At 40.6% G+C, this 143,034-nt stretch overlaps 13 protein-coding genes and 1 non-coding gene across 23 annotated transcripts in view; 7 read left to right on the top strand and 7 right to left on the bottom strand.

Moving 5' to 3' along the window:
* The window catches only part of LOC102705167 (papilin), a 4,968-nt gene extending 1,864 nt beyond the window's left edge, over nt 1–3,104 (top strand). Inside the window, exons 2-3 of one of the 2 annotated variants that reach the window (XM_040524974.1) lie at nt 1–1,874; nt 3,067–3,104. The exon at nt 1–1,874 is cut by the window's left edge and continues 912 nt beyond it. In XM_040524974.1, coding sequence (XP_040380908.1) covers nt 1–1,874 — 1,874 coding nt within the window. In that variant the 3' untranslated portion in view covers nt 3,067–3,104. Of the gene's footprint in view, nt 2,239–3,066 lie in introns of those variants that run through there. The other variant, XM_040524973.1, reaches the window with a different exon arrangement.
* A 20,237-nt stretch (nt 3,105–23,341) lies between these two features.
* LOC102704257 (protein TOO MANY MOUTHS-like) lies at nt 23,342–25,263 on the top strand. The gene has a single exon (XM_040525501.1). The coding sequence runs from the start codon at nt 23,653–23,655 to the stop codon at nt 24,997–24,999; it is 1,347 nt and encodes a 448-aa protein (XP_040381435.1). The 5' UTR covers nt 23,342–23,652; the 3' UTR covers nt 25,000–25,263.
* A 12,558-nt stretch (nt 25,264–37,821) lies between these two features.
* On the top strand, nt 37,822–46,664 carry LOC102703979 (cytosolic sulfotransferase 8-like). Of its 6 annotated transcripts, XR_001550488.2 has the most exons (3): nt 37,822–38,814; nt 43,566–43,656; nt 46,299–46,664. XR_001550488.2 is itself a non-coding variant. In XM_015838393.1 (2 exons), the coding sequence occupies exons 1-2, from the start codon at nt 37,842–37,844 to the stop codon at nt 42,514–42,516; spliced, it is 1,035 nt and encodes a 344-aa protein (XP_015693879.1). In that variant the 5' UTR covers nt 37,822–37,841; the 3' UTR covers nt 42,517–42,552. The 6 variants fall into 6 exon arrangements, 5 of the variants coding, with proteins under 5 accessions (XP_015693879.1, XP_015693880.1, XP_015693882.1 ...); XM_015838393.1 differs by lacking the exons at nt 43,566–43,656; nt 46,299–46,664 and adding an exon at nt 42,455–42,552; XM_015838394.1 differs by lacking the exons at nt 43,566–43,656; nt 46,299–46,664 and adding an exon at nt 42,350–42,534.
* A 10,626-nt stretch (nt 46,665–57,290) lies between these two features.
* On the top strand, nt 57,291–62,088 carry LOC102703695 (potassium transporter 10). The gene is made up of 9 exons (XM_040524920.1): nt 57,291–57,685; nt 57,863–58,424; nt 58,530–58,583; nt 59,544–59,804; nt 59,891–59,943; nt 60,051–60,174; nt 60,276–60,530; nt 60,645–61,051; nt 61,222–62,088. The coding sequence occupies exons 1-9, from the start codon at nt 57,620–57,622 to the stop codon at nt 61,924–61,926; spliced, it is 2,487 nt and encodes an 828-aa protein (XP_040380854.1). The 5' UTR covers nt 57,291–57,619; the 3' UTR covers nt 61,927–62,088.
* Nucleotides 62,089–62,187: 99 nt separating this feature from the next.
* Nucleotides 62,188–64,215, top strand: LOC102703407 (pentatricopeptide repeat-containing protein At4g16470-like). The gene has a single exon (XM_040524922.1). It carries the CDS (start codon nt 62,198–62,200, stop codon nt 63,482–63,484), a length of 1,287 nt encoding a protein of 428 aa, XP_040380856.1. The 5' UTR covers nt 62,188–62,197; the 3' UTR covers nt 63,485–64,215.
* Nucleotides 64,216–65,044: 829 nt separating this feature from the next.
* LOC102704896 (probable glucomannan 4-beta-mannosyltransferase 9) lies at nt 65,045–69,843 on the bottom strand. Its single transcript, XM_006656206.3, has 9 exons — nt 69,520–69,843; nt 69,245–69,343; nt 67,302–67,554; nt 66,616–66,726; nt 66,112–66,248; nt 65,910–66,023; nt 65,632–65,831; nt 65,300–65,494; nt 65,045–65,218 (listed from the first exon to the last, which is right to left on the bottom strand). The coding sequence occupies exons 1-9, from the start codon at nt 69,811–69,813 to the stop codon at nt 65,059–65,061; spliced, it is 1,563 nt and encodes a 520-aa protein (XP_006656269.2). The 5' UTR covers nt 69,814–69,843; the 3' UTR covers nt 65,045–65,058.
* A 6,319-nt stretch (nt 69,844–76,162) lies between these two features.
* On the bottom strand, nt 76,163–77,526 carry LOC102703133 (peroxiredoxin-2E-1, chloroplastic). Its single transcript, XM_040525103.1, has 2 exons — nt 76,646–77,526; nt 76,163–76,572 (listed from the first exon to the last, which is right to left on the bottom strand). The coding sequence occupies exon 1, from the start codon at nt 77,344–77,346 to the stop codon at nt 76,669–76,671; it is 678 nt and encodes a 225-aa protein (XP_040381037.1). The 5' UTR covers nt 77,347–77,526; the 3' UTR covers nt 76,163–76,572; nt 76,646–76,668.
* Nucleotides 77,527–81,330: 3,804 nt separating this feature from the next.
* On the top strand, nt 81,331–91,947 carry LOC102702859 (stromal processing peptidase, chloroplastic). Its single transcript, XM_015838159.2, has 25 exons — nt 81,331–81,557; nt 81,657–81,846; nt 82,522–82,751; nt 83,163–83,361; nt 83,617–83,664; nt 83,834–83,941; nt 84,087–84,275; nt 84,372–84,668; nt 85,025–85,126; nt 85,601–85,735; nt 86,061–86,285; nt 86,419–86,622; nt 86,745–86,915; nt 87,039–87,188; nt 87,580–87,717; nt 87,831–88,058; nt 88,202–88,354; nt 88,540–88,663; nt 88,846–88,963; nt 89,224–89,344; nt 89,447–89,527; nt 89,725–89,826; nt 90,561–90,711; nt 91,059–91,176; nt 91,289–91,947. Exons 1-24 carry the CDS (start codon nt 81,331–81,333, stop codon nt 91,139–91,141), a joined length of 3,774 nt encoding a protein of 1,257 aa, XP_015693645.2. The 3' UTR covers nt 91,142–91,176; nt 91,289–91,947.
* A 2,984-nt stretch (nt 91,948–94,931) lies between these two features.
* On the bottom strand, nt 94,932–97,307 carry LOC102702574 (protein LYK5-like). The gene has a single exon (XM_040525322.1). The coding sequence runs from the start codon at nt 97,280–97,282 to the stop codon at nt 95,192–95,194; it is 2,091 nt and encodes a 696-aa protein (XP_040381256.1). The 5' UTR covers nt 97,283–97,307; the 3' UTR covers nt 94,932–95,191.
* Nucleotides 97,308–104,481: 7,174 nt separating this feature from the next.
* LOC102702298 (protein trichome birefringence-like 19) lies at nt 104,482–106,144 on the top strand. The gene is made up of 2 exons (XM_040525358.1): nt 104,482–105,140; nt 105,221–106,144. The coding sequence occupies exons 1-2, from the start codon at nt 104,649–104,651 to the stop codon at nt 105,992–105,994; spliced, it is 1,266 nt and encodes a 421-aa protein (XP_040381292.1). The 5' UTR covers nt 104,482–104,648; the 3' UTR covers nt 105,995–106,144.
* Nucleotides 106,145–108,284: 2,140 nt separating this feature from the next.
* Nucleotides 108,285–108,365, bottom strand: TRNAL-CAG. Its single transcript has one exon. It is a non-coding gene; the product is annotated as a tRNA-Leu (tRNA).
* A 699-nt stretch (nt 108,366–109,064) lies between these two features.
* Nucleotides 109,065–109,898, bottom strand: LOC102702019. Its single transcript, XM_006657088.3, has one exon. The coding sequence runs from the start codon at nt 109,855–109,857 to the stop codon at nt 109,279–109,281; it is 579 nt and encodes a 192-aa protein (XP_006657151.1). The 5' UTR covers nt 109,858–109,898; the 3' UTR covers nt 109,065–109,278.
* A 10,908-nt stretch (nt 109,899–120,806) lies between these two features.
* On the bottom strand, nt 120,807–125,711 carry LOC102704621 (protein RGF1 INDUCIBLE TRANSCRIPTION FACTOR 1). Of its 4 annotated transcripts, none has more exons than XM_015837910.2 (5): nt 125,395–125,400; nt 125,065–125,146; nt 124,668–124,924; nt 124,331–124,546; nt 120,807–121,781 (listed from the first exon to the last, which is right to left on the bottom strand). In XM_015837910.2, exons 3-5 carry the CDS (start codon nt 124,908–124,910, stop codon nt 121,500–121,502), a joined length of 741 nt encoding a protein of 246 aa, XP_015693396.1. In that variant the 5' UTR covers nt 124,911–124,924; nt 125,065–125,146; nt 125,395–125,400; the 3' UTR covers nt 120,807–121,499. The 4 variants fall into 4 exon arrangements, with proteins under 4 accessions (XP_015693396.1, XP_015693395.1, XP_040381290.1 ...); XM_015837909.2 differs by having other exon boundaries at nt 120,809–121,781; nt 124,668–124,913; nt 125,395–125,709; XM_040525357.1 differs by having other exon boundaries at nt 120,810–121,781; nt 124,331–124,471; nt 124,668–124,913; nt 125,395–125,711.
* Nucleotides 125,712–135,969: 10,258 nt separating this feature from the next.
* Nucleotides 135,970–138,818, bottom strand: LOC102701737 (galactan beta-1,4-galactosyltransferase GALS1-like). The gene is made up of 2 exons (XM_040525148.1): nt 137,469–138,818; nt 135,970–136,998 (listed from the first exon to the last, which is right to left on the bottom strand). The coding sequence occupies exons 1-2, from the start codon at nt 138,680–138,682 to the stop codon at nt 136,653–136,655; spliced, it is 1,560 nt and encodes a 519-aa protein (XP_040381082.1). The 5' UTR covers nt 138,683–138,818; the 3' UTR covers nt 135,970–136,652.
* Between the last annotated feature and the right edge of the window lie 4,216 nt (nt 138,819–143,034).

The following is a 143,034-nucleotide window of genomic DNA, read 5'->3' as shown; positions in this document are numbered from 1 at the left end:
ATGTAACTACAGAGGCCAAGTCTTCTGGGACTACTAATCCAGAAAATCCATTAGTTAGTAAACAAATGGATGTGCAGGACCAAAATGTTTCTACTAACCTGGATATCAAGAAAGTTGAATCATTTTCACAAGATAAGAAGAATATAGTGGAAGGCTTGGACCTAAGCCCTGCCTTGCAAGATTCATCAGATGACGAAAGTACAGGCAAAGATGAGGGGCCTACATCATCATCTGATACAGATGTAAAGGGTGCTGTCAATGAATTGAGGTTGAAGCGATGCATGAAGAGCTTTGGGGATTCCTCGAAGGTGGTAGACAAGAAATTGACAGCAGACAAGGGAGATACATCAAAACCATTAGCTGAGTATGATGATACTGATGCACTGGAAGTAGCTCGTTTGGTTGCTATTGAGGTAGAGCGGGAAGTCATTGACTACAGGGGTCCTTTTTGTGGTTCTCCTGATATTAATTCCAGACGGTCTGACAGTCCTGACTTGGAAGCACGCCGGCAGCCTGAACCCCCCATGGATGAGCTGAATAATGATAATAAATCCTCCACTACAGGGGAGGATTCAGGAAGTTCCTCATCTATGAAGGAGGATGGCTCAGGTATCACAGATGACAGTGGCACTTTCAGTAGAAAACATACCCGGAGCATGAAGCTCGGAGGCTTTGATCTTAATGAAAATCAGTGCACCGAGGAAGCTGATTGCCATACAAAGTCCACCCTCAGTAATTCAATTAATTTATCAACTCCTATAGCTGTCGCTGCTTCAAGAACCTCTTCTGTGTTCCCAGCTCGATTGCACTTTGAAGGTGAACTGGGATGGAAAGGTTCTGCAGCCACTAGTGCTTTTCGGCCGGCTTCTCCTCGGCGTACTCCTGATGGAGAGAAATCAGTTTCTGCTTCTTCACAGAAAACAAGCAATGCACTGTTTGACTTGAATGTTTCTGAGAGTGATAATGCTACTGTTGGTGAACCCCTTTCAGCAGCCATCCTTCCACTTTCTTCTAACCTAGTTCCAAAGGATGCCTCTGCAACTGATGACATGAATAGGAGCCTTGAACTTGACCTTAATTGTCCATGTGATGATGAGGAAGCTGCAATAACTACAAGTAATGTACCATCATTCTGGAATCAGCAACAATGTAATGGTGATTGGAGTCACCCTTCTTCCTCTTCATCTTCAAGGCAACCTGCAGTTAGGAACTTCGACTTGAACGACAACACCCCAATTGTGGATAGCTTTTCCCGAGCTGTAGGTGAGCCCTCTGTCAAGACTTCTGGGAGGGGTGTATCAGACCATTCTGCAGTGACAATTCTGGGGAAGAGAATAGTTCTAGGACAGAAGGAACATATCCATCAAAGCGAGCATAACTTTCTTGGGCCAAGTTTGGAGTTAAGAGATCCTGCAAGAACCATACAGTCTTATGCACATACACCCCCTGATTATGGTGTAGTTAGCTATCCATCTCAATCTGCTTTGTCTTTCCCACCATTCTACGCACCAGGGACTGTTCCTTACATTGTTGATGCAAAAGGCACGCCAGTTATACCTCCAATGCCAGGTTTGGGTGTACCAACGCCACCAAGCTTAGGTGTGGGCACATCTCATCCATCTTTCAGCAGCAGAGCAATCCCACCCTCATCGAGTGAATTGAGCTATTTTCACCCTACCATGGATCTTAACTACGGAAGATCATATGAAGGTGGACGCAGGGAAGGTGCAAGCTATTGGCCTGTGTCTTTCCAAGGGCAGACCATGTTTGTGGATGAGCGCATGGGTAACATGTCACAGGGTGGCAGTTCTGGAGTGCCTGTATTGAAGCGAAAAGAACCAGACTCTGCTTGGGATCTGTACTCACGTCGCTAGGTATGATGTTTGTCGCAAATGTAATCGATTTTGTTGTTTATTTATTTGGTTTGTTCAATGTACCGTTTACTGCGGCACCTTGGGCATTCTGGAGTATTTTTGGCACCTAAAATTAGGTCCAGTTCTATTAGGTTGGAAGACATACCACAGAGAACTGAATAAGGTCAGCTACGAGTAGATTTCAGAGATGTTGACTTGCCATGGACATTGTTGGCAGCTGAATCCCCTTGTGCAGATTTGGTTCTTTGTGAACTTAGCTTCTTTTAGTAATCTTAATATAGCCAAACCACTGTATGCAAAGCTGAATTTATGTATATCATTGTAGAACTTATAATTAATAGATGAATGCTTCCAGTTTGTCCTATTTTTATTTGTCTTACATGTGTTCATTTAAGGGTACCCCCGAAAGTAGTATACTTAAGTTGTATGTGCAACATGAACAGAAATCATTTTACTTGCGAGAACGCAGAATTAATTCTCGATTTGATGTTCCCAAATAAACCGATTCCTGAGGTTAACTCATGTGCAGGGTAAACAAAAGATTTAGATTTTTTAAGAAATAGTTCCCGAGTACCAATCGGTTCGTAGGAACGAGGTATGAAAAGCTAAAGAAAAGTTTTATTTTCTAGAATTGAGATTTTACATTCACTTCGACTTGAAAAATTCTATACTGTCTATATTGTTATGTGCATGTATTTGTTTTCCTTTTCCTTTTTTTTTTATCTTGTGAGTCTGATTCCTTGATTCCTTCAAACCGATGAGCTCCTAGATTAATATTTCTTTTATATTTTAAGAGATGATGCCATTGACTCTTTAAGATATATTTGATTATTTGTCTTATTAAAAACTTGCATAATATTTTATTATGATTGGATTTGTTACTTTTATGTTTAAGTATAACCTATATTTCCACATATTTATATAATTTTTTTAAAAAATAAATGATCCTAAAACATCAACGGTATTATGTATTAAATAGTAGAGAGTGTAACTTAACGGTTTATATTACATCATTCATATAATTTAAAAGCTTGCACTACATGGTTAGACGATTGCCTCCTAACAAGACTAACCGGACTTCTAGAAACAGAATTAGTTAATTAGGCTTTTTTTCTCTCATCCCACACACTACATTAGTGAAGATCAAAGAGATGCTATTTGCTACTAATTAATCTCCCATAAAACTCGCTAGTTAAGCCTGAACCAAGACACTACCAAGAAACGCCCAAGATAACAAATTGATCCTCAGACGCTGGCGGTCGGAGGCGCCGGCCGCCGGGGCTCGCCGCCTACGGCCTGGTGGCTACCGCCGACGATGCTGTTGGACCCGGCTGCAGGGGACACACCGTCTCCTCCTCGCCGGTCTCCTCGGCGATGGGGTCGAGGCACCGGGAGGCCGCCCGGCGAAGCAGCTGCCGCTGCCTGCGCACCACATCGGGCGTCTCCGGCGGTGGCGCCACCTCCTCCGCGAAGGCGAAGCAGCGGACGGCGCCGTTGCAGGCTCTCGCGGCGGCCATGGATGAGCTATCTATCTATCTGCAGGTTCTTGAATCCCTTTATACTTTCCAGCTGGATTAATTGCTGGATGAAGTTAAGCTCTCGAGTGTGCTTATATAGACGAAGACGAAGAGTTTGGATGCTCGCGTCATTTTTGGCTTCCTCATTCCATTCCGTGAGGTTTTCTTGTAGGTAGCAGAAAGCTGGTTGCTATCGGCCTAACTTGCGATTTTCAGGGTAACTTCGTGTTAATTGTTTGGTGTAAATGTATGCTGGGTGGTAGCGGTCATTCTCAAAAGCTCCAAGATACTGTCAATAGCAGTGCAATATCTAACTGAAAATATCATCGAGCAATACAAAGATATCTTTTGCCATTTCTTGCTGGTGGTAGTGAATATGCATTTAGAGCAAAGTAGGGAGCGTATCCCACGAGAAAATTGAGTATACCGACTTCTTGGTCTTTTTTTTTTTTTTTGAGAAAACCACTAGTAGGATTTTTTTTTAATTGACCTGGGCCTGTACCGATAACCTGACTTTGCCAAAAATGTCATTGAATGTACTCTGAGCCTACATGGTGTGGTTTCAAGTGGTAGCATATAGCTATGTACCGATAAACTAACTTTCTGCTAAAAATGTCACTCGATGTACTTTGAGCTGAAATTGTGTGGTTTAAATGTTAATGATGAGAGGTGCATAGGTTTGGGATAACTAAAGAAACATTTTGGATGGTTGGTGCTAGTTAGTTTTTCGTGCAAGTTATGTTGTCTCTCAAGTTAGATAACTGTCTTTTTTCTTTTAGTGTTTAAATCTTTTAAGATATATGTGTGACTGGAGGGACCGGATGGGGTGGTCCTATTTCTCTCTGGTGTTTGTGTTTTGTATAGATGGGATGAAATAATGTCTATAAAGTAATATTCGAGAAAGACCTGGGTTAGATGACTCGTGGACCATACCCTCCCGTTTTCTCAATGAAAAAAAAACCTTTGGCACACATAATCACATTACACGACTACAGTCATCTTGAAATGAAAGTTCATCTAGTGCATGCAACTGCACAATCAACGACGGATTTAAAATGAGGGCGGAGAGGGCTTGAGCCTGCTATCTCTGTTAAAGCTACAATAGCCCCCACGAAAACACTTATTCAGACCCCACTAGTCTCGTTGGATAGATCTGTCACTGCACACAATCCCAAATCAAGCACAAGTAACAAATAAGTGAGTTGTGGCATACAGTTATCAAAACCGAGATCTTGCTTCAATAATAAGCTCAAGAACTACCTAAACAATAACACATATAAAAAAGGGCTGTTGTATAACTGACCCTACTTTAGTAACTGCGTATTTGACCCATATTTTTTACTTTGCAGATTTAATCTCGGTTTTTAAAATTAAAGCTGTCGGCTGACCCTAGTCCGTTAAGTGAGCATAACGGTGTTAAATGAGACATGAATGGACATTTTTACCCTTGCATATTTGACCCTACTTGTAATACTTTTTGCACATTTGGCCAAATTTTGTACATCTTACCTTTGTAACAAATAATTTAATTATAATATTTGATTTATTTATGTTTAATATTTGAGACAAATTTGTTTGATATTTAGTGAAGTTTGATATTTCATCATCAATGAATATCCACAAAACAATTACACCTCGCAAGGTAGAGCCTCATATTTAAATTTATGGTTATACTTATAAGCCAAAATTTGAGTCTTATAACTTAAATATATTTGGAGTTGATTTTGAGGGTTTTTTCATCATAGTTTATTCTCACCCTTTGTTTTATATCGCTATGAACACATGTATAAAAGTTTTATGCACAAATTTTTGTAGTCATCAATAATCCATTTTGCTCATGCTTACTGTTTAGCTATTTATGCTATTTATATAGGTAAGATCATCATCTCGTTTTCCTTAATAGATCAGTTTTTGTATTATTTATAACAAACATCCGGCCAGCAAAGGATTAAATAAAGCATGCTACATAACAGCATCAGTTCCAATCATATACAGCATATGAACGAACTAAGTATGACAACTAAAAACCCATCTTCACTGCCCCGCGCCGCAGCCCCTCCCCGTGCGCGCTGCCAGCCCGCGGTCGCCGCCGCCTCCACGTGCCGCACTGCCGCTGCCGCCTCCCCGCCGCGAGCCGTCGCCGCGCCGCAGACGCCCCACGGACAATTTACTTAAACTTCAATCTTAATGCTAAGCCCATATTCCTTTTTGAACATCAAAACCACTTGTTGATATACTTTAATTTGGCTCACTCTAATATCTCACTACGGATAAGTCATCTCCATAACTTTATAATTTCTTCGCAATTTAGAATTAAGTAGAACATATGTGTCATCGTCTCATAATATATGATTCATCTTCATCAATTTATATTTTCTTCAATTTAAGAGTTAAAGAGAGTATTTTTGTTGGAGAAAAACAGATCGCAATAGAATATTTGAGTTGAGTTAATCACTCGCTTTAGACAACATATTTAATGTTGTTGGCTGTTTACAACCTTCACTAGTTTATATGGTACACCTGAGCACCATATTTCTGCTAGTATTCTAATGCACTCATGTATATATATATTATCATTTCTACCTACTAGTCATGGTAAATGAAACTGAAACGGAACTCGTATGGCATGATCTTCTTCACGTTTTTGTTTTGCCTCTCCATTCAATTTTTTGTCATTATTTTTTTGATGATCAAGATGAGCACGGACAATACTAAAAGATCGACTTCTGAGCCGCATATTGCACTGACTAGGACATACTAAAGTCCATTAATTAATTTTTGTTGTGCAAATTGAAATTAAGTGGAGACGGACCTTTACATTTGTGCAGTACTTAAATATAAACCTTCTGCATTTTTTTTTTTGCAGAACTGTAACGTTAGAAGAACTTACGACTTAGTCAGCTTCGTCATTTGTTTACAATGAGTTCCCCTAGGTGTGTTTTCTTGCTTATGTAGATTAGAGTTTGTTTCATTTCATCTTAGTATTTTTGTCATTGGAAACACTGGAATGGAATTCTCCATTTCAATTAAGCAAGAACTATTCAATTAAGCAAGAAAAAAAAGTAAAATTATCGCCCACAAACCGGAAGATCGCTCGACTTGGCTATAAGCCAGTTCAACTAGGATTAGGATCCCTGTGCAGTCGACTTCCCTCTGCAGCCGTCACTGACATGTGGGTTCGGGAGACGCTGAGCCCACACGTCAGCGACGATATTTTCTACGGTCGACTGCATGCAGAGGATCCAGTACCGTTCAACTGTTCAAGTGGAACTGCGTGACTGGCATTGTCCATTGGCATCATATGCTCATAGGCATCATGGCTCCATACTTCGATCCACTGTTATTTGGTTGGGTTGTAGTATAGTAAACTTTTGTAACTGTGTTAGAGAGGCCCACAAGGCGGCCACGTGGAAGGATGAAAACACATTAACTAAAAAAATGTGTTTTGTCTCATTAGCCAATGCACAGAGACTGCTTGTCAAAGCATGAATGTGGTCACCCCATTGCAAACTAACAACTATACTAATTTTTTTACTTGTGAACCTGAAGCATGAAAAGAACCTGCAGTTGAGCCAGTTTTAGCATTCCAAAGATAATTCACTATAGCGAACAAACTGAATGTTTAAGTTATTTTTAGTTCATTTTTTAAATATTTATTATATATATAATCAAATCAATAATCTTAATCAAATTATTTATTTTGGTTGCACCTGTAAATTCCAAAGGTCAACAAAATACTTTCTTTATTCCAAAGAAATAAGTATTTAAAGTATGCCCTTTAATGAATAGGATGATCATGCTATACTAAAATTTCATTCAGCTATATCAAATTAATGAACAAATTAGTTACAGTAAGTCAAATCAAGAGAAGCAATATAAATTCGGTGTTGAATTAAAAATCCCATGTTAAAACATACCGGGGAGTAGAATATAAAAAATATATGTATATGTGTGATTATGGGCTGATGTTGGCATATGAATATGAGCCCACCCAATGCGTGTAGTGTAGGTTGTACGGATTTGAGAATAACTGTTATATGGCTAATAGGTTTTATTGCATGAGAACTATAAAAGGTTCGTCACGTTCAAATTTGATGTGTGGTTTTTTTTCTCCTACTCTATAATACACGTTTAATTAATCTTATTTCATTTATTCTCAACTAGCACTTCTTGTATTTACACATATGTTGAAAAAAATGGTATAATTGAATCTAAAACTAGTCAAGTTAGTGATACTAGATATAATACCAACCTAATTTTGACCTTTGCAAACCATACTTTTATAAGAATCTTTTCGAAACTAAGTTTCTACTGGATAGTCCCAACCTAATGTTGTAAGATAATAATAAAGAATAAATGTCACGGATGTGAAACTCAAGTGTCCATTATAATATCACATATGTGAATCTCGAGGATAGATTACTTTAAGATACATGTTGAGATAATATTCACTTATCAACATCAAAGCAACTTCTTAATCCTTACTTGGCTAACTCTAATATCTCGGAAAACAGAAACCATCTCAATCACTTTATATATTCTTCACTACGTACATATATATACGTGTTAATGACTTATCTCATAACAGAGAAATCATCACCTTAATTTTGCAGTTTCTTCACCCTTTAAAGTTAAAAAGAGCATTTTTTTTTTTGGAAAGAAGTTAAAAGTAGCAATAAATATGAGTTAGTCACTCTCTCAGACAATGCATTTAAACGTTCTTGGCCATCTACACCCTTCTCTAGTTTATATGGAACACCTAAATGCAATTGCTTCGGCTAGGATTCTTCTAGACTTATACATTAATTTTTTTACCTACTAATGATGGTGAATGAAAGCTGAAGCAAAACTTGTGTGACATGATCATTCTTCGGCCTTGTTTAGATTGAAAAAGATTTTGCAAAAACATCACATTAAAACTTTAAATACACATTTGAAGTATTAAACATAGTCTAATTACAAAACAAATTTTAGATTCCGCCTGGAAACCGCGAGACGAATCTTTTGAGCGCATGTTGGTTATTGTAGCACTTATGGCTAATCACGTACTAATTAGGCTCAAAAGATTCGTCTCACGATTTCTCACATAACTGTGCAATTAGTTTTTCGTTTTGTCTATGTTTAATACTCTATTTAGATGTTCAAAGATTCGATGTGATATTTTTGGGTGAAAATTTTTGGGAACTAAACAGTCCCTTCATGTGTTTGTTTTGCCACACAATAGTGCTTGGTTCTGCATTTTTGCTGTTGGTCTGGATGAGCATGGACAATACCAAAGGGTTTCTGAGCCTGATATACTGACTAGGGAAAACTAAGGTTTGTCAGTTGGTTGTCCAATTAATAAAAAAAACTAATTTCATAAATGAGTGGTAATTCTCGAGACAAATTTTTTAAGCTTAATTAATCTATAATTAGAGCATGTTTACTGTAGAATCACATAGGCTAATCATGGATTAATTAGGCTCAATAGATTCGTCTCGCGAATTAGTCTAAGATTATGGATGGTTTTTGTTAATAGTCTATATTTATAATAAATGTCCAAACAGTACAAGAGACTAAAAATAAGTCCCCAATCACCACTTAAGATTGCAAATCCTTCAATATTTCGCAGGAAACGGCTGTAGCATGCACTAGTATTCATCGTGATCTCGCTGATGCCATAAGAAATAAAGTACGTTAATTGGACGTGTACTGACCATTTAAGTTAACTGTTTGTCCTAATTGGACGTGTACTGACCATTTAAGTTAATTGGACGTGTACCGACAACATATATCGCATTATCTTTTCACTTTTACTTATATTTATTAACCAAAATTTGAATTTTAAACCTTAAATTTAGTGTAATTTTGAGGGTTTTTCATCTAAGTTAATTTTTCAGCATTGATTTTTAGACCGCTAAAAATACATATATAAAATTTTCATTCATAAATTATTTTTTATTTGTAAATATGTTGTTTGACTTTTTCTATTAGAAAACCAAACAATGACACCATATGTGCATGTTGCAATTGCGACGCAAATGGACGGCGAACAGGCAAACACACTGCTGTTAAAGGCTTGAGATGATCGATGTAATGCCCATTCCTGATAAGTGCAGAGAATGGCAAAGCAGAGGAGAATATGTGTGCGATAATGTCTCGTTAGTGCTGCATTCTTTTTTGCTATCAAAATGGATGCTGTTCATTAGGTTAGTTCTTACCATAGTAAATGTTGAGATTAACTACATTGTCTTTATAACCAATTTGTTATGCTGCCCTGCGTCAGTTTTTTATGTGTTCGTATGGTAGAGTTGTTTCGTCTTAATTTGATAATTGAGATTAATTTTTGATAATTTAAAATGTAGGGCTCTTTGAAACAAAGGAATTTTAGACGTTCAAATCCTATGGAATTTTTTCCAGCATGTACATTTGTAAGAATCGAAGAAATTTGTAAGGGTTGCCACAAATCATTGGGATTTTGGAGGATTTTCAATATGAGAATCTTAGATCAGGAAATATCCCTTTATGTTTATCTCCGCCAATATTACTTTCCAACACTTTAACCACATGGTTTGCATTTTAATATGTTCCAAAAAATCTTTTATTCCAAATGAGTCTCAATTTGTTCTGTTCGATTAAAAACCTGAGTATTTTGAGGAAAAGCATGGAGAAATACTAGCTCGTTACTAAGTTCTTGCATCAAACCAACAATAGATGCTTTTGACCTTTTATAGTTGTCTTTCTTTTGGTGCCTGTCTATTTAAATAAAGAGATCACTCACAAATATATACAAATAGTATGTTTTTATCTTCACCTATTATAAAAAAAAAGGAAGATGTTTCCGCTAGAGGTTTGGTACATCGTTCGATTCTCTCTCGTGTTCGCATGCACATGGCGGATCTAAAAAAATGTTAGAAGTGGTTGGACGAAAGAGAATTGCTTCCAGCCTTTCGTTCAGCAATGCGAAAAATTTTGTTGCGGAGGCTAAGGGAGGTTCACTAACAAAGATCGGGTAGAAAGAGTTGAAGCCCCTAGCCCTGATGGTAGATCCGTCCTGTGCACATGCTACTCACGCGCTTCGTGTTTCCTTTGGCATCATGACCACACATGTCCACATCTCCGAATCCCCGTTCTGTCTCATGTCCCCATAGGAGCATGATTGTCTTAGGCCTTGTTTAGTTTTCAAAATTTTTTTCCAAAAATATCATATCGAATTTTTGGAGACCTAAATAAAGCATTAAACATAGATGAACCAAAAAAACTAATTACACAGTTACGAAAGAAATGTTAAGAGAAATCTTTCGAGCCTAATTAATCCATGATTAACCATAAGTGGTACAGTAACTAACATGTGTTAATGATGGATTAATTAAGCTCAAAAGATTCGTCTCGAGGTTTCCAGGCTAGCCGTGAAATACGTTTTTTCATTCGTGTCCGACAAACCCTTCCGATATTCGATCAAACATTTAACGTGACACTTCTCTCAAAAATTTTCTCAATCTAAACACCACCTTAATTTCCTTTAAAAACGCTGTCGCCAAGTTCGTGGGAAGCACGGTGTCTTACACCACGATGGAACCGGTCAAGATCAAAACACTGTCGGTGTAGTGCAGCTCCGCCCCTGCCCTCCCACTTCCCTGGCTGCTGATGACACCCGCCCTCCCTTTTGAACAACATCAATTAGGAGATATTAGGACAGTAGTTTCTTTCAGATATGAAAGAACTTACATTATGAAAAGGAATTGAATAGTTTTTTTATACCAAATGTACAATACAACGATGATTATTTAACATCATTTTATCTGTTGTAGATTAAAAAAATATTTAATTTTCTCCCATAACTAGCAAATCCAAGAAATTAAAAATTTGTCAAAGGAAGTACCTCTTTTTATATGACGCTGTTGAATTTTATATCTATGTTTAACCATTCGTCTTATTCATAATTTTCATCAAATATACAAAATTATATACTTAAAGTTTATATAACAATAAATCAAATTATACCAAAATTTTAATCCAAATGGCACCTGTACGAGGCAGGAGCCAGGAAGGCTCTAGCCTCTGTACCTCCTGAGCCACGTTCGTTGGCCACTCTAAGAGCAAGGCTAACAATATAGCCAACAAATTGGCTATTTGATTCTTTATAGTCTTCTTTTAGCTCACTTATATAGTAGTTAGCTCTCTATCATTAATGCAAGATCCACATGTCTCTCTCACATAATTTTTTGGTTCTTGTATCTAAATTGGCTATAAGATTACAGCGCACTACTGCTCTCTCTCCTCCCTTCTCTCCTTCACATAAACATTTAGCTAGCTTATAGCTTGCTATTATACTTGCTCTAAGTTAACTTATCCTTCTCGTTTTCTGCGCACACGTTTTCCGAACTGCTAAATAGTGTATGTTTTAAAAAAATTCTATAGAAAAGTTATTTTAAAAACATATTAATCCATTTTTATATTTTTTAATAATTAATTAGTCATGTATTAATCTATTACTATGTTTTTCATGCCGGATAACCCCTCAAACGGACACGGCCCTGGTCGTGGCGAATATCCTCGATCTGATGCACCAAAGACGTATGTGTCGACTGACTCCACGCGTGCAAATCCCACAGCTGGACAGGTAGTATGGATGAGAAATGAGCTTGATCAAATGGGCTTGATCAAATGGGGCCGCAAGGTAGTATGGATGAGGCTCACAGAAATGAGTTTGATCAAATGGGGTCGCAAGGTAGTATGGATGAGAAACGGTCGGAACAATATTATTTTATTGAAACGGTTTTGGTGCTATCAAAAAATTTTATAATTATGAATTTAATTAATTAGAGACAACTTTAATATGACACAGACAGAAACAAAACTAAATTTTATAAATGAAAGCATTCAAAATGGGTATTATTTTTATGCATATCGTATTAGTACGGTCAGGGCAGTAAACAATTCTACTTATTTATGCTAGTGCTATTAGACGATATTGCCGGAAATAGATCTTCTGATCTAAAATTTCCAGTGACATGGTCACTGACATGTAGATCTATAGACGGTAGACTCTTCATTAGATGTGTCTGCTTGTTGCATGGTAAGGATATAAATGGTATCTAAATTTTTATGACTTTACCAATACTGTTTCTGATAAGTAATATAATAATTGTAATTGTAATTTATCTAACCATTTCTATTTTATAATTTTAGACTAAATACATTAGACTCGTAGATTTGAAATTTTCCAGACCATTTCGATCATTTTTTTAAAGTAATAAAACAATAGTACCATTTACAACTGTTTTCCCTATATGATGGGACTCACAGGAGAGATGTGTGATCGTACTACAGTTAGGAGGCAGGTAACAAGTTGATTTGATTCTGTTTTGTTAAACAGGAAAGGTGTTGGCAGCAATCTGCAGGGCGTCCAGGGCAACATATGCATGAGAGCTGTGGAAGAATGGATGCATGGTTCATTACTTCAGTGGCACTGACACCCTAATGCGCTACCGACGGGCATGGATCTCTACCTGTCATCCATATTGGATGTGGATCGGATGGATTAAGTCAAGATGTGGATTTTCTCTATTTATATAAATACTGCACCTTGCGGCTTACATCTGAGCATGTAATTGTATAAGTGACGACTCTATTTGATATTCATTAGTGCATGTACCGTTAAATGTATTTTTCCTAAAACTGTTACATAGATTAGATATAGATTAGATATTGGAGTAAGCCAAGTTAACTGTTGAATTGGTATGTGCATGTGTTGTAATGAGACGAGACAACCGGCAATGTGTTAGCACTAATCTTAACAAGTTTTTGTGTTAGCTAGAGATACATGATGTATTCATATGATAGACATCTAGCAATATTTATGTATGTCATGTACTATACTAGTGTGCAAGTTTAGACAAGGATGATAGCGGTACTCCGTGATGCGAAGATCTACATGGTGTCTTCTCTAAAGACTTGCCATCATCCGATAAGCCGCTTCTTGGCAAGCGTGCTCGAAGTTACCATCAGAAGCACTCAACACCATATTGGTATATTGGGGAGGTAGATGTGGGTTCTTATAGCTACAAACTAACTCCGTGTAGTGGACGTCGTATGGTAGCGTATTCTGGTTAGTGCGGCTATCCCAATAAGAAAAACATCCTGCTGAGCTCTACAATAAATTGACCCATTACTTGACCACACTATCCCAATAAGAAAACCATCCTGCTAACCTCTACAACAAATTCAGCCATTACTTGACCACGATACTCGGCGGAAGATCAAACATCTATAAAGGTTAAGGATTGGTAATCAACATATGTTTAATTCCAAATTAAGTAAACAATAAAGGATTCAAGTAAATGTTAAACAAGTAAACAAAGCTTTTATGCATAAACTATTTTATATGAACTGACTTTAACTCCAAAACATATTGGCGGTAAAAATTAGTGCAGCAATAAAATAATAGTTAAGCATAGATAATCAAATAACAAAAGTCACATGTCCTATTTGTGACTTAATGCATGCCTCCCTTAATTTTTGGACCAACACCGAACAAAAGTCTAAAAGAAAATATAACTCATACCTACTAATATCCTAACAGACTCTTTTTCTTTTTTGTTAAATCCAACTTTCAACGAGTAAGTAAAAATTTTACCAACCCGAAGAAATAGAACCCACATTTTTTTTTCAAATTAACTCCAAATGCATATGAAAGAAATTAAGAGGAATCATAGGGTTTTCATTTGGCTCATCATACGGTCAAGATTGGCTCCGATACAAACTTGTCACGCCTAGTAATTCCGAACATGAATTTTCAAACTAAAAAGTGCATTAAATCCCCATCAAGTACCAGTCGAGGTACACACTTGACAAAGTTGATACACAATTCCATGTCTTATGAACATATAAAAAGAATAGTCTATCGAATGCAGTGGAAGAAGAAAATAAAAGACTAGCTCGAGCTCATGAAGCGACAGCACCACACCACACGCAGACATGACGATAGGATGAACTTTACTCCTGCGAGTTTCCTCCATCGGACTCTGTTGACGTCAAAAATGTGATCTGACGTGTCACACACGAAGGTCTGGGAGTCAATCCTAGACAGCTCCAGTACAGGATCTAAATTCTTAGAATGATGCGCGGGCATGCCAGTCAGTTTGATCCTCCAACTGATAAGATAAACAGTAAAGCAACTCGATCGGCTATCGAGCCGATAGGTAACTAATAATCTGGCTGATCGGATGTTGGTGCTGTAACGGTTAGCCAATAGGCAGAGCAATCGGCTGTAAAAAGCTTGGATCGGCTAGAATTAAATTAAATATTAGACCAACATAACCCACTAAGTCACTTATTAATCTTAGTCAATCGGACAAGCCCTTATAACTAGGTCGAACTAGACATATAGAGATTGGACTTAACCAAGACAGTATGCAGTCGAGCACGATATGATTATAGGAAACATGAAGATCGATAAAGTTGATAAATAAACATACAAAATACTTGGAATAAACAATAAATCATGTGTTACGATCGGCTAAACCCAACTTGCATGTAATTCTCATAAGCCGATGTAACACAAATAACTGTCGATCTAACTAAAGCAAGCCGACTTGTATAAAAATAATGCAATTAGGCAATCAGCTACTCTATAAATGTAAATATAATGAACATGTAGATCGACAAATATCATCGGCTATAGACGACGGACAAACAACCAAGATCTATAAAATATCTAGCCCAGATTGCTAAAAATAATCATAGAAGATCGGACCTAACCGAGACAGTTCAAGATTACGTCTAGCAATGTCAGGCTATATACTAAACAGATCTAGACTGCTATCAAGCCAATGAGCCGATGACTAATAATTTATCGGCTGGTACTCCGATAAAACAGTGAACAAAATACATTGATCTGATATAAACCATCTGACAAATGCAATCTACTAGATTGGACCGAACCGAGACAGTACTAGATTGAATATGTCAAACGACAAATATCAAACCCACGTAGGTTGCCCAAAGTGGTCGACCAGATCAACTCAAAACACGAAAGTGATCTAAGTTGAAACTGATACGATAACTAGCAATCGCACAACTAGATTAGAAGATTAGACCGAACCGAGACAGTTCTAATCTAGTCAAACGATTACCATGGCCTGGTGGAATCATGGACTTACCCCTCCGCTGGAGATCGAAGCGATGCAGCCCTGCGTCAGGTGCCAAGTTTCACAGGAGTTGAGAACCTCGGACAAGAGGGTGGCGATGCGCCGAAAGAAGTTGATTTAATTGATGTGTAGATGAAAAACAATGACCCCAGACATACATATTTATACCCTCAGGTTGAGGCTAGGCCGTGTTGGACACGACATACAACTACTAATAGATAAAAAGAAATAACAAACTCTTAATTAGATTCTATCTCTAACACACAAGTCCCAATTGGATTCTAACTCTCTTAGAGATATAATAAAAATCCTAACTAACTCTAATTAATAGATAAATTTGCGCCGCGAAGCCCTAGGTCTTCATGATTCCTTCTCGAATTCAGCTTCTTGTGGATAAGATTTTCTATCGGCGATTGCACCTTTCCTTATCTGAATCCAATATGGAAATTTACCAATTTTTGGTGTTAACAGACTCATACTCTTGCTCTGGTTGGAAAGTAGGCAAGGCTAACTAGAATCCATGGTACTCAACAAGTAGCACACAAGATAATAAAATGAATGCAATTGATAACAAGGAGGGACTAAAGTTACTTTGCATAAAGCAGCAGATATTTAGCAAAAAGAAGTAATTTAAATAGACTAAATAAAAAGTAAAGTAAACATTTGCACTATCCTACACCACCATATTGCAACATACCCAAACCACCATCTGAACTACATCAGTTCCAAATTAATCAAGTTGTTAAATATGAGACTAATCATGGTGAATGTGTATGTTCACCCCTAACCATGGGCATGATTATTCAAATAGTTTTACTCTGATTATAAGTGTATAATTGTACCCCATAAGACATGGCCCCACAACACATTACCATGCACTGACGTGCCACCCTGACACATCGGAAAGAAAACCATGATAGAACCTATCGTATAACGTTCTTTATTCCATCGTACCACACTTCAGATTTTGCCTCCACCTTAGACCAAGATAGGCAGCTACTCTTGTGCCTAGACGAATCCGGAAGTAGCATAGGCTATCGCGGGACCCATCCATACTCCATCACGCTAACCTTTGCGGCCTTGCCTGGATACGTCGGACCGAGCGAAGCTATACAACAAGCTCCACTGTTGCCCACTCGGTCTTGTGTTAGTAATAGATTACTTCCAGGGTTTTTCGCAAACTGGTTCTTAATTACCATGGGCAAACCTTTCAAAACCATGCACCCATAGCCCAGAGTTAAACAATATTTTAGTTTCATTAACTCATGTTGGGTATTAAATCAAAGCCATTAGCTATCATTGACTAGCATTAATTAAGTGAACACCCATGAGCTAGCTGAACTAAGCTTGGCCAAGCATTTCCTAAGCCTAATTGTACTTAAATTACCCCTTGTGTACAAGAATACTCATTGGAAATCAACGATTAAACCGTAGGTATTTATCTAGTAAATAAATTAAAATAAAACAATGCATATTTGAATATAAAATAGAGTATTTAAAATCATAGATCAATATGTTCTAAGGTTGGGGTGCCACTTGCCTTGCTTTGAACTTTGAGGAAGCTCTGCAACAACTTAGAAATAAATCGTTGCATTGACGGGATCGGAATATACACGACAAACAAGGCAAACAAGCACATACAAGCTATAAGGCTACTAAAACTGAGCAAGAAATTATTTTAGTTGGATTCTTGATATTTTTTTAGATTTAATGAAATTTGAATAGACTAAAACAGAGGCTAGATGAATTTTAAAAATTTTCTGTGTTTTTAACTTAAATAGAAAAGCCCTAGATGATTTAATTGCGCAATAAATGGAGGCACTGACGTAAACCGAGAGGGAGAGGGGCCACCCATCGGTGATTCCGGCTCACAGGTCCACCGAGAGGGAGAGGGTCCACCATGTGACTTATGTCAGCGGCTAGGTTTCTCTAACTTTATGTAACATTAGAGGATCTTAATTGCATTACCTACTCCCTCCGTTTACAGCCAAGCATTTTGAGGATTTAGTTCTTCGACTCTTCATTAGATGTGTCTAATGTATTGCTTACCTTATTTATCGCCCATCTTATGGTAGAGATGTAAATGGTATGGGAATTTTCTAACCTTACCAACTCTGTTTCTGATAACTAATATAATAATAATTATTATGTATCCAATCATTTCTGTTTCATAATTTTAGTTTTTAAATGTATTATCAACGTGGTATTGAAGTAATACAATTTCCACACCATTTAGATCATTTTATTCAAAGTAATAAAACAATAGTACCATTTACTACGGTTTTCCCTGTACGATGCGACTCACAAGAGAGGTGTGATCATATTAGGATGTGTTAGGTTCATGGATGAGGAGGTATGTAACACATAAGTTTTGATTCTGTTTTGTAAAAGAGAAGAAAGGTGTTGGCAGCAATCTGCAAGGCTTCCAGCACAACATATGCATGAGAACCGTGGAAGAATGGATGGTTCATTACTTTAGTGGCGCTAGCACGCTAATGTCCTACTGACTGGCATGGTTCTCTACTTGTCATCCCTATTGGATGTGGATCAGATTGGATGAAGTCGAGCGGAGAATCGGACAGGGATTTTCTCTACCTGTATAAATTCCGCACCCTTGCGGCTTACATCTGAGCATGTAACTATACAATGACGTGTCTATCTAATATTCATTTGTTGCATTTGCTGTTAAATGCAGTTCCTCTAAAATTGTTAGATAGATCAGATATTGGAGTAAGCCAAGTTAACAAAACACTACTGAAGTGGTATGTACATATCTTGTAATAAGATGAGACAGGCAGTAATGATGGTGTTAGAAAACCAATTTTACGTATATTTTTTTACTATCTAGGATTAGTTTGACAGTTATGAACAAATAAAAAAAATCAATCTTGTCCTTTTTGTTTAGCATTGTCAATATAGGGTCATCGTTGTTGCGAACTAGCGTAGTGTCTCTGCCTTCTTCATTTGTCGTCTTCTATTTTTCACGCTGACCTCAGTTTTTCGCCTTATGTCCTCCTCTATAGCCAATGTGTCAGTTGTGAGCCGGTTATAACTATGTCGGTGTACAGATATAAATATAGTAGAGATGGTGGTGTCGCAGTCGAGAAGTTTTTCGACCTTTGGATCGAGCGGTTGTGGAGACATATAAAGACATGTGTAAAAAAATTGTGATTTTCTGGGTTTTTTTTGTTCTTCTCTAAAGTTGTCGATGATTTATATGATATTGCATCTCGAGAATATTGGTTGTGACCAAAACCGAGACCGAATTGTTCGGTTTTCAATTTTGCTGAGTACTGAATTTTGAGTTCGTGATAACCGAATTTTCACTGAAGACCGAAGATTGAGACCAAAATGCTTGATCTAGCTGAATTCCCACTTTGTCTCCACCTATTACATCATGTTTGATATAAATTATCTCATTCACTAATAATATATTACTGTTCAAGCTTTATCACTACTAAGTTACTAGCCAAAACTCATCATTTAATACGGTGGTATTACTACTATTACATTATCGCTCGATGCATGAATATGGAATTCTGTTCCTCCTGCTCATCATATTATATTTTGCATGCAACTATGCTCTGGAGTCTTTGAATCCTGAATCGTGACCAGCTTTATTGTTTATGACTTTCACATTGTCATTGAAAGTATTAGACATCACGATTTATCTTGACACTACCAAAGATCGAGGATATAGAAGTATATATATTTTCACCCATGCATATGAAGATTTTCTTATTTATAGAATAACTATTTAATCATATAAATAATAGAATTAACTACTATAAAGTAAAGATCTAGTTTAAAAAAGTGGGACAATGAACTTCTATATAGAAGTACTTTATGAAAAAATACACTACTTTAAAGCTGAAAAAGATATACGCACAAAAGCCGATGAAAAAGATAAGAGGAATTGGGCAAAAAAAACACAGACTGGCGAGTCTACCGGTTGGGATCGCGTCGTCGCCGGATTTTTGGTGTCAGCGGCGATGCACGGCAAAATCTCTACGCATAAATAGCACAATCTATTGCTCGCTATCATCGTGTTCTACAAAACCATCCTTACACATGTGTTGAAGTTATATACCGGTATCAATATACAGATCAGAATAAATATGTGACATATTGGAGTAAACCAAATAGACATAATGTTGTAGTGTGTATATTTACATAGCATATTAATACAATAGATAATATGAGTGGTTTGATTATCATATAAGCGAGCTGATGTGACTATATAGAAAATTCAGTAAGTGTAATCTTAATCAAGAGACTAGTTGCTGCATGTGTGCTCTATTTTGAAGATTAATTTTGGCCGAAAGTATTGTCACGTCATTGCTCCACTTTAAAAATTAATTTGAAGCAAAAATATTGTCACTTCTCTAATTGGTTATTTGATTATTTGGTGAACCACATAGTTATATAATAATACATTCAGTATATTATGTGACTACTTTTCATATGTGATACGGTACTTTTAAATATTTCATATAAATATAATCTTAAATGTATATAACAAAATACGTAAATGCCCCTTTCCCAACAATACCCCTATATCAGTACATAATAATTAAGTGTACTCTTTATGATACAATAGATGATTTTAATTGTATGGAGCGACCAACAGTATAATTCATTTGTATATGATTTTACATCATGTACAGATGGGCCTAAAAAGTTTTTTAATTCTAAGGATCACATAGGTTATCATATGTACAGTACAATAAGTGGTAAGTTCTTTATTAGGTCTTGAAAGTTTACTCATTTCCTAGTTTACTAATTCTTCTTGCGGTGACAAATCAATATGACACTAAGTGCAAATATGAAATTAAATGGAGCGAATAACAAATTAATTACGTTTTCCATGTTGAATAACTAACCCTCATCTCACTGCATGACGAACTCAGTCTAAGTGATGTGTTTTATATGAAAGTTTAATATAGAATTTTTTGATATAAAATAAATCCATTATTTATTTTATTAATATTTAATGTTTATTAATTACATGTCAATCATATTTATTGATTTGCGCCCGGGGAATCGGTTAATTCAAACCTATGAAAAGAGCGCACTCCTATCTCCTCATCCCATCAAGAGTAAGTATAATAGCAGGCTATAAGCTGACTAAATACTGAGATGAAGAAGAGAGAAGAAGCGAACTGTAATCTTACACCAAAAAATCTTGTGAGAGAGATAAATGAGTTATGTATTAAATATGAAGAGCTAACTATTATATGAGTGAGCTAAAAGAAAACTACAAAATAAGTGGGCTGAGAGAAGACCGCAGGAAAGGTCTGCTCTCAACCAAACTCTTCATGTCATGTCTGGAGGATCTTAATTCGAGGGATTAATCGTGCGAATATGTTTTTCCGTAGTAAGGGCCTGTTTAGATCCATTAAAGTACCAAATGGCAAATGACAAAAAGCTTTGGTGATAAAAGTTTTGACATTATATTTTTGCAACTTGATGTTTAGAGGTATGCAAAAGTTGTCATTTTTTTTAAAAGGGAGAGATGGTCCGCATCCCTATGCGCTTTTTGACGAAATTTGCTACTCGACCGCCAAATACCAAATACAAAGTTATCATTTTTTTACCCCAGTGTTTAGATCTATTTTGCCAAAAAGTACTCAAAAATAACAAAACTTAGCCTAAATTAAATTGATGTGGCCGTTTCCACGCGTAACAACTTTCAAAGGTACTAGTACAAGAATATATGAGCACGATGGTTCACAGAACAGAGTGAAGACGATGCGACCCAGAGATGAAACAGCCAAAAAGGTCGCAGCTGCTAGTGCTACTAGCGCAGGTCTGCAGCCTCCAGGTAGGTTTGCAGTACTTTCCTCCTCTTCGATCAACAAATGCTGTACTTTTCCTGACAACCTGCCTGCCCAAACGGCACTACCCCACATCCTCCCCAAACCCAGCCGGAAGTTTTGCAAAATCTTTGGCTTTCCGGACCGATCCGGCGACACAAATACTACTACCAGCTGTTTTTTTTGGTTAGCTTTTTATCTTCAAAAAATCAACCTTATTTTTGTTAAAATTTGTTCAGATTTCGTTGGTTTCTATCAATTTATCTGTGATTTTCGCGAAATTTAAAGATTAGGGTAGCAAGCGGTTTTAGTGCTTGTTCAGTTTAAAGAAAAAATCATTTGATTTATAAGGATAAATAATAATAAATGTATTTCGGTCCATAAAAATAAAATAGAGGGAAACCAAATGAATTTTTACTTATCTATAAGTTGTAAAGATAAGACAAACAATATTTTCATCTATTTAAACAACTTCAAACAAATTCATGTAAATTAATGCACGAGTTATTTCTCCGTATCGTTTATTTATATACTACTTCCTTTGCTAGAAAATAAGTTCATTTTTATGTCATTTTAGTTAGTCCAGAAATAATTTTTTTTGAGTAGTTATTGCATTGGACTATATAAAAACAGATAAATACATTATAAATAGATAAAACCAAAGATAGTTGTATTGATATTTTATAAAGTAAAGAATATTTTAGTTTTTTTAGCTTTATTATATCTATGGATGTAGACCAATTATTATGCAAGAAACTAGTGCTAGACAATATTCTTGTAATGCAAACACTACTAATTTACATGTGAATTTAATGTTATACATCCCTTGTCATGTCTTATGCCATTCTCAATGTCTGGTTTAACTACACATTTTTCAAAACTATTAACTTGATGAAACGATACATGAAATAACCAGTGGCGGATCTAGGATCCGAAAGTTGAGGGGCTAGTTGTCTTCTTCCTCTTTTAGCCATCTATTCTTCTTCCTCCCCTCTTCTTCTTCCCCCTCATCTCTCCTCTATTTTATACAGGGATCTGGCGTGTAGGGGGGCTGGAGGCCCGCCAGCCCCCTAGATCCGCACCTGGAAATAACTACTCATAATGCAATATTTTATTGTACTATTTCCAAAACTAAATCAAGCATTTAATTACTACTAAAAGTTTAATTGCATGCAAATAGTGTTTGATTGCATGAAACGCCTCAAGCCTCTCAATGCGAGTTTCACTGCGTTACCGAGAATTTGGTAATAGTGCCCAAACGTTTCATGATCATGAAACTAATTCCTTCTCTCTCCTCATAGTTTCATGCAAATACTCTATTTTATGCTAATATGTCATCTAATTAATATGCATGACACTTGCATGAAATCCCTTCCACTAAACCCCATTGAGACAGGTATTAGTTGTGTGTCTCATATGAGATATGGTTTTCTTCTCTTTCTCCGTTATTCATAACTCACTTCAGAACGTAGCTGCAGTAGGGTCCAAGTTCAATAAGGTGGTGTTTGTTTCTACAGACTTAATTTTTAGTCCCTAATCACATCGGATGTTTGGACACTTGTTATATAGTAAACATAGACTATTAATAAAACTCATCTATAATTTTGAAATAATTCGCGAGACGAATCTAATGAGCCTACAGTAAACATTAGCTAATTATGGATTAATTAGGCTTAAGAAATTCGTCTCGCAGATTAGCTCTCATTTATAAAATTAGTTTTTTTATTAATCTATATTTAATACTTTAAATTAGTATCCAGACATCTAATATAACCTATGCTAAAAAGTTTAGCACTATCTAAACAACCTTTTAGCACTGTCTAAACAACCCTGAACGGAAGAAGAGATCACAACACAACAACCTCAAGAGATCCATCCCCTGCCTGCACTGCACACCGCATAGTAGAGGCTGCGGCAATCTGCACGCCTACCACCTGCTGCTCTGCCTCCCCCTCCCTCTTTCTTGCCGTGGGCACCACGCGCATCCCGTGCCGTCCCGCCGCAGCTACCTTCTGTGGCAGCAGCTCGCGATCAGCCTACTCCTACTCCAATCCTGTGCTACTCCTACTCCTTCGCTAGCCACTAGGACAGAGGAGTCATCATGCCGTAGCTCGCCTGCAGCCGCCTCCCTCCCGCCATACTGTTCGCTCTGCAGGCTGCCGCTGCCGCTGCCTTCTTTTTCCTCGCTCGATCGGTCGCCGCCCGTCCTTGCCGACCAACGTCGACAGCTTGCCGGCGCCGGCCTCACTACAAGAGACACGACAGACAGACAGACGCGTCCATTTGCTCGACGCAGCGAGTGGAGTGGGAAAGGATGGATCTTGCTCGGCTCCTCGTTGTCCTCCTCGTCGCCGCCGTGGTTGCGGCGAAGGCGGAGGGCGGCGACCCGCGCCTGCCGTCGGCGGAGCAGGAGGGCGTGTACGCGGCGCTTGAGGCCGTCAACCCGGGGTTCCCCTGGCGCGCCAGCTTCCCCGACGACCTCTGCCTCGCCGGCCCGCACGGCGTGTCGTGCGACGACGACGGCAACACCTCCCACGTCGTCGGCCTCTCCCTCGGCTACGTCTCCGACTTCTCCGCAAACCCCGGCTGCGTGGCGCCCTCCCCCTCCGCCGCCGCCACGCTGCTCACCTCCGGCCTCCTCGCCGCCTCCTTCCCGCGCCTCCGCAGCCTCTTCGTCTACGGCTGCTTCGTGCGCCCCGGCGGCGACACGCGGACCCTTCCGCCTCTCCCGTGGCTGCTCCCTCCCGCGCTGCAGGACCTTGTGCTCGTCAACAACCCCGCGCTCTCCGGCCGCCTGGCCGTCTCCGCGGCCCGCCTCCCGCTCCTCCGCCGCTTGGTCATAGCCTCCTCCGACCTGTCCGGCGACCTCCCGGCCAATGCCTTCCCGCGCCTTGAGCAGCTTGTCCTCTCCGGCAGCCGCTTCGCCGGCCGCATCCCTCCCACGCTCATCCAGGGGCTCGCCAGCATCAAGATCCTCGACCTGAGCTCCAACCTCCTCGCCGGCGGCATCCCCCGCGCGATCGGCGGCCTCACGCAGCTCGTCAAGCTCGACCTCTCCTCCAACATGCTGGCCGGGCCGATCCCGGACGAGCTCGGCCGCCTCGCGACGCTCGAGCTGCTCGACCTCTCCAACAACCGGCTCACAGGAGGCGTGCCGGCGGCGCTCAGCGGCATGACGGCAATCAGAGAGATGTACCTCAGCGGCAACCGTCGCCTTGGCGGGCGCGTGCCGGCGGACATCTTCGCTGGCCTGAAGCGCATCTCCGCCGTCGGGCTTTCCGACGCCGGCCTCACCGGTCCGATCCCGGCATCGTTGGGGGAATCACTTCACAACGTCACCTACCTGGGGCTTGACGGCAACCAGCTGGAGGGCGAGGTGCCTCCGGAGTTAGGAAAGCTGGCGGGCAGAGTCCGGCTTCACGGCAACCTCGCCATCTGCGTGCCGCCGGAGTTCGTCGCCGCCGCCGGATCACATTCTCATATCGCAGCCGCAGGTGTCCCGTCGTGCAAGGGAACCAAGATCCCCGTGACGCGGCGCCCGGTGGTCTTGCCGGTTCCCTTGGCATCGGCGGTAGCGGCGAGCGCGGCGAAGTCGGCGGCGTTGCTGATGGGGATCAGCTCCTGTGTGGTCGTGACAATGTTCTTGCTGGTGCGGGGTTAGTGGCTCCGGTGTGGTTAGCAAGGGTGTTTAGCTTAGTATTGCAGCTTAGATTTTGTTAAGTTAAATTGTAAAAATTATGGTATTGGTTGTGCTACTAACCAGTGATGAGAAAATTAACTAAGGTTTGCGACTGACAGCAGCTAAGCTAAAGGTGGGTGTAAGAAAGGATGGCGCTAGGGAAGTAATTAGTGTTCAATTTTTCTTGAGGCAAAGTATTAGTGTCTAATTTTCTAGGTGACAAATGAGCTACCATCGATATTATTGCTCCCTCCGATTTTTTTTAATTAACGTTATTGATTGATTTTTATGTACAATTTAATTATTCGTCTTATTTAAAAATATTATGTAAATATATAAAATTGAAACTAATGTTTAAAGTTTTTTAATAATAATCGAATTATAACAAAATAATTAGTAATTATATAAAATTTTTAAATAAAATAAATGCTCCAAGATATAAAAATCAACAACAACAAATAAAAAAAAGTAATGGAGTACTTCTTTGGTACTACATCTGTCCCGTTTATTATGGGATAAATGTATCGTTCAACAAAAAATGTATTATGGATCCTAGTTGTGTCATCAATCATCTTATATTTAAATCTTTATCTATTTATAGCTCATGTATATCTTGTTCCATATAATCTTTTTATTTATTAAGTGGCATTTAAGTTATTTTTTATTAACTAATTTGTCTCTACAGTATTTATATTAGAGACGGGGGATTAAGAAAACAACAAAAATTTTATTGACAAAAGAGTATCATTTTCTGTCTTTTTGTTGAGCAAGGACTTCCTGTTTGGCAGCGCTAAGCATCTCTAGGTATAGCACTTCTCCAAGGTTTTGTATCCATAGAAAACGGAATAATTAACCCCATACGAACAGAGCAACTAGCGCATGATTAATTTGATTCTTTTTGAAGATGTTTTATCATTCATCTCATTAACTTTGTAAAAGGATATATTACTTAATATATTTTAATTATAATTTATATTTTTCTATAGTTAAAAAAATTTAAATAAGATGAATCGTCAAACGTGAGAAAAAGTTAATGGCGCTAAGTATTAAAATACATATGGAATATTAGTTAAAAAATCAAAAGTGGATTAGTTTTTTTTTTTGGCAAGCAACTTTCTGTACACAATTAAAAACGAGGTAGTGGAAAAGTGGGAACATGCCCAAACGAACACAGCATTATACTATTCTCATCAAAAAATAATGTTAATACTCGAGATTTCTTAGTGCCTTCTCAATTTCGTCCAAAGTATTGATAGTGAGAAAGGGCATCATCAACAAATTCTTCAAATCATAATCCCAAAGTCTCCTTTCTAAAATCTTAAATCAGGAATATGATTCTAAAATATTTTATTGTCCTTCATAAAGTTATAAAGATACCACATTTTTAATTAAAAATGTATTGCATTTTAGGTTAGAATTATTTATAAATACCAAAATTTTATACTAAAAATTCATTACCATTGGTTACTTTTAGATCGTAAAATTTATCTAAATAAACTTATGTCCGATGAATTTTCTAAACTTTAACCCAAACAACCCCTCACACCCAAATATAGAATCCACATATAGAATCAATGTTGGTGAAATCCTCCCCAAAACAGAATAGGGTTAATTTGATTCGTGCCATCACAACTATAGATATTCAGATAAATATCATTACAATTTGTCTATTTGTAGTCGTGCCACTCAAATTTTATATAATTAGAATCATGCCATCGCCATTATATTTTCCATCTTCTTCCTTATTTACCTGTGGAACCCACCCGTCAGATTCATCTCTTCCTTCAGTTTTTGCTTTTCCCATTCCCCACATCTATCTCCACCGGCGTCTCCTGAGAAAAATTCGAGTTTTGGAGTTCAGGTCGTATAACGGCAGTCTTTTTTCTGTTTGGATTTATTCTTGTTTGATTCAACATTGTGATGTGCGGGCTGCAGCCTGAGCATCGTCTTCCTCGTTGCCATCTTGCCGATCTTGTTCTTCGTTCATGCTGCTGCACCTGCTCCGGCTGCACCGGCAGCGGCAGGCAAGGGAGGACGCGGACAACGTGACGGCATTCCAGGGGCAGCTCCAGCAACTGATTCACCTCCACGACGCCGGCGTGGACCAAGCCTTCATCGACGCGAGGTCCCGTTTGACTGCGTCATCTGTCTACGTGAGTTCATCGGTGGACAGAGATATGGGAAACTGAAGATTGGAGGAAGAAGATGAATTTGACGGGTGGGTCTCATGTACAGATGGGGAAGAAGATGAAAAACATGACGGCAATGACACGGTTCTAATTTTGTAAAATTTAAATGACATGGTTACGAATAGACAAATTATAATAGCATTTATCTAAATATACATAGTTACAGTGGCATGGATCAAATTAACCTAACAAAATATTGGTAATCACTAATGATCCACCCCAACTCCCCCCAAATAGAAGGGTAACAAACAGGGGGTCGCCAGAGAGGCACAGGCGACCATCGGTGACTATATCCTGGCACTCACTTGGCTCTCGCCATACCGGACATCCCCAGTAACCATCATTTTAGGGTTAGATATTAATTAGGGACTGCTTGAGAGATCCTACTAACCCCTGCTCTCCTAATAAAACAGAAAAACACATGAAGGGGAAGCTTACAGGCAGCAACACAGGGTGAGCTTGGCCCAATGACCTAAACGAGCTTTTAGGCTGTTTAGCAAGTATTAACGTTAGGTCAAAGGAATTCCCTTTTGGTCACTTTAGTAGTGGTAGCCAATATTTGTATTTTGAACTGCTTTGGAATCCCTTTGCAAGATCTGGGTTGTAAAGTCACTGAAACTAGATGATACCCTGCGTGTTGCGGCGGGCCACTGTACAAGTAAAACCATACTTGCAGTAAAATAGAAGTGATATAGAATTCTGCATAATAAAAATGAGTAAAACATAACTTGAGACAAAAAAATGTTGGTGATCTTATATTTGATAGTGTTAAAGACATAATAATACATGATAACTTTAGACTTCTATAGTTTTATGTGAGACCTAAGAAAGATAAACCGTATTTGCTTGTAGTATTAGCATGTACTCCCTCGGTCCCTAAATATTTGACGCCATTGATTTTTTATGCACATTTGACCATTCATCTTATTCAAAAAATTTACATAATTGAATTATTTTATATCATTTCATTTATTGTTAGGTATACTTTTGTGCATATATAGCTTTACATATTTAAAAAAATTGAATAAGATGATGGTCAAACGTGTATAAAAAAGTCAACGGTATCAAACATGTAGGGACGGAGAGAGTAATTTACCTATATCATTCTCTGAATAAATCACAAATAACAATATTATGTATCAGCATATATTTTCTAAAATGAAGCAACTTGATGATTTAGCTACCTACTACCATAAAACATGCCAAAAGACCGGACAAAGTTTAACATTATATGTACATATGTGAAATGTTGAGTTATCAATAGAAATTGCAGCAACTCCAAACACTATCAATGGAAAACATTTCAAACATGATCTGCGTGGTGGGATGATGGTGGGTTTTTTTGGGCCGATGGATGGTGGGCTTTTAGACCGTAAAGATAAAAATCTATGGACACATGGCGAAAATCTAGAGCTCACTGAATTTGATCGAACGGCTGTGATTTAATGATGATGTTTGGCCTTCTAGAATTCAAGCTTTGTGGGTGAGGAAAGAGCGGATATTTAATGAGAATCATGGGAATCGACATATGAAGGCTTATATTATAAGAAAATTTAGAACCTAATATTTTTATTTTAAAACGGAGGGAGTACTTTAGAAGCTGCCAATCGATTGTAACTGAATCAGTTTAAGACGGTAAGCTTCTTAGCCTAAATACATGCTAATCTTTTAGGAATCATATCAATTTCTTTGGGATGCAATCATGCAAACCTTTCTGACCAACCATGCAGTGTAATCATGTCAAACTTCCTCCTTTGCATGCCAATAACACTGTTCATGAGAGGAAAAGAACACTAACGTGTGATTGGATGGGGGACTACACTCTTTTTTTTTATAAATACAGTTTAAACGATAGTGGATCAATCTCTTTGTTATTAGTTGCCATCTTTTGACAAAATATACTGTTACAGCCACCTACGAAATCAAATCAAAGGTGATTCGACATAAGACTGAGATTTTGGAGTCTGCCAAATGATTATGTAGCCAAATGTATGTGTGTAATTAGTTAATATATGCATGTCGCTCAATATGCGATATATAACACATGATGGTAGACAATATGAATCAAGCCAATCAGGCTCAAAGTCTCTCAAAGGCTAACTTAAAAGAGATTGTTTATGTGAAGAATACTATTACCTCAAACGCTGCATCAAATGTTTTTAGTAAACAAAAATTATGTTTATAATGTGTTAGAGATATGGTCGGAATTACGATATTTCGCTTATTTGGATTAAATTATTTGTTTTCTAATATTGCTTCTATGCTCTTCCCTTTAGGACTCTTAGAGTTTCCTAATAAGACTTATAGTATATCTCTTTAAGATAGAAAGGGTACGGCAGCCCATTGTATTCTCTATATTTTGTGACAATTTTAGTGTTTATTGTCGGTTGGCTCTCATGATTTTTTTTCCTGTAATAGTTCTTCAAGTTAAATCCATGTCTCCCTTGTGTCTCTATTTTATTAACATAATACAAAGGTATATATAGCTTTGTCTACTTCAAATTAACTTGTGAAGCAGACCACCTATCTCAAACTAACTTAAGCAGTTTGAGGTAGAAAAGAGTGACTCAAATAAAAATCTAAACCATGAGATGTCTCGTGTTTCAACAAACAAATACAAATAGAATTTAGGTTGTTTTTTAAGCTGAAGATGATATGTTTTTGATATTTCATTAAACGATGTAATTGGCTGCTATAAAGTTAAAAATATATTTTAGACAACTAAGATGATAAACTTTCATATAAAATCTTTTTTACAAAAAATACACCATTTGGTAGTTCGAAAAGCGTGTATGTAAAAACCGAGAAAAAATGTGAGAATAATCAGCGAAAGAAAGCGACCGTAGTCACCTGTTTTTTTTCGAATTTCTCCCATCCAATGTATTTAAGATACATCATAAACATATTCTCAGGATAATATGAACTATAATACATCAAATAGATTGTTGTCTTAAGAATTGGCACAGGGTTGGATGTTACTGCCTCCATCCCAAAATGTTAACATTATTTTGTTGTTTAATAGGGAGTAACATTGAGAAAAAAAAAGACTATAGTGCTCTTATAAGTGAGGAAAGGATAGAATGGGAGAGTAAGTAGGGATAAAATAGTTAGGAGTTTGAATGAAAATTGATTGACGTGAGAATTGGTATTTTGAATATTACTAGAAATACTTATATTTAGCATAAAATTAACATTCTAGAAATTCTTACATTGCAGGGGTGATTGTTTAGCTTATTTAGAAAAAAAAACAAGCGGCTTTATGAATATTTTTATATACATGGTCCTAACAATCAAAAAATTAATGCTGAAAAATAAATTATAATGAAAACTTCAAAATCTACTCTAAATTTAAGGTTAAAAAATCAAATTATAAGCATCAGTGAAAAGTGAAAAGATAGGGTTGTTAGGACATAGGAGTAGACATAGCAACAGGGCCCCACAACCCGAAACTCGTCGGGTTTTTACACTATTAGGACATGGGAACGTTCGAAAAACTGCACCCACGGGTCTGTTAATGTGCAAAAACATCACCAATGGGTACGTTCTCCTGATACCAAACCCGTTAACCTGTGGGTTCAAAATACTCGTGGTCGGCCTAATATTGTGATATGGCCTAAGACCCACTACTTGGAAATCCTAGGTATAAAAGAAATTTCAGATATTAGAAGTTTAGATTTCAAAACCATGAGTCCCTCTCGGCGGTGGCAACTAGCTTCTCCCTCTCGGGCGGCAGCATCTTCCTCTCGGGCTCTCGGCAGCAGGTGGTTCTCGGCGGAGGGCGGCTAGCCGGCGGCTTCTCCCTCTCCCAGGCAGCAGGCGACGGGCCGATGGCTTCTCCCGCTCCCAGTCACTCTTCTCGGCGGTGGGCTCCATGCCAGTGACGATGCCTTCCCCTCCCCGCTCGGCTGCATGTACCCTCTCCCTAAAACGGGTGTGGGTAACCCACGGTTACCCGTCATCCGTGCAGGGTGGGTACGTGGGAATGGTGCATTAACTTTTTGCCACTTAAACGAATATTCATAACAGATTATCACTGAGTCCACATATCATAGACTCATAAGGGCTCACATGTTATAGACAGCCAGTGGTAAATTTATTTTGACCACTCGTAAGAGTGGCGAAAAGTTAAATTTCCTGATGTGTGAACGAGTTGGTTACGTGCCTGTTGATTACTTGTACATGATACATGTTAAATCTGGACATCATATCCTATAGTGGCAAATTGGTGTTGCACGTGCTGGTCAATTAAGAAACTTAAATGCACCATGCCCCGCAATACAAAAATATAAAAATTTGTCCACCTGAAATATAAAAATTTCAACGCCAGTTTTTCTGCTTTTTGTTAGATGTCTAATATATCTCTATACAACCCTGCTATGCGTACAACAATCTTTACGATATTTATACAATATAAAACATTTCTTTCTTAATTGGGTTTTAGGGCCCACAAGTGCAGTTATGTTTCTCCCCTGCCATCCATGCCGTTAGGTTTTGATCATATTAAGATCAGAATGAAATATCGTATGCGTAACATTAGAACTGAAATCATATACTGCCAATTATTGCTAAAATGCAGAAATTACATAAGTCCAGCAGACTTTTAACTCAACTTACTTTCCATCATTCAGTCAACTAGATCGTATAAAAGCTTGTTGTACTATTTGTGTTGCAGCGCTTTTGTGATTATATATTTGACAGTCAAGAAAAAATATATGGCAGAACTTAAGGGAGGTGATTGTTTAGGTATGGTTTTTTATAAAAAAACCAAACGGCATATTTGCCAACGATAATTCAATAAAAATATTATATATGTATTCTTAGCAATCCAAAAGTTAATGCTGAAATAATAAAGAAGATATTTTTGTCCGACTTATAACTACTACAACATCTCTACATAATTAATTATTATTTAAATATAAATAGAAGCAAGAAGACAGAGGAGCAGAGGAGCCGGCAGGTTGGTGGATGGTGCGTGTGACCAGAGCGGTGAAGTCGCTGGTGGATCTCATGTACCGCAATGTTAGTTGCTCAAAATAAAAGACAAAAGTATACTAATGATACGCACCACTACCGGCCTCTAAGCAAATTATTCATATAACACCAGTACTAATCATATTTACTTGTTCATTTGCACCACCAAAAAACGCCTTAAACCTGCTCTGGGTGGGCACTAACGGGATACTGACGCAAGTCAAGCATGTCATGCATGTTCCTCCACTAGATCATAATAAGAACATCCACCAGAAAAAAATCATGAGGGGCGATATATATGTATGATTACGAGCCTACAATTTTTTCTAGTATAAATGGTGGAGCTAGCTAGCTAACAGTAAACACATATTGCTATAGTTAACTGACAGTGCCACATTGTTTTGTTTGGATCATATTAATTATGTCATTTGAGATATTGGGATAAACCAAATAATGGTCTACCTCTATTTTCTTTAGTTTAGCTATGTTATATAGTTATTTTAATATCCATAATTTTGGATGCTCTGTTTTCTTCAATTTGTTTACTACTATTAATTAGCTATTAGTTTCTACTCCTACATCATATGTTGAGTTCCGAAAAAACACCATATATATATGAATAATGATTCCAAGTGTTGATAAGCATTTAACTAGTACTTAAGCCAATTTAACTAGAAGTTTTATCAAAAATCATAGTTTTGTCGAGATATCTATCCTATAATACACAAACATGTTTTACTCATCATCATCGTCATCGTGTGGGATCAGATCCTGCGGCTGGTATTCCCCCACCACTTCTTCAATCATGCCCGACTCACACACATTCTAGTCCCATTCCTTCACATCGCACCTGCATTGCCCTCTCTCCATCGCCGCCGCCTGCAGACCATCAACTGACACTGCCACCCGGCCTGAAACTGGAATAGATGTGCGCCTTCACGTCCTCTGACACTATCCGGCCTATTGCCGTCCTCATTCGCATCGTCCTCGATCTCACAACCAAACCGCGTCGAGCAATGTCATCGTCGGCAAAGCACGATGATTTCCCACCCAATCTGATCGCATGTCCCGCCTAATCGCCACACGTGTCGCCGTGAGCCGCCCAAGAATCCCTACTGCTGCAAATATTGTTCTCTCACCAGCGCTCCACACCTTCGACGCCATCCTCTGACCGAAGCCATGCTACTGCCGACCCTCCACGCATCCCTCATGCTCCCAAAGTATACTTACTCCTCTAGCATTCCCCCACCCCGGCGCTGTCCCCGCCCTAGGACACCTTTACGGCCGCGTTCGGTTGCCCCGGTAAGTTAACTTATCCCCTCGTTTTCCGCGCGCATGCTTCCTGAACTGCTAAACGGTGTATATTTTGCAAAAATTTTCTATATGAAAGTTGTTTTAAAAAACCATATTAATCTATTTTATATTTTTTTTAATAATTAATTATATAAATTCCTTTTCATCTAAGTGGACGGGTTCAGGATTTTTTTACTAGAAATTCCGCTCCCTCGAAAAGTTTTAGGTTGGGTTTTCCCAAAACCAAAGAAAAAGAGAATGGAAGAATTCTTCTTATTCCATAATAAAGGAACCCTATAATTCTGTTTGCATAAGGTATCCCACCCCCATACAATCAAATATAAAATAGGGTATGGGACGATTAATGACTTTGAAAATGTGAAATAGTTGATGAGAGCTCCCAAGTAGTGGGAGGGGAAAGTGATCTCTGACCGCGTGCTTGTAAGAATGAGCCGGCGACTTATAGGCAGTGGCTTGGTTAAGAGAACGGAACCCACCGGAGCCATAGCGAAAGCGAGTCTTCATAGGGCGATTGTCACTGCTTATGGACCCGAACCTAGGTGATCTATCCATGATCAGGATGAAGCTTGGATGAAACTAAGCAGAGATCCGTATTACTATATTTTCCATACCAGGATAAGTTAACTTACCCAACCTCAAAACGAACACGGCCGTACGGCACCTACCAGATCAGGGCAAGGCCGATGTGACCCTGGATCTCTCGCCGGAGGTGCAGCAGCATCGACTGGATAATGGACTCCTTGTTCATGTCCCTCTTGACCAAATGACCAGTCACTTGTACTGTAACTGGAAGAAACTCATCAACCTCTCCTGCAACAGCTGTTGATGCCTCGCATCCACTCCCCGATGTCCCAGCTCTTCAATCTTCGCTCACCAGTCATTCCGCCCGGCCACACCGTCATTGATTGCAGGTATCTCTACATTCACCATTTAAATCTAATTAGTCAGTCAAAAACAGCAATTATGCAACTGATAAAAATGTTTTTATTCCCATTAGAAGAAAGAAACATCTATAAAACTGTTTTTTTCTTCATATATCCTCATGCACAGTAATAAAATTCTTCAGATGGTGAAAATTAATGTTTCCAATGAGATGAGAGAAGTACAAGTTTATAGGAAATATTCCTTTCCCCTGGACGTGCTGTTCTCCAAGTTCTGCACAAATCAACTAACATGAAAAACACATCATATATTATGTTAGTTGTGATAGTTAACCGATTTATGCATTATTATCCGTAAAACAGTGGTGATAATCGATCTGATCAAATGGTAAAAAAAAACAATTCAGATTATTTTCACCTCAGATTTCTAAACCTCCACTAGAGGCAATAGAGATACACTTGTAACAGAAATGCACCCCCAACAACATCTAGATTCAAAGCGTCAGCGAACATGCCGTAGACATATGTGGCCTGAGGAAGCAACCACTGCTGATTGATCTTACCAGCCTCTGAGTGCAAGTCCTTCCATGTGGAATCATTTCAAAGTGCAGCTATCAGTGTCAGGTATGATGAAGGAGTCAGCAAAAATGTGTATACCTTACTTGTCTATCATATGTTAATCACCACCTTCGACAACATTGCTACCCACATCGAGCATCAATCATGCCATTTATGCATGTAATCCTTCCGTTTCACAATATAAGACTTTCTAATCTTGCCCCTAGATTCATATGGATGCTAATAAATAAATAAATATATATATATATATATACCTCTATCCTACTACCAGGTGTAGCTACTCCCTTCACGTCTAAAGAGTACAGAAACACCTCTATACATATTTCTTCTCTCTTTCAACAGAAAATACAAACTCTATACATGTAGTTGTATCATTCACATGAAATTTAATAGTGTCTATACTTTCTGTTGGGTGGGAGCAGAAACAATTATGAAAATATTTTTTATTATGGACGTGCAGGGAGTAGCTACACCTGGCAGCATGATCTAATTTTCATATATATATATATATATATATATATATATAGCAATCCCCCTTAATCAATGAATGTGAGAGGTATTTAATTTGGTTAATTGTTTATATTTTTGCCATTCACTACAATGTGAAAGTATATCAATTTTCTAATAGAGAACATCTCACGTAAATTATTGACTATGAGTTTCACAGCTATGCCATCTGTAAGCTAAACATATGCAGTATTGTTCTTTGCGGGTAAGCAGTCATGAAGTATAACAATGAAAGCTATATGAGCAAAACTGGTGTTTGGATTGGTCAAGGAAAATGCAGTAGAATATCTGAACGTATAAATAAATGGTGGCAATAAAAACTCAGACATGGTCATTTCCCTTTCATATATGTGTGTAGAAAAATTCTAATTAATTCAGTTGATACAACTAGCTAGGGACCTGCATATTCAACTTTGCACAGATTTATAACTTCTATTATTGTTCCAACTTAATTATAATTTTCCAAAATATTTTGGTTTGTGATGTAATTGGCCTTTTAACTGGTCTTTGTGATGGTTACGTACCGGGAACAATATGGAATTTTTTTGAGAATTAACATCATTTTAATGGAAAATCACAAAATTAGAAGGCATCCGTAAAAAATTACAAATTTAGGGTCCTGTCGAACTGCCATAGTTCGATAGGACCCTATCGAATGGTCAATAGTCGACTGGGGAGGAGATTAGACTAGATGACCTAACTTTGAAAGTTAGACAGCCCCCTGTCGAACAGGGGCAGTTAGAAAGGCCCCCTGGCTCAGCAGTCGAAGAGGTGATGGGCCCTGTCGAACTCCTATGTCCCAGCTACCCATTTTACTTTCTTGGACCGATAGGAAACTCAGACCCCACTGAAATCATTTGCTCTGAAGCCAATAGAATCCCCTTCAAAAATGCTTAACTCAACACTTCTGACTGCACTCAGTCATTTAGATATTTTCCTAGTCCCTTGACTGGATGGAGAGACTAGCATTCTAGGGTATATCAAGCTAATGGCACTCAATGGAAGGAATTGGACATAAGGCATTGCATTGGCCTGTCTTTATCAGAAATGGAAAAAGATGAGGCTTTATTGGCCGGTGCCTCTTACTTCTGGTCCAATGCTCTCAATGCTTTCTTCTTTGGACACGGTCGATGACTTCTCACACTGATGAACATAGTCATGCTCACGGGCCTTAACATCATCACCGCCAACCCTTATAAGTTAAGGAATAACTTTCAGCATCGGCTGCAAACCAAAGGAGCTGGAGCATGGGCTAAGTACATTAATAGCCATCGGAAACCATCCGGACCAGTAGACCACAGGAAACACAGTGCTTTTCTTAACTTGTGGCTCGAGAGGTTCGTATTCTGCGGTCAAACTCTAGGACCCACAACCAATATAGAGTGCCTAGCAGAGCAACTGGCTGATGGCAACATACATTGAGCTTCAATCAGTAGCCTCAACCTTTTAAGTTAGCCCCTAATATTTTATCAAATTACAAATAGGTCCAAACTTTTGTACTCAGCCCATCAGATACAGAAAACTAATATAAACTACCTCCAACTACTTCCCCTTCCTCAACCACTATCTCAAATCTAGACCGTAGCTTGGGCAGCGCGGATGCCAAGCAAAGCTCGAGCGGCGTGGCGTAGCTTCTGTGGTTTGGCTCTGGAGGCGCAGATGTCAGCTAGAGCTCGGGCCACTCCAGTGGTGTGGCTCCTCGCGCATCAACGACTCCGCTTTGGAGGTTGACAACAACACATATATGGTGATGTTCACTGGGGCTGTTGTTTGGGCTCGACACTGACGAGACGAGACAAAGCAGCTCTAGCTTGGTCACGACATGCTCTAGCTCCGGGTACGTCCCTCCTAGCCGCCTGCCGTCCCCCCACCTCCATCCCCTAGCTTCATCCTCTCTCTCACCGACCTCTAGCTAGCAAACAAAGTCAACAATGATGGGGGTGGTCCGGGTGGAGACTGGTTTGGTTGGGTTGGGCAAATCATCCTCTCAATCATGACCCGAGCCTAGCTTCATTCTCACTCTACTGAAACCACGAGTGTCCTCTCTAAGACATGTGAAAGCTTGCTGAGACCACTCGTCCTCACACTCTCTTTCCTCTATGGCAGCACAGCTCACGCGTGACAAGCTGAGACTACTCGTGTGCAGTAGCGCTATAAATGCCCTCGAAACATAGCCGTGGTCCAGCCGACATTGTCGCTTGACGTGCAGTCAGATCCGCTGCGCTGTGCATGGTAGTTAATCACTGAAGCGTCTTCAATATATATATATATATATATATATATATATATATATATGTATATATATATATATATATATATATATATGCTACTGCTACGAGAAGCTATCTGGCAAAATTCATTCCAGAGAGGCAGAGACAGAGCTATGGCTTCTCCCGCCATGAAAACCTTCCCTTCGGAAGCCGATGCCAAAGCCCACGAGTTGCTTTACCAGCGTTGCACCGACTTGGTGTCGTCATGGCCGGGCTGCGAGGGCTTGGCCTACATCCAGCTCTTCCGCCACGAGAAAGGATGGTACAGCGGCCTCTCACCTCACGTCGGGACAATGGTCGCCGACGCGTGCTTCGCCGCACGCCCCTCCGACGTCGTCGTCGCCACCGTGCCCAAGTCCGGCACGACGTGGATCAAGGCGCTGCTCTACCCCACGGTGCACCGGCGAGAGCACCACCCTGCCGCCGCCGGCGACCACCCTTTCAACTCCCTCGGCCCCCACGAGTGCGTCAACTGGCTGGAGTACCAGCTCTACGCGGCGAACAGGTTGCCGGACCTCGACGGGCTCCCCGAGCCGAGGCTGCTCCCGCGGGCCGTGGCGGCGTCGGGCTGCAAGGTCGTCTACGTGTGCCGCGAGCCCAAGGACAACCTGGTCTCCCTCCTGGAGTTCGTCAACAGCTACAACGCTCGGAACGGCAGGGAGCTCGTCACGGTGGACGCCGCCGTCGACTTCTTCTGCGACGGCAAGACGTCGTCGGGGCCGTACTGGGAGAACGTCCTCGGCTACTGGCGCGCGCACCTGGCGCACCCGGAGCGGGTGCTCTTCTTCAGGTACGAGGAGATGAAGCGCGACCCGGCGGCGCACGTCCGGAGGCTGGCGGAGTTCGTCGGGCTCCCCTTCAGCTCGCGGGAGGAAGACGACGGCGTGGCGGACGCCATCGTCAGGCTGTGCTCGTTCGACAGCATGGCTGGCATGGAAGCCACCAAGAGCGGCAAGACGCGCCTTCCGGTCGGCGACGTAGCGAACAGCGCCTCCTTCCGGCGTGGCCAGGTTGGAGACTGGGCGAACCATCTGTCGCCGGAGATGGTGCGAAGGATCGACGCCATCACCGAAGCTAAATTTGGAGGTTCGGGTCTGATCAACTTCTGTTAGAAAATGGGCCTTTTTCTCTTCAATCTGCTAAGTGATGATTTATTGTTCAGTTTTATCTTCATTTTTTTTACTTGATATCGTTAATTTTTAATTTTATGTTCAACCAGATATGAAAAAAATATAAAAATGTTTAAAATACTTTAATAATAAAATATCTGCAACATGAAAATGGATAACAGTACTGCATACCACTGAACTTCAACATTCTCTTAACGTGGTCTTCTATATGAGTATGGATTTCGCCACCAAGTTGTTTTATAGCTGTAACACCCTAGCTCGTTTAAAGTCTATTAGTAGTGTGTGTTTAACTCATATAGTTCAAAAGTGAAAGCGTAACGGTGGTTTAATATTACCTTTGAAGTTTAGGTGATGAAGATCTGCTGGTAAGCCTTGGGTGCTCCAACCATGGTATTCTCGGGTTAACTCTTTTACACAAAACGAGGATAAAAGTGTAAGCGGGATACTATATGAAGATGGATTGGTTATACGTAGAGCGAACTAATCCGGATTTTGGAGATAGACGGTTACAACAGCACATGCCAGGCAAGACTTCTCGAAAAACAAAATGCTTATCAGACCATTCGAGTCAATCTGCACGGCCAATCCAACAGCTAGACACATGACATTTTTTTAAAAAAAAAAACTCATGTATTTATTTAATTAAATTTAGTTAGTTCAGAGACATACACATACATGAGTGATGATAGTGCTAGAGTAGAGCATGCAGAACTGGGATACAGAAGATAACTTAACAAGAATATGATAAGGCAGTCAAGTCATTTTCTTGTCTTTCCTGGGTTGTCGACGGCAGAAGCCTGTAGCTTAAGCTTGGCTCCGGTGGTGGAAGAAACCATGTGAGCTGCAAAAGAGTGAACCTTTGCACAATCCCAAAAGACGGGCCTCACACAAATGGAGGTTAGGGCGATGGCAATCAATTCATAACTTCATCAACGCCTCAAAATATTTTCACTGGAGCATATCTAAAGATTCAACGCACGGCGAACTACAGAAAACCAAGTGGCATATATACCCGAATGGGGTTTCCTATCCGATTCTCAATAGTTCAAATTAACTACATTTACCTAGCCGGCTATTTAGTACTATCTCCGTTTTAAATTGTAAGACTTTTTAGTCTTGTCTAAATTCATCAATTGATGAATACATATAATTTATATATATGTCTAGATTCATTAGCATCCATATAAATTTATGTAAGATTAGAAAGTCTTACATCGTGAAACAGATGGAGCAGTAATTGCGATAGAGTGTTACAATAAATTAGAAAGGGAGACAAAAACAATATCATTTTCTATGAAAACGACATCGGTTGGTAAGAAATTTCTGTCACCGCCTATAGTTGTTGATATGCATATCTAACAAACCAAATTGTGACCATATGCATGGACGATATAAACACACGAACGGACAAAATAATTAATGAACCATAATTTGGGAGAAATAAATACCAAACAGCAAGGGTGACTCTAGGGGGTGGTGAAACACCTGGACGAATTATTTTTTGTATATTTTTAATAAAATATTTTCAAAAATAGATTTTTATTTCAAAATATTACAAATATAACCTCCATACGTTCAGCTAGTAGGCTCGAAATATAAAACATCCACCGGTTAAACATGAAATCCGACATAACAAACGTTTGTTGGAGTAAGGCTAACGATCATTGGACGGAGGGTGACACATTTGCAGGCGGCCCTCGAGAACATTATCTCAGCGGTCGGCTTATACATAACCACCTGTGTAGAGATGTTATCATAGACAGCTATGTTACTCCGACTGCCTGCAAAAAGGTATTGTCGCAAGCGGCCCGCTTAAGAGGCCCAACTACGATACTTACTCTACCCAGTTGGCTAGGTCTAACCACCTATGATTGTGCCTATTATCCTAGATGAAATGAGCTAGGCATGCCGGGCAACCGCCTGTATAGAGCCGTTTTGACCGTTTACGTAGGGCTATCGACCTATTGTGTTGTAGTGAGTAATCCTCTAGCATGACAATTCCATAAATACTTTTATTGGATGCTTCACATACATAGATACTTCTATTGGATGTGATGCATATGAGGTGATTTGTACTAGGGTGAACCAAGCACAACGCAATAGCTAGCCATGTGAACTAATCTTAGGATGCATTAAGCCAAATATATTGCTCGAGTAAAGCATTTCTGTTCACTCACACCATCTCTATCCAATGGGTGCAATTATCTTGTTCAGTAACATCAGACACTCCTTGCCATGTTTCTAGATCTCGATGAAAATTAAAATTATCCACCAATGTTACTGAACAAGACCTCATATCCCATCCTAGTCTGGTCAATTTGACTGCATCCTCCCATTGCGCACTCCTTAACTCCCACTCTCTTCCGCTAAGGTTTGGTCAAGTGGCGAATCTAATATTTTAACTAAGGGCCGGTATGTCCGTCCAAAAATAATAGTATACAAGTCGATAAATCTATTTAAGTAAATCAATAATAAGTATAAAATCAGCAACATGATTTAATGTATATGCACTAAGATACACGTATTCATATTCAGGTGAACTTTTTTCAAATACATATATACACTAATATATATCGAGCATAAAGTGCATGGTATGCCAGGGCATACTTAGCATACCCGGTGGCTCCACCCGTAGTTTGGTGTGCCACCACCTCTCTTCCGTTGAGCAACCCCCACATATTATGCCGCTACCGCACTTAGTTTATTGGGCCATCTTTTTATTTTATTTTTTTGGAAAATAACATATTTATAAATAAAAAATAATTTATAAATAAAACTTTTATATATGTGTTAATAACGATCTAAAATAATTTGTGAATAAAACTCAAACCAGTGAGGTCACGGTGAACAGATCGAAGACTCAAAAACTGGATAGAATATGAAAATTATTTACGAAAAAGGTGCTATACCACTAGACCCATTTTAGTATGATGTGAGAAAGTTTTTTTTTTCTTTTATACAAAACATTAGCTGATGTTAAAGCTGGTGGACAAGAAATGGACTATTTTAAACAAGTTACCTGATAGGTCCAATTAAATAATATGTTTCCTTGAAAGAAACTATATCACAAACATTGAACCATAAGCATGTAATATTTATTTTTATTTTAGTTTTTTTCGTTGAAGCACACGACCCTTTTACTAGTCTCTTAAAAAACACAATTATTTCATACCAAACGGATATATATCTCATAGCAAAACATGAATCGGTCCAACCCATCACATCTCATCCCCAAACCAAACATAAGATCAGTATAGAATTGGTTTCCTCCAGTCTCATCCAATTGTTTTTTTATTTCAGTGTTAGTGTTGAACTGTTGATTATTGGAGAGGATACTAGGGACAGAATCGCGAGCTCTTCGTAAGACATTTAGCAAATGTATCTACGCTATCCACAATGTTCAGAGATGAACTAAAAGTCATGTTCATGCATGTGCTTTCACGCATATGTTAATGTCCTCTCACATAGTTCTATTATTCATGCATTTTCAGTGAGGATTAGGAGGAGGATAACTTGTGCTTGAACAAAATTTGTGTCTGTTAAAAGCAACTGTGCTATTAGCATTTACCGTTGTATATTCCTCTTTCAATGGACAGAGAAAAAGACGAAGAGTTGTGAACTGTATACAAGACTTGCAACGACAAAATCCAGATATTGAAATGAATACGATCGCCTGGTGTACATTTTGAATGAAATTGCTGCAGACATGCTATGTATTTGGAATTTTTGGAATTTTTAATTTTATTTATTAAATAATTTATAAATTTAATTTTGCATTTTAAAAAATTACAAAACTAACCTCCTGCCCGCTCTCTGGGAGGGCGGAAAGGTGACGTGGCAAACGGCCACTCAGTCGGGACGAACGGCCGGAAACGGCGGCACGGCAAATTTTGTTTTGAGGCCCTTTCCACCCTTTGTAAGAACGGCAAGAACCTAAATATAAAATTTGTCGTGCTACCCGGTAATTTTTCGATTGAACCGCGGTTAGATACGTATATATATAAAGTATGTAATTATTATATCCCAAATAGTTCCTTGGTTGTCTCTCTTCTATTTAAGAGACCCAAGGTAGAGCATATTTTTTTCCTATTTTTGCCCGCCCGAGAAAAAATCAAATAAAATTATTATATCCCAAATAGTTCCTTGGCTCTCTCTCTTCTATTTAAGAGACCCAAGGTAGAGCATATTTTTTCCTATTTTTGTCAGCCCGAGAAAAAATCAAATAAAATTATTATATCCCAAATAGTTCCTTGTCTCTCTCTTCTATTTAAGAGACCCAAGGTAGAGCATATTTTTTCCTATTTTTGCCAGCCCGAGAAAAAATCAAATAAAATATGCTGCTATCGAGACTTGACTTTGGTCTCTTGGATAGAAGAGTGGGTCAATGACCACTGACCTATGATAGTAATTGTGATCAAATAATTATATATGTTGTACATATACATATCTAATCGCAGTTCGATAAAAAATTCTCGTTTTAATAGAAAAATTCCTATGCGTCATTGCAAATTTTGCATTTAGGCCTTTCCTCCCTAAGCTGTGCCGCCGTTTCGGACCGTTCATTGCGACCGAGTGACAGCACGTCACCTTTCCGTCCTCCTAGAGGACGGCAGGAGGTTAGTTTGTGATTTTTTGAAATGCAAAATTAAATTGGTAAATTATTTAATAAATAAAATTCAAAATTCAAAAAATTCTATGTATTTGCAGCGAGGAGTTGTGAACTGTGAACAAGAAAAGATGGGCTGAATGATGAGGCCAGGATGATGGACTATTGTGGGCCGGGCTACGATCCATTCAGGTTGGGACAGGCCAACTTTTATTTCAATTTTTCTTTTATCTAAGCAAGAAGTCCTGACGTTGATTAGTCTACTGAACGATCGATCGCAGATTCGCAAAGTTGAACATAATACTCTCATTTTACTGTCAAAAATTTCCTCCACGACCACAACAAGTAAGCTCATGCTTGTAAGCCAAAAATCTAGGTAGATTTAGAGTTCTCTTAACATAGTTTATTTTCTATTATATGCTCTGATACCACTGGTTACGGATAATAGATCAAGAGATCGGATTTAATGTGGAAAAACCCTCCAATATGAAGAGGAAAAAATCACGGGAAACAAATCACTAATAACGGCGATATGAGATAATATGTACAAGGGTGCTTATATTTATAGATATTATCTAAAGTTGTGCTAGAAATAGGACTAATACTAGGATTATGACTAGAACTAATATTAGATTAGCACTAGTATATTTAAGCAAAAGCTAACGATGTATATTAAATGTTTTATTTATAAATTATTTTTTATTTATAAATATATCGTTAACCCATCACCGTATGCCGAAAAACGTTACAGTCACAACCTGACCCTGTAAATCACAAACCAGCAGAGGGTTTAACACGTACCCCATCAATCAAAACAAAAGCACTAGTACAACCCAAAGATTGATGAGCCAACTTTTTTTTTTCACCACACAAAAAAGAAACACTGATAAGCAACTGATTAATACGACCACACAAGCAAAGCATGATGCATACATATCACACATCACACCAGATGGATATATGTCTGCACCCCACCTGGCCCCAACTAATTATTAACTAATCAAATCACCTAAACCTATAGCTCCTAATTAATCACCCACACTATAAACACACTTCCATAAAGCTAGCAGCCTAGCCTAGTGCTCCTCGCTTTATTTATTCCCCAAACATACCTAAATCGTTACCGGACTAATCTATCTGCCGACAGAGATCGGTCGTAATATATATCTCAAAGATCGCCGCCAAAATCACCCAAAAAAAACAAAGCAGGGAATCAACTTCTCCACTGTGATAAGCAAAGCACATATGTTTATATATATGTGCAAAAAAAATTCAGCTTTAGAGCTCGCTAAGGTTATCTGAAACCTCCCACATCGAAAAGACGCTGCCGTTTGGGCCGCACAGCACCGCAACGTAGCAACGCCCTGAAATTGACATTTTGATTTTTTTTTAACTTATTTTATAAATATACATCTAAAAGATTAATGAATCTTTTTAACCATGTTAATATCATTGCCGCCATCACGAATAGAACGATGTTAATATCGTTGGCGTCGTTCGTCATGTTACGATATGATCAGAGGACAAGGACTGACGCCAATAATATTGGTGGGTTTAAAAAGGTTCATTATTTTTTAAAAATCTATCTATAAATATTTTTTTAAAAATGATCGAAATGTCAAAATTGCATACGCCTCCGTCGATGGGTGGGTGGACGATGAGTCACGCGACCACGCGAGAATTCGTGACGGGATAAGAGGACCCTTCGTCGTCGTCTCAACTTGCTGGATCGTAAAGCCGGAAAGGCGCCATCAAGTGTGCTTTTTTTTTCTCTTTTTCTTTTCAATTCTGGTCATTGGAGCATCATGAAAAACCTACTTCCATGACAGAAAGATCTCTGGTTTTTTTTAGGGGTTGAAAGATGAGAAGAAGAAAAATATCTTGGGTGCAGTCTGATTATACATGGCATGGAATGGATATATAGAATAAATTTTCAGAGCAACTGAACACATAGTAGTATAACACTCTCATCTTTTTGTCTCTGCTTATACTTATAAGTCAAAATTTAAAACTTTTAACCTTAAATTTAAAGCTAATTTTAGGGTTTTTTCCTGAAGTTTATCTTTCAACTTTTATTTTTATATCACTAAAAATACGTATATAAAAAATTTTATTCACAAATTATTTTTCGTTTAAACATATACCATTTAGGTATATTTTTTTATTAAAAAACGAAAGGAATCACCCTAGGGCTAGAGTGTAGTACATCGTTCATGTCACGGTCTTGACATGACAAATCTTTGCCGTGGCTGAGATCACTACAGTAACTGTTCCAAGACTTGGATTAGACAAACGGGCTGGAGGCATTTTTTTTTGGTACGTATAGAAGGAGTAGTATGCATCACCGTACGCACACCGTACGTTGTGTTTGTTTGTCTCTTATGACAGGTACAAGTGTCATGTATAGAGATGGTCATCTTCTTTTTTTATTTTTTACTGAGGATCGATCAAAATTGGTATGAACAAAAGCTACCGCATATTTCTCCAAAGAGCGAGAAAAACATAGGGAGGTTGTTCGATCATGGCAGATTCTTAGACCTAGGCCAAGCATGCATTTATTCATCAAAAAAAATTATACGTTTCCTAGAAACTTTCTTCTATTTATTAAAAGATTATTGTTTTTAAACATTAAATTCGTCCAGGTAATTGAACACTAAAGTTTCGATACCTCTCGATATTTTCTCAAATACCATAAAATTTCTCAACATTCATTCCTATAATTGAGCACATAATCGGATCAACCATCTAAATCAAACTGGACCTCGAGTAATCGGTCCCCGGGAAAGGAAACGGATGCAAATGCTGTATGTAACTGGCTTGTTTTTGTGATCCAGGATAAGGTGAGAGTGCCTGATGAGCATCAAAATTCAGAGCATGTGCGTGCAGGGCTGTGCTCTGAAGATGGAAGAATCGATGCGAAGAGATGAGACGATCGATGGATGTGTCGATCTCCATTCCATTCCATTCGATCGCCAATAATTGAGATGTCTATTCGAGTTCCGTAGACAAGTTGCATGGGGCTTGGCATTGGACCCCCTCCAACTTGTGCCCATGACAGTGTTGCAGATAATCTGCCACTATGCACTGTACCATACAGATGTAGTAAGCGGCCGGTTTTATGAACTGAAAGTACCGGGTGCTGGCTTTTTCCATGGGTTGATATATATCAGCTTAGACTTGGCTGTTCTCAGTGTAATAACCTTCGAAAGCTGTATTATGGCGACGGCTAGATACGTGCATCTATGATACAGATACTATAGACAAGTATTTATTTTCGTAGAAAAATAATATATATAATATATATGCTGGTGCTATAAGTAGTGCGAGACAGAGAAAACGCGTTAACTCTGTAACGTTCTGGTGTGTGGCCTAGGGGCCGTTATGACCTCTGGACCGGTGTAACCAAACCTATTCTCCCCTTAATTTATTGAATGACAGAGCTCCTGCCGATTGCCTCAAAATATATATAATACATATATTGTGCTGAAAAAAGAATATATATCATGTCCACTTGTTACAACTTTGTCAATTATCTCTACTCCAAATGGCACTGTCGCATAGGTTATGTATATTATGAAACCCAGGATAGATGAGAAATTCTGATATGCCCAAGAAAATCCGTCCCTGGCTTTTTTTTTCGTTTCTTTTCTTATCTTTTCAGAAAAGTAGGATATAGGTTTTCAAGATTGGCCATATAAGGATAACATATTACATATATATACAATGTATCTGGGTATTGATTTTGGATGAAACAATTCGACTACCATGCACATCTGTAGTTTCTGCACCTACTGCGACTGAAAGGTCAAAAGATGCGAAAATGACCACTACTATACAAAGCGTTAGCACATACAGTACACCTCCAAAACCAAAAAGAATCAAACCAAAAGCATCACCATGCTGAATTCTTGATTCTGAAACTTGTACGGCCATTAGCTAGCTAGCTTGAGAAATCTGCTGATAAGGAAAAAGATTTGCTCGATTCACATCACAAGACCATATATTCGGTTGGTGCCAAGACATGACCTTAGTTACACTCCAAAACTTTTGACAGAACCAATTTTGAAAAAAAAAGAGAAAAAAATAACTTTTTGACAGAGCTGAGGCATCTCCATCAGGAGAAGAATGCAGGATACCTACGAATTTATCCTTTTTTTCTTTAATTTCAGGCCTGTTTAGTTACTAAAAAATTTCTCCCAAAAACATCGCAACGAATCTTTGGACACTTAAATAGAGTATTAAACATAGATGAAATAAAAAACTAATTGCACAGTTACGTGAGAAATCGTTATATGAATCTTTTAAGCCTAATTAGTCCATGATTAGTCATAAGTGCTACAGTAACTTGCATACGCTAATGACGGATTAATTAGACTCAAAAGATTCTTCTCGTGATTTCTAGGTAAGCCGTGAAATTTATTTTTTTCATTCCTGTCCAGAAACTCCTTACGACATCCGGTCAAACGTCTAATATGATACCAAAATTTTCGTTTCCCCAACTAAACATCTCCTTATTCTACTACTCTAGTAGAGATTAGAGAAGCAAGCAAACGTATTTTTTTTCCGTTGTGGTCAGTTTTGGCTGTGCAGTCGTTTTCTCTGCGTCCTGAAAATGGCAGTGTTTCTTCACTTTCAACGTGGCCTGAAAACGTGGCTCCATTTGTGCACCAAGAAAAGACAGAGCGACGGTGACACGAGCATCTTGTTGTCTTTGGCCGTTTTTGATGGAGATTTTGATGCATTTGTAGGGTGAGCTTGTTGAGAACCTTTTGTTTTCTGTTGAGCTAGATAGCTCTCGTTGGTTCTAGCCGTTCCTCTTCTGTGCAATTCTTTCTGAAAATTGCTGATACCTTGTGGATATATATATATATGTGTGTGTTGGAACATGGATGCTATGATTCAGCTTATGCTGTACACTGAAGAGTGATTGGTTCAGATATTCTGCAACCTAACAAAATCTTCTGGGAGTTTCAGGCTTTCCAATTCGTGTGGCCAAAGGGTATGGTGAACAGGTAAATTAAGGGATATAATATAATATACAGGTGTATCTTGTAAGAGAAATAATGTGGATGAAAAGAAAAGATTCAGTCAGTATAGAAATCCTGCAGAGTACATTAATCCCTTTCTCCAATAATTCCATTTCCTAATGAACCCATGGATCATCCTACTAAACAAATAGATCCAGGACAGCCATCGTCATGTACATTAGCTTGCAGCAGATGAAGCAGCAATGCCCAGGTAGTAGTTGAGTTCATGTCAGGGATAGTGAGACATTTGAGGGGACACTACAGGGTGTCCATCTGCATCTCGCTTGCTGCATGCTTCCTCGCACGTTTTTGTCTGTGCCACGCGTCCCTCGGAGGTACAATACTATGCAGCAGAAAGTCGGTTATAAACATATTTTAAAGAAATAAAAGAGTAGAGAGACGAACAATGGACTATAGATCTACAGCAAGCTACAGCACAGACTCCAAGACACATGTATAACAGATGAGACCGAATATTAATTATGTATTGTTTATAGGTAACTTATTATATGAATTGACTATTAAGTTGGATATAGACAATTTGGAGCCAGCACTATACTATTGAACTTGCTCTCATTTACTCTATGATTCCAATCATCCAATACGTGTGCTGGCCATAGAACATTAGAATTATCCAGGTTGAGAGCTCCTTTGGAACGGAACGATTTTATAGGATTCACAGGAAACAATTCAATCTCTTCAAAATTCCTACAAAATTCCTCCAAACCCAATATCAACAGTGATTTCCATCCTCTACTGAGATTGCCATTCTTTCTTTTAATAATAGAAAACCGATCGTTGGGTCGAAGAAGAAAAACACATAGGGTCATATACGTATTATTAGTTTAAATATTGGTTGATTTTGTCTAAATTAGTAAAAATACCTGTTTTTTAAGAAAAATAGTAAAAACGAACTCGTTGAAATAATATACGGTTTGTTCGAGTAGTACAAATACCTTTTTCTCAAGAAGAATAGTGAAAACGAACTCGTTGAAATAAAACATTAACCATTGCAATGCACTGCTCCTAACCATTAATTAATCCGGTGCTACGTAACAACCAAATTAAAAATTCGAGGGTTTTCCTAACCACGTGATGACGCTAAGCACAACTGTCTGTGGCTGTAAGAGTGTGTAGTTTTTATCTGCTGAGATCAGATCATATCACCGTCCATGATTTTGTTATCTTCACAGTGACGCAGGGATACCTAATGCCTTCACAATATTCTTCTATAGTTCAGATCAGGTTTCGTTTTCTCCTCAGATTATTTTAGGTTTACCGGTTCAGTTTTGCTAATACAAGGCACCTCCGGTGTATAGCTTTTTCAGTGGCTTTTTGGGGGGAATTGCAGTGGTTCACTTTTGGCAAAAGGTTCGGTGTCATTTGTCAGCAATATAATCTAGTAATATACCAACATACATAAATAATGTGCGTCTTGTTCATCTAGAAAGTTTAATTTATATTCTCAGAAAAAAAAGAAAGAAAGTTTAGTTTAGTGAAGGGGTTGCTGAATGCTGATGGTTGCTTCTAAAATTCAGTTTCTTCTCAGAATGAAAAAAAACAGACAGAGGCATCAAAGTTTTGTATGCTGTTAGTCGTACCAAAGTTGGGGTTAGTTAGGTGTGATCGTCATTGGTTTCGTTGTTTTTTAATCAGATTCGGTGGTGCGTTTGAAGGGTGTATGCAAAGCACGCAAGCGTGCAACTTCTGCGCCTGCATTTCCAACTGCTATACTAAACAAATATAGCATTAGTAACAAAGAGTAGCTCTTGATGCAGTGACACATATTTTTTGTGTATTCCCCCAAAAAATATATAGTTGTGTGTTCTGGAATGATTTAAAATCCCTGCAGAAATCATGGAAAATGTATTGGTATTCTTGAAGTTTATATGGTGGAAATAGTGACTAGTGCAGGAAAATGTATTCAGGCTGTTAAATTTATTTATTTTTCGTCTTGCCCATTTGTATTCCTCTGAAAAAAATTCCACAAATATTATCGCAATCAAACAGCAGAAAACATTGGAAACGGTCATCAGATCGCAGCTAGAAAAAATATTGAACCCACAGTTAGTGCAAGAACATGTCAACACATTTCTCAGCCTGAGACACAGAGATAGGCACTCAATTCCATTAGCTAGGGACACGAACAAATGCGAATCAAAAGGACCATAACCATATATTCCAAAGAAGTGATGCCTCCTAAGTCGATTTATCATTTACTGCTTGTTTGTAAGGCATATTAGGATGTGACCTTGAGCAGTGGTCTAAAATAACATCTCTATCAACAAATCTCAGGGCTCCTTTGAACATCACAATAAATCTGAAAGAAATTCATGGAACTGGAAACGATTCTCGTGTTCTAAAGAAGCCTCGAAATGGAGTATGGTCAAAAATCCAAAGTCACGATAATCACATATCTGGATAGAAACCCTCCTTGCATATTTGTTTGTGACAAAAATGTGTCAGTATCTTTATATTGTTTGCGAATTAGGGCATCTCCCCCATGCTTTTTTGGATTAACCAAGAATATATGACAGTGGATTTTGCATAGATTTCAATGTTGCATTCAAAGGGAGAACTTTATGGGCCATGCTTTGAGGGAGAACGCCTTTGTCCTCATTCTTTGTTGATTGGCAGAATGGCAGTTGATGTTCTACATATGAGTACTTAAATTTAGAGTATTTTTTCCATCATTAAAAGGATACATGAGGTATCATAATTTTCTATATAAAATTTGATATCTTATGGTATCTAAAATATCAAAAGATACTAAATTTTACAATAAAAAAATAATGATACATTCTAGTACCTTCTGTACCTTCTCAAAGAAGATAAAATTGCTCTTCAACTTAAAAATGCTTGCAATGTTCTACCCCAGATGTAGGTGAGGCCGGATACTACCTTCGTCTGAGCACCAGAAGGGGTAGTACTAATAAATCATTAAGGTATCCATTACATGATGATGTGATGACTGATGACCAAAGCATGCAACAGATGACCTGACTAGAAATCCTATGCACATTAAAGACTCGGAGGCTTACTTGGCAGTTGAGTGGATGCAGACATTTTCTTTACACCAAAAGTAAGAAAAAAAAATGTGAAACCTGTACAGGCTGCAGGGTAACACGGTTCAATCATTTACTCTTTAGCTTATATAAGCACAACTGACAATTGAATTTTAAATAATATTTTGAAGTTTTTATCATAGTATATTTTTCAGTATTTGCTTTTATTTCTCAAGGATATCAGATTAAAGTTATGAGTTTCTTTACCATCTTAAAGACGATACTTTTAGGTATATAAAACTTGGTAACTTTAGGTATTAGATATAATTTTACATTAAAATTTTAGCACCTCTAAGTCAAATACCATAAAATTTATTATATATTATTCTAAATTGGTAAGTTGGTAATAACAGTTACTACATTTCCTTTAGCTTCATTCGAATAATTAGGTTGTTTTCACCTAGTGTAGTCTGTAGAGGTTGTAAAAATATAATCTATTCCATTATCTAAAAGACTAACAATAACCAAAAAGAGAATGGTAAGCACTCAACACAACGTGTGTGCGTGTGTGTGTTTGTGTGTATATATATATATATATATATATATATATATATATATATATATATATATATATATATATGTTATTTCACTACATTAATCAATACATTGAGATGCTATAAAACTTGGATGTTCTAAAGCCTAATGTTATGCACACACACGCAATGCTTGGTCACACGCAATGCACAACATTGAAGATTATATATATAGTGATGATGATGATATCTATCCTAATGTTATGCACACGCAATGCTTGGTCACGGCTGACCTCGGTGGGTCGGCCAACATATACTGGACCAACGTAGGATGGTCACCCTAGCAAGGGCACATGAAAACAAATGTTGGAAGGTAGGACCAAATTAGGTCACATCAGAATGAGATAGAGCTTAATCAATTCATTGTCAAACGTCAATTAATGGTGGAAAGAGATGAGATGCTTTGGTATTTTGGTGACTCCTTGTTGGGTTTAGAGTTGTGTGTAGAATATCATTTCAAAGCTTCATATCTAGAAAGCTCCGCTGACATCATGGTATAATTATTTTTGAAACCGAACATCATGGTATAACTATGATTTTATGGTGTATAATGATATGAAGATTTGATCTCAGTATTGTATTAGTTGCAGGAGAAAGGTCTAGATATAATTGCTTGGAGATTAATGGAATTGTCCTCGCAAAGGTGTCAAATTAAGCTCAGTGGAACTAATACAGGGACAAATGCTACGTGAAGACGTTGATGCACTACCCAATCCTCTTTTTTTTTTCTTTTGGCATTACAAAAAATAGACAACTCGCCTATATAGTTATCCTTTTGCTACTTTTGTTCACAGTGTATTATGTTTTAGAATCCATCATGTACCTCCGACTTATTTGTTTATACTTTTAACTTTTAAATCTATATTTATCTATTTATTATATAAAAAAATCATATATTATTAATTATATATTACGGTAAGAAAACGCCCAGAAAAAATAAGCAGACGTGCCGCGTGCCGAGCGAGCCGACCAGCTCCTGCGGCGACGTGGGGCGGTGAAAGTGAATCGAGAAGATTAAACAACAACAAAAAAAACGGCTTCGACGCGTCGGCATCGAGGGCCTCGCCGTGTCGCGTTGCGTCGGCGCGGCGGAGGCTTTGCTCGCGTCGTTTTGCTCTTTTAAAGAAAAAAATGCAAAACCGTATTTTTACGGACTAAAAATAATTTATGGATAAAACTTTTACAATGACGTTTACAGTGGTCTAGAAATAAAACTGTAAAATAAAAAACGATATAAAACATATGAAATCAAGTTGTATTTAAATTTTAGTCATTAAGCAGTTATAACTGTGAAACGATGGACGCCTATTATCCTATTTGAAAGCTTGTAGCAGCAATAACTTTTCGTATAATCTTTAGACGCCAAAACTCTCCTGCCCAACGCTTAAAAATTCTAGGGTTAATTAGATCATGCCATTATAAATTTACTAGTTTTAAAATATACCATTACAATTCGACTAATTATTGGATGTCATTATAAATTCAGAACTATTAGAAATATGCAACTCCATACCTTTTTGTGTGTGTTTTTTTAAAAAATTAGACCATATTTTCCATCTTCTGTTTACTGTGCACCTAGCATGTGCAAGGGTAATTTAGTCCAAAAATGGTATATCTGAAATAGTTCTAGAATTATAATGATATTTTTACAATTAGTTAAATTGTAATGGCATATTTCAAAACTGACAAATTTATAATGACATAATCTAATCAACCCTAAATTCTAGGAATGTATATTGTCCTGTCCCAAAATATAAACATTTCTATATTATATATTATATATTATATAGATGTGATTAATGTTGAAAAAAACACTACAATGTCCAAAAATAAATAAGATGGGGTGGGAGGAGATATGAGAATAAAATGGAAAGAATTTTGAATGAAAATTATTGATGAGATAAGGCCGTGTTGGGGGAGGCTTAGTTATTTGACGCGGAAACGTAGTACTACATTACTACACGATTAATTAATTATTAATTATTAAAATTTATAAAACGGATTAATATGATTTTTAAAGCGACTTTTGTATAGAAAAATTTCACACAAAAGTACATCATTTAGTAGTTCGGAAAGCGTGTGCATGAAAACAATGAAATCTGGGTTAACAAGCGGAGAAAGAACAAGGTCTTAAGTAGCACTATGAATAGTACCAAAATGTTTATATTTTTTTTATAAGAATCAAATCTTAGAAATACTTAGGCCACGTTCTTTGAGCGCTAGTAAGTTAACTTACCCTGGCGTGAAAAACGTAATAATAGATTAATACATAATTAATTAATTACTAATTATTACAAAAATATAAAATAGATTAATATGATTTTTTAAAATAACTTTCCTGTAAAATTTTTTTGCAAAAAATATACCGTTTAGCAGTTCAGGAAACATGCGCGCGAAAAACGAGGGATAAGCTAACTTAGGGGTGGGCGTACGCGGCCTTACTATATTTTATATTTTAAAGATAGAGTAGTTTTAGATCATGAAAAATGAGTCAGAAACCTAAATTTAAATATCTTGTCTTTTTTAGATTTTATAAGATAGTTTCCGACAATTACAATTTCTCATCATGTAGCGGACATATGGAGGGCTGAGGCCTGCGGGGGAAAACAGCCAAGCCTAGCCCATGTCATTGTTGAGGCACAGCCAGATGGGGCCCACCCCTCGGGCCGCGGGGCGGCTGTGATGAGAAGCGCACTCGCATATCACGCACGTCGATCGAGGTGGCCTTTTTTTTCTTCTCTTTTTCCTTTTTGTTTGGGTACCGCTTCTCCAACTAGCCAGCGTCATGCGGTGACCTGGCCCACGTCGGATTGCCGGCGTGTGGGGCCCACTCGCGGTGGGCTCTGGGACTCTGGGTGGGTGGGGTAGCCCAGCGCGCGCGTGCGAGAAGTTGCGGGCGGTGCGTTCCCTTCCCCCCACAGGATGGATCTGAGGGCGGATTCTCTGCGGAGAGGCTCTTCGTCCTGTGGCCTGTGGTGGTGCCTGTCCGTTCAGAATACAATACTCGTGGACATGGTCGTCCGTTCCGCATTATAAGATTATTTTGTATTTATCTAAATTAATTTATACATATATATGTATATGTGTATATATTTTTTTCACATATATAAATCTAAGTAAAATCAGAAAAACTTATAATATACAACGGATTATCGGAAGGAATATATAAAGATTGGATTCGAACCGGGTTCAAATCCTTAGATTTCATAACCATGCTTACATTTACACCTAATTATTCTTAGGAATTATATCCAGCAATAACAAGGCCAGTATAAGCTACGAGTGTCTGCATATGTTACATGTTTTGTGACTGAAATTTTGCCAGACATTCAAAGTACGTGATATATATAACCATGATATGTATGGGGTTTCTATTTATATTTATAGTTTTCTCAAGAACACAAAATCTCTATGAGTTGTTTAATGTAAGGTTGAAGCTTAGTAAGGAATAAAATAGTTATCATGTATCATGTATGAAACTTTCACCTGTAGCTTTCCATTGTTCTTGTGCGCTTCAATAATAACCCGCGGGGTTTAGTAATTTTAAAATTCAGCATAGACGCTTTTTTGAGTTTGAAAGTGCAAATATATATTTTTACTCTAAATTAGTACTTTGAATCTTACTTTCATGCACTAATAGCAAGATGATTGACAGTGCTTGTACTAAAAGGTTTAATCTACAAAGGAAACATCTACCTCACATGACAAATTCATGCTTCCAACAATAAACAAAAAGCAACTAGGTTATCTCCCATACTGATCCAGTTTAGAGGCTGTAAAAATATAACAAGTAGGAACTCCCGTTGTCACTAAAATTAGCTTCATGCCAATAAACAAGTGTAACAAACATAAGAAGTACCTCTAACTCCACAATCTCAATATTTATGTATCATCAGTTGATGTCATTTACTGTAGCTGCATAAAAGTAGTAAATGTACAGCAAGAGCATAAATGCATTCATTTATTCATTTATATAAGTGAAAATTTGGTAGATAAAATTTGCTGCGTGACAACAAAAGAGGCAACATTTTGCCATTGCACCTTAATATGGCTACGGATTAATACCCTGACTCCAGTATCCTAGTACGGCAGATAGATAAGCCGTTTTAACAACATTAATTATTTATTTCATATAATTCGATCATCACTAAAAAATAAAGAGTTAATATTATATAAGAGCAGGTATAATAGCAGATTATAAGCCAGCTATAAACATATTTTAAAGAGATAAGAGGGAGAGAGAAGAGAGATGAGCTACTAATTTATAGCCAGCTACGCACGAGCTCTAAGACAAAATGTGTGTATAACATGTGGGACCATATATTGATGTTTTGTATATAACTATTGTATAAATTGACTATTACATTGACTATAGATAAATTGGAGCTGATAGTTGGCTATACTATTGAACTTGCTCTAAGTCATATTCAGGCGAGCTTAAGATTTTGAAAAAGCTTACATTAGTTTTTCAAAGCATAAGCAAAACCATTTATTAACAATTTAAAATAATTTAGAAGTAACTATTTTATATATGTGTTCTTAATCTAAAAGCAAAAAGAGAAAAATAAACTATGATGAAAAACATCTAAAATCAACTCCAAATTTAATTTTTAAAAACTATATTTTGGCTTATAAACATAAATATAAGCGAAGAGATATGGAGGTGATTTTCTAACGTTTAGTTTATAGTTTATTTTTTGGATTCTAAATCTATATATTTTTTTTAAAAAAAATAAGTGTTGTTTAGAGAGCTTCTAACCTCTAGATATTTTATAAGAAATTACATTTATCATAAGCTCCTGAGAGCATGCTAACAGTTTATTCATCTCATCCTCTATTTTTATGATAGAGGATGAGAGATAAAAATTATGCTTCAATAGAACATCTATCTCATCCTTTATTTTTAGATGTCATCCATGTTAGGAGAGAAAACTCTATATTTGTATATTTATAGAGGATGTTATATATAAATAATCCGCTTCTAAATGAAGATACATATAACTTAGATGAGTAGTAAGTTCATAAACAATAAAAAAATCCACACAGACACCCTGTGCAGAGAAAAACAGCTGCTATTTTTCGGTTTTCCCCAGTATTGTTGGCCCCCCACTCTCTCTCTCGCTCGCTGTCCCACTCCCCAATATTCCAATCCTCCCTGGCCCTCTTCCTTTCGCTCTCTCTCTCTCTCTCTGCTGCTGGCTGCAGCTGCTTCTCATCTTTCTTCCTTGTTCCGCTTCTCCCTCCCTGCCTCACAGAGTCACACCAATGCCGCCTCCCTCCAAAGTGCCCCCTGTTCTGCTCCCGCTTTGACCCTCTTAAAAATCTCAATAACTCCGGATACCCCACCACCTAATTCCATTCGCCGTCTACTCTTCTGAATCCTTGGGTTGATTCCGGGAGAACAGAGCTAGCTGCTGCTGCTGATAAGATACCGGAGTAGGAGTAGGAGTAGGAGTGGTTTGCTGCTTTCTCTCTGTTTCTTGTGGTGCAGAGGGCAGGGAGGACGGTGGAGGAGAGGTCGGGCTGTGGAATGAAGAGCCCGCCTCCCGTGGATCCTGAGTCGCCGGCGCCGCCGGGGAGTTCTCCCGAGTGCAAGGTATGGGGTGCTGCGGCGTGGCGGGGTGTCGTGTCATGGGTGTTTGGTGGGTGGTTCTGGGTTGTGATCATGGCGTTATTGAATCTTGGGAGTAACCGTCGTCGTCTTGCTGCGGCTGCGATCTTGGATTTGCTAGGAATGTGTGTGTGATTTGATTTGGGTTTGCGGGTGGAGCAGGGAGGGGGAGGGAGGCAGGGGAGCAGGAGGCTGCCATGGCGGATGACGCTGAGCCTGGCGTACCAGAGCCTCGGCGTGGTGTACGGGGACCTGAGCACCTCGCCGCTGTACGTGTACAAGGCGGCGTTCGCGGAGGACATCCAGCACTCGGAGACCAACGAGGAGATCCTCGGCGTGCTCTCCTTCGTCTTCTGGACGCTCACCCTCGTGCCGCTCCTCAAGTACGTCTGCGTCGTCCTCCGCGCCGACGACAACGGCGAGGGCGGCACCTTCGCGCTCTACTCCCTCCTCTGCCGCCACGCGCGCGCCGCCCTCCTCCCGCCTGGCCGCGCCGCCGAGCCGGCCGACGACGACGACCAGTTCCTCCACACGAGCGCCGCCAAGAAAGCCGCGGCGAACGGCAATGCGGCGGCTCTGAGCGGGCGCGGCGGTGGCGCCGCCGCCGCCAGCGTGAGGAGGCTGCTGGAGCGGCACAAGGTGCTGCAGCGCGTGCTCCTCGTGCTGGCGCTGGTGGGCACGTGCATGGTGATCGGCGACGGCGTGCTCACGCCGGCCATCTCCGGTGCGCCCCGCTTGATCGATCGGCCATTCTTGTTTTCTTTTCTGCCTTGTTGTTTTCCGCGGTGTCGTGTGCTGATTTCCAGACGGCGTCTTCTCCTTCTTGCAGTGTTCTCGGCGGTATCCGGCCTGGAATTGTCCATGGAAAAGCATCAGCACAAATGTAAGGATCTGAACCACCATGCCTTTGTCTCTTCCATTGTTCTGTCTCAATAGGATTCTAGATTTCCTTTTCCTATCTGTTTCTTGGATCATCAAGTTCTGAGCTTTTTAGGTAATCCAGAGTCCACCTCAAACTCCAACTCAAAAGTGTGCAGTTTCTTGTTTTTTTAGTTGAAAAAACTGTGCAGCTTCAGTCATACGAGTGCGGCAAAATTTGAGTAAATTTTACATGTAAGATGCAAATGAGAGGCGGATTATGTGCAGTCTGGTGTTAGTAATATCAGGAATGATGTGAACTGAAGCCAACAGTTTGCTTCAAAGTGGTGGTGGTGATACTTTGGAAGCTTCCCTACGAGCTTATCGGCACAGATGTCAGATGATCAATTGCGTGCCGGATTTATCTTGAAAGGTCTTTGACAATTGACACAGCATGACCATGAACAAGAAGGCATGGTCGCTTGGACACCAAAGAACTCCGTACTGTTCTTAGTCAATGTGTGCCTAACAGTTGTTGGCTTGTTGCTAGTAGTAGCCTACAAGCAGGGAAAGATCTATATACCTCATCACTGATGGCTCCAATAAATGGAACTGCTGGTAAGGTGTGGTCAAGAACTGTGGGTCGGAAATAGTAGAGAAGAGATTTGAATGATTCACATATCAGACAGTGATCATCAAAATTACTGTGTTTGTTCAGCTCATATTATTTTGGGAGAATAGAATCTGAGCAAAAATGTGGTCAGCTAGTAGTAATGAGGTTCAGAAATTCAGGAAAAAATAGAAGCCACATGCTGGAAGAAGTAAACAATGCTGAATTCTGAAATGCAGAATTAAGGAACCTTATAATTGACTTATCATCATTTATTGCATGTGCTTTTATTCTAGTACTTTTGATGCTTGTGTGTTCTGTATTCTTTTAAACCCATTTCTAACTGTGGACAGTTTTACTGACTTGAATCTGCAGATGTGGAGGTTCCTATTGCTTGTATAGTGCTGGTTTGCCTCTTTGCCTTGCAACACTATGGTACACACCGGGTGGGCTTCCTTTTTGCACCAATTGTGATTGCATGGCTTCTATGTATAAGCATGATTGGCGTTTACAATATCGTGCACTGGGAGCCCCACGTCTATCGCGCATTATCTCCGTATTACATGTACAAGTTCTTGAGAAAGACACAGAGAGGAGGCTGGATGTCCCTGGGAGGAATATTGTTATGTATCACTGGTACTATGATCAGCAACCATTTCCTACTATATTCTCTAATCTCTGAAGTGTATACAACTCTGCTAACTTGAGAGTTACCCTTTCAGGCTCTGAAGCAATGTTCGCAGATCTGGGGCACTTCAATCAGTTGTCGATACAGGTAAACAGAATAGATTGCAATCCCAGTATTTTTGTCTTGCTTGGTTTCATCAGAGTAGCAATACTTGGTGAATTGTTCTGTCTCTGACTGGCATTTCATTAATGCAGATTGCTTTTACTTGCATGGTTTATCCATCGTTGATCCTTGCATACATGGGCCAAGCTGCTTATCTGTGCAAGCATCATATCATTGAGAGTGACTACAGGATCGGCTTCTACGTGTCTGTGCCTGGCAAGTCATGTTCTTCAGATCTTTCATATATACTACTAAAATTGATATTTTATTTTTCTCCTAGTACTGTTTGTTAACGTTTACAAATTTCCCATCCTCAGAGAAAATTAGGTGGCCTGTTCTGGCGATTGCCATCCTTGCTGCAGTTGTCGGGAGCCAAGCTGTTATCACCGGTACATTCTCAATGATCAAGCAATGCACTGCCCTGGGATGCTTTCCTCGGGTGAAGATAATTCATACATCTGACAAAGTGCACGGGCAAATATATATCCCCGAGATCAACTGGATCCTGATGATACTGTGCTTAGCTATAACCATTGGTTTCAGAGACACAAAACACTTGGGCAATGCGTCAGGTAAGTATAACTGCATTGGCTTTGACATACTAAACCACCTCATTGTTCCCTGTTTCGATTTAGTTACAGAGCAAAGGCAAATTCATCTGAATGCAATGGTTGTTCTCGGAACAGGACTGGCGGTTATAACCGTTATGCTGGTCACAACATGTCTGATGTCCCTGGTGATAGTCTTGTGTTGGCACAAGAGCATCTTCCTCGCATTCGGCTTCATCATCTTCTTCGGCACCATTGAGGCACTCTATTTCTCAGCCTCGCTCATCAAGTTTAGGGAGGGAGCCTGGGTCCCCATTGTCCTGTCCTTCATCTTCATGGCCATAATGTGCATCTGGCACTATGGCACCATCAAGAAGTATGAGTTTGATCTTCAGAACAAGGTTTCCATCAACTGGCTCCTTGGTCTCAGCCCCAACCTTGGCATCGTCCGAGTCCGTGGCATCGGCCTCATTCACACCGAGCTCGACTCCGGGATCCCGGCAATTTTCTCGCATTTTGTCACCAATCTACCTGCATTTCATCAGGTATTTGCTCATTCTTGCTCTCCTGCTGATCATCATAAGTTGCTGTTCATTGTTCAGACATTCAGAACTATGCTTGAAGTGATCATCATAAGTTGCTGTTCATTGTTCAGACATTGAGAATTATGCTTGCAGTGATCATCATCTTGTTCTTCTTCTTCTTGCGTGATCAGGTGCTCATCTTCCTGTGCATCAAGAACGTCCCGATCCCGCATGTCTCGCCGGAGGAGCGGTTCCTCGTCGGAAGAATTGGCCCCAAGGAGTACAGGATCTACCGGTGCATCGTCAGGTACGGGTACCACGACGTGCACAAGGACGACCAGGAGTTCGAGAAGGAGCTCGTCTGCAGCGTCGCGGAGTTCATCCGCTCGGGCGCCGCGGCGGCCTCTCCCAAGCCCAAGAACGGCGCCATCTCGGGGGAGTCGGAGAGGGAGGAGGAGCGGATGTCCGTCATCCCCTCCGGCACCATCCGGATGATGGAGGAGGACGGCGCGACGGCGGAGGACACCATCGCCGTCGGCGGCGGCAGCTCGCGCGGCGGCGCGGCGGCCAGGGAGATACTGTCTCCGGCGCCGTCGCCGTCGCCGCCGGTGGTGGTGCCGAGGAAGAGGGTCCGGTTCGTGCTGCCGGCGGCGAGCCCGCGGCCGGAGCCCGGCGTGCGGGAGGAGCTGCAGGAGCTGATGGACGCCCGCGAGGCCGGCATGGCGTTCATCCTCGGCCACTCCTACGTGAAGGCCAAGAGCGGCTCGAGCTTCTTCCGGCGGCTGGTGATCAACTTCTGCTACGACTTCCTCCGCCGCAACAGCCGCGGCCCCAACTACGCCGTCACCATCCCGCACGCCTCCACCCTCGAGGTCGGCATGATATACTATGTTTAGAAGAACAACCATAGGAGGAAGAAAGAAAGAAAGAAAATAACTACACCGAGAGAGAGAAAAAAAGAGAGAGAGAAGAGGAAAACGAAACAAAAGTTTCGATTGTATATGCTAGATTTTGTAATTGGCGCGAGTTTTTGCTGTAAATGTAGCCTGATTTTGAAATCTTGTTCACTTGTTGCTTATTAGTTTGTAATCTGAGCCTCGGTGAGACGCCATTAGAGAGGGTGAGAGGAGGTCGACCTTGAATAGAAGCGAGAGATCAGCTTCGATCATGAGCTCCACTGGCTTGGCGCGAACGCTGAGGTCGCTGTGCATCGGCGGCGATCTCTCGAAGGCGGTGCGTCTCCTGTGCCGGAGTGCGGTGTGCCCCGGCGCCGGAACCTACGCGCTTCTGCTGCAGGAATGCGTGAACCGGCGGGACGGGAGGATGGGGAAGAGGATCCACGCGCGCATGGTGTCGACCGGCTTCGGCTGCGGCGTCTACATGGCCACCAAGCTGCTGATCTTTTATGTTAAGATCGGCGAGCTCGGCGTCGCGTGGATGCTGTTCGACGGAATGCCGCAGAGGGGCGTCGTGGCGTGGAACGCCATGATATCGGGGTGCACGCGCCGCGGCGAGGAGGCGCGGGCGGTGGAGATGTTCGGGTTGATGCGGGCGGAGGGGATGAGGCCGGACCAGTTCACGTTCGCGTCGGTGCTGTGCGCGTGCGCGAGGCTGGCGGCGCTGGAGCACGGCCGGCGCGTGCACGGCGTCATGGCCAAGTCGCGCGTCGGCGGCGGCAACGTCGTCGTCGACGGCGCGCTCGTCGACATGTACCTCAAGTGCAGCAGCCCCGACGACGCGCGCCGGGCGTTCGCGGCGGCGCCTGCGCGGAACGTCACCATGTGGACGGCCGTCATCTCCGGGCACGGCCAGCACGGGCGCGCCGCCGAGGCGCTGGCGCTCTTCGACCAGATGACGCGGGCGGACGGGCTCCGGCCGAACGACGTCACGTTCCTCGCCGTGCTCTCGGCCTGCGCGCACGCCGGCCTCGTCGACGAGGGGCTGAGGCACTTCTCGTCCATGTCGTCGGACTACGGCCTCACTCCGAGAGGCGAGCACTACGCGGCGGTGGTGGACATGCTGGCCAGGGTCGGCCGGCTCCGCGACGCCTACGACCTCGTCAAGAACCTGCCGGACAGCCAGGAGGAACACTCGGTGGTCTGGGGCGCGCTGCTGGGCGCCGGCAGGAAGCACGGCGACGTGAGGCTGGTGGAGCTCGCCGCGCGGCGCTTCTTCCGGCTGCAGCCCGGGAACGCCGGCAAGCACGTCGTCGTGGCGAACACGTACGCCGCGCGCGAGATGTGGGGCAGCGTGGCCGACGCTCGCGAGGCGATGCGGTCGCTCGGCGTCAAGAAGGACCCGGCCTGGAGCGCCGTCGAGGTCCAGGGCAAGAGGCACACCTTCCTCGCCGGCGACTCGTACCACGGCGAGCTCTCGGCGATATACGAGACCTGCAACGCGTTGGCCTGCGCCGTCACCGAGCAGTCCGTGACTCCAGCAGTCCAGCTCAGGTGATCAGATTGCATTTTCAGGCTTACTTCTCTGAAGATCGAAGCAACAAGCCTGCAGATTGTCTTTCAAAGAGGGTTCAAAGAGATCACAGCGCCTGCAGATTGTGCAATTTGAGTGTGCCCTTGATCAGGACCATGCAAATGATCTGTGCCATGTAATCTTAACATGTTCTTAGCCTGCATTCCGCAACTGCAACACTTGCATCTTGCAGCAACCTGATGATTCACTGACGAAATCATCCTGAGAAAGAACAGAGAATCCCAATCCCAAAATAAACAGCTGGGAGAGAAGTGTCCGGAGTTAAACGACAGGCAGATACGAGGTACACCATTCTATTTGACAATTTCCCCCTTCCCCTTTTGCTATCTGCCTGTCACTAATCCAGGACAGCATTAGTAAAACAAGATCACATCACCCGTTCATGTTATTGAGATTCAGAACACTTGGATGACATCTGGTCCTGGTCTGCGATTTGGATCCTCGCAGAGACATGAAACATATCATTGTTCATGAGTCACAGGCAGACCCTCGTATGTCAGCAGCTCAGAATCAAATGTCAGTCTGCGGATTGACAGGCAGACAGATAGTGCTGAGTGTACAATGTGAAGGGGAAGTTTCTGAATGAAACATAGGACAGAATCATTAGAGTGGTGACTGGTGAACTCAAAGAGAGTATGAGGCACTGTTTACTTCCAAAAATATCACGTCCAATCTTTTAATATCTAAATGAAGCATTAAATATACATGAACACTAAAACTAACTAAAACTAATTATATAGTTACGAAGGAAATCACGAGACGAATCTTTTGAGCCTAATTAGAACGTTATTAGCCATAATTGCTACAGTAACTAACATGTAGTAACGATGGATTAATTAGACTCAAAAGATTCGTTTCGCGGTTTTCGGACGGAATCTAAAATTTATTTTGTAATTAGACTACGTTTAATATTTTAAACGTGTGTTTAAATATTTGATGTGATGTTTTTGCAAAATCTTTTTTAAACTAAAAAGGACTGAGACGAGAGGTAAGAACAGTAGAGGTCAGCTTCTGTATCAGTACCGCTGTTTCTACCACAATACTGTATCTGAAATGAGTACTCCTAGATAGATACCTGCATTACAACTTAACTGAGGAGAATGAAAGTTTTAAGCAAAGATGTACAGCTTCTCTTCTGTACCAGGTGAGCATGTTGAGGAACCATTGCATCTTATTTTCTTTCTGTTCTCAGAACTAAACTTACAATGCTAAAACCGAAAAGTCCTTTTTTTTCTGTTTGCAGAAATTATAAAACTTAAAACAATTCGCTATCTGTCCCGCTACTGGTTCTGCTAAGGTGACGCAGAGACTCTGAACAGCCTGCTAGATCATCACCATTGTCATGTCCATAACAGCATATTTTCTAGCAGCTAAAAGCCTAAAATACCTAAATATCTATTGCTTGTTTTGCGGTGCTTTTACACTTCATTGTTTTCAGGAAACATTGCACTTGCACACAAGAGAAGAATGCTTGATCTCTCATTCGGTTGTATACCAATCATTAATCCAAGATGGATAGACTCATGGAGGTTCTGTAATCAGTGCGGGACAATTGTCCCTACATAGCCCACACCGATGATGAAAAAGGTGATGGATTGGAGAAAAAGGAAGAGGCTGTAATAGCCCTTCCCAAAGGCAATATCATAGCATCCGCAGAAGCACAGGTAGGCTGAAAAACCAAGCTCCAATGCATTCAACCTGGTTCCATAGCAAAAGCAGAGTTTAGCTGCAAGGACTGAAACTTGGTAAATGCAGGACTAAATTGTTTTGGCTGTATACCTGTCTCCCATCCTCATTCGTGGCCTCCTGAATGCTTTACCCGGCAATTTTATCTTCAGAGCGTCGCCAAGCTTCTCAGTCACCACCCATTCATTCACCCTGCCTGTCTCTAACAGTCCGATCAGTGTGGCCTTTGTTCTATGCAGTGACATGACATTCTCAAAGAGGACCCAAAAGATAAGCAAGTGCAAGGACCTGCATCATTACATATTTTCATGTTAGTTTGTAGGTTGCTATTCAGCATATTGTAGCTCAGAACTTAGAAATAGTAAAATGTAGGTTGGCTTCATATTCTGAAGGAAAACTGCAAAAGATCTGGAGAACATTGGTACCTTGGAGTCCCAATAGAATTGAGTATGGTGACAATGGATGGCAAATAGACATAACCCCATCTCGGTATCTCAACTTCAGGAATTAAGACTGTTGCCGGGACAACAAGGCAGTAAAACACAAAGGTTACAATGTGTCCGATAATCTTGCGCACCAAAAAGAAGTTGTAGATCAGATAGATCTTCTTCCACAATGTCACTTTCTGCCCCAAGATCAAAATAGCTTGTTAGCGACGAGACTGTTCTGAAAGATTTCCCAAATACAGCTTGGTGTAAGGTACCTTGTTTCTAAAAATCTCCACAAACATTTTCCTGAACAGGTTTGCCGGTCCACATGACCATCTGTGTTGCTGATACCGGAACGCTTTGAATGTACTTGGAAGTTCACTTTTCACCTTCAAATAACATTTTCCAGGTCAGTTGCATGTTTCAGTACATAGCTACATAATAATAGCGATATTGCATGAAATGGATTGGATATACCATGAGATCACCAAGGTAGACAAACTTCCATCCCTTGAGGCCTGCTCTGACTGCCAGATCCATGTCTTCAACCGTTGTTCGGTCTTTCCAGCCTCCTGCCTCGTTCATTGCAGATATGCGCCACACGCCAGCGGTCCCTGTTCACACAATATTTTACATGATAAGAACAAAAATGGAGGCACCATTCAAGAAACAAACTGGGAGGCTAAATGTAGCCTGTACTAAAAAAAAACATTGCTCAGCACTGAACTTGTTTGTGTGTAATATCCTTGTGCCACTGGTTTTCTTTTGCTTTCTGCGAGAGTTTGCTGGTTGATCTGGGTAGAATTGAACAATCTTATATGATTTTTAGATATGGTACCATGTATTTTTCTTTCCACAAGACTAGGAAAAGGGGTGTTATTATGAAGTAAACAAAATGTACTGTGGCAAAGAAAGAGAGGCAGAAAATGCGCCCACAAGAGAAAAAAAGAAAGAAAGAAGATGAACCGAGATGAATATTACCATTGAAACCAAAGAAGGCGTGAGTCGAGGAGCCCACTTCTTGCTCCACTTTGAAGTGGTAATCCAAGGACATCTCCTGCATCCTTGTCATCAGGCATTCATTTGCATTCACTGCTCACACACATCACCACCGTCAGCACTCAGCAGAAACAAACATGCCATCACCAAGACAAGGCTGTACTACACTAGCTAAAAAGGACAGCTTATCATCAATGCCAAAGCTAGCAAGTTCAACCATACTGACAATTTTTACTGGCCCTTACCCAAATAGTGATGCAGAAAATTTAACTACAAGTTCAGCTTTTTCCAGAGCATGTCATGGACTCATGGTGCAAAGAGCTCCGCAGCTGGGGGTTCCCTGCTCAGAAACCCAGGCCCAAGCTTCCAACTGTCCAGCCCCCATGTTTTGGCTACAGCGCTGTAAGTACCAAAACTAATACTATAATAATAATGCACTGATTTTCTGACACTAGGTTCGATTATTTAAAGTGAATCCACATGTCATAATCACAAGTATCAAACATAAACAGACAACAAAGAAAGTGCCAAATGATCAAATTTATCCCCAAAACACATCTCACGCAATCACTGCTGGCTGATCAAATCTGTTTGAACTCCTACCATTCAAGAAATGAGATCTTAACAAAATTGGAAAAAAATGGAAGATGATGAGCAAAATAACAGACCGAACTTCCAGCGGGCCTGGACGAGGGCGACGTCGGGGTTGTGGAGGAGGAAGGGGATGGTGCGGGCGAGGAAGTCCGGGTCGGGCTGGAAGTCGGCGTCGAAGATGGCCACGAAGTCGCAGTCCCGGACGTAGCCGTGCTTCATGCCCTCCCGCAGCGCCCCGGCCTTGTACCCCACCCGGTTGTCCCTGATCTCGTACTTTATCCGCACCCCTTTGCTCTCCCACCTCCTGCACTCCACCTGCACCATCTCCTGCATATACATACATCACCCACCATCTGGTTATCACCTATCATCTCCTTGTTTCTATTAGCACTTGTTTCAAAAGATATCAAAAAATTAGTCTACCTCCATGTCAACTACACCTCAACGCGCATAATATATCCTAGGCTGCGTTCGTCAGTATCTAGCTCCTCTCGTTTTTCACGCACACGCTTCCCAAATTATTGAACATTGTATTTTTTACAAAAATTTTCTATAGAAAAAATTGTTTAAAAAATCATATTAATCTATTTTATATTTTTTTAATAATTAATAATTAATTAATCATGTACTAATCTATTAGTACGTTTTTCATGTCGAGGTAAGTTATCTTACCTCCTCCCAAACGAACAGGGCCCTAATCGACTCGATCTCGACGTCAGACATTGTGACGTAGCTCAACGCCAGATTTATTTATAAATTTTCCTTACGAAATAGGCTAGAATTAGGACCGGATAACGAGCCAGCTCGGCTTGGTCCAGCTCGTTAAGATAACGAGCTGGCTTGTAACGAGCTAAAAAACTAGCTCGGCTCGGCTCGTTATAAAGCTCGAACTGACTCGTGAGCCATGCATAAAAAGTTAACCTAAACAATTTTTCAATATGTTATACAAGCAAATTTTCATTTCAAACATGCAAATCATATAAAATTATATTTAAATATTAAAGTTTGAACCAACAAATCACATGGTGAACCTATAAAGTATTGACACATGCATTTCAGGGTGAAATCAATGAACGCCGGTGAATCTTGTGTCTTTGATCTAGCTCGCGAGCAGCCCACGAGCCAGCTCAAGTTGGCTCGTTATCTCTAACGAGCTAAAATGCTAGCTCGGCTCGTTAGAAAAATAAAATGAACCGAGCCAAACTTGTCATGAGCCGAGCGAGCTAACGAGACACGAGCTTTCTGTCCATCCTAGATACACTGTTCTCTTATGTATTACAGTAGCAGTAATGTTTTTCACTGCTAGTAACAAGCTGCTGATCAGATTGTTCCGTCTCGGAAGTCGTGCAGTGGAAAAGGAGGCAAGCAAAGCGGCCAGTGCAGGGCAGGGCCCATGGGTTTTCGTGCAAAACACTTCGAGATAAATAGTGACAGGAAAAAAATATGAATCTGAGCGCTGCATGATGGATCAAGTCACTGTCCCCGGTAAGTCCAAGAAAAAGGGGAATATAATTTTTCGAAAAAAACATATCTAAAGCTTAGAATAGCACGTACTGCCAGCAAAGTTTCCCCCACAGTGTACAAAATAGCCAAATAGGCATGGCCACAGTTTGTAGGTACAGCACACGTGATCTTTCCTACTATGACAAGTAATTTCTTTTCAAATTTTATACGGATTACAAATCCCCCAAAAAATAATAATTAAGAATACCACGTAGAGTACTCATCCGCAGCGGTGGGCCCCACCGTGCAGCTGGGACTGTCAGTGACAGCGAGATCATCCACAATTACTGCTCGCCTGGTCCGACCAACGCGCACAGCTCACTGACGCGCGGGGTCAAAGGCTCGTTTGGCGAATATTTGCAAGCGAAAATCAATTTAGCATTAAAATTATATATATAATAATTTATTTAAAAAAGTTAAAATATTAACTACGATGAAAAAAATTTAAAATTTACTGAGATTGAAAGATCAAAAATTTAAATTTGGAAAAAAAGAGTGAAATGTGTTTTACTACCTTGATGACGGGGTCAGTGGAGTCGTCGAGCACCTGCACGATCACCCGATCCGACGGCCAGGATAGCCCGCACGCCGCCCCGATTGACAGCTTGTACACCTGCCAGTCAACCACGCCACCAAAAAACGACCAAAAGGAAAAGAAAAAGAAAATTAATCCTCCTCTTCTTTCTTATTGCTAGTTTGTTTTTTTTTAAAAAAAAAAAGATTAGGAGTAGCAACCGAGAGTGAGATGAGCACGGCTGCATGGATGCATGGGCTCGCCGCCTCGATTACCTCGCGCTCGTTGTACATGGGGATCTGGACGAGGACCATGGGGAAGGCGGCGTCCGCGTCCGCGTCGCCGAGCTCGGGGTCGTCGCCGGCGACGATGGGGTCGCAGCGGTACCGGCGCTCGGGGCGGCGGCCAAACAGGTGGACGGCGACGAGCACCGCCGTCAGGTACACCTTCTCCACGAACAGCATCACGGACATGGCGAGGCACGCCGCCACGGAGAGCCGCAGCAGGGGCACCACCACCGGCGCCTTCACCTGCTCCCACATCGCCGCGATCTGCCCCGCCGCCGCCATTTCTTTTGCACCACCCCCACCTCCTCTGCAGCTCGCTCTCCTCCGCTCCGCCTCGAGCTAGCAGCAGCAGCAGCAGACCAGGAGACTACACGAGTAAGCGAGAAAAGCGGCCGGCTCGCTCGGAGGAGTGACGGAGCGAGGCCGGAACGGACGCGGAATACGGCGGCGGTGGCCTGACCGGCGGCGGAAGGAGGCGGAGGTGACGGTGGCGAGGTGGAGGGAGAGGGAGAGGGGGAGGAATAAATAGGCGGAGACAAATGGTGGCCTTTCGTACCGGGGGTGGTAGGGCCCACCTGTAAGTGTCCCTGGCTGGCGCGTGGGGCCCGCGGGTCAGGACAGGGGTGGGGGTTCGGGGGGTTTTGATTTTTTTTTTCAAGCTGTGTTGGTGTTGGATGCACGCTCATTTATTTATTTCGATTGCCATTTGAGTTAATTGAGATACGAAATATTAATGTTCAAATGTGCTAAGTTTCGGTGCCATTTATGTATGATTTGGCTGTGATATGCTCTATTTATGAATTTGTATCAATGAGATTTGGTGGTGTTTAATATGGACATTAATGCGCTTGGCTCATTCAGTCTGAATCCAGTGAGTAATTGATATACAGGTTCAATCTTGTGCTGGTTTTGATTTGTGTTTTGGTGGCATTTTATAGTATTAGCTGGATTTGTTGATGCAGGTGTGCTTGTGACGTATCTACATTGAAGAACCATGGCCATAAGATAAGATTTTACTGGATGGAATACTTCCTATATTTGAAATGTGTTCAAATCAACAAGATTGATATATATATATATATATATATATATATATATATATATATATATATATATATATAATGCTACTCGTTTTTACCTTTCATATATTGATTTAGAATAGTTCCATCGTATTTCTATCTTAGAGAAGAAATATATGATTTAATCAACGAATTTGATAGAACTTTTGTCCTTGGATTTAAGTCCTCCAAAATTCATTAATATGCTACAAAATGTTTCATGTATGTCAACCATGTTGTGATCAAGTTCGATACTAGAACAATAGTCTTTAAAAACAAGATACTACTGTACCGAACTTACCTTTCTTTGTTGAGTTTAGCATATTTCTAGCAAATTTGTTTTGTTATAGAAATAACTTAGAGAATATCTATAAGATTCAAATAGGTCGATCTGGCCATTAATGTGCTTGGAGGTTTTCATGTATTTTCAAAAGTTTTAATTTACAATAGAACTACTAAAATTAAGCTATATTTGAAAAGGCATACATACTTCATGCTACTAGATCAAAATTTATTCGGTATTATGCGTGTTGTAATTTCTCCAAGTTATCGTGTACAGTATATATATATATATATATGGCACCTTCCATTTCTCATAAACATGTAGATGCTTATGCTGACTAAACGAAGTGCGCATATTAATATAAGTTCATTTTCTTTTTATAGTTCTTAACTAGATACTATGGGATATCTCTTACCTTCGAGTAAAAAAAAGCTCCATTGTCATAGGTTGAATATCAGAGGATGGGACAAAAGCTATCATTTGCTTCCTTCTCTCCCTTTAAAATTGAAAAGCTTTTGTACTTTGCCCCTGTACATTTGCCGATTCTAGCTAGGAGCGATGATCATGCAAGCAAATGCAATACTGGAGTGTCTTATATTGCTGTCTCTTGTATAATAAATGGGTATTGTGGTCTAGATATATGGACGGTACCTAATCTTAACCTACACTACAGAGAAGTAAACATGCATGTAAGAATGTTTACATTGAGGTGATATGTTGTGTGGCCTCGGAGTTAAGCCACCCGCTCCGCACGCCTGGCATGCTTGTAGAGGGCACATGAGCCCCAACCCGAAAAACCCTTCAACACGAGGACGAATCCAGCGTGAGGGCTATATCCCCTACACGCTAGATCCTATGAGAATAAGAAGGGAGGGAATTGGGAGAAGGAGGAGTATCCCCTACACGCTAGATCCTATGAGAATAAGAAGGGAGGGAATTAGGAGAAGGAGGAGGAAGAAGAAGAGGTCCCCCTAATGTTTGATTGTTGGATCCTCCATGCATGACATGTGGATGTATGTCTCAAGGAGTCGTGTTGGGTCAGATCATACCTCACCACGTGTTATGCAGTACCATTTAGCTTGCCCTCACCTATTTGAGGAGAAGGTTGTCAACTATCCCTACCTAAAAAGATGATGACTAGATGGAGATGCAGAAACGGAGACAAAGGCGACGGTTAGATTTGGGCCCTAAGCGATATTAATAACCAAATCCAGGCACATGTGACAATGGCAAATAGGTGTGATGGTAATGTTATTTGAGGTGGAACTTTCATAAAGGGAACTGCACAACGAGGAAATGAGCAATGGGAAAGACAAATGAGAAGAATATGAGGTAATTAGTTGGTTGGCTGATAGGTGGGTTGCAATTAATCAATAAATAATGTTCCTCTTTAAAGGGCTTCATTGTATCATATTATTTTATGGTTAGATTGAAAAATGAGAAGGGTTGACAACATATTTTTCTAGGACCCATTTAAAGCTACTACACATTGAAAAAATTATACCTTCATATGACTAGCAATATACCCGTGCTAACACTATGACTCAATTTAATAATATAAATAAGATATTATATATTTTTAATGCAATCGTATATAAACCAAATATTCGAATTTGTTTGTCTATCAAATATTTGTTAATTTGATTATTTAAACAAACTTTAACAAAATAGCAGTAAACCATCGGTTAATAGTGACTGTTATATCTTTGTTAATTAATTATATGCTGGATCATATTATAATAATTTAAGAGTTTTGAAGTTTGAATAGTAATTGTAGAACTTGTAAGGCCATGTTTATATGTTAATTTTAGAAACATTGCAACAACAAGTTGGTATACTAATTTCAGAATCACTACAATATCAAGTTCACATATTACAATGGTAATTTTAATTAAATAATTTATTCATATTATCTGATATTAACATAAAATTTAAACTCTATAAAACTAAATTTAATGAAAAACACTTTATACAAACATGAGTTGCATCACATATAACTTTCCATCTTCCTACGGTTGGAAATCGACGCCTATGGTTGGTTTTCCAAACATCACCTAAGTACGTTTCTGCAGTTATGGTTCATTTCAAAATAAAATTTTTCCTATGGTCTTTAAAAAGAGGAGTTGTTTTGACTAAGGATAATTTATGAAGAGGAGATGGAAGGATACTACTAAGGCCGTGTTCGTTTGAGGGGAGGAGGGTGTTAGTTATCCGACTCGAAAAACGTAGTAATAGATTAGTATATGATTAATTAATTAAAAAATATAAAATAGATTAATATGATTTTTAAAACAACTTTTCTATAGAAAATTTTCGCAAAAAATACACCGTTTAGCAGTTCGGGAAGCGTGCGAGCGGAGAACGAGGGGTATAAGATAACTTATAGGGGCCTTGCCGAATGCAGCCTAAGTGCTGATTTTGTAATTCTAATGAAATAATACAATATATTCTCTTCGATTACCAACTTGCAAGATTCACGTGGAATGTTGTTTTTATAACATTTGGGATTCAACCGCCTACTACCATCGCTAATTTGTTTTGTAATTGGCTAAGTGGTGTTCAACTTAGGCTAAGACAGTATTTTTTGTTGGTATTGCAGCTATGTGGTAGGCAGTATGGCTTTGTAGAAATGATGTAATCTTCAATGGCTTTGAATCTAACTCCTTTTTTGCTAGTGATTTTCAAAGGAACATATTGTGCACTTCAATTACTTAATAAGGATGAGAGCACTAAGGTAAAAAAAAAAAAGATGTAAGGTTAATTTTACTAAGGATGAGAGCACTAAGGATGAGAGCACTAAGTTATATACGTGGATATGTTTAATATTATTAGAAAGTAGGTTAATTTTATCACGAAAAGTTAATGGAAGATACTATATTTTTTATTGTAAAACTTGGTAACTAGAGTTATAAAATTTTGGTACTGGCCGTAATTTGTTAAGAACCATAAAATTTCTTTTGAAAGTAACAAATACGGTAAGTATGGTACCCGGTGAATCGGTTTTGCTGCTTTGGGGCGTAAGTTGCTGCCCTCCAAACAGAAGGTGCCATGGCACAGAAATTATTACTGTTGTTGATGCTCACGATGGTCCAGTGGTCTAACATACTGACTGTTAACCATGCAATGCCATGAAGAGTGGCAAATCTGTCGTTTGGCTTTTGATGTTTCATATGTTCTGCATTTCAAACGTACAGCAAGCTAAACCTAAAAAGGAACATCCAAAACAGAGCTACGGTGGATAGTGACTACCATTATTCACTAATCGTAGAGCCGTAGAGAGGACCATCCAAAACAAAGCCCACGAAGACACCGTTGTTAATGTGATGGAGGAAGTGGTGATGTCTACGCTTGATGAGAGGCGGCGGGTGATGCGAGCTAAAGGGGTGGACGATGTGTGCAGTGTGAGATGGACGGGATTCGGTGTTTTGTCAAACTCTTTTTAATTTTGTTTATTTTATTTTTGATCTTATTTTTTGTGGTATGCTAAAAATAAAATTTGTGCTTTGAGCTAATTAGTTTTTTCTGTCGAATATAGTTTCGTGGCAATGCACGGGAACATAACTAGTTAATCTAAAAGTCAATGTTGAAAAATAAATTACAATGAGAAAACTCCAAAAATATATCCCAAATTAAGATTAAAAATTTAAATTTTGGTTTATACGCATAAACAAAAGTCAAAAGATGAGAATGTAACTTGTGGAGGTTGCCAAACATTTTAAATTTTTTTTATAATCTTTTTAACTGAATTGGCCACATGTGTATCACGTGGGACCAAAATAGGGGCATGTCCTTCAACAACTTGAGCCATAGCTAACAAGGACAAAAAGGCCTAGGACAAAAAGCCCGTTAAACACTGCCAATTTTCACCATGGAGAAAAATATGCAGCCCAAACTAACAAGGGGTGGCCTAGGCCGCGGCTAGGGTTGTAAGTGGGCTAGCCCGCGAATCCGCTTATAGTCCAATTAAGTGGGTACCCCAATAGACTATCCATTTAATTGACTTATAAGCGGGTTGGCAGGCCGATCCACTTACACCCTTAGCCACGGCCCATTTTTAGGTCCACACAGTACTGGGCTCAGGGCTTGGGGGTTAATTCATTTGGTCTTAGTGCTTCTTAGGAAGATAGAAATTTTATGACAAAACTCCTACAAAATCCCTCCAATCCGAATAGGACCTCAGGGCTAGAATTCAAGGAGAGGAAGGGGCTCTTTACATCCATGGATTTTTTTTTATCCCTTGTCATATTACATGTTTGGACATTAATTAGGAATATTAAATATAGGCTGATAACAAAACTAATTGCATAAATAAAAGTTATTTCATTAGCAAATTTTTAAGCCTAATTAATCCACGATTAGCAAATGTTTACTGTAGCATCACATTCGCTAATCATGAACTAATTAGGCTCAATAGATTCGTCTCGTAAAATAGTCTAAAGTATAAGGTGAGTTTTATTAATAGTCTATATTTAATACTTCTAATTAGTATAAGAACAAAAAAAAAGTTGGATGGAAACAAACAAGCACTAAATCAGATGGAGGCAAATATTTATTACTCCCTCAGATTCATAATTGTTGCCATTTTAAATAAAAGTCTTGTCAAAATTTTAAAACTTTGACTACTAACAACTTTCAAATACTAGCGGAATGCTCATGTTTTGCTATGGATAGAAGAAAATATATTATAGTATTGCCTAAAATAAATAAAATATAATTTTCCCATGAAATGTGTTACTTATTGGAATATTCGTCTAAATTTGATTGTTTTTAATATTAATATTAAAGTTCAAGAGGTAATTTCCTAAATTTGAAAAGTATAAAAGAGGCCATGAACTAGGGCAGATTCGCTGCAAACCACCAGCACCAGTGTCTTCTTTTAAAGAAATATAAAAGTATAGATTTAGCTTTGAAACACTAGCACAACATGCATAGATGAGTAGTCAAAGATAGATTTTGAATATCATGTTGTTGTAAAAAAACAAATAGAATTATCAAACGGGAGGAAGCAGAGGATAACTCGGAACCTTTTTGTTTCATCAATTGAACATGAGAAAAGAACAGAACATATCGTCAGTGCAACCGACAAAGTAAATACTAAACAACGAGTTCACCCAAAGCTCACTGCACCTCGTAGGAATTATTCCAGGATGAACATGCGTTAAATTCGAGAGCGTCTGTTCTTTCGGCAGAGTAGACAAAATGGGCATACCGACAAATCCATACATAAACAACGTCTGACCAAGTGACGAGTGACTAGTGCCCATTCAATCAAGAGGTAAACCAAAACGTGTCAACAAACGAAAGAAGAGCCTTTGTTCCATGCCAAGGGGCAAATGACCCCTGCTGGGCTTACCAAATCTCTAACCATTTTAACGACATCACAAGTTTCTTTATATAAAACCGACAGCAAACTGTGAACTCATGTCAAATTCAAAACATAACAAAAACCTTTTAAGGATCCTGAAGCACACCATTCCACAATTAACCGAGCAAAATCTCGTGTTTACTTAGCACTCCATGCTCCGTAGTCTGATCTGATGACAGTATAATATCAGAGAGCGTTTATTTAGCCCTCAGCATTTCCAACATCAAAGGAACCCAAGTTGCTGCTACCTGCCAACCACCTTGTGTTTACCTACTAACGCACACCATGTTCACTAGTAGTAGAAGCTGCCCGCATGAAAACAACCCAACAATAGTCTGCACCACCGTTACCGCGATGATTATTTTATTCAGAAAAAAAAAAGGAACAGGAAGCGACGAGCCGACGAACCGTGGCGATCCAGGGTGATTTGCTCAGAGCGCCTTGAGCATGTCCTCGGCGCTGCTGGTGGTGAAGGCGCCGCCCTCCTCGAGGTTGAGCACCTTGACCACGCCGTCCTCCGCCAGGAGCGCGTAGCGGCGGGACCGCACCCCGAGTCCGGCCGGCTTGTCGGAGAGGTCCAGCTCGACGCCCATGGCGCGGGCTAGTTCCCCGTTGCCGTCGGAGAGGAGGAGCACCTCGTCGCGGACGCCGAGGCTCTCCTTCCAGGCGCGCATCACGAACGCGTCGTTGACGGAGACGCAGGCCACGGTGTCGACCCCCTTGGCGCGGAGCTCCCCGGCCCTGGCGACGTACCCCGGGACGTGCTTCTGGGTGCAGGTGGGGGTGAACGCGCCGGGTACCGCGAAGAGGACCACCTTCTTCCCGGCGGTGAGGTCGCGCACGGTCACCGTCTTCAGCTCCCCGTCGGGCGAATCGAAGTAGGAGAGCGTCGCGTCGGGGAGCTTGTCCCCGACCGCGACGGTGGCCGCCGCCGCCGCCGACGCCGCCCTCCTCGGCGCGGCAGAGAGGACGCCAGCGCGGAGGGGGAGGCTGCCGCGGCGGGAGGCGAAGGAGAGGGAGAGGGAGCGGGAGGGGGAGGGGGAGGAGAGGAGGAGGCGCTTGCCGGCGGCGGCCGAGAAGGCGGCGAGGGCGGTGGCAGCGGCGGCCATGTTGCAGGTGGAGGCGGCGAGGGCGAAGTGTTCGAGGAAATGCCTGGTCGCTCGGGTGTGTTTTGACTTCGGGAGGCGTGCGTGAGCCCTAGATGTTGGGGGGAATGGGGGATCGCGATCTGGGGAACGCGAAGGGCGTGGGAGCGGCGGGTTTTGGCTGGCGTGTGGCGTGGCGTCTGCGGAGGGGAGGAGGAGGAGGAGGTTGGTGGGGGAAGAGGCGACGGGCTGCCGGCGCGTGCCGCGCTGTTGGGCTGGACGCGACAGGAGGCCCACTATTCCTAAGAGGTGGGAGGTGTTGGGCCGTTAAGAATGTGATCGTTTCGTGGACTAAATGAGAATGGGGATGGGTTAGATCTTTTCCTGCTTTGCAGAATGGGTTGGTTCTATTTTCTGTGTGGTTTGATCCTGTTTTTTTAGAGCAATTAGATTAGAGGTGGACAGAAAGTTCGTGACTCGTTAGCTCATCGACTCGTGACAAACTTGGTCTGGCTCGTTTTATTTTTCTAACGAGCCGAGCTAGTATTTTAACTTGTTAGAGATAACACCCCAGATTCACCGGCGTTTATTGATTTCATCCCAGAATACATGTTTCAGTACTTCATAGGTTCACGATATGATTTGTTGGTTCAAACTTTAATATTTATATACAATTTCATATGATTCGTATGTTTGAACTAAAAATTTACTTATATAGCCTATTGAAAAATTGTTTAGGTTAACTTTTCATGCATGACTCACGAGTCTAACAAGTCAGCTCGAACTTTATAACGAGCCGAGTCAGCTCGTTATCTTAATGAGTTAGACCGAGTCAAGCTGAGCTGGCTCGTTATCTATCCCTGGATGGGATAGGATGGACTGAACACATTACTTATTTGGTTCGAGGGATGAACATAGGATGGTTAGATGTAATTACCTCTCTACAGTGAGTTAGTGAGGTTACCTCTCATATTCAAAATGATATATTAAATACTAGGATTAATATATGAATAATCTAAAGTAATTAAATGTATAGTTATATATTTAAATATTTAAATAATTTTGATAAAATAAAATGAACATTTCACAATAAATATCACATATGCCCATGCGGTGCAACAAGCTTGATCTCAATTTGTGTTTCATCATAAATAACTTCACTGGTTAAATAACATCAAATGATGCATCAGCAAACAATATAAACTCTAGCGTTGCTGAACCATCCTGGGATAGATCCGTCACACCGTTTTAGTAGGATGGGTTGGACCCGAATCTAAGGAATATTCCCTTCTAGGTCTAATCCATCTTACCCATTCACCAACCAAATAAAGTCAGGAATGTGTTGGCTCTATCCCAACCCATCTAAGAGTGGTTGACGACTTTTCTAGTATTTGCTTTGCACCCCTAAGTTTTACTCCCTCTGTTTCATATTATAATATTTTCTTTATTTGTCTACATTATTAATATATTAATATATATCTTATATATGTCTATATGTGTTAGTATATAAATAAATCTATGCAATACCAGAAAGTCTTATAACGTGAAATAGATGGAATATATTGGAATGCTTTCTCGTTCATTCATATGATGTTAATAAATTTAGATATATAGATATATATTAAATCATGGATAAATTTAGCTAGAGTCAGAATATCTTATAACATGAAACGGAAAAAGAAAAAGTGCTAGCCAAACTGAACCACGAGAAAACCTGACATGCCAAAATATATTAGCCACTTGTTTGATTTACAGTAAAAAGAAGGATAGCAATTACGGAGCACTATTCAGCTTAGCTGAACAGTTTGACAACTAACCAAATGAAGTTCTTAGTTACTACTTGCTGCTTTTTTTTGGCAGTGGCCAAAGCTTGCATATTAAAAATGTTAAGTAACAAATCTTGATGTTAGTTTTTCCTTTAAAAATAGAGCTATTTTAGTCATCGAGAAAGTACCAGAGTTACCACTTATTTCTATATAAATTTTGGTATCTCTTGGTACTTAGATACTGAGGTACCAAATTTTACACTAAAATTTTGGTAGCTCTTTATACCTACTCAAGGACCGTAAAATTGCTCTTAAAAATAACTAGTTGGTTACTCTTTGTTTCTACATACTCTTGTCAAAAAAAATTGTTTAACCTTTGATTTCATCTGTCTGCAAACAAATATATAAAACCTAGTAAGATGCTATATTCATCAAAGTGTGTTGGATACTAAATATAAAGTTTGGTTCATGGTAGTCTAACAAACTAAAATTAACTAGTATATTGTTCGTGTGTTGCACCGGATGAAATCACATGATCCGTGTGTTGCCCGTTATCGGATCCACATAATTGGTAGGAACATTGAAAAAGAAGGAAGAAACTTGTTAAGAATAATTTAACAGTCTTATGTGTAATGATTATGTGTAATGATTCGAGAAGCAGTGTAAAATACACTTATTCCAGGACGATATGGATGGCTATATTTCATGATAAAAATAAGATAACCATCTAGCATACAAGTACATCAGCAAATTTGTGCTAGAAAAAGGAGTCCTTGTGGTATTGAAAAGACATACAATAGTTTATCACATATTCATCAGATTTTAGTTAGTTTGTGCATTGCTTACTAATCATGGTAAAGTTCTTATATTTATGTGTATATATAATGTCTTTTAATAAGAGGGATTTATTAATTCAGTGTCATATATAGTCGTCAATAGTTCTTGATATGCACTGAGGCCAACATCTTCCAGCTTTATTTTGTATGGATATAGTAACGTAAGTGATTGAAATCAAGGTAAGTCAACTCATCAAATAAGACAGAAGATATGCTCTGTAGGCATGAGCTATGTATTTTTCTAGGATAGGCTTCAACGGGTGCCAAGTGATAATCAACAGACAGTCAAAGAAGGAAATTCAAAATGTTTCATCTAAGCTATTCTACACTTCATCTAAACATTTTCTGCAGGCATATCCGTCCATGAAAAATAAATAAAAATAGGTGCACATAATTCAGGCCAAGTCTAACTTAATTGCATACCAAACTAACAAGCTTCTTACATACAAATGCAAATATGCAATGCATCTATTGGGATGCACATTGGAAGATAGTAGAAAGGAAAGATATGCACCAAGCATGGAGCAGAGTAGCTGTAACCCCGTGAAGACGGTGCGAGACGGTGGAAAAACCATTAGAGTTGGTGGCAACTCTAATGGCCACAACAATAAAAAGAGCTTATTTTGATTTTTGGCTAAGACATGAGTATTATAAAGACAAACCAACGCATGATGGATTGATAATTGATATTAATTAATATTATAATATTTTTATAGATATTTAATAGCATTAAATAGAAGTCAAAAGAAAACAATATAAAGAAATAAAACGAAAAACATTAACTTGAGTGATGGACAAGAAAATGTTACTTAAAGTTAAGGCTATTAGATATGACAGCACACAGACCTTAATCTAACGGAAAGTTAACTTAACATTATCTTGCTATTTTAAAAATAGAACACAGATGTTTCAGACTTAGCATGCATATAAATTTAAATTTAGCTATACCTACGTCTTATAAAGCAAAACTTTTATACGTAAACCCATGTTTATGAAATATAACAAAACGACAAAGGAATAAAAGAAAAAAAACATCCATCGCGTGATGATGAGGTAAAGGCGATTTTCATCAAACAGAAATATCTTTTCATGACTATGACTAAAACCCAAAACCGAACAACACATATGCACGCACAAAACCAGAAAAACCCAAACCCAAACCAAACCCAGGCCACAATCCGGTACGGCCGGCGCCAGCTCGAGCCACGATATTTGCGTTCCTGACGCCCTCGTCTTCTCGCAGCCGCGCCGCCGTGGCTTGGCTCCCCCCTATTTCACCGTCACAAAATCAATAAAAAAAAGAGGAGAAAAAAAAATAAAAATAAAGGGGGGGAGAGCAGCGTCGTCTCTCTCTCTCCTATCCTTCTTCCCCCCTCTCTCTCTCCTCGGCCATCCCCCACCCCCGCATGGCCTCCTTCCCCTCCCCTCCGCTCGCCGCGGCGGCGGCCGCCGCGCCGCCTCGCCTCGCCCCGGGCCTCCCCCTGGCCGCCGCCGCCCTGCGCAGGTCCTCTCCCGCCTTCCGGGCGGCGCCCGCCTCCGCGCGCCGGGCGTCCGTCGGCCCCCTGCGCCCGTCCGCGCTCGCCGCCCCGGCCAACCCTCTCCGCTGCACCCACCGCGGCGCCGTGTCGCCGAGGTGAGCCGGGCAATGATACTCGGGCTGTCTACTTGTTTAGGGTTCGTCGGGTGAAGAGAATTGGCCGCGAGACTGATTCGTGTTGGGTGTGCCCTGCAGGTTGAGGCGGCGGACGGGAGCTCTCGGTGCGGCGTCGGCGATTGGGAGTGTCGGCGAGGAGAGGGATGGGTGCCTGTCGTGCTTCCCCAGGAGCCGGAGACGCGGGAGGGCGGGGCTCGCGAGGTTCGCGCCGTGCGCGGTCCCGCACACCTCTGGGTTGTTGCTCCACAGCGGGTTGAGCGGTGCTAAGGTTAGTTTCATCCGTAATGCGTCTGAATAGATTAGAAAATGATGCTGTTAATCCGCCTTCGTGGATCATTGGATGAGTGTGTTGGACAAAAGTGATTAGTTCCTTGCTTCCGTTGTGATGTCTTCTCCGGTTGCTTGTTTAATGATTGTAACTGTGGTTTATTATAGGGTATAGAATCGACCCATTTATAATGGCATGGATCTAATTAACCCCACAACAAATATGGATTCACTATCAGTAAAACATTGAATGCCACCTGTATGTATTTCCCCGGCCTATACAGAAATCTTAACACCAGAGAAGTGGCATGTTTTGTTTTACATCACAAATGGCAAGCTAATTGTTGAATTAACATCAAATGTGAAGCTAGCTAGAAGTACTGCACTGCAAATCATTGTATAAAGTACCATTCGGCAGGGCTGGTTCTCAACAGTATGTGAACAATGAACACACTCAAGAATTAGGAAAGTGGCTTTTCATATGCTTTTTTGATGCATTTACTTGTATTTATTCAAAGAGTCAAGCTTCATTTCTGTTATAAAACAGGAAATAATTTCCAAAGTTTTATACGGCACCGCAGAGTATAAGTGATCCCATAGTTTCCCTTCTTGTTTAATGTGGTTTAATGGAGTACTATTTCTGAGTTCTTTCTGACCCTCGTTTGATGATTTTCAGGTCAAGCGTCGCCATATATTGCGTGCTGCTGGACCTGATGAACCACATGTTGCAAGTCCAACATGGTCTGAAACTGCTCTGGATAAACCTTATGTAGATCAGCCAATTGGGAAGGAGGAACTTGAAAGCTTTCTTAACACACCACTTCCTTCTCACCCAAAGCTAGTCCGAGGTCAATTGAAGAATGGCCTCCGATATCTTATTCTTCCAAACAAAGTTCCAGCGAACAGGTCAGGGAACTTGTTTTCATTTCCACCTATAAACGTTTTCTTTTTTGCACAACATTACCTTTGTATCTTCTTCCTGTATAACAAAAACTATTTAAATGATTTCGACCTGTATTTCCAAGCAAGGGACCTACAATTTGACATCGTGTTATGTTAAAAACCCTTTTTTGCTGGCACAGCCTCATTCCCAATGACCAAGCAATTTACATTAAAAATTAAAAATACTTCTTTGTTGATTCTTGGACATCAAAATTGTTTCAGTATATTGATAAATATCATGTCTGTCTGTAGTGCATGGCAATGAACTTCACTACAAACTTGTGTTGTGGAGCAGGCACACATCATTCTAAAATTCATAGGAACTGATGATTATGTGTGATGCTGATGCAGTATTCTAACCACTATTGTTTGCAGATTTGAGGCTCACATGGAAGTTCATGTTGGATCAATTGACGAGGAAGAGGATGAGCAGGGAATTGCACATATGATCGAGCATGTTGCATTTCTTGGAAGTAAAAAACGTGAAAAACTTTTGGGGACAGGTGCAAGGTCTAATGCATATACAGATTTCCACCATACCGTGTTCCATATCCATTCTCCAACCAAAACAAAGGTCTGCACTTTTGCATCTTTACCATTTGAAATTGTAAAGCATCATCTGTTGTTTCTTCAAGTCCTCCTCTGGTTTCTATTGCTTATTTTGTTTCACTAGAATATATATGAAAAGCAACTGGGAAATGTGTTGACTGCCATATTATGTGCACAGTTGTTAATGCTTTACATCTGTTGATATGTCAATCTGGTGGTCCAAATTGATATCTTCTCTTATTTAAGGGTTTAACATATCAGCTTGTCTTTAATGCGGCAGGAATATGGTGAAGATTTGCTCCCTTCTGTGTTGGATGCATTGAATGAGGTGGGATGTTACGTTCTAAGCTATATGTCCCGCTTTGCTATTTTGTTCTTTTTTTCTGGTTAATGGCCATTAAAACAACAAGAATCTTCATTGGGCGATAAAGTTTTAGATGCGTTTGGGTAGTTGTATAACACATATCTTAAGTTCTGCCAATTTTTTGTTCTTCCAGATAGCTTTTCATCCAAAGTTTTCTTCATCTCGTGTTGAGAAAGAGAGAAGAGCAATTCTTTCAGAGCTCCAGATGATGAACACAATCGAGTATCGTGTTGATTGTCAGGCAAGTAATTTTTACTCTACCACTTTGTAGGACATCTTCTGAGAAGGGGTTGTTCCTCTTGGCACTCATTCTTGGTACTAATGCTGAATCAATTAATGTTTAAGGGCGCGGTCTTTCTATACTAACTGTGATTCATTTTGTGTAGTTATTGCAACATTTGCACTCAGAAAACAAACTGAGCGAAAGATTCCCTATTGGACTTGAAGAGCAAATACATAAATGGGATCCTGACAAGATCCGCAGATTTCATGAGCGCTGGTACTACCCTGCTAATGCTACTTTATACCTGGTAGGAGAGATTGATGATATTCCCAGAGCAATACGAGAAATAGAGGTAACTAGAATTGGAACATCTTAATTGTTGTTTTTCCTGTTATTCCAGCTGATCTGTTTATTGGATTAATTACAAACTGACTCATACGCAATGCAGGCTGTGTTTGAACATACACTTCCAGAAAGCGAAGCAGCCTCTATGTCAACTGCAAGTCCATTTGGTGCCATGGCAAGTCTTTTTGCACCAAAGCTACCTGGTGGCTTGGCTGCAAGCCTAACTGGTGAGAGATCACCTGCTGTGGATAACATAAAGCCTGTCAAAAGGGAAAGACAGGCAATCAGACCACCTGTAGAACATAAGTGGTCTCTTCCTGGAGTTGCCCAAGACACTAAGCCCCCAGCAATTTTTCAACATGAGTTGATCCAGAGTTTCTCAATCAACATGTTCTGCAAGGTATGATTAATGTTTGATTTGCTGGCTTTTACTCTTTAGTGTTGCTTTGTGCCTATGTAGTTTAGTCTAACACCAGATGTTTCCGTAGTAGTTCCTGTGGTAATATATGGTAGATGAGAACCAGTATTTGTTGTAATCAGTGAAAGGTTTGATAGCCCTTTCTTCCCTCCCTCTGTGTGCACGTGATCTGCGTATGCCTAACTATTTAAGTTCTTTCTCAGATATGGTTCTATTTTAAATTTAACATATTTAATGTGATGATGTCTTTAGCTTTAAGCTTATCATTCTCTTGTTGAAGTTTCTTAATAATGCATCATCTGTGTAAGCCTAACTATTTCATTTCTTTTTGTGGACAGATACCTGTTAACCAAGTTCAGACATATAAAGACCTGCGGAGTGTCCTGATGAAACGGATATTTTTATCTGCTCTTCATTTTAGAATCAATACAAGATATAAGGTTCGTGATATTTAATCAACATGAATTATGAATCAATAATGTCCTTCTATCTTTACTTATGTCGAGACTTACTTTGGTATTTATCTCTATAGAATGCAGATTAGTTCATATGATTTGATTCTTATATATAATGTCTTTTTTTTTAATCTTTTCATAGATTGTATATGTTTAACAGATAGACATAAGACATGCTGGGAATTTACTGTGCACCAGAATGTCATTAAATTTAGTATTATTTGATTTTTTACTTGAAATCCATATTCATTCTTTTTAGTCTAATAAACTATTCAGAAATGCATTTTACTGGACATTAGACTTGTAGCATAAGCTCATAGGAGGCCAAGGTTCTTCCAGTGAAGCATTTATATTTGTTAGGAATACCTCTTTTTTTGCATGGAAGAAAATTTTAAGTAGTTAGTGTAGTTCTTACTGATTAAAATTTTCTCCTGTATATGAATGCTGTTTTGTATACAGAGCTCAAATCCTCCTTTTACATCTGTTGAGCTGGATCATAGTGACTCTGGAAGGGAAGGTTGCACGGTCACTACTCTTACCGTAACAGCTGAGCCCCAAAACTGGAGGAGTGCTATCAAAGTTGCTGTTCATGAGGTTTGTGTACTCATGACTCATTTATCCTATAATGTTCTACACAACTTGTTTTAGCTCATAATCAGTTTAATCAATGGAAATATTATATAAACAGTCGTAGATAATTTTAGGAGATGTAATTGTTGGAAGGAACAGATAAAAAAGGCTAAATAATTAATGGAAGTTATTGAAGCAATGTTGACTTAGCACAAGACCTGCAAAACAGCCTATGTGTAACACTGCTAGACAAGCCTTATCTGACCTGATCCTCATCCAACCTTGGCCCAACCCAACCCAAGCATTCTTCTAATCCTTCCTTTCAACTTATCTTTGCATGCTGTTTCAGGTTAGGAGACTCAAAGAGTTTGGTGTCACAATGGGGGAAATGACTCGCTACATGGACGCACTGATAAAGGATAGTGAGCAACTGGCTATGATGATTGATAGTGTTCCCTCAGTTGATAACCTGGACTTCATTATGGAAAGTGATGCACTTAGCCATACTGTTATGGATCAATTGCAGGGACATGAAAGTTTGCTTGCTGTTGCTGAAACCGTAACACTTGAAGAGGTACTGATATTTCTTTTATACAAGTCACAGTGGAAAAAGGAAATAAATGGCATGTCATCAGTTCATTTTACCTTGCTTTTAATTCTATTGTTAAATTGTATTATACATAATGAGTTATGTTTACGATATGTAGGTCAACACTGTCGGTGCAGAAGTGCTGGAATTTATTTCAGATTATGGAAAGCCTGATGCACCACTTCCTGCTGCTATTGTGGCCTGTGTACCCAAAAGAGTCCACATTGATGGAGTAGGTGAAACTGATTTTGAGATATATCCAGAAGAAATAACTGATTCCATCATGGCAGGTCTTGAGGAACCTATTTACCCAGAACCTGAGGTATGTTTGTTATTTATATCTACAGGGGTAGCACAGTTCATGTTTTGGGATCTTGTTTGAAAATTGTAAACCAACAGACTGTCTTGATGGTTGCTGAATGATTATTGTTATTGTGGCTACAGCTTGAGGTACCAAAAGAACTGATTACTCAGTCTCAGCTTGAGGACTTGAAATTGCAGCGCAAACCATCATTTGCTTCTCTGAGTAAAGAGGAGAATGTGGTGAAAATATTTGACAATGAAACTGGAATAACACAGCGCCGCCTTTCTAATGGTATTTCCATCAACTATAAGGTAATGCTAATAAACTGGAAACGTCTGGCTATTGTTCTCACAATTGAAGAGTCTCGTGTTACAGTTTCGTTGTAGTTCACCTTGTTGTTTCATGCTAAAAGTTGTATTGCAAATTGATGACAGATCACACAAAATGAGGCAAGGGTTGGTGTTATGCGGCTAATAGTAGGTGGTGGAAGGGCAACAGAGGATTCAGAATCTAAGGGATCTGTTATTGTTGGTGTCCGTACCTTGAGTGAAGGTGGCTGTGTCGGAAACTTTTCAAGGGAACAGGTATCTTCAACTTATGGATTTATCTACTAGCAAAGTATTACTGTTTGTTTATTGATTTTACCTCCATCCACCTCATCCCAGTAACTAGTCACTTTAACACATGTGCCAGCCAGACTCTTCTAACTTTGACCCCTTGTATTTTATGAGCAATATTTGGACTAGCCACATGAATATTACCCTATGTGTCATCATGTTCGTAAATAAACGTAGTTACATCATCCATTCAATACTTTACATCATCCATTCCCATGCATATCCTCTAACAACAGTAGTCTCTAGTGGAGTCAAATGTATATTTTTTCTCACGTATTTTTTTACATTTTAACAACTTAATAGTTAATACTGCTAACTATTGAAAGCACTTCCATAAAGTATGTCTATGTGATTTCAGGTTGAACTTTTCTGCGTGAATAATCTCATAAATTGCTCACTAGAATCCAATGAGGAGTTCATTTTTATGGAGTTTAGATTTGCTTTAAGAGACAATGGCATGCGCGCTGCTTTCCAGCTCCTTCATATGGTCCTTGAGGTAGGTTTGCAATTTACTACATTGCATACTCATCTACCTCGTTATAGGAGGAACTCAGTGTTCTCTAAATGCAAATATCTCATGCATATAAAATTTCCTTCTCCATGTTACAGCATAACGTGTGGCTAGAAGATGCATTTGATAGAGCAACTCAGCTATACTTGTCTTATTATCGCTCCATTCCCAAAAGTTTGGAACGTTCTACAGCCCACAAGCTTATGTTAGCTATGTTGAACCATGACGAAAGGTTTGTAGAACCGTCACCACATTCACTGCAGAAGTTGACTCTCCAATCAGTCAAAGATGCTGTTATGAACCAATTTGTTGGTGACAACATGGAGGTTAGTGTAGTAATTCATCGTTTTCAAGTTTCTTTCTCTTTTTTCCTTAACTGTGTTCTCATGGCACCTGTATGATTGGTCTACCATATTGATATATGTCTATGGTCTGTTTTTATTTATATTATCTGCAATAAATTTTCCAGGTTAGTATAGTTGGTGATTTCACTGAAGAAGAGGTAGAATCTTGTGTTCTTGACTATCTTGGGACTGTGAGTGCTGCAAAATCTTCAAAAACAGAGGAGCATATTGAAAAGATTTCCTTCCGGCCGTTTCCTTCAGATTTGCATTTTCAGCAAGTATGAACTTTTCTGTAACCCTCAACCAGATACTATTTATTTCATCATGCTAATTTATTTTTCAGTGAAGCATCATGATAAATATAGTTACATGTCATTACCAAACTAGTGTTGAAAAAGGGAGAAAGATAGATGCACGTGAGCATGTATATATTTGTTTATTTGATCACTGGTCCTTTAACTAGGTATACATAAAGGACACTGATGAGAGAGCTTGTGCGTACATTGCTGGTCCTGCGCCTAATCGCTGGGGGTTTGCAACTGAAGGGAATGATCTGTTCAATGTCATCCGGAATTCCAGTGGAGATGGTAATTCTAACAAAATGTGCACTGCACTGTGACTTGTTTCATTCAACATCACATATCTTACAATTTAGACTTGACATGTTTTTGTTGGAGGAAATTTCCACTTATAGCATATATTCAGTGGCAGTGACCTTTATATACCAGTGCATTATGAGCATATAAGCTAATATTGCCATACTTTGCAGCTCAAGATTCTGAATCAACGAACTCAGATCTTACGGGAATGAAACCTATTGATGTTCGCACCCATTCTCTTTTCTTTGGCATCACTTTGAGTTTGTTGGCTGAAATTATTAATTCTAGGTAAAATATTTCCAGACATTTATTTGTTTTCTTAGAACATTATTAAGCTTCTCATGTTCATGGTATGCTACATTGAATAACCTAGTGGTCAATTCTAGTAACTCATGTGGTGGTTCACCTATAATGATCCTTTATGTTTCCCTATAGCAGCAATGTTCTTAAGTGTAAAATTTAGTATCACGATTTCATCATTCTGGAGTTGAACAGTTATGTTGCATTTTGTTAATAAGATTAACATCACACGATGTCTGTTTCCTCAGGCTATTCACAACAGTTCGAGATTCCATGGGATTAACCTATGATGTTTCTTTTGAACTAAACCTTTTTGACAAATTGGACCTTGGTTGGTATGTGATTGCAGTAACATCAACTCCGGGCAAGGTATTTCACCTTTGGACTTGAGCTTGCTGTGCTTTGTTGTTTTTCCTGTTGCTGTTTTTTATTGTTATTATGTTTTCTACATTTTGTTAACTTCAATTGCAGGTCCACAAAGCTGTTGATGCATGCAAAGGTGTTCTGAGAGGATTACATAGTAACAGAATCGTTGAAAGGGAGCTGGACCGGGTTAGTCAGAACTTTTCTAGACTTGCTTAGTTTTAACAAGACACACATTATTTTACTAAATCTTTTCATATACAGTTAAGTATAGCCTAAGTAAGAGAAGATTGAGCAGAAAACACCACAGCTTTCTACATGCTAATTGTATGTATTTCTTAATTGTCTTGTTTCTTATTGCTGATGGCAACTTTCATGTGCTCCAGGCAAAGAGGACACTATTGATGAAACATGAAGCTGAGACAAAGACAAATGCATATTGGCTTGGTTTACTTGCCCATCTGCAGTCTTCATCTGTGCCTAGGAAGGTAAAGCATAAATTGTTTATTTGTATTCACTACACAAAGAAAAGAAACCAAAATAAGCTTACTGTGTTATAGCTCTGGCTGCATCTGCACTTTCTTCTCCTTGACATATCTATAGTGACTTCTGTTTTCTTGAAAAATACATGGGATTGCATATCTAGACTCATAAACATGTGATTGGGACTTCACCACCAACCCACCAAATTAAGGATTACTAACAACAGAAGGTTTTATTGGATGAAAATTACTACAGCCTCTAGTCATAAATATTTGATGTTTAGAACAAGATTTGGTCAAACTTTACTTTGACAATCAATAGCTTCGCAAATGCTTAATTTGAAAACAAGATAAATGGGATGCGTAGATCTGGCTTGAAAAGCACTATCATAGTATCATAAATCTATTGTATTCTACAAATTGATTATAATATAAAACTGGTACTTAGTTTTAACAGTTTGACCGAATCTTGCCTAATGATCAAATATTCATGACCATAGGGACTTGGGGAGTAGTAAATAACTAAATATGGGACATGTAGTCCTGTCATCTTTTATTGGCCATTCTTTGTAAAAGGAAATCTTGAATGGTGGTGAGCATATGGTATCTACTATTGTATGATTTCTTCTAAAAAATGTGGAATATTTTCCTTTATTTAATTTCTTCAAACTGGCATATCCTGTTTCTTATTGGTGTTGTATCACTGTCTTACCATGTGAATCCCTATCAAACCAATGCAGGAAATATCCTGCATCAAGGAATTAACGATGTTGTATGAAAGTGCCACAATTGAGGACTTGTATCTTGCATATGAGCACCTGAAAGTTGATGAGTCTTCTTTGTTTTCTTGCATTGGGATTGCTGGCGCAGAATCTGGTGAAGAGATGACTGGTATGTGTTTTGCACTTTGCAGCAAGTTCTGTAGTAGTATAATGTCCATTTCATATTTATAAGATGTTCTGGTCCTCTCTAGATTCATATTAATGCTAACAAATAGACATATAAAACATATTCATCGATTAATGGATGGATCTAGGTATGGCCAAATCATATTATAATGAAACGGAGGGAGTAATATAGTTTGCTACTTTGCATCAGTTAGGCATTAACTTTTTGAAAACTTGGGCCAAGATAGAAGCTAGTAGCACTGCAGCAGTCCAGAGTGTGATTTATTCTGGTTTTATCCGTTATTTGCTGCTATTTTTATTAAATACGCTAACGATGTAATTGAACTGCAGATGATGAGCTTGATACGGGCCTGCATGGCATGGGGCCTATTGGAGGCCGTGGTCTATCAACAATGACCAGACCAACCACATGATTTCTGCAACTTTCCGTGACTGAATTTTTGTAAAGGTGCGCTGATGTTTATTTTGTAGTAGTATGCGTTCTGATAAATGCTCTGCGTTGCAATTCTTTTGCTAACTCGGGTATGGTTATAACATGAATCGCTTGCATGCACTTGCAGGGATTGAGCTAGCTCCTGAAGTTAGGAGTGCTACGATCCTTCTGGAGACTACATGTTGCCAGTTCGTGTTTTGGCACGTACTGTTCTAGACCCATTGATGCGGTGGGATTCGGATTGAATTGCTATTTCGTGTACATTTCAACGGAAAGCTTGGCTGCCACAATTTTTTTGTGATGGGTTGATTGATGGCGAGGTCCTGAAAGGTTTTATGGAAGGTCATCTAGCTTCACATGTATAGTAAAGAAAAGTTCTCTGGTTGTTGTAACTAGGATACCTCAGGTCATTGAAAAGGTAGGATTTTCAATAGAATCTCGGATAAATTGCCGTGCGACGGCCAAGTAGCACAGGATATCTCGAATGCAATAATGCAAGCGCATCGGCTGCAACGTTTTATTATAGTTTTCTGGAAAATGTATATTTGAGTTATTTATAATGAATAGGTTTAGCAGTTTTGCAACTATTGTACTTGCACGATTCGGTATGCCTCTGCGCAATTTAGCCCCCTTTGATTTATTAGGAAAACATAGAAAATTTAGGGGATTTAAAAAGTTTCTATGTAGCCCTTTGAATCAAAGGGTCCTTTGAAATTCCTATGGAATCGATAATGCTACATAGAGAATATGGAGGAAAATAAGCATATGGTTCTATTGCATGTTTTCTTCTCCTTGCAACTTTAAATCCCTGTGATTTTTCTATGTCTCATAACTTTTCATATGTTTTTAATTTCTGTAGGTTTCAAATGAGTGTTTAGCTTAAACAACGTTCTCCGTAATCATGTTCGACCATCCCACGTTTTTACGGAGCCTGTAAATGTACTACTTATTTACAGTTGTATATATGGAACCTGATGGCCATCGTTTCTCACATTCATACTGGTGGTGTTTAGTCGGAGAAAAGAAAAAAATTTGGATGTCATATAAACGTTTGATTGGACGTCGAGAGATAAGATTTTGGACATGAATGAAAAAAATAAATTTTATAGGTCATCTAAAAACTACGAGACAAATCTTTTGAGTCTAATTAACTTGTTATTAGTACATGTGGGTTACTTTAGCACGTATGACTAATCATAGGCTAATTAGACTTAAAAAATTTGTCTCACGATTTTTCCATAACTATACAATTAGTTTTTTTGTTTCATTCATATTAATGCTCTATTTAGGTGTTCAAAGATTCACTGTGATATTTTTGGACAAAAAAATTTGGGGAACTAAACAGGGTTGACAGAGAAATTCAGTTTATCAATGGATATTACTTTGATGAACAGCACCGATTAACACTGTTATAGGACGATTCACAATCATATTAAAGGCTATAGTATCTTTACTGTCACATGTATCGATCCTCCCCTGCAAACGACATGCTTTTTACGCTCGCATGAATAGCTAGAATATTTTGTTGATATTCAACGAAGATACTCATATCTTCAATTATGCTTACAAGTAAAGTTTGAATTTTAAAACTTAAATTTATAGTTTATTTTAAGGTTTTTCATCAAAGTTTATTATTTAGCCTTGACTTGTATTGCTATGAACATGTGTATAAAAGTTTTATTTATAAATTATCTTTTAATCGTCAATAAACCATTATGCTTATGCTTAATATAAGTCAAAAGGTGAGGCTAAAAGTTGTACTGGGAATATATTCGGAGTAAAAGAATGAGGACAAGTTGTTTAATTTTTGAATAAAACTTTTATATATATGTGTTTTTAGCGATTTAAAAACCAATGGTGAAAAATAAATTACGATGAAAAAACATCAAAATTAACTATAATTTAAGACTAAATATTTAAATTTTAGCGTTTAAGCATAAGCATAGACGAAAAGACGAGACTACAATAATGTATAACTGTAACATGTTCAAGATGTCAAACTATCAAAGATGTGAGATTTAGAAGTGTCATTCACTTGCAGCCTCTATCATTTCTTTATATATATGCTAAAATTTATTTTTTTAATGTTAACTCTGAAGTTGATTTAAATTTTTTTTTATTTTTCGGTCTTTATTTTTAGATCGCCAAGAACATATATATATATATATATATTATTTTTTGTTTATAATATATCATTTGGTTTTTTTCATGAAAAAAACAAACGATGATCAGGTTGATGAACAGTGAACCCGAATGAAAAAAAACGTAGTATAACTCAGTCTAATGTACAGTAGAGGTCTGGGAGTATCAAACATCAATGGCATCCCTTTCGTCGTTGAATCCTGATCCGGAAGATGAAAGTCCAAGATGCAAGTCACTACCCTACCTGTTCATCTAGTCAAAAGAAAAAATGATCATCACGGAGTAGCATAGTCAACCAACTCGCCGGTCACCACTCGCCACTCGATAAATTGAGCGAGATTTAACTTATTTTGTAGTAAAATATATGGGTTTAGACCCCACCTATCATTGTCATGGATGATGATATTTTACAGCTCATGTATATCTATGATGATATTCTTAAAAAAAAACTCGGTAAGCAAGTTGCAAAGCATGTTATAACTCTCCACCCCTTTAGCACAAGTTTTCTTACAAAGGATACATGAGGTCATCCTTTTGGATTTTTAGTAGAAAAAAAAACAAACATCATATTTTAAAAAAACAATGCTACTAAACTACGATGAAAAAACACCAATCTTAGCTCTAAATTTAAAGTAAAAATTTAAATTTTGGGCTATAAACAAAAACATATACGAAAAGACGAAGGCTCCATCTTCAGGGGTAGCTCCTCCTTCTTCTAGTACTTTTTTTTGGAAAGTAGCAGCAACACCGCCCTCTTCCCCCTTCCGACCTCCCCTAGCCAGCCTTCCCCTACCCCGCCCCCTTCCCCCTCCTACTCGTTTGTCGCTAGCCTGTCCCTGCCCACACATCTTGGGCTCTTGGCACGACACCGCCTCCTTCGAGTGATGCTTGCCCCTCTCTCCTGCCCCTAACGCGCAGCGGCCCTGCGCCCGAGCCGCCATCCGGTTGTCGTCTTCCCCAACCTTCATTGCTCCGACCATCGCCTCCCTTGCTGCCTCATCCCCCGTGCAACAGAGAGGAACAAAGAGATAACACGGGAAAGATATGAAACATCGATTTTAAACTATCAAAACATCAACAAATATGTACGCATCAAAGATGAAAAATATGACATAATATCAAAATACCCACCGAAACGATCTGACCCAACACAAAGAAACACTACAGTAGCTAAAACATTAAAAACACAACAATGTACTTGGACTAGACCTAATTTTTCTCCCCTCCGATAAATATAGGGGTATCGAGGACTATCGGCTTGACGATCTCCTCCGATCAAAGCTGGAGATCTAAATCGAGACGCTACGAGGCACTTCTGCTCCACTAAAAGGTGAGCAGCCATGGCTTCTTGGAGCGCTCGCCACCCTATTGCCGCTAATCCTGGGCCCTTAGCTACATCCCTCAGTCCCTCAGGAAAATGGAAGCCATGCTACCTTTCTCTTGCTTCCGGCCTTGAGCTGTGGATTTGTCCTCCAAGAAACTACAGGAGCCATGAGAAACCCTTTATACCGTGAGTTTTTTCTAGTCTAGATTCATTTATTAATGAATACATATAATTATATATATATGTCTATATTTATTATCATCCGTATGAATCTAGATAAAATTAGAAAGTCGTGAAACGGATGAAGTAGATACAAAATCAGTCATTTTTTGTATGACGACAAGTCCACTATTGGCCCAGCCAGTGGCGAACCTAAGTTTATCTTCCAAGGGTTCTCGGACCCCGAGTAAATTATTCAATTCTTACTAAATTATATTATATTAATTAGCGTACAAGTACAATAATCAGATAACGTAAATTTTTATTCTGGGTTCGCCACTGGGCCGAGCTAGATAGTTGTCGTGCTCAAACTCCCAAATGGGCCATCAGCCCACTGGGTCTTTTTCATCCAGCTGCCGAGACGCGAAGCTCAACGGTGCTCCAACCGAGCGTCGATCTGCGCAACGCCGAGAGCGAGAACACCACCTCCGCCATCGACGGCCGCGCGCGGGGCTCCCGCGCCACGCACCGCAGCGCCAGCGCGGCCGCCGCCATCGCCACCTCCAACGGGTAGTCGCCGCGCAGCCTGGCGTCCATGAACGCCGCCACCCTGCTGCCCCGCGCCCGCGCGTCCTCGCCGTCGGCCGCTGGCACCAGCTGCCCCTCCGCTTCCTCCCACAGCAGCAAGGCTTCGCCACCCTCGCCGCCGTCCCGATCAGGCGCCGCCTCCTTCCCGGACAGAAGCTCGAGGAGGACGACACCGAAGGCGAACACATCGAGGTGAGGGCCGATCAGCCCGTCCTCCAGGTACTCCGGCGCCAGGTAACCCTGCGTGCCCACGACGTGCGACGTCATCTGCGCGCCGGCGCCGGCGCCGGCGACGGCGCGCGCCAGGCCGAAATTCGAGACCTTGGCGCGGAAGCCGGCGTCGAGGAGGACGTTGGAGCTCTTGAGGTTCTTGTGCACGTAGGGCGGGCTGGTGTGGTTGTGCAGGTAGTTGAGCCCGTCGGCCACGTCGAACGCCACCTGCATCCGCTGCCTCCAGGAGAGGGCGCGGCCGCGGCCGCGGCCGCCGTCGCCACCGGCGTGGATCCAGTCGCTGAGCGCGCCGTTCTCGGCGAGCTCGAACACCAGGTACGTGTCGCCGCGGTGCACGCAGAGGCCGAACAGGCGGACGAGGCACGAGTGGTTGACACGTCCCAGGACGCTCACCTCGGCGCCCACGTCTCCGGCCACCCGCTTCACCGCCGCCGCGTCGCCGTTGATCACCGCGCGGTAGACTGCCGACGAGTTTCCGATGCGATGCTCCTTCGCGAACCCCGCCGTCGCAGTCTCGAGCTCACCGTACTCGTACAGGGTCAGCGATCCCACCGCATCTCGCACGTCGGCATCAGCCACTGTCGTCGGCACCATCCATGCCGGCGTCGCCTTTGCTCCCTCTTTACCCGGCGCCAACGGCACGTCGTGGATTGCCGTCGTAGCTAGCTCGCCGTTGCCCTGCCACCGCCGTCGACGCCATAGCAGGAGCAGAGCAAGCAGAGCACCAGACGCAAGAACCGCGCACCCAACACCAACTCCTATGCCGATACACTTCCCAAGAAAGGATTTCTTCCACTTGCCACTGACCGATTCACTGGATGGCACCGGCGGCGGCGGCGGAGCCGGAGCCAGAGCAGGAGCTGGACCCGGCGGCTCCGGCGAGACCGTCACGTCTGCATTGGGGCGGCGCTTGAGCGGAACCAGCATCGTGGTGAAGGGGTACACGGTGGAGTCGTCGGTGAGGTTGTTGGCGTAAAGAACGGCCTGGTAGTCGGCGCCGAAGCGGTCGGCGACGGTGGACGAGTCGTCGTCCCAGCCAAGGAGGTACGTCGCCAGGTACTTCACCCCGGCAGCGGCCTGCGCCGGCGACGGGCACGCGCAGCGCAGCGGCACGGTGAGCTTGATGCCGGGGTAGAGGTTGAGGCTGTCGTGCGCCGGGTTCTGCGCCATGAGCGCCTGGCACGTCGTGAGCCCCTGGTACGTGTCGTTCGCCATGATGAAGTAAGTCTCGTCGTCGAACTGGATGACGTAGCCGGCGTCGTGCTGGTAGTACCCCGCGGCCGTGCAGGCGCAGGGGACGGGGACGAGGAGCAGGCCGTCGGCCGGGACAGGGACGGGGACGGGGACGGCGTTGGCGGCGGCGACGGCCGGGACGCTGGCGTTGAGGAGGTAGGAGACGGTGATGGGGGAGGCGTATCTCGGCGGGGCGGAGCGGAAGGTGAGGTAGGCCGTGCATGACGGCGGCGAGGTGGCCGGGTCGCCGCAGGTGTAGCCGAGGACGGAGCTGCCGTTGTCGGCGTCGCAGTCCGTCTGCGCGTTGGCCTCGTACTGCTGCTGCGCTGCCGCCAGCGGCGGGAGCAGCACGAGCACGAGGTGGAGGAGGAGGAGGAGATCGACGGAGAGCGCCGCGGGGAGTCTGAATCGGCCGTCGCGGCCGCGGAAGAGTGACGGCATCATCGGAGTTTGGATAACTGAAGTTCGCCGAGAAGAGGATGAGCTCGGTAGACTGCTGCTAGTTAGAGATAGCTTGAGTAGTGGCCGGAGACTACAAGTCAACGCCTGACATGGATCAACTGGGCCAATTGAAGGTCAATTGGTCAACGTCTGCCGACTGCCGTTGCCGGTGGGTAAGGGCACTCCTAAAGTCCTAACGCTGTAACATCGTGTTGAGTCGGAACGCAATTTTTATATCTCGTTATTATATGGTTCACTCATCTCTCTTATGACCAGTCTTGTTTTACATGAAGACACTGGTTTTTACTCTAGCACTAGTTTCTTTATTTTTATCTCTCTTTAATAAATAACTTATCACATCACTAAATTGCTTACGTGGTACATCAATAAATACAAATAGAAACTTCCCATTGTGTATGCATTGTGATAAAAGGAGATCGGCATGATAGTCAGATACATCGGTCTGTACTCTAGTGGAAAATCAGATAATCTATTATATTATATGTCACTAAGTTTCCCCATTTTAATGATTTAACATCGATATTATGGTTTTCTATATATTTTACGGTATGCAATGGGATCGGGAATATTTTCAAAATGCCTTTATATATCTACAAGGTTAACGGTCGATTATATACAACATAGGAAGTACTGTTTTAAAAAATATTAAAGTACACACACAAACTTCTATGTCGTGCAAGAAGTCTATAAAAAATCATATTTTTTTAAAACTTCTAAGGGTATAAATTAAGCATTAACCTTGCATGCATATAAAGGGCATTTTGAGTATTTTACAAATAAAATAATTGCCCCAATGGCATATTCTAGAACAAATGACAAACTCATTGGTACATTAATTGTCAATGTTAATGACAAATGATTGAACTATGACAAACTCAGTAATATGGAGTAGATTCTCTTTTTTCAAAATATAAGTGTTTTTATAATTTAAATTTTGTACTACATTGTATAAATATTTGTATATTGATTTATTTTCAGTCATTGTAATGATGCCCGAAAAGAAAATCTAATTAATTTAGTATTAACAAATTAACCATTAAAGTGACTAAAACAAAACATTTTGCTCTCACGTTAGTCTTTGTCAAACAAGCTATAAATACTTATATATTTTAAAAAAAAGTAGTAAAAGTTTTATAAGAATGGGTGGCAGCTAGTACAGCAAGGATTTTAATACAAATACAAGTGTAAACTAGAACACTGAAAAATACAGGAAAGACCATTTGAATGGATAGTAAGAAAAATACACATATTAGAGGAGACATCAAGGGAAAACTTTTCATAAGGTTGGACCTCATGCTAAATTTTCTTCAAAACCTTCTTGTTTTAAACTATTCTATATAAATTATGTAGGATTGTTGAAGTCTTAATTCTTTGAAACAAATGATATTTTGTATCAAAAAGATTTTTTCCCTGTAGGATTCAATTCCTACAAAAGCTTCTATGATTTTTCTACCAATCAAAGGAGGGCTATAAAGTTGAATATGTTAGGACAACTATGTAAGATATAAATGAATAAATTAATTATAAAGTTGAAAAATATATTCTAAGATATACCTATAAAAAGCAAAAATGACATGGTGGAGCTCTATAAACTTGTCGTCATTCCAATCTAGGAGTATTTTGTTGGTGGGAAAGAACATGCCATAGGCAGTGTTCGGTGGAAAGACCAAAAAAATGGGAATAACTTAAAAGTGGACCCAGCAGAGACCAAGAGAGGAGGGAGGCTGATCACTAGTCCTCCTTTTGCAGTAGGAAAGAGGTTTTGTTCCAGAGATTTGCTAATCTCGAGTTATCAAATTATTTTTTATTATTGGATCTAGCTAAGTCGAATGCCTATTGCTAGATATAACGATCAGAAATGATTTGGTACCGCGAGATATCGGTATCTTGAAGTACTTCTTATTACTTTTTGTTGGAATGTAAAATTGCTCTTTGTTCCAAGGTTTAAGAGTGAATGGAGAAAAGGAGATTTTTCGTAGCTGCATGGTTAGCGCGAAGGCAGTCACGGAAATTTTTGATCTACCGTCTATTGTTTTTGAAAATTATCAACAAAAGAAACAAAAATGGTTTTATGAAAAGGATAAATGAAAATGGTAAATAATATGAAAATGGCATTGGAAACGATTTTCGCTATTTATCGACCGTTTTATCGGTAAATAGTATTATTCCAGTCATTACCGTTTACGAATTGGATTACTTATTTTTTTTATCAAGTATAATTTCCTTCCTTTACCATGCCCTTCCTCATCTGCTCTGGATTAATCCATACATGTGTGACTTCTTTCCATATATAGGACTGGTGTATTACTTCTACCGAGCTAAGACAGTTTATCGGATGAGCAACCGGGGGTCAAAAGGTGAATGGGCTTGGGATGTATGTAGCAAAAAGAATTATGTAGAATATGAAAGATTTGGGTAATAATTTTGTTTTTATCGGTTGATCGTTGGTTAATTCAATCGGCCTTGGCTCTTCATTTTTACAGCGCAATTTTTATGATTAATTTGGTCTATTAAAGTACTAAAGTGTTTGAACTTGAAAACCGTCGCCATACAAACAAGAAAACACGAAAAGAGGCGGATTGGATTCCGCTATAGAGTCTGGCGATCGGACAAGCTTATATGGAAAAATGCTGGTATATTTTAAATTTAGCTTAAACTTTTTTTTTTAGAGAATCGTCTACCACTGAAAGCACAAAGCCGTTAGAATCGAATCTTGGAAAATTCGCTCTAACTAGAGTCAAACTCAAGACCTCAAATACTACCCAAGCTTTTATAATCACGAGGCTACAGACCCTTTCGCTAGCTTAAACTTGCTATAGATCAAAACAAACTTAGATGTCAACAGCTACCTAGACGAACTCGCACGAATCTACAGACGGGCTGTGCGCGATATATAGGCCGTGTTCGTTGGTGGCTTATTTAACCGGCAAAAAACCATTATAACAGATTAATATATAATTAATTAATTATTAGTAATAAAAACTTAAAAATATATTAATATGATTTTTTTAAATCAACATATATATATATATATAAATACATCATTTAATAGTTTAGTAAGCATACACGAAAAACGAGGGTACATGTGTTACTTATCGAGGCAAAGGAACGCAGCCATAGTCCTCAGCTCCTCTGGGGAGTCACCAACCACTAAGAGCATACACAGTGCTCTACGTGGCGAGGAGCTCTAGCTCGCAACGTCTGAACTAGCCCACCAAGTCAGCATGGACCGTGCCCCAATAGGGGTGCACAGATCCTAGTAAAGAAACGGTGGCCTTGTCAAAAGAGCAGAGGATGGAGCTCTACATGCACAGAACAACGAACACCTGCTCACCTTCCTTCTCCGCCCAGGTCGCTCGCCGCCGCCGCCGAGCTCGCCGGCCCGGAATGGATCTACCCGGTCTACGCCACCGAGGTCGCCGGCATGACGCCGAGCTCTGCCGGCGCCTCCCAGATCCACCACCGCCGCCGAGATACACGACCACCCCCAGCGTCGCCGAGCTCCGTCGCCGTCGACGCCATGCCCAGCTCCGCCGCCGTGGGCCGCCGCCGTCGCCGGATCGGGGCTCAGATCCGTCGAGATGGAGAGGGAGAGCTCGGAGAGAGAGGGGAGTGATGGTGGAGTGGCTAAAAAAGAAAGAAAATTTTTTTTCTATAGGACCCACCTGAGTACCTGACCAGTGACTACCTAAAGCTATGTGCACCGTGGAGTGTGGAGCTTTATTGCATCTTTTTTTTTTTGCTAGAGCACACCACGAAGATCCTCGCATTGTGTATGCCCTAAGCACTAGTTGCCAACGCCCTCGCAAAATTGCAACGCACACGCCCGCCTGGTCAGTCGCCCCGCTGCATTGCACCGGCGTTTAAGCGCGCGGGATACACAAGGGAAGGGGCACGTTGCGGAGGGACACACGGGATCGGTCAGTGCCGGAAACAAGTGCCCGAACCGCTGCCCTCCCGTACTCTCGTTCCTCAAACCATGTCCAAAATAGCGCTGGTACCATCATCCACTTGGCCTTCCTGTGGCCCCAGTTGGTGAATTAAGCCACGTCGAATAAGTCAAAAATAAACTGTTGCTGAACGCAATAAACCTATATATAACTACATTTACAGAACTCGAAGGACAAATTGTTAGGGACGGAAACAGCCTATTATAAATGCATTTCTAACACCCGTGGGATAGATTGTCAGAGCAAGTTCAATAGTATAGCTAACTACTGGCTTCAATTCATCTATAGTCAATCTAATAGACAATTCATACAATAGTTACCTACAAAACATATACTACTATGTCTCACCTATCATACACCTACTGTGTCTTGGAGTCCGCGCTGTATCTGGCTATAAATCTGTATCACACTACTCTTCTCTCTCCTCTCTTATCTCATTAATTAAAATATGTTTACTACAGCTTGCTATTGTACCTGCTCTTAGAGGACAAAAAAGACCCAGATATGTTACATTATAACTACAATTTTATTTAGTATCTGTCGGGAAAATTATTACAGAAGACAGATGGTCTAAATGTCTCAAGTTAAATGTGGATGTGGTTGGGGTGGGGAGGATTTGTTATCCGGTACGGAAAACGTAATAATAGATTAATATGTAATTAATTAATTATTAATTATTAAAAAAATATAAAATAGATTAATATGATTTTTAAACAACTTTCCTATAGAAAACTTTTAAAAAATACACTATTTAATAGTTTGGGTAGCGTGCGCATAAAAAATGAGGGGCCTAGATAACTTAGCCTAGGGGCTGAACGTGGCCTGAGTGAGGTTAGTAGAATGAAATTTGAATGAGAGGGCATAAAATGGAAGGTGGTTGGGAGTGCGGAAGAAAGGAGTTAAATGGAAAGAAATTTGAATGAGGTGTAATAAAGTGGTAAGAAATTTGAACGAACGGTGATTAATGAGATAACTAGATGGTGCTTAACATAGCTAATGCGAAGGATTAAATATTTGTTTATTTTTATGATAACTATTTAAAAGGAATAAATAACTTAATTAACTACTAAAAGGCAAAAAATCACACGAGTAACTTTGATATGTTATTTTTTTAATGAAATGCACAATTCGCAAGGTTGGGAATCATGTCCGTTAAAATTTATAATCCTTCAGTGAAAATGTGCGCATGGTAATACTATCAACTATTTTTATAGGATAAATTTAAATTCTATAAATACAAGTAGGGGTTATGACAAAACTGACCCTATTTTGGATGCTAATAGCACATTTGACCCTTTTTTTCAATTTGTAGTTATGACCCTAATGTTATGTAACGTGAGTAATAAGGGAAAAAGAAAGAAAAAGAAAAGAAAATGGCACGCAAAAAGACAAATCTACCCTCATCTAACCATCCCTCTCCCTCCCCAGTACACACACTACACAACACAGAGAGACACGAGCGGCGGAAGGAAGCGGGCGGGCGGCGGCTGCGCGTGCGGGGGAGGCTCGCGGCGGCCGCACGCTCGAGGGCGGCTCGCGGCGCTGGCTGCTTCCGGTACGCGGCGGCAGCGCGTGCAGGGGTCGCTCGCGGCAGCGACGCGGCGGCCACGGGCAGCGGCTCGCGGCGGTGGCTGCGTCCGGCACGCGGCTTGCGGCCGCCGCTCGCGGGGGCGGCTCGCGGTCAGGGGCGATGCTTTCCTTTACTTTCTGAGCTATTACATAATTGATCCCATTTAAAAAGCTAACTGTGCATTTGATCTGCTTTTTTGCACTTTACATTTTTACCCTGGATTTTAAAAATGAATGACCCTGCTGTTAGATACCATGAGTTAGAAGTGAAAAAATAAAAAGAAAAAAAGGACATATGAAAAGACCAATATGCCTGCTGTAAGAGCATCTCCAACAGCTGCCAAAAATATGATTCCTAAAAATTAAATTTTGGCAGTAAAGGATAAAAATAGACTCTAACAGCTGCCCAAAAATACTCCTAAAATTTTAGCATCCCCAAGCATGAGTGTACTTTTACCTAAATTTTGGCCTTATCATGGGACTCTCAATCTCACTTTTGCGCCATTTTTTTCACTACTGCCATTTTTGTTTTGTCCATGCGCGAGAGAACAGATCCACCGTCGCCATCTCTCCATCCATCCACCACCGCCGCCCCTCCCCTTTCTCCCACAACTGGTCGCCAGCGCTGCCCCATGTTATACCTGGTTTCCTCTCAATTGTTTTGAACAAGTTGTATGCTGCAGAGATTGAACTCTCGTATACACGTCTAGTTTGTTGAGTAAACTGTTATAGCAAGAAAGCAATTCACATTTAACGATTGAGGTCTTACAGCCTAATGTGTTATTTATGTCAGGTCTGTGTTAAAATTATGTTTCAATGGTGCATAATATAGGTGAATTCATCAATTAATTAATGATGAGATCAATTTAAAAGTTTTTAGGACTCTTTTTTAGGCAATTCTTGGAGAATTAAGTGATTTTGATGCCCAAAAGTTATTGGGGTGTTCCTAATATATGAATTTTGGGACTCTAGTTTTGGACATCTCTTCCCCTCACTCCCTACCAGTTCACAGGCAAGATGGTTTGGGCGCGGCGGCGGGAGTGGGCTGCGGCGGCACGCGGAGGCGGCGGCAGCCGCGGGAGGGCAGCGCAGCGCCGGCGGGCAGCACACGCGCGCGGGAGGGCACGCCGGGGCGGCACGCGGGGCTGCGACAGCGGCTCCCGTGCTGTATTTAGTTCAAATTTTACTACATTTGTTAATTTAATCAAACTTCACTAAAATATCAAACAATATTGTCTCAAATATTAAACATAAATAAATCAAATATTAAAATTAAATTATTTGTTACAAGGGATAGATGCACAAAATTGACCAAATGTGCAAATAAGTATTTACAATCAAATATGTAAGGATAAAAATATTCATTCCTATCATATTTAACAACGTTAATTTTAAAAATCGGGATCGAATCCGTAAAGTGAAAAAGGACAAATATGCGATTAGCTTTCAAAGTAACACCAATTGTGCGAGAGTACTAGTAGCTCTTAAACAGTTCTAAGAAAATATTAAACAGGACCAAAGGCCCAAAGTGAGCAGCTTTTACGTTGAAAACTTACTGTGCCGTGTGCAGTGTCGCAGCGACACACGCCCAGTACATCACATGCTAGTACTCCTTTCTACTGGCCCGTTGCCTCCCATTTCCCGCGAATAATAAATGAACAATAGCCACCACGCGACAAGAAGCCCTGAAGCAACGACATGACCTCCTCCTCTCACGCTCCTCGCTTTTGGAGTACCATACCACCGTGCTCAGCTAGCTCCGCCTGCGAGGCTGCGACGCGGACGCGCCATTGCTGCTCCTGCTGCTGCCAGTGCTAGCTGCTTCTGTAATGAAGAAGCTCCAGCTCACCGCGGTGTCGCTCCCGGCGCTCGCCGTCGTCGCCGTCGCCGTGCTGCTGCTCACGGCGCGCCGCCCTTCTTTCCTCCGATGGTACGAGCCCAGCATCGCGTCGGTGCCGCCCGGTCCTGCTCCTTCGTCTGCTTCTTCTTCTTCCAAGAGCGCGCCGCCCGCCGTCGCCCGGGTGCCGAGCGACTGCGACATCTTCCGCGGAGAGTGGGTGCCCGCCGCGGCCGCCGACGACGGCGCGGCGCCGTACTACACGAACCGGAGCTGCGCGGAGATCCAGGAGCACCAGAACTGCATGAAGTACGGCCGCCCCGACCTCGGGTTCCTGCGGTGGCGGTGGCGGCCTGAGCGGTGCGAGCTGCCGCGGTTCGACGCGCCGGCGTTCTTGCACCTCGTCAGGGGCAGGTCGATGGCGTTCGTCGGCGACTCGCTCGCCAGGAACCATATGCAGTCACTCCTGTGCCTCCTGTCCAAGGTAACAACAGATTGATTTGGCACATTTCTTGCACAAATTGCTGGATGAATCCGGGTAAAAATGTGAACTTTCTTTTGAAGGTGGAGTCCCCCAAAGACGTGTCGAAGACGACGGATCCAGAGTTCAGGACGGTGCGCTACGAGTCCCACAACTTCACCGTCGCCGCCTTCCGGTCGCCGTTTCTCGTCACGGCGAACCAGTCGGACCCCGCCGGCGGGCTGTGGGACCTCTACCTCGACGAGCCGGACGCCGTCTGGGTGACCGGCGTGGCGGGATTCGACTACGTCGTCGTCTCCACGGCGAACTGGTTCAACAAGCCGTCCATGTTCTACGAGGCCGGCCGCCTCGTCGGCTGCCACTACTGTCTCGTCCCCGGCGTCGCCGACCTCACGCTGCGGTACTCTCTGCGCGCGGCGTTCCGCACCGCGCTGCGGGCACTGCTCACCGCCGGCGGCGGCGCCGGCTTCAACGGCACGGTGGTCGTGCGGACGCTGTCGCCGACGTCGCACTTCGAGGGCGGGGAGTGGAACAAGGGCGGCGACTGCCGGCGGACGCGGCCGTACGCGGCCGGCGAGGCGCGGGTGGCCCGGCGGGACGTCGACCTCCACGAGCTGCAGGTGGAGGAGTTCGAGAAAGCCGAGGCGGAGGCGCGGGCGAGCGGGTGGCCCGCGAGGCTGCTGCTGCTGGACACGACGGCGGCGATGTGGCTCCGGCCGGACGGGCACCCGAGCCGGTACGGGCACTGGGCGCATGAGAACGTGACGCTGTACAACGACTGCGTGCACTGGTGCCTGCCCGGCCCGATCGACGTCTGGAACGAGATGTTGCTCCAATTGCTGCTGCGTAATTCGTAGCAGCATTTGCAAGCGAGAGATTTTTTCTTTCTGATCTTGTAATTTCTTCAGAACTTTAGCTTGCTGCCGAAATTAAAGAATGAAAGAGATAACGAAAGAGCCATGCTTTTTTTTTAATAGACTGCTCTATCGTTTTGATCGAAATTGATTATTTTCCCCATGTGCCATTGACAGGATATTAATAGGACTAGGCTGATTATTCCTTGTTTATTGTTTACACCATTAAATATCTAAAAATAATCTGATAATCCTTTTATCTTTTATATTTCATCCATAAAAGAACAGTCAGTGCTACATCTTAGTTTTTAGCTGGAAAACTACTATAGAACAATCAGACCAGAAAAGATTAAACACAACCTTAAGTAGGCTTATAGAATAACTGTGCAAATATGCAATTGGAAGTTGCAATATACACAAAAAAAAGAACTCAGTTAAGCTACTACTAGTGTGGCAATCCTTCATGGGAAGTTTTATGAGGCAATCGTAGTACTACCAACCACACTCCTTTGGACTTTCTAATGAGAACTGAACCTTTCTCTTCGATCTTCGGAGCTGTAGTCTCTCGTAATATCAGATGTTTTGACATTAATTAGAAGTATTAAATATAGACCAATAACAAAACTAATTGCATAAATAAAAGCTATTTCATTAGACAAATTTTTTAAGCCTAATTAAGCCATGATTAGCAAATGTTTACTGTAGCATCACATTCACTAATCATGGACTAATTAGGTTCAATAGATTCATCTCGTGAAATAGTCCAAAATATGAGCTGAGTTTTTATTAATAATCTATATTTAATACTTGTAATTAGTGTCCAAACATTTGATGTGACAGGACTAAAAAAAGTTATGGGATCCAAACATGGTCTTAATCCAATTCTTCAAATTCTAATTTGAAAGTTCAATTGTTGTAACCCTAACTATAATCGATTTTAGACTTTAGAAAATAAAGCCAGCATACAAGGTTCTTACAACAAAATAGTAGCAAAAGCAAAGAAACTGCTGGGGACGCCAGCTTGCAAATGGGGCTCGGTGATATGTTCTGAAGTCCAAACTACTGGACTTTCCAAGGCAGCACAATACCACATATTTTTGAGACAATCATCACAGCAGGACACAGGAACACAGCAGCAAGCCAGCAATATAGTACGAGCAGCTAGAGCAAGTGCATGTAATGCTTTGATGATCCATGAAAATTGATTGGGGATCAACCCAGGGCCTTCCTGAAGTGCTAATCTACTATATCAATTTTGGGCTTTAGAAGGCAAGGGATAAAGTTTTATATCTTTTAGATTTGGGTTCGGGCCTCCTAATATATAGTTTTAATTTTTCGAAGCGTTGGCCCGGACATAGCCGGGATACAAGTTATGAATGAAATTTCCGCTCGAAACTCCCGAACCCCGTGCCCCGCCGAACGCCTCAGATGGGTTTAACATCCGGCAAAACCACTGTTGCACGACGTCCCCGTTTGCCGTGTTTGACAGCGTCGTACGAAAGATTTGTTTATAGCAGCAGCGTCGTCGCGGAGAAACGCAAAGGTGGATGCCGAAAGACATCTCTGCTGCGGATGCTCCGTGCTCAGCTCGTCGTGCCGGCGATTCGGTCTTCTTCCATTCCATTCCATCCCATCCATCCACCACTACGCTAGCTTTTTGATCGAGTCCGTCTCAACTGTGCGATCGGCGAACTTCAAACAAAGGTGTCGGTAAGTTGCCAGCAGCAGCGTACCCCTCCCGTCCCGGCACTCCATTCTTTCTGACTTCTAACTCGCCCTGTTGTTTTCTATCCAATAACATTAGTCACGTTCTTAGTATTCGTGAGCATGTTTTTCGAACTAGTATGTTTCATATGAAAATTTTTCATATAGAAGTTTCTTTAAAAATTAAATAAAGCAAATTTTAACTTTTTAATATTTAATTCTTAATTAATTGTACGATAATTAAAAAAAAGGCCGAAAAGAAGGGCCCCAAGTTCACAAGTGCGAGATGGGCCGGTTCACAGGTTTGGCGCTGGCTGTTTTCTCTTTTACTAGTACTCTATTTCGTGTGAGTGCGTTGGGCTGTCGATCATTTGGAACCGCCGCCAGAAGAGCTTGTGAGCTTCCTGCCTACACCCAAATCCAGTCAGATTAGCACTAAGATTTTAGTCCTAGTCAGCTCAGCATTCAGCAAGTAGACGGCACACAGCAAACCAGCCAAACAAACGGAGAATATTCACTTGAGCAAAAGTTAAAGACGACCCTGGCACAACATAATTAAAGTTTAAAAAACAAGTAAAATAAAAAGTTATGTCAAGAATGGGATTCGAACCCATGCCCTTTCGGACCAGTACCTGAAACTGGCGCCTTAGACCAACTCGGCCATCTTGACGTTGTAATCACTGGATAAATATCACCTTTTTCCCCGGACGACGGCACGTCGGCTACCATGCTGTTCTGCACGACGACATGTTTCCCGTTGCTTAACCTTCCTGGTAACACGACACGAATATTTTAACCGAGAGCCCTCACGCCACAAGCAAACAGATGATTTCGACGTAACTCTGCCTAGCTTGCACTCCAAACAGATTGTTAGCCCTATACACTTCACCCGTTCCCCTTTCTGAATTCTTCCATGCACAGACGAATCTTACTAGGTATCACAATTTTGCCAATAGAGGACACATGTACTGATGTTACCAATTAGAGATTTGCTTCAGTCCAACAAAAAGTAACTCGAGGTACTAAATTATTTCTGATTGTTGGATCTAACAGTGCACATCCTACTCAGCTAGATCCAATGCTGAAAAAAGATTTGATACCTCGAGGTGCCAGTTCCTCAAAATACTTTTTGTTGGACTCAAGCAAATCTCTACCGATTAACAAATTACCAGCCACAATTTCGCTTTAGGTTCACTGAGCAGATTTATCTAATGTTGGGGAACTTCTGTCTCAGGTGGAGTAGTATATTAATGATGTGGAAAATTTAGGTATGATTGTTGTTGTATCTGCATTTGGGTGATGCTCATGCTCCAACCATTAACCAAACACAAGAAGCAATCATGTGTAACTATGAATAAATGAATCACAATTCCTTTCTCTTTGAAATGAAATTGACAGAGGTATGACCAAATAAATAGGCATTTCTTTGCTATCTTTGGCTCTTTAAACTATTTTTCTACCCCCAAAAATTTGTCAATCCACCTAATAATAACAAAATAAAACCAAAAAGCCTACTATGAAACAATCTTGATTTCATCTGGATCTTATCGATCGGCATGCTTATGCTTGCTTCAATTCCTTCATCACTCAGCGTCCTCTTCGATGGTGCTGAGCAGCCTCTTCACCGGCGACTTGTTGCCGGAGTTCGCCGGAGAGCCTGGCCATGTCATCACCGACTCCCCGAGAGTTCTCTCGTTGAGCTTCTCGTTGATTTCGCCGTCGCGGTCGCCGTCGTCGTCGCACCCGCTCGCCGCGAGCATCGGCAGGACGCGCACCTTCTTGACGCCGCGCTGGCGCGGCTGTGCCCTCGCCACCAGCGCCTCGCTCGCGCGCACGGCGAGCGCGGCCATGTCGACCGCGGAGAGGGGCCGGCCGAGCATGGCCACGGGGAGCAAGAAGTATATCTGCCCCGGCCGTAGCAGCTCGCCTCCGTCGAGGGCCGGCACGTCCACGTCGAAGTAGAGCGCGTCAGAGCTGCACAGGAAGAGCCGGTCGGCATTGCCGCCGAGCACGTCGGAGACGCTGACGGGGCAGGAGGCGGCGGGGACCTCCGACAGCGACCCGTCGGCGGCGATGACCTGCGCAGGCGGCGGCGACGGCGCCGGCTGATGGTGGCGAAGCAACGCGCTGCTCCGGTGATTGCAAGACAGACCCGATCCCATCAACCGTTTGGTGTACACGAGTGAAATGGTTTTGGAGGTTGGAGTATGGAGACGAGGCCAAGGAAAATGAGCATATATAGAGGAGGCGCCGAAAGTGGGGGAGGCTCTACTGGCCGGCTGAAACGGATGGAAATTTCCTTCTTTTCGTTTCACCCCCTTTGTTCTTGGTCTATTGTAAACTAACCTTCTTCCTCCAGCCAATTGCCATGTGGCAAATGGAGCATCCCCCCCCCCCCCTCTCAAGGATCAACTTATATATAGTTGTAGGAGCAATATATTGTAATTTGTTCGCGTGTTGAAGCCTCATCTATTTTTGCATTTTATAAATATAACCGAAACTGTTTATTAATGACTAAAAATAATTTTTGGGCAGAATTTATATATATATATATATTCTTAGGGATAAACTATGAGAAAAACACTAAAATCAACTTTAAATTTTAAGTTTTAAAAATTAAATTTTGATTTATAAGTGTAAGCAAAAAGATTGAGGGTTGATTTGTCGTACGAGGACAGTTTTTTACCACATTGTCATAGCAAAGTAGCAACATTGCTAAGAAAGAAGAACCACTCGAAACATTAGGGGGTGTTTGATTTTTTTCAGGGAAAATAAACGGTGTATTTGTGAACAATATATATAGTAGCGATCTAGAAGTCAAGACTGAAAAATATAATGCAATGAAAAAACCCTAAAAAAAACTCTAATTTTATGGTTAAAAATTCAATTTTTGGTTTATAAGGGTAAAAAGAAGTGAAAAGATGGATGTGTGTATTTTACGATGAAGGTGTGTGTTTTAAGGCTAAAAGCCAATACTTAAAAAATATATATTACAATGAAAAATACTCTAAAATCAACTTAATTTTAAGATTGAAAAATTAATTTTTAGCTTATAAACATAAACAAAAGTGAAAATATAGGGGTGTAGCATTTTGTTGGGAAAATAAATGCCGCCATTAGGGGGTACCGGGTGGCACGTAAACTAAACACACCATGTTGAAGAATCGTTGTTGCAACTGAATGTTCGAAGAATCTCAACAAATATAGAAATCATCAAATTTGGCAGTTGCAGGCATGGTAAAAATTAAAAACCACAAATAGACGCAATTCCAATACAGCAACATATAGGAGTACTTATGCGCGAGCACCAATAGCTATCTAGTCAGTTAGTATCACGCCATCAGTCACCATGAAAATTCGTAAATAAACAACCATTATCGTTCGAAAGTCAACATAGCTAAATATCTCAAAAATAAAAAAAAGGTCAACTCACTTATTGTACGGAGTACATGTCTACATGTTCTCCTTTGCATCCAGCAAGAAAACTTGGTCGGTCGCCCCAACAAAACAACAAGCGATGCCGTGCGTTGACATGGCAAGGAAACCGCACCACCGGATTGGCTCGGCTGGCTGATCGGCTCGCGTAGCGCGTATGCCCACCAAGAAACGAACAGCTAGCCGGCCGCCGGCGGAACCCGCTTGTAAAACGACGAATTCCGCGGGGACGCGTCCGCAAAAAAGAAACGCTTGACGAAGCAGAGAAACCTGGGGCCGGCCAGCCCGAATGCCCGATCGCGCCGTCGCGTGGGCGCTGACTCACTCCGCCGCGCACGCGAACGCGAACGCGAACGCCGTATTCGGGATATGGGCTATTCGCTTCTGCCGCGTCCGGTCTCCTCGACGGCATCGTTCGCCCTATTCGCGACAACTCGTGCGCCTCCGTAGCAGACTTTGGCCGCGTTCGGCCCAGGTTTCCTTGCACGTCCACGCTTTTTGAACTGCATAACTACATATTTTTTTTACGAATTTTTTTATAAAAAAGTTATATTAAAAATCATATTAATATATATTTAAAATTTTATAACTAATACTTAATTAATCATATACTAATCTATTACTACGTTTTTCGTACCGAATAACCTACACGTTGCAGAACGCGCCCTTCGTTGTTGGTAGTCAGACCGTACCCTCTCGTAGGCTACCGGATTCTCCGTCATTATATTACAATGTCAGGCATTTACTTATGGATAGTAGGAATAAAAATACTATTATAGTAAGGAGCAGTGTTATGCGTACGCCGCTCGTACATACGAGTACATACGATTAACGGCAGCGCGCGACAGCGGTTAAAATCGTACACGTATCGTACGATTACAAACGATTAACGGCAACGCACGTAGCGGCGCGGAGCGACAAATCACGGTGATGATGGCTGGAATCGTACATTCGTCGTATGTAGAGCATTTCCATAATAAGTAGATGATATACTTTCGTGGTTTAATACGGTAAGGTTTTTTATTTTTATATTTGACCAATATATATTGTTTGTTTATATATCTAAACTTTTTATTATATATTATAAATGTTAGAAAATCTTATGTTATGAAATGGATATATTATTTTATAAAAACATATAAAAAATTTCCTATTTGATCTTTTTAAATAAGTTTTTTACTTTATACAAGAGCTAATTGTCCTCAAACAGTTATCGAAAAATTTGAAAATGCAAAATCCTAGCCAGAAAGCCACGGTGCAGCATGGCATGGTTATAACCTTTACTTCATATTTCTTCAACAAATTGTTAGCCCGACCTTTTTGCTTCTACTTATGATCATACACCAAAATTTAAATTTATAACGAGTTGATGTTAAGGTTTTTTTTACTGTAGTTTATTTTTTATCACTTACTTCTAGATTATTAAAAACATATATATATATATATATATAGTTTTATTTATAAATTATTTTATATTTATAAATATTTCGTCCAAACTATCATCTCCCAAAAACCACGTAAGCCATGGCTTGTTTTGTTCTTTTTTTCACGAGACCATGGTTAGCAAGTGGGTACCAGTTTGCTCAACCACACGATAAGCTAATTTTTGCACTTCTGCAAACATGTACAACCATGCCTGGAAGCGACCTAACCATTTCCGCGATAAAAAAAAAAGGGCATAAATCAGCAGCTGGTTTCGAGGGGATGCGGGAGCGGCGCCGGCGCGGGGGATTTTATCCGAGATCTTGGCACTCACCGCACGATACGTAGGCTAGCTTAGCTATAGCACCACGTCTTTGGCAGCGCGGTAGTGACTAGTGATCGAGCCAGGTCTCTCTGGAAATCACTTGGCAGAAACCGTGTGCCCGACCGCCGCTAGAAATCGCCCGACATGTGCCAGTTAAAAAGGGCAGAAAGTTTCCACTCAATCGGTGCCAACTGTAGGATCGATCGAAACATAGTTAAACGCGCTTACCAGATGAAGTAAATGGCAGGTAAAATTAAAACCCAAAAATCTTTTAGCGGAAATAAAAGATTCTCTCTGGTTAGCCTCTCCTGCGATTACCTCTGGTAACACTGTCCTATGCCGTCAATCTGATTACGCCGCTTCTAAGATTAACTTAATCGTGCCGCTCCTGTGTCGCCAATCAGATCGTCGAGATCGAGAGAAATACCGGTAGATGAAAGCAGAATATGTAGATTGAATGCTCTCAACTTTATTCCTTCAACTGGTATTTACAAAGTGCACCAACAGCACTTCTCCTCTCAAAATTGTTGATCTAGAATCAACAACTATTCAACTCTAATTTTCTAATTCTAAATCTTCAAAAAGCACACCGGGGGCATACCCCTCGGTACCTATTTATATCAACAAAATATATCTCTGACTAGGAATCAAATTACTTATCCTAGATCTCTCCAAAACTATCTCCAACTGCAATCCGATTTTATCTTCCGCGCTACAGTAACTGAACCGACGCTACAGTAATCCGATTGCGCTACGGTAATCCGGCTTCGCTACAGTAACCCGCACGGCTACAGTACCCGACCAACTCCTTTTCGCTTTTTCTCATCCGATCTTGATCCGATTTAATTCGCAATTTTTCCGATGCTTACACATGCAACATGTGAAGCCCGTTATGACTCCATCCCACACGGTATTCCTCCACCATGTGTCATCTCGTATTTAACATCATCACCCGGCATCCTTGATCGTCGGACCTCAGCTCCTCCCTGAGCTTAGTCACGATCCCACACGCCGGTGACCGATATTGACCTCCGAGAATCACGATTTTACTCTAACCATGTCACATGGCATTCCGACCATCCAGACCTCGGTTTCTCCCTGAACTTAGTCATGATCCGTATCCCGACCATCCAGACCTCACTTCTTCCCTAAACCTAGTCATGGTCCTTACCAGCCATTGACCACAGTTGACCTCAAGTCACCTACACACAGAGACAAATCAACTATTTTCGGGCACAGATATCGCAACCTGACCCATATTAGTCACACACACTCACACCAACACAATAACTGTTTCCAAACTAAATTTATCAATTTACAAGCCAATTATTCATCACAAAATATAGATCATGACTATGATCTTACACCAACATCACACCACTCGACGAGCAGCGATAATGCTTAGACGAGGCGATATCCCGATTATCCTTTTGTGCCATCGCTCGACCCGAAAGTGTTTTATTTTTTAACCTACTCGATATCACCATCATATTTTAGCTTAATTTTACTTATATTTATACGCTAAAATTTAATTTTTTAAACATTAAATTCAGAGTTGATTTTGAGTTTTTTATTTGGATTTTAGATCGCTATAAGCACATACAGTGGCGGAACATGAAATTGCTCAACGATTAAATATATATATTTTTAGATAAATTTTAACTAAATTTAGTATTTTCCCAATGTGTTTTTTCAACCAGGCGTTGGGCTCGAGCCCAAGCTGCCCCACGCCTAGTTCCGTCCCTGAGTACATATATAAAAGTTTTATTTATTAACTATTTTATGTTGATAAACATGTTGTTTGGCATTGTTTCTCGAAAAAGTGAAAAAATGACCCTATAAGTCTATAAAAAACTACAAAGATGTGAATATTATTCATTTTAACAAAGCTTAATGTATTTTTTCTTTATTTTTCCAAATTTCAATACACTATTGTTCTCTACTCTACCGAACTTTAATACAATAGTTAATTAAGATATAATATATCTATGAAATAAATAAAAGAAACTAAAAATAAAGTCCGTGTAGAACGAAGGTAGGATAGGGGAGAATCGTGTGAACCGCGTACTCCCTCCGTCAAAAAAAAAACCAAATTTTTGGTTTTTATGTCGAGCATTTGACCATCCGTCTTATTTGAAACTTTTTCAATAAATTTTTTAAAAAATAGTCACACATAAAATACTATTCATGTTTTATCATCTAATAAAAATAAAATTATTAATCATAAATTTTTTTAATAAAACGAAGAGTTAAATATTATATATAAAAACCGAAAAGTTAATTTGTTCCGGGAGAAGGGAGTAAGTGCTACCGGTACCTCATGTGCGGATGTGCCTGTGCACGTACGCATGGGCCTTGATTTGCCGCGTGGGAGAGATCGAGCTCTCTGCACCGGCCGTTCTGATGTGATGCACGCGGGCCAGATTGTGTGATTCGCACTCCGTACTATCTCGTACTGGCCGCGCCGTGTGTATGCCCATCCCTTGGTTGGTTGGTTTGACTCACGGGTGGTGGTGTGGCAGCTTTATTAGCTAGTCCTGGAGCAACAATCCGGCGACGGAAGATTTTCGCGTGCTCCGCATGCGTTTCCACGTTTTCTCTGCTCGTGTCACGCGCACGTAGTAAACGAGAGCAAGCAAGCTAGCGGTCGTTCCAGAAGGGCGATCGAGGAGACTGGGCCCCGTCCGTCCGTACGTGTGCAGCCGATGTGGATCGGATCTGTGACACGGCCACGAGCTGTACGTACGGCGCGTGACCTGACCGGCGTTCCCGTTTCACACCGGCTGGTTACTTACTATGGTCCCATAATAATTTTATTTTTCGTTTTTCTATGTCCAATGGTTGATCATTCGTTTATTTGAAAAATTTGAATAAAAATTTAAAAAAATTAGTCACGCATAAAGTAATATTCATGTTTTATCTGGCAAGAATAAAAATATTAATCATAAAAAAATTTAAATAAGACGAATAGTCAAAACATTATATAAAAAACTGAAAAATGATCTTATTGGAAGGGAGTTAGTACCTGACCTCTGCCTCTGGGTTCGACGAGTCATTGTTTTTTTAAAATACAAACAGGTATATTATAACTAAAATGATTTATGAATAAGAGTTTTATATACATATTTCTTTGATTATCTAATAGCAAGGCTTAAAAATAAATTACAATAAAAAGTCCTAAAATTTAAAGTTAAAAAATTTAGATTTTGGTTTATAAATTTAAGCAGAAGCCAATTAAAAGGCGAGACTCCTAGTCTAGCCGTGTGTTTGTCACTTGTGTTTAGTCCTAAACTGTCGGCGTCTTAGGCTCTTAGCGGTTTCAATTCGAACGTTCGAAAGTGGTGGTAAGTTGATAACTAACCTGACGAGCGATTTGTCAACGGCAAAAAAAAAAAAAGGGTTGGACTCCGTCGCTGTCCGGCGACGAGGGTGATCGAGGAGAGCACAGGTCGACGGCCACTAATTCTTTGATTTTTCTGTCTCGCTTTCCTGATCAAAACAAAGTTCGTCTCCGCCGCCCGAACTTGATCGATTCCCCGGTGCGCCTCGTCCGCGTCGGCTCCACGCCATTTTCGCCAACGCGATTATATTCAACGCCAAAGCACAAGTCAGAATCAAGTTCTAAAATAACACTACTATGCGTTTTGCCGTCTTTTCTTTTTTTTTTTTTGGCAGTGATAACTATCAGTTGCAACCTGGCATAATCACATAAAACACCTTTTTTTTTGTTCGTTTGTGACATGGTTGGTCTCGGGTGGTGGTGGCGGCTGATCCTGCGGCGTTTCAGGCGGGATTTGGCTCCCCGGGTTGGTCCCTGTTCCTGTGGCAGTTAAAAGTAGGAACCGATCTTGCTATCTGAAAAGGGAAGCAAGCGACATGCCGTTATGAATGCCTTAATGACGACTTGGGCGTTTTCCGGTGGTTGGTACCGGGTGAAAACGGATCGAATACGGTCGAAAACCAGCTCTATCATATTCGTTTTCATTTTTTTTAATCGAAATCGGAATTAGAAACTCGGATATAAAAACGGAATCGAATATTATCAAATACAAATACGGAGTGAATACGGATTGAAACGAATACGGTGACGAATATTAATCGGAACATAAAAACCTCTTAAACTAAGCTTCACGTATCATTGAAGAAATATAACTTATTATTTTTTTAATATAAGTATATAACTTATCAATATTTTTAAATATAAGTAATTACTAATACCATAAAAAGAAATATCTGTTACGGTTGTATGGTCATGGATGTCTAGACTACTTGAAGCCAGTTAATCAGAACTAGCTAAGGTTAATACTAGTTTGGTCGTTGGGATGGACTTCTTTAGGTTGAGCTGATTTGATTGAATGGTTAATGCATAGGTCCGGATATCCAGAAAAAAAATCTGGATACTATCCGACGTATATCCGAATCCGACGGATATCACCCGTACCGTATTCGTTTCCGTATCCGAAAAAAAATATCCAAATCCGATTCTGAATCCGAAAATTTCCGGAACTATCCGACCGAAGCTATCCGAATCTGAAAAACGATCCGGTCGGGCGGAAATTATTCGAATCACTTTCAACCCTAGTTGGTACCGCTGGCCGTTACCAATATGTTCCCTGTAATAGTTGGGTGAGCGCTCCTGAGTTATGGATAAGAGCAAGGTTAATAATATAGTTAGCAAGCTGTCTGTAACATTATTTATAGTCTTCTCTTAGCTCATTCATACAGTAGTTATCGCTTTATTATTAATACATGACCCACATGTCTCTATCACAGACTTTCTTGATTCTTGTGTCCAAGTCGGCTATAAGCTTACGACCCACTTTTTTTATCCTCTCTCTCCTCTCACCTCTTCTTCGTTTCGTCTCAGTATTTAGACGACTTACAACCTGCTATCATATCTATTCTAACAAACAATACGTGTCACATGGTATATTGGTCAAAGTTTAATAACTAGCTTATCCCACACAAATATCATTTACCTATGGGATTCACTACCCATATGAAAAATCAATTAGGGTTTCACGGGGCGAATCCACATTTAATTTGATAAATGTATCACTTGTGAAATATGTGTTTGCGGATACCCTATAGATCTATTCGTGGCAGATTGGAGATTTCAAAAGGATATTACAAAGACTTAAATTTAGTATTGATTTTGGAGCTCGTATATTTTGTGGTAATTGTGTTGAGTACTATCCTGCACTCCGTCCATAAATAAGTCGGCGTTTGTATTTTTCCCTTAAAATGATTAATTTTATCCTCAATCCAAGAATTGAGAAATTATACTTCTTCGATACCTCTTCCGTACTCACCCACTAATACAGTAATACTACCCTATTTATGAGCGACACTTTAGTTTTTTTACTGTCTACTAAGTTTTTCGTAGAATTCTATAAATCCATTTAGTTTGGGATTGAGGAAGTCGGTTTTATTAACTTCATATTTTTCATGCCAGTTCTCAAAATAATGACGTCCTGGAATAGTACAGATGTACACTCAAACCCTCAAAAATCTTAAATATACAAAAAATATTATGATAAAAATGTGTGAAAATTATATTAGTAGATTTGTTTTATAAAAATTTATTTCATACGGTTATATCTTTAATATTTTTTATACATATCGAGGTTAAAAAAAGTAACGGTGGGCATGTGAACCGGAGACGGTGTCTATGTTCAAAACATTAAATAAAAAGAATAGAGATATGGGTATTTGTTTAGGTTTTTTTAATGTAAAAACAAACAACATATTTAGAAATAAAAAATAATTTATGAATAAAAATTTTATATACGTATTAAAAATAAACTTTGAAAAAAACCTTAAAATCAATTTAGGTTAAAATTAAATTTTAACTATAAATGTGAACATAAACGAAGAAAATATGAAATGGTAAGCCTTTTTTCCCTGAGCCGTCATCTTCCCCTGTCCCATCTCTACCTATGCTCTTGATTAGCCTCAACCACCTCTCTAGCGAAAGCACTGTCGTATTTTTCACCTTTTTCGACAAGATCACTCTACACTGTCATACTTTGTACTGGTATTTTTCTAATGTTTCCCGCTGCCTCTTAAAGCCAATTAGCACAGCATCCATCATGTCACCTCCATCGTCAATTCTAACCAGCACCTTCGTATCTAAGAGGCTGTTTAGTTTCCAAATTTTTTTCCAAAAATATCCGATTGAATCTCTGGTCACCTAAATGAAACATTAAATATATATAAAAATAGTGAGATGAATCTTTTGAGTCTAATTAGAACGTGATTAGCCATAAGTGTTACAGTAACCAATATGTGCTAATGATGGATTAATTAGACTCAAAAGATTTATCTCGTGTTTTTTGGGCGGAATCTGAAATTTGTTTTGTAATTAAATTAAGTTTAATACTTTAAATGTGTGTTTAAAGTTTTGATGTGATATTTTACAAAAAATTTTTGCAAACTAATCAACCCCTAACCTATAACATTAGTGGACTCCATCGCTTCCTCGCTTATTGCCGTCTTTGCGTGGGAAAATTCTCAGTAATTTTATCAAGAAAACATTGTCTCTTTTAATAGAAGAATAAAAAAATCTTGATCTGTTTCCACCTATTTTCACTTGAAGAAAATGAAGGCCAAGGACTACTATTAAAACAGAAAGCGACCCATTTCGCCAAAAAGAAAAAGATAAAGAAAAGAAAGTGACTCACAACTAACAAGGCCATTATTTCACACAAAAGGGCTCAAACTGAACTCCCTGACAATGCTGGGCCGGCCTGTCCGAGCAGCGCCCATGCCTGTCACTGTCAACCCTAATTACCATCGCCATCGATCTCACCTTGACCAAGAAAGGATTTACTGCCTGTTTGTTTTGACTAATCCATCAGATCATCAGATAACTACACGCACATACTAGTAGCTAATGCAGGAATTCTGGAGCAACCAAGCTTCTCCCAGAATCTCTGCATCTCTCTGATGGCTAGCACCATGATCTCGACACATTTGTCATCTAACGCAGCTGCTAGCTGCTAAGAAGGTCTTCAAAGTCTTCAATCCAATTGCTTCCTGCCTCCTCCAACGGGCGCCTTTCTGATTGGATCACAACGTTCTTGTTGTTCCTCATTAACCACTAGATTCTTTGGTTCTTCTGTTTGGCTTCAAAAATATATACTCAATAAAGCACCGTTTTTTCTTGTCACCCAGAACTGGTAAACCTAGCTAATTCCGCTGACAGAGTGACGGTGAGAAGAGACCCCAATGTGTTTATGTGATATAAGCAATGACAAGGCTTTCTATTTTCCGTAGGAAAGGAAGAGATGCAGTACTGTAACTGTAAGCAGTAGCAGTCACATTGTCAGTTCTGTTTGCCGAAATGGCCGTGATAAGAGCACATACCGGCTCCGCTGTTGAGAGTCTCCACGTTTTCTCTGCTTCTGTTAGCCTTTGATTCAATGATCAGTTATACTACTGACGAAGCAAATTTTTTTAGCAAAAGGAGTCACTGGCTGTGTTCTACTATATTGCAGAAAACCAAATAATTTTGGACTGATGGATCTGAAATTGCATAAGTTTCAGAATATTTTGTCCCCCAAAAATAAAGTGATCAATTTTTTTTTGTCAAATCTGAATACATTTAGCAAATTCACAAGAATAAAAGAGCTCTTTGTATGCTTTGTTACTTTTTAATCTTAAATCTTCGGTCGGCAGTCTGCCTGACCCAGCCAAAAAAGAATAAAAGAGCTGAAAATCTCGACCAAAACAGTTTCCTATCGGAGGGATTGGAATTCCAGAAATTTTGAACCAAAGTTGTATACCCTTGTTAGGGCCTTTCTGGAACACTGGAATTATTTCACATAAATTCGAAGCAGGGCCTCAAAGCATAAATGAACCTGCCTGATCATTAGAAAACAGAGCGGAAGAAAATACCATGAGCTGTAGATAAATACAGAGTAGTGGCATTTCCACCTTCACATAAGTTACAAGAAAGTAATTAAAATCAAAAGCTTAAGTCATCCATCATTTCATTTTTTCCTTATTTTTCCCAGTAAAGCATCATACACTGTCTATACAAATTAAGTCCCAGAAAAGAGAAACTCTGAAACTTAAAGTGGAAAACTACACACCACAACGCTAATAAACGCATTGGGTGGTGGAGGCAAGCAGCCAACAAGTATATACTACACAAACCGAGATAAATACATGATGCTTATTCCTTTTTCACATATCAATCTCGACCTAACCCCCCAAACTAATTAAAAACCCCTACCCTATGTGTTCTAATCATCCCTGTGTCTCCCTTTCCTTCTTTTAACCTTGTGTCTACATGGAAACCAGGCCATCACCACCATGGCCTATATATATACACATATATATACTTCAAGACCTAGATTATTGTGTATATATATTCTTGTATGTTTATACAGCTATATGTATCAGGCTATATAGCTAATCAACTCTCTAGCTAGTGTGACCTAACAGTAGCTGAGTGGATCACTTCACTATTCAAGTATTTTTCAGACCTGACACTTCATGTATGTATATATTTGTGACAAGCTAGCTAGCAGTGGTAGGATTTGGTCACTTTGGCTGAAGAACTACTGAGCTAGTGATTCGATTATGGTGAGTGATCATTTTCGTTGGGGTGTGGGTCTAACCGTAGAAGGGTGCACGGTGGGGGATGCCCTTCCTCCTCGACGGCCGGCACCGGTTGATCGGCGGCGTGGTCGGCGTGATCGGCGCCGTGTTGGACTTGCTGCCCTCGTCGTCGGACCACCGGACGCCCCGGTCGAACCGGCCGAGCTCGTAGCCGGCCTTCCTCGGCTTCTTGGGGCTGAAGGACTCGTAGTCGGAGCCGGAGCCGTCGCCGGAGTCCTGGCTGCGCTTCGGCCGGATGGCGAATGTCAGGCTCGGGTCCCACCGCATTCCTCCCAGCTAAAATAATATCAAGCGTATGTGCATCAGTGGAAGATTTGGCAGTGAAACCATGTTGCTAATCAAACTGTTAAAATGACTGAAATTAATGACACGCAAGATTGAGCAGGTGAAGAGCCTGAATATTTCATGGACACAGGAGTGGCTTTCAGATGAAATGAACAAACTCAATAAGTGAAGCGAGTTGATGAAGACGTGTGACATGTCTCATCAGGTAAAAGAGTATTATTGGTCCATCCGTTGTCCTTGCACTAACTGCTACCCGGACAAATAGCACATCATCTCATTGTTTCATTGACACCGATTAGCTTTCCTGTTTTCCTATTGTGCTTTGCAAAAGTGCCTAGCTACCAGGTGCCTCCTGAGTCCTGAGGCCCTTTAGTTTTTTGACAAGACAACAATTTACTAGTAACAAATAGTAGTTTCTTGATAAAATTGTCATGCATGTTCAGCGCTCAGCTTCACACCGAGATGAACATTCATATATGCATTGTTCTCCATGGTGAATTTCTGTTCTTATTTGAAAGAGAATCGTTTTCACAACAACTTATCAGAAATGCTACAGAAATAATTTATTTCATAGCAACTTATCAGAAATGATACAGAAATAAAAAAAAAGTTAGTGCATTTCTATCCTTATTTGAGGGAGAATTGATTTCACAACAACTTATCAGAAATGCTACCGAAAGACAGAGTTGAAGTTCCTAATAAAAATGCTGGATCAAAGAGTTGAAGTTCCTAATAAAAATGTTGGATCCCCAAGTACGTCATCAGGCCCTTTTGTAGGGATTAGCCTACCCTGACAAACTTTTATAATTCCTTAACAAAATACTACTCATCTCTAAGCTAAGTTTTGGCAATATCATTTAATGGAGCTAACCCGGCGACATTATTCTCGGCTGGCTTCTTTCTAAGCACACAAAAATCAGAGAAAGTTAGGGAGAGGTCACTCTCCCTTGCCAAAATTCTCCGTACTTTCAGATAATGGAGGCAACAATGCCCATCTGGCAAATCAACCTCGCAAATATCAGTTGAATTTGCAGCAGTGATCACCATACATCCAAAGCGAGGTAAACTAAAACACACAGAAATCAGACAAGCACACGACATGGGTGATTCGGTAGAACATCACCTCACCAAGGGAGGTCAACTTTATCTGGATAACGCACACGCTTGCTCTTGCTTTCTTTCTTTCTTTCTTTTTCATAGGAAAAAAAAAGATGAGCTGCTTGGTAAACTGGATATATAATGCATTTCAACGAAAGAAGAAGAGAGAAAAAGATGTGTATTATCACTGGAAGATCCGGCTATGATGCCTCAAGTCTACCTACTGCCTGAAAGCAGCCTTCTCCTAAACTAAAACAGTACTTCTGCTTCAACTTGTAGGGGCCACTTTGTTTATATATAATCCCCATTGCAGCAATTGCAATCAAATGGATAAACACATTAGGAGTAGCTTTCAGAAATATAATTTTAAAAAAATTTGAAGACCTTAGACCTGGTTGATTGATGCATCTATATATCCTCTGCTAAACTTAGGTAGACTATGGTTAAAAAAAGGACAAATAAGTAACTACGATTTGGAGATGAAGTAGCATAATCCTCTTTTCTGGCAATTAAATTATACTAATCTTCCATGGCTTGGCCTGATCCATTTGCAGCAGCAGCTTTGATGGAAATGGACGTACAAAGGGCTAGAATAGTAGATAGATACGGGGTCCCATTTTAGCTGCATTCAACGGCTGCACACGTACCAACACACCCCAAATTCAGAGGGCAATAATTTGGGGACCTACCGATCCGTAGAGAATGTCTCACAGCTTTGCACTCTTGAATTTCAAAAGGAGATAAAGAGAGAGAGAGAGAGAGAGAATCCCTAATTAAACTTATATTACAGTGCAAGCAACCTACTTTTGTAATCACACTGGCTGTGTTTGGAGGAGAAGAACCTTAGTTTCTTTGTCAGCTCAAAAGTTGCCAGTGCAAATGTGTCTTAGCTAACAACTAGCCTAACCAGCTACCAGTTTGTCAGAGAAGTAGATAGATATATATACCCCCTGGAATGCCATTTTTTTGCTAATGACACTTCCAGAGACCTAAACAAGCTCAGAGTCAAACCCTAGGCTGATGTGCTTTGCTGACACATTCCAATGTATACCACCACTCCTTGAGCTGCAGTGTCAAACAAGGCACCACAAACTCTAGCTCAAGTGCAGACGTACGTATGCAAATGGTGCAATGCAACAGTGCCAATGTGCACCCGGTCCCGAGACCTTCCAGCTCGGCGCCGGCGAATGCAGCTCGCCGGCCGGTCGCCGGCGCCGCCGCTAGTTAGTTAGTTGTGCCTTCTGCCACTGCCAATCGGTTATTCGTGCAGCTATACCCCTTTCCCTCAATAGGATACGGCTACCTTTTCTTTTTCTTTCCCCAGGTGGAAAGTGTAGATGCATTGCACCACGCACAGATGCCATTCTCCTCCATGGATTGCACCAAGCTCAGCTCACACAGTAGAGAGAGAGAGAGAGAGAGGGAGAAGGAAGAAGACGTACTTTGCAGCCGAGGGAGCAGAAGCGGAAGGAGTCCGGGAGGCTGCGGCAGCAGATCTCGCAGGTGTTGGTGACGCCCTTGCCGGGCCTGGCCTGCGGCCGGCCGTTGAGGAACACGATCTTGGCGCTGTTGATCACGTACGTCTGCACGTGCGAGATGTCGATCAGCTTCCCCACCTCCGATACCCTGATCACGTTGTGGTACGACGACCTCCGTATCTATATACGCATCGCACGCACCGATCGATCAGTCGCCAGCCCATGAATCGATCCAAGAATTTGATTTGGTTTCTTCGCCGGAGAGGAGGAAGACGAAGATTAGATTGGATTGGATTGGTACCTGCACGACGTGGTGGTCGCGGTGGGCCGGGACGCAGTAGGCGCAGAGGGCGTCGCCGGTGCAGCCGAGGCAGAAGAGGTTGCACTCGTTCTTGCTCAGGTCCGGGTGCGCGCCGCACGCCACGAAGAAGCTCGTCTGCAGCAGCGGCCGCAGCCACGGCGGCCCGAGGTCCTCCTCCGACTGCTGCTGCTGCTGCGCCATCGCGCCGCCGCCGCCGCCGCCCGGGCTATCCATGCTCACCATCACCTGCACCACGTCTCCATGAACACAACCACACACAGCAGCAACAACAAAATTACACCACACCCCCAAAATCAAACCTCAAATTTAACCAAATGCAACCACCCCAATCTAACTACACACCACACCAATCAAGAAAAAAGAGCTCTAATCCTACCATGATGCGCCGCCGCCGCCGCCGCCGGCCGTTCTTCCAGAGCTTGAGATCGACGACAGGAGAGCCCAACACTCGCACCAAGCTAAGCGAAGCAAAAGCAGCAAAACCAAGAGAGGAAAGAACAGAAAAAAAGAAAAGAAAAGAAAAATTCAATCTTGTAATAATTAATCAACCAAAAAGGTCGTCGTCATCTACGATCGATGGTGCAAGATGAATGCAGCAGGAACAGGCCGAGGAGGGAGGAAGAAGCAGCAGTATCCATGATGTGATGGCCGGATTGAGAAGGGAGGTTAACTAACACCACATACCATTAGCGAATTAAATTGTTACCTGCTCCGAGGGTAGTAGCAGCAGCTACTAGGGTTGATGAACACGAAGCTGATTGATCGATGAGAGGAGGAAGAAAGAAGAAGAAGAAGAAGACGACGATGGATTGGATTGGATGGGTGCGTAGATATGGCGATGGAGATCGATGAGGCCGCTAGGGTTCGATCGATTCGGGCCTTCTGGAATTGAATTGCAGATATATTCAGACAGGAGGAGAAGGCGAAAAAAAAGTTTATATATACGCGTCGAGATTTATAGATTTTGTGTCGTCTATGGCCTCCTTTTTTCTCGTCTTTTTTACTTGTTTATTTTTCTCTTGAAAATGAGAGATGGATTGGGAAGGAAGAGAAAAAAAAACAGAAAAAAAATTGAAGCAAACGGTGGAGCTGAGACGCCGATGCAAGGCGGTTTGATTTGTGCACCGGAGAGACGTGTCGACGGTTCTTTCCTGCGATAGCTAAAGGTCCCCAAAAAAAAAGAAATTAATTAAATCCTCACTGTTTTTGCGGTTTCGCCCCTATAGTTTGGCGTAATTGCCGAATTCTCCGACCGGTTTCGCCTTTAATTTTCGCCGCCATAAATGGGTGAAATATATTCCGTTCTGCAGAGACATATATCATCGCCGTGGTGCAATATATATCGTGTGTTATTGTTGTACCGAGTGTACCTTTGTTGGTAATGTAGGGTACATATACGCCGCGGCGAGGGGTGAGCGGTGCGGAGGAAAAGGATCGTTTTGTGATACGAGAATTTAGTGGAGGTGCGGGTGTGAAATGGCATGGCGATGACGGAGGGGGAAAAGAAAGGAGAGGGAAAGGGATTCCCACGCTGAGCAATATGGGCCGTCCGATGGGGACTGTGGCTTGTGGAAGATGGCCACCGAGGGTGATGACGACCTTAGTGCTTGATGACGATGGGTTCATTTAATTTCTCCTTTTTCCTGGAAAAAAATAGTGAGTATAAATTTTCATCAAGATTTTTTCCTCTTCTCTTCTTGCTTTGCATATATTTCCCTTGATTTTTTATTGGTATATTATTTTGCAAATGTTTCCTTTAATTTGGATAACCTCTCCTGGTATTTTTTTTTACCACAATAATAACATTCGGGCATCTTGTGGCCCAAGTCATGGTCCAAGTGGCTGGATGGTGACCATGGCTATTTCTTGCAGGAACCCAAGCAATTGTACCCGTAGAATGGTTTGGATATATACTAGCTCCTCTTGTTCAGGAAGGAGACAGGATTAAATTCCCGGTATGTTCCAGTATTTGTTCTGTGCTTTGCAAACACGGCAAGTCGTAAGCTCGTTGACTTAATTAATTATACATAATCTCCTTCTAGACCAAGCAATTAGAAATTATGCTTTAAAGATGACATGTTTATAGATTGACATCACATGATACGTGTCAGTGGGATATTAATTCTTTAGAACTATATGTATTTTAATTAAATTATCGCAAAACTGTATATTTAAAACTGCGTATTGTAAAGGTATGGTATACTAGTTAACATCAAAGTTTATTACACTACATATAAAAAATGGATTATATTTAGTAATAAAGTTATCACAAAACTACAAAACTACATGCTTAATACTAATTTAATCACAGAACTATAATGCTTATAACTCCAACGAAATAATATTACTATGGATTACAACTGTAAGAATATGTACGTAGTTCTGTCTAACGTAACGATATTACTAGGTATTTCAACTCTTTCCTAAATGCCAACGTTTTACAACTTCTATACACATCTTCTTGCACTTCTCTCGTATGTTTGAAATAATATATCATTTTTAATATAGTATAAATTAGGCCGAAGGCAAGTAGCATTTAACTATTTAAGCTTAATCCCTTCCTAATTCTAGTGCGTAAGTCTAAAATGACATACGTTTGAAATTACTAGGAGTAATTTTGCTTGCAACCTTTGTGGCTAAGTTAGTTTTGATTCTTATGGTAAAACCTGTCTGGTACAAGAATCTAACATAGAAAGGGTGCTCACATTTATAAATACTTATATTTTAGTAATATGTGATGTGCTCCTTAACAATGAAACACCAATATGACTTTGTTAATCTTAAAATATGCCGATTCAACCTTTCAATACGGTTATATATATATATATATATATATATATATATATATATATATGAAAATTAGATCCTACATCAGGTGCAGCTACTCCCTACATGTCCATAATGAAAAACATTTTTATAACGGTTTCTGCTCCCACTCAACAGAAAGTATAGAGAAGAAATATATATAAAGGTATTTCTGCACCTTAGATGTGAAGGGAGTAGCTACACCTGATATTAGATCTAATTTTCATATATATATATATATATATATATATATATATATATATATATATATATATATATATATATATATATATATATATATATATATATATATATATATATATATATATATATATATTCATAGAGTGAGTAACGCTTGTGTATACAGAAAAAAAGAGAACATGTGCTTCAAGAAAGTTTTTCCACAGTACCTATACAACATGGGAGCCTTTTAAACTCTTTCTGACTTTCTGACTCCCTCTTTTCTGTCAGCAAGACAAGAAACGATATTAGAAGCAAGGAATCTTAACCGTATCAGGAAGATGAGGCCAAAACTGGAAAAAGGTTTTGTAACCTGTCCCTGCCTTAACCATATACATCTATCTGTCCTGAGTGATGTTCCATTTCTCAGTTTTATCAATCTTTTTTATTTCTGTATAATATAATTTATTTCGCCCATCTCGCTCTGACCTATGTTATGCTATCCTGGACGTCACCAGGATAGACAGCGATCATCGACGGTTTGTTTGGTTCCTTCCTTTCTTTGTTTCTAGCTAGATCGATCAATCTGGATTCCTCTGTGGCATAGAATAATTTATCAAGTGGCATTAGTTTTTTTCCCCATGAGAAAATCGCAGTATGTACAACAAGTTTTGTAGTACGCATATGTAATGTGCCGTTTATTCAGATTTTTCTAAGAATGTGTGGTAACTTCCTGCGATACTAAATCAAGAGTATTTTTTTTATCCTTGAGCACTATTTTCTATATAAAATTTAATACCTCTAGGTACCTCCTTAAAATTGTTTCTAAATTAAACCCTACTTGTAAATCTAGACCATAACTTGTTCCACTGTTTGCCGCTATTGAAGAAAAAGTAAGCGACAGAAATATTTCGAGCAAAAAGTTATCCCAAATATACTGCGGACATAAAGTCATCCCGGGACAAAAAAAAATGTCAAACATTTCAGGAATTTCAGCCCAAAGTTCCAAACTAGATTCTCCGTTTGGAAATCGGAAGAGAAATTTCGCCGAAGATGAAAAGATGCGCATGCACCATGAGAAAGCCGAGCACGCTGTCGAGATCACACAACAAGAACTATAGCTAGTCATCAGTCGTTAGAGATAAGGGTGTAAGTGGGCCGGCCCGCCAACCTGTTTATAGGCTAATTAAGCAGGTAGTTCGTCGGGTTACATGTTTAATTGATCTATAAGCGGGTTGGCGGGCTTGTCCACTTACACCCCTAATCAGAGAGGATCAGAATTCGCAAGACGCCGGCCGCCGGATTCAGACAACGCAACGGCCGGCCGGTCACCACGCCATTGACGTCGATCTCCATCGAGCTTCCATGCCATGCCATGCCATCACCCCAACCTCCATCCACCCGTACGTCGTCGTTGCGTACGGCACGCACGGCGGCAACGCGCGCCTGCACTGCCGGCCCGGCCGGCCGGTCCTCGATCGCCGGCGCCGGCAGTGATAAGCTGCAAGCTAGAAGAAGCTTATTAGTGCAGAAAAAAAAAACATCACACGACGACAAGGCAGCAAGCACTGTTGGTCGACACGACAAGGCTGGGTAGCATCAGCCGGAGGATTCGCCTTTAAGCTTACACATATGGATCGTCACTCCCATACATTGCACCGGATCGATCGTGAACTCCGTGAAAGTTACGCTTATCTGCCGGCTAATTAGTCTCTCGGATTAATCGTGACCATCAGGTTAACGCGCCGCAACGCTGGGCGGTCAAAAGCGTCGATTTATTTATTTTTGGCCAAATTAACCTTGGCTTTTTCATCCTTGAATTTGGGGAAGCTTCCCTCTATTTTTAGTGGTTGTGTTTATTGATATCATTTTGATTTTCTTTGCACATACATTGGAACAGATATGAGATGCAGAGATAAAGATAAAACAACAATGAAAATTTTGTTCTTTTTAAAAGGACACAAAATTCCCTTATATACATGAGAATGTGTTTTTAATTAGGATTTTGGTGAGGTTAATTAGACAGTTGTGTTGCTGGCCTCCAGTCGTCCTTTTAAGCATGTGTTAGAGGACGCATTCACGCATGGATGTATATACGGTGTACATACAAACACATGTTTCATGTAATTAATCGAAAATAAGAGTTGCTTTATTTATTGGGAAATTTTTTTTATTGAAATGGAATTGCCATTTTCTGGCAAGGAGCTGTATATATGGGCCGGTACAGTAAGAGGCTTTAGAAAATGGGAGAAGGCCTAAAGGCCCAAGGTTTTTAGGTTGCAAGGCCAGGCCTAACTGTAACCCGTGTGAAAAGATAGAACAAAGATATTTCTTCTTTTTAAAAAACCAGGAAAAAAAATAAAAATATGAACCTAGCATCAGAACAACAAACTTTTGAGGAGAGTTTCAAAAAAAAAAACTTTTGAGGAGGATAAGTCATGCATAATGCTGACCATTAACTATGGCCTGCCACATCATCATTCTCCTTTCTTTTTCCCTTTGAAGTGACACTCTTGTCAACCTTATTTTTTGTTTGTATCAGCAGGAACAGACTGATCTAACAAAGGTCAAACAGACACAGTTTAATTTGAGTTTCCACATTAACAGAAAACGGCTTGGTTTGATTTGTCATCCCAAAACACTATGATTAACAATTTAACACCAATCAATTATCCTAATCCACAGCACACCACTTCCGCTGTCGTCCTGATCAGAGTTTTCCAAGCCAACAAAGCCGGCTGTAATCACTGAAGGAAGCATTCACCCGGCACCTCGTCTGACAGTGATGCCTTGGAGACTAATGCTAGCTTATGTGTAAGCTTTACCAATCCCTTAAAAAATAACTTCGAATTTCTCAGCCATAGAAAGATATATGAGCACGTTTTGTAGAAATTATTCGAGTTTTGCGGGAGATTATCACCAACCATCCACATTAATATGGTGTAGAGGGTGGATTAAATTCCATTATTGAAAGAATATATATATATATATATATATATATCAATTTATTTCTGATTAATCATTATTACATTTGAGTTTGTGAATTCAAGTAATAAATGTACTAGAAATAGATAAAGTAGGGCATGATTATATTAGTATTTGATAAAGTGTAGTGTCTTCTAGTCTTTTTATTTTTTATATGCGTAAGTTTTTTTACCGAAGTTTATTTTTAGTTTTAGTTTTTAAATTATTAAAAATACATATATGAAAGTTTTACTCATAAATTATTTTTCATTTGCAAAAATATACCGTGGACTTTTTCAATGAAAAACCCAAACCATCATGTCAGCTAGTAACATTTTGTGCTCAGCATTAACCTTAGTCTAACAGTCAATCCGTAGTGATGAAGCATTAATCAGGCTACAAATGAATGCTTATGCGTACGAACAAATGTGCATCAATTCTCCCTTAAAGATGTACTTGTTCACCAGTAGATTAGCCTACCTACCAGGGACCCACAAAATGTACATGAATTTACCAGTGAAGCAATCAGTTCTTGTTTGTAACATCTCATAACTATAATCCTAATTAGTGAAGCAATATGTTCTTATGTGTAACACAGCTCATCAGTATCCTCTGCATTCCTGTCTTTCATGGGATGTCTTTGCTGAAGCTGAAAGGATGGCTTTTCACTAACATAAGCCAGTGTGCCTCAAGATTAAAAGAAGAGAAAGAGATGAGCTAAAAAGGTTAATTAATAGTGCATGCCTATATATGGCCATATGTTAGTGTTGCTGTTCGTGCTAAAAGGAAGGGAAACATGTGCAATGGCATGATCACAAATGGTGGATGATCCTGGATTATTCCTAAGCAATCATCCATGCATCTTTCATATCTGGGAGGCACTGGAACTTATACTGCTTAAAATATGTTATCATACAGTTGGGATGATCCACTGGAGGTCATGAGTCATGACCAAGAAAGATTCCTGGTTTTTCCAAATCTAATCTTTAGGTATCAAAATTCAGGAAACAAAATTATAGGTCATCTTTAGTTTGTTGCCACTTTTAACCTTACCAAATTGTTACCAAACTAAAACTTGATTGCTTCAAAAGCTTCAACTCTTAAAACCATGCCCAAAATTGGTATGGCTTCAAACCAAACTTATGTTATGTATGTACTAAAAAGATTTGGTGATACCAAAATACACAAGGGCAAATTTTGTTGGCAATGAACTAAACATATACTTATAATATCATACGCTTATTAGATTTTATAAACTTGTAGCAATAAAACTTAATGTTGAAATTTTAAAGTTCTCTGAATTTGATCTTTTGTGTCAAGTATTTTTATGCTTAAAAAGAGGATTCGATAGTATCAAATATAAATGATCAAAGGGAGTATCTGACTAGCATTTCAGAGGTAGGATCGCACACCTTTAACTGTCCTTGATAGCAGAAATATAATTATGGATGACTTGTTTGCACTACATATTTATCAAAAGCATGTAGTTCATCAATTTCAAAAAAAGAGTAAGTGTTGACCGAAATTACACAACGTTGACTAATTTCAAATTATTAGATTGTGATAACGAAAGTTGTAGTAGTATATTTACCATCAATAACACAATTAACTTGTGAATATTGATCAATCTCTTGCTAAAGATGAACAACTTCGTATTTTCGCTTCTGCTTATGCTTATAAGCTAAAATTTAAATTTTTGAACCTTAAATTTAGAGGTGAATTTAGTGTCTGTTCATCGTAGTTTATTTTTCAATCTTTACTTTTAGACCACTTAAAACACGTATACAAATGTTTTATTCATAAAATTATTTTTTATTTACAAATATGTCGTTTGGCTTTTCTAAAAAAGCTAAACAATCTCCCCGAAAAGATCAACATTTATAGGTACTGAACTTAGCATGGTTCAACTGATTAAGCTCCTTGTGGTGGAAGGTTTAAGTCTTAGACTTTAACATATATGCTCGTATTTATAGCTAATTATCTATTGGTAGGTGTTGTACCCGTCGAGCGACCGCACCATTAGTGGTTATCCCATTTTAAGATATCCCTGCTTATCGGATGTGCTAACAGAGTTAGAGTACGCATGTGTAAGTCAACATGATTATTAGAGATGAGAGCATGCATATGTATATATAAACGCATACTTTTATACTATATTCATAAAAAAAGGCTTGGAAGTAAAATCTTTTTTACCTTTGGGAATGGATCACTCAAAAATCCTGGCTAGATTAGCGTAAATATTTTGCACGTCTTCCACCGGTCATTGACAGACGGACCCCACCAAAAACTGCAGCGGCCCCTTGTCAGTTAGCCCACGCTTACAGCCCCGTCCTTGGCCGTGCACCCGTCGGTAGCCTTATCTTTTCATTTATGTTCATGTTTATAAATTAAAATTTAGATTTTTATCTTCAATGAAAAAATCTAACAAATGTCATTGACAAACACTTAATTACAAGAAATTTCATTGAATAGTATGAGTTATAAGAAATGTCATCGTACACACGAATTTGTCTAAGAAATGACATTGCTATTAGGGTTCCGTCAACTTTTTTTCCATTAGGTGCTACAGTATGAACGGTGTATTTAACGGTAGAAATGTACAGAACCCTAATGGCGATGACATTTCTCAAACAAATTGGTTTGTACGATAACATTTCTTAGAACTCGCATTCGTCAATGATGTTTCTTAGACTTAAACGTTTGTCAATCACATTTGTTAGATTTTTTTATCTTAAATTTATGGTTTATTTTTAATTGTTACCTTTTAAATCACTAAGAACACGTAAAAATTTTATTCATAATTTTTTTAATATGCCGTTTGGTTTTTTTTTATGGAAAACCAAACGAGGATCGTGTCATCATCCATGCCAACGGGTGGACCTCGAGCCCAATGCCCATGGCGACCCGTTCCTTTTTCACGAGCGTAAAACGGTTTAATTCTGGAAGCTTCCGAGTCCGAGAAGCGGTTACAACGGCTTCCCGACGGCGTGCGGCAGGGGAGGAGGGGGCCCACACGGGTCACAGGCGGCCGGTGCCTGTGCGTATGCCCCTGTCCCATTCTCCTCCTCCTCTTTTTTTCTCGAGGAATCGAGGGGTTGTTTAGATATGGCTAATAAAAAAACTAATTTAAAGTATTAAACATATATTTAAAAAACTAATTTCATAAATGAGTAATAATCCGTGAGACAAATTTTTTAAACCTAATTAATCTATAATTAGAGCATGTTTACTGTAGCATCACTTAGGCTAATCATGAATTAATTAGGCTCAATAGATTTGTCTCGTAAATTAGTCTAAGATTATAGATGAGTTTTATTAATAGTCTAGGTTTAAATATGTCAATCAACTTGTTTTTTTGAGATGGAATTGTCCACTACCTTTGCTACTAGCAAAAAGAAGCTCCGGGCCAAGTCCAGTGAACCAGCTGGGTTCATGCGTTAGGCTGCTTTCTTTTCTCAACTTTCCTTTTTATATTTTTACTCGGTTTTTGCTATATAAAAGTTTATCATCTCATATTTTTAAAATAAAATTTCAATGTTTCTAATAGTTAATTGTTTCGTCTATGCCATTAGGAGTAGATTGTAGTAAGATAAAATGATATATAGTTATAAAGAAAATCTTTCTATCTTTCTTGGAAAGAACGCAACATTAATGCTTCCGAAACATGAGTAGATTTTAGTAAGAGGAAAAAAATATAGTAGCAGTTGATACAAATACAGATACAGGATGATTGATCAGGGCCACTGCCTAGTATTACACTACCATGTGGATAGCATAGCATTTGACAGCTTCAGCACAAGAGAATCTCTGCAGTTCAGGCCTGGTGTTGTGTTACTACAGTATACAGAAGACAGTGGTCATTCCAAGGGGTAGGGTATTTGGATGTATCTGTACTAGCATGGGGGAATAGTTAGGCTGAGCTGGGTGGTATCTGGGGGCAAGGGCAACCATTGCCCCTGCCAGTATCCTACTAATACAAGTGTATTTTCTACACAGACACCAAAGGTGACAGCAATTTTCTGGCTACAATTGAAGATTTGAAGTGAGCTGAGCTCATTGGGTCAGTACTCTGTACTCATATTTGTCAGTATTGCTAGTAGGAGTAGTTTGTTACTACTGCTCCCTCCGTCCCGAAATAGGATTATTTTATAGTTTTTTAATACAATATTTTGATATTTATCTTATTTGAAATATTTTTATAATTAATATTTTTATTTTTACTAGATGATAAAACATGAATAATATTTTATACTTGACTAATTTTTTTAAGTTTTTATATAATTTTTTTAAATAAAACGAATGATTAAACGGTAGACATGGAAGAAAAATAAAGTTCATGTCGGATGTGGTATCAGGTCCTAGTATGATATACTAGTAAGCTTCCGTCTTCCAAGATAAACAGGATTGCATGGTAAGATTTCTGTATTGATTTCACGATTCCCCAATGGATTAACAGACACGATACCCGAACTCCTAGATAGTGCGATCTTTGCAGCAACACAAAACTTTCTATATGCATTTTTTTATAGTTTTGTTTTAAATTCATTTCAATCTTATAATAGTTAATTCATTAAGATAGTTATCGAGAGCCATTCAGCACAAAAAGGACACGATATAAATGTTGAATCAACTTCACTATCGTTAACCCCATTATCAAAAACTGGAACTGCAGATTTTTTTTTTGTGGTTTTTCATGGGTAGATTATTTTTATTCAGCAAGAAACTGAAAAAAAAAAAGGAAAAGGCAGAGCCCCAACATGAACATTGCTATATGTTTCATCTATAGCAGACAAGGCAGAAGAGTTCTTTGTTATTTCATATGGAGATGTTTAGTTCATGCAACTGAAGCCTGGAACAGTAATTCTTCACTGTTGAAGTGCATTCCTGCTCCATCTACCTTGCACTGCTCTACTAAAACCTCAAAACGGAAAAATTTATAGCAGAGAGCCATTTGGCCCTACTGGTTGGACGTATTAGGCTGTAGTGCAGATAACTGGCATGCCAATTAATGTAGAGATTGCCACAAAGAGTATTCACCAGTTTTTCACTATCAGAGACTTAAGAGCATATATATTGCTCAGTTCAGAACCAGTTGTTACAAAGTATAAAGTCCCTCATTAGGTTATATGACACGAGGACTGAAAAAGATGCAGAAGATACAAGAACATGCAGAGAAAAATAAGCAAGTGAGGGTGAACACTAACTGTAAGTAGACCATTAAGGTTTGATGCGACATTACACCAAAATGATATAAAGCTTCAACCAAAGACTCTTAATCACTATTAACATCCCAAAATCTGGCATGAGAATTTGTCCTACTTAAACAATGAAGAGAAACAGCAATGCTATGACAAAAAAGGCAGCAGCTGGAGACAACACCACAAGTCCACAGCACCATGCTATAGGCCAAGCCACCTTCCCCAATCATACAACCCATGCCCATCTTCCGGTCCCCTATTCTTTTCTGCCTTTCTAGCTACGAGACTACAACATTACTCAATAGCTTTAGGGCTACAGATTTCAAAATCATGTAGATTTGATTACCTCATGCCTACAAATTATATCCAGTACGTGGTGAGAAACTGTTGCCTTTTTATGCTTATGCATTACTTGTGGGTCCAACAAAATGAGCTAAAAGTGCCATTTAGGAATGCTCCCATGGTTTGGAAATGCAAATGACCCAAGTTCAGCATCATATAAATTTCTTATGCAATTGTATCTTTAAGTGAATGAAATACACTTTATATATCATAAATAAAACAATGAGATTTACAGTGATGAGATGTCTGTTTACAAAATCCTCACCTTTGCAGAAATTGAATTGTAGTGGCACACAAACTTCCATTTTGTTCGGGGTTGCAGCTTCACTTTAATTCACATCTCTCTATGCTCAAGAGAGCTCCAAATCGTAAGTTATCTGTTCAGCTGATCACATCATGCCCTTGTCAATCCTCATGAGAGGCCAGCACTAATACTATACAATGGTTCATTCTCTGGTGGTTGATCTTGCCACATTCATACTCGCACATCACCAATGGTCTTCCTCTCGAATTCCCGCACTGTGTCAGCTAGGCGTTTCATGCTGTCATCGTAGTACCAGGGTGTCTTCTCAGACCAGGTTAATCCACCCTTGGGTGGAATGGGCACAAACTCACGGCATACCTCGCCGAGCACATTGATAGTATTGTGGTAGTGGTAGTACCGGATGAGATGCTCCGTTTTGTGTGTGGTATTCCCAATAACATTCTCCGACATATGTACACCGGTGGCATATGCATTCTTCGCCTGAATTGCATACTTCCGGTCACGCCTTACTCCAGTGATTGAATTCCGGAAAGCCAACTTCTCAAACCCCCATTGACTGAACAAGTTTTCAGAAAGAAGAATTAGTCTTTCAGAAACAACCATAGTCAGATGTAACAGAAGTAATGCAATCAAGGCTGTGAAAAACACAGTAGGATGCATCAGTTACAAGCAGCAAGAATCCTACATGAATTAAACCTGACACTCAAAATCTCCATTTTAATACTATGGTTCATTATCAACATAAAGCATCTATCTGTACAGGAAAAAGTAAGCTACATTGCAAAATTCAGGCACCGATTCGCTTGCGCTTGAAGATTTCAGGAGGAATCCTAAGCAAATTGAACTTTTTACTCAGCACACTACGGAAGAAAAAAAAAGCAGCATTGCAATCCAACCTCCTAATTTAACAATTCAAGCACAAAGTTTATGAAAGTACACAAATTTTAATAATCAAATGCTTATGAAAGTAAAAGAGGGAAGCTTTTCAGCAAAGGAGCATAATTTGGGCAAGAAATTGTCGCTTACTTTGAGTAGTCGGTCTCCGGGTCGTCGGGGTTCCGGGCGCACAACCTGCTCGACATGGGGTTCTGCTCTATGGTGAACTGCGTGTAGGGCTCGAGATCGGCGAGGACGGCCTCGAGCGTCCGGCCGTCGGGCAGGAAAATGTACTCGTCGACGTCGAAGAAGAATGTCCACTTTGCGGCGTGCCGGTACCGGTGGAGGCAGTCGTTGACGACGAGGAACTGGTTGTAGTACCAGCCGTCGTACTCGGCCTGGGCGCGCACGTCCTGCAGCGTGGCGCGGCCGGCGCGCACCCACGGCTCCAGCGCGGCGCGCACGGCGGGGTTCACTCCGCCGGCGTCGTGGAAGACGAAGTGGGAGCGCGGGCCGAAGAAGCGCGCGTGGTACGCCATCCACTCCCGCACCCGCGGCGCGCTGAGGTTCCCATACAACGACGAGCCGCAGTAGAGGTAGTCGTACCGGTGCGGCGGCCGGAACGCCGCCTCGTCGTACGCCCCCGGCGCCTCCTCCAGCGCCACGATCCGCTCGTACCGCGCTGGCGACGGCCCGTAGTAGGCGTTCAGCACGAGCCTGCCCCCGGCGTTGTCGGCGTTGGGCACCCGCGCGAACGTGCAGTTCACCACCACGACGGTGTACACCCGGCCGTAGCCCCAGTCCGGGAGCATGTGGTACGTGTTGGCGGCGCGCATTGGCCGCGCCGCCGCCGCCGCCGAGCCGTTGGCGCCGGCGTTGGGCACCCACTCGCATCGGAACCATGGCTTGCCGTACACGTGCGTCGGCTTCGACGCGAGGCCGACGACGGCGAAGGTGTACGGCCCGCCGCGGTACGCGCCCATCTGCACGAACAGCGCCGCCGCGCTGCCCACCGCGCGGAACTCCCGCCTGTTGGGGTCCGGCGGCGCCGCTGCCGGCCGTCCCACCTTCGGCACACTCGGGCGCCCCTCTTTCAGCGGCGCGGAAGAGAGCGAGCCACTCCCACTCGCATTGCTAAAGGGCGCCGTCCTGGCGTGCACGGCGAGCGGGCGGGGCGGCGAGAGCGCGGCCGGGTCGGGGCAAACGGAGAGCGGGGAGGGGAGGACGGAGCCGTAGGAGCGGAGCTGCCAGGCGGCGGCGACGAGCGTGAGCACGGTGAGCGCGGCGAGGAACGGCTTGAGGTCGAAGCAGAGGAACGCGGGGGCCGGGCCGGCCGCAATGCCGCCGCCGCCGTCCTTCCGCATCCTGGCCCTTGCCTGCCGCTCCCCGCCGCCGCAGCGAGCAGCCGAGTGAGAGTGGGAGTGAGAGCGTGAGGAGCAGTGAGGATTACGCGATTGGGAGAGTGTGGGGGTTAATTCGCTCTCTGCGCTCTCTCCTCGGCCTCGGCTTGGAATGTTTTCTGGGTCTGGGTGCCCTCCTTAATTAACGCAAGCTACCAGACGCATCGTTGCTAATGATGCATATAATGCTGTACTACTCTAACTTCATTTGCATGGTGATGAACGGCCGGGCTGAGCTCACCAGTCACCATATCGTTGTTCATTTTAAGTTTTCAACCTTAAATAGAAATGATGTTAATTTTTTTTATTATAATTTATTTTCAGTTTTATTTTTTATATCGTTATGAACATATATATATATATAAATAGTTTTATTCATAAATTATTTTTCTTGTAAATATACCAATAAATTTATTTTATATAAAAAAAAGATAACCACTTAGAGTTGAGAGACATTGCGTGTCGATGATTTTGAAACCGGCCTTAATTAGCATAGTTGCAACCAACCTGCGTAATTGGCGAAGTCGCTTAAAACCATCTTTCGGTGCAATTTAAGGGCGGTACTGTGCGTAGGTCGGCACTGTAGAGTGTACAAGTCCCTCGTCCGCACGATGCCCTCCGTCTCCATCTCCATGACGAGGGGTCATGTCAGGTGGGGCTCTGCAGCGCGCACAGGTGCCCGCGTCCGCTAGGAAATAATTAACTTTTTTGTTACACTTAAAAATAACGTTAATATATTTATTATTGGACCCATATGTCATAGATACATAAGATCTCACGTATGATAACACAACGAGTGACAAATATGTTATGTACGTGGCAAAAAGTTAAATGGTCCGTCCGCTAAGGAAGCACCACGCGTTACGGCAAGCTGCTGACTATTATACCTGTGTTTTTCTCGCATCAAGATAAACGACCATGGCTTTTAGCTTTATAAATAATAATCCAAACTTTAAAAGTAATTTTAAATTTTTTAATATTTTCGGTCTTTAGTGTTTGTTTTTTTATTTGTAATTGTCTCGTTAAAATTTTTTCTAGAAAGGCCCGACAATCACCCAAAGATTTTCCTAATTTTTAAACAACTATGTAATTATATAAATAATTAAATTAACTACTATAAATTAAAAATATATGACCTCCATAGAAAATATGTATTTTTGACTGTTTAAGTAAGAATTAAAGTTGAGAAGAAAATACCACCACACCCCTCGATAAATGATATGGATGGAACCAAATGGTAGATGGGATAAAATGGAAAAAAAGAACTTAAAAGAGAATTGATTAATATAACAAGTAATACCCTAAATAGTCATAAATACTTATATTTTTATAAAAATAAATTATATTTATGTTTATATTTAAAATAGATAAAGTAATTTAGAAATGCAACATAACAAATTCTTTTATACTTTTATAAATACGTATCATTTAACCGTTTGTAAAAGGTGCACGTTAAAAGTTAGAAAAAGAAAACATAATGGTATGTTTGGTTGCAGGGATGTGATGTGATAGAACCATCTCATCCTATGTATTGTTTGGTTTATAGACCAGGTGGGTTGGGTTGAACTCAGTAGGAAATATTCCCTCAATATGCTGGTGGGATGGTTCTACCAAATTCGTGGGACGAGAGGAACCCGGGACGGGGCTGGCATCACGTCGCACAGGGAGGGGGTGAGGGCATCGCACATTCGCACTTACTCTCTCGGTTGCCGCCGTCGGAAGGGGAGTGTGGTCACCGTCGCCAGGAGGTGTAGATCTGGCCAGGGGTTGGACGAGCTCGTCGCGCCGCGCCGGGAAGTGAGTGGGGGTGGGGAGGAATACCTCGCTACACCGGGGGAGCTTGTCGCCGCCGCTGTTGGAGTGACCGGGGTTAAGGGTGAGGGGGAGACCTCGCCACGCCGGGGGGAGAGGGGGCTCGCCGCTGCTGTTAGAGTGTCCAGGGTTGAGGGTGAGGGGGAAGAGCTCGCCACGCCCGAGGAGGGAGGAGAGCTCGTTGCGCCGTGGGAGTGATCGGGGTTGGGGAGAGACCTCGCCGTGCTAGGGGAAGACCTCGCTCGCGTCGGGAGGAGAGAGGTCGCCGCACCGTGGGAGTGACTGGGGTTGGGGGAGACCTTGCCGTGCCGGGGAGGTGGGGAGACCTCGCTCGCGCCGAGGGGAGGGGAGCTCGCCGCTGTCACAGGGGGAGCTCGCCATTGCACCGAGGAAAGAGGAAGTTTCTGGTGCTTTTTTTTTCTTTCACTGGCTGTGGATTATATGCTTGATACAGCAATACCTATATGCTTCTTCTTGGACATAACCTAACAATACATATATGCTTATTCTTGTTATAGCAGTACATATATCGAAAAATATGTGTAAGACTTTATGCAATTATCTTATTATGTGAGACTTTGAAATGGAAAATATATGGACTTCAATTTTGTCCATATTCATATATTAAATTAATTTTAAATATAACTCGTATAAACAAAAAATGCGTAAGGTTATTCAAATATTAATCCTACTATTTCATATTATGTATTTAAAAGATGGGAGGTAACTTCACCAACTTATTATGGAAGATAATCATATCTTGTCATTACACCTTCATCCCTTGAACCTAGGGATAGGTTCACTCTATCCTATATCATCCCTCTAACCAAAACACTCCATCTTAGAAACTAGAAATGAAACCAACTCATCTGAATCTTAGATAGTCCACGAACCAAACGTGGCTTCCGGTGACGAGCGAGTGCGCGTGCGGCGGCCACATGCCCGAGCCAACCGACCAACAAAAGTAGGATGCGTGGAGGCTGGAGCGCGGCCGGCCGTTGCCCGTTCGGGTCACAAAAGAGGCGCAGGCGATCTCCCTTTCGGTGTAACGGCTGCTGGGCATGGCCAATGCCCGAGTTCATCGGTGATCGCGTAATAATAAGAGGAAAGTTGGTCAAACGATCTTGTTTCCTTTCATTAATTATTACTCCCTTCTTGCCATGCCTTGTTACACTACGTTTGGATTTTTCTTTAAAAAAAGAGTTTAATCAAATTGATAAGAACCTATAACAATATATTCGCTGCACCAAATTAGTTCCATTTAAATATAATATTTAGTATATTTTGATACTGCATTTCTTTTGTGTTAAAAAAATTGTTAAGTTTCTCTATAAAGTTGGTCAAGAAGAAGTTTAACTTTGAAAAACATCAAAACATAGCACTGCATAATTCCATAAGCAAAACAGAGCTATTTAGTTCCAAGCACTCGAGACTCAGAGTAGAGATAACTGAGTATGGTTTCTAAGGATTAAAGGTTGTCATGATAACCTCGGTTACGGACAAATGACATTAAATTCTGATAGTATTTCTGAAATTTCGGAACTTATTAGATTTTGACTGGTTTCTCATTACGAGTTAGTTTGACAGTGTCATGGGCTCGTGGACGTGTTTTATGGTGTGGTTGTTGGAATGTTGGATACATACTCATCTCCTGTATAACCACACGCTGTGGAGAGGCTACAAATGATTGGAAATTTGGAATTGCAAGGAAGGAGAGAGTGTATGTACCGTGTACGCGAGCTGGATTTGATAGGCCAACCGACTGGGGGCTATCTGGATAGGTCCGTGCGACAAAAAGCCAATTTATGTATGCATCTATCTCACATTGTCCATCAGCTAGCTATACAGTACGACCTCCAAACGATGGATGGATACCTGATCATGTCATCTATAAAATCGTGCGTTTTGATTTGGGGTGATTGCCAAACGTTATTTGATAAAAGGAAAATGATTTATACATAATTTCTTTACAGGAATGATGTGAAGATATAGTCTAGGGCTGCGTTCGATGCAAAAGCTGTTAGCAACACGGAAAACGATAAATATAATTAGTATATTATTAATTAAGTATTACTTATTAAAAATTTAAAAAAAGATCCATTTGATCTTCTAAAATAATTTTTATATAAAAATTTTTTGCACGAAATACATTATTTAGTAGTTTAAAAAACATGCTAACAGAAAACGAGAAGTAGTTCATATCAACAAGCTGAAACGAACCCAATCTAGATATCGGGTTGATGAAAGATCTTGGCCCCATCGTTTCGCTTTTAGATGAATAAGCGAAAACGCGTTTTTGCAAACGAAAAATAATTTACACGTAAAAATTTTATATACATATCCATTGCGGCTTAAAAGCAAAATATGTAAAATAAACTAAGTTCAAAATTAATTCTGAAATTTAAATTTTGATTTATAAGCGGTTATAAGTGCAAAAGGATGGGAGCCCTTCACTTCTCAATCTCGATCAGAGCAGCGACGCCTCTCCAAGCGGCTGTGTTGCC

This window comes from Oryza brachyantha, chromosome 6 (genome assembly GCF_000231095.2).
Source record: "Oryza brachyantha chromosome 6, ObraRS2, whole genome shotgun sequence".
Lineage (NCBI taxonomy): Eukaryota > Viridiplantae > Streptophyta > Magnoliopsida > Poales > Poaceae > Oryza > Oryza brachyantha.
This window is presented reverse-complemented; position numbering and strand designations above follow the sequence as displayed.

Excerpts from the sequence above, each read along its gene's own strand:
- LOC102704621 (XM_015837909.2), bottom strand. Across the intron at positions 124,547-124,667 it reads GCGACCACCACGTCGTGCAG|ATACGGAGGTCGTCGTACCA; the intron begins GTACCAATCCAA and ends ATGCGTATATAG. Across the intron at positions 121,782-124,330 it reads TCTGCTCCCTCGGCTGCAAA|CTGGGAGGAATGCGGTGGGA; the intron begins GTACGTCTTCTT and ends ATATTATTTTAG.
- LOC102703133 (XM_040525103.1), bottom strand. The coding sequence starts at position 77,346 with ATGGCCGCCGCTGCCACCGCCCTCGCCGCCTTCTCGGCCGCCGCCGGC.
- LOC102703979 (XM_015838392.1), top strand. The coding sequence starts at position 37,842 with ATGGCTTCTCCCGCCATGAAAACCTTCCCTTCGGAAGCCGATGCCAAA. Across the intron at positions 38,815-39,206 it reads CACCGAAGCTAAATTTGGAG|GTGATGAAGATCTGCTGGTA; the intron begins GTTCGGGTCTGA and ends TTTGAAGTTTAG.
- LOC102701737 (XM_040525148.1), bottom strand. The coding sequence starts at position 138,682 with ATGCGGAAGGACGGCGGCGGCGGCATTGCGGCCGGCCCGGCCCCCGCG. Across the intron at positions 136,999-137,468 it reads CCGGAGACCGACTACTCAAA|TCAATGGGGGTTTGAGAAGT; the intron begins GTAAGCGACAAT and ends AAACTTGTTCAG.
- LOC102703695 (XM_040524920.1), top strand. The coding sequence starts at position 57,620 with ATGAAGAGCCCGCCTCCCGTGGATCCTGAGTCGCCGGCGCCGCCGGGG. Across the intron at positions 58,425-58,529 it reads GCTCACGCCGGCCATCTCCG|TGTTCTCGGCGGTATCCGGC; the intron begins GTGCGCCCCGCT and ends TCCTTCTTGCAG. Across the intron at positions 58,584-59,543 it reads GGAAAAGCATCAGCACAAAT|ATGTGGAGGTTCCTATTGCT; the intron begins GTAAGGATCTGA and ends TTGAATCTGCAG.
- LOC102702298 (XM_040525358.1), top strand. The coding sequence starts at position 104,649 with ATGAAGAAGCTCCAGCTCACCGCGGTGTCGCTCCCGGCGCTCGCCGTC. Across the intron at positions 105,141-105,220 it reads TCCTGTGCCTCCTGTCCAAG|GTGGAGTCCCCCAAAGACGT; the intron begins GTAACAACAGAT and ends TTTCTTTTGAAG.
- LOC102702574 (XM_040525322.1), bottom strand. The coding sequence starts at position 97,282 with ATGATGCCGTCACTCTTCCGCGGCCGCGACGGCCGATTCAGACTCCCC.
- LOC102704896 (XM_006656206.3), bottom strand. The coding sequence starts at position 69,813 with ATGGCGGCGGCGGGGCAGATCGCGGCGATGTGGGAGCAGGTGAAGGCG. Across the intron at positions 66,727-67,301 it reads CCAGGCCCGCTGGAAGTTCG|TGAATGCAAATGAATGCCTG; the intron begins GTCTGTTATTTT and ends GTGTGTGAGCAG. Across the intron at positions 65,219-65,299 it reads CGAATGAGGATGGGAGACAG|GTTGAATGCATTGGAGCTTG; the intron begins GTATACAGCCAA and ends CTATGGAACCAG.
- LOC102702019 (XM_006657088.3), bottom strand. The coding sequence starts at position 109,857 with ATGGGATCGGGTCTGTCTTGCAATCACCGGAGCAGCGCGTTGCTTCGC.
- LOC102702859 (XM_015838159.2), top strand. The coding sequence starts at position 81,331 with ATGGCCTCCTTCCCCTCCCCTCCGCTCGCCGCGGCGGCGGCCGCCGCG. Across the intron at positions 81,558-81,656 it reads CGCGGCGCCGTGTCGCCGAG|GTTGAGGCGGCGGACGGGAG; the intron begins GTGAGCCGGGCA and ends TGTGCCCTGCAG. Across the intron at positions 89,528-89,724 it reads TTGAAAGGGAGCTGGACCGG|GCAAAGAGGACACTATTGAT; the intron begins GTTAGTCAGAAC and ends CATGTGCTCCAG.
- LOC102703407 (XM_040524922.1), top strand. The coding sequence starts at position 62,198 with ATGAGCTCCACTGGCTTGGCGCGAACGCTGAGGTCGCTGTGCATCGGC.
- LOC102704257 (XM_040525501.1), top strand. The coding sequence starts at position 23,653 with ATGGATCTTGCTCGGCTCCTCGTTGTCCTCCTCGTCGCCGCCGTGGTT.